General features: G+C 39.8%; 15 protein-coding genes across 18 annotated transcripts; 4 read left to right on the forward strand and 11 right to left on the reverse strand.

Moving 5' to 3' along the window:
• Positions 1-11,453: 11,453 nt before the first annotated feature.
• On the forward strand, positions 11,454-18,325 carry LOC122664058 (mitochondrial import inner membrane translocase subunit Tim13-like). The gene is made up of 2 exons (XM_043859746.1): positions 11,454-11,598; positions 18,029-18,325. The coding sequence occupies exons 1-2, from the start codon at positions 11,485-11,487 to the stop codon at positions 18,176-18,178; spliced, it is 264 nt and encodes an 87-aa protein (XP_043715681.1). The 5' UTR covers positions 11,454-11,484; the 3' UTR covers positions 18,179-18,325.
• Positions 18,326-21,455: 3,130 nt separating this feature from the next.
• On the reverse strand, positions 21,456-25,114 carry LOC122664056 (nascent polypeptide-associated complex subunit alpha-like protein 4). Its single transcript, XM_043859743.1, has 4 exons — positions 25,027-25,114; positions 24,836-24,932; positions 22,228-22,361; positions 21,456-22,085 (listed from the first exon to the last, which is right to left on the reverse strand). The coding sequence occupies exons 1-4, from the start codon at positions 25,090-25,092 to the stop codon at positions 21,735-21,737; spliced, it is 648 nt and encodes a 215-aa protein (XP_043715678.1). The 5' UTR covers positions 25,093-25,114; the 3' UTR covers positions 21,456-21,734.
• A 770-nt stretch (positions 25,115-25,884) lies between these two features.
• On the reverse strand, positions 25,885-26,310 carry LOC122666092 (leucine-rich repeat receptor-like serine/threonine-protein kinase BAM1). The gene has a single exon (XM_043862201.1). The coding sequence runs from the start codon at positions 26,308-26,310 to the stop codon at positions 25,885-25,887; it is 426 nt and encodes a 141-aa protein (XP_043718136.1).
• A 3,038-nt stretch (positions 26,311-29,348) lies between these two features.
• LOC122664473 (protein LATE ELONGATED HYPOCOTYL-like) lies at positions 29,349-39,873 on the reverse strand. 2 transcript variants are annotated; one of them, XM_043860302.1, is made up of 8 exons: positions 39,831-39,873; positions 39,673-39,698; positions 39,226-39,405; positions 38,960-39,071; positions 38,567-38,628; positions 31,522-31,746; positions 29,963-31,435; positions 29,349-29,877 (listed from the first exon to the last, which is right to left on the reverse strand). In XM_043860302.1, the coding sequence occupies exons 3-8, from the start codon at positions 39,262-39,264 to the stop codon at positions 29,467-29,469; spliced, it is 2,322 nt and encodes a 773-aa protein (XP_043716237.1). In that variant the 5' UTR covers positions 39,265-39,405; positions 39,673-39,698; positions 39,831-39,873; the 3' UTR covers positions 29,349-29,466. The 2 variants fall into 2 exon arrangements, with proteins under 2 accessions (XP_043716237.1, XP_043716236.1); XM_043860301.1 differs by having other exon boundaries at positions 39,544-39,698.
• Positions 39,874-40,214: 341 nt separating this feature from the next.
• On the forward strand, positions 40,215-44,643 carry LOC122666093. Its single transcript, XM_043862203.1, has 5 exons — positions 40,215-40,539; positions 42,560-43,156; positions 43,304-44,061; positions 44,173-44,358; positions 44,449-44,643. The coding sequence occupies exons 1-5, from the start codon at positions 40,215-40,217 to the stop codon at positions 44,641-44,643; spliced, it is 2,061 nt and encodes a 686-aa protein (XP_043718138.1).
• An 8,051-nt stretch (positions 44,644-52,694) lies between these two features.
• On the forward strand, positions 52,695-55,042 carry LOC122664474 (caffeic acid 3-O-methyltransferase 1-like). Its single transcript, XM_043860303.1, has 2 exons — positions 52,695-53,159; positions 54,364-55,042. Exons 1-2 carry the CDS (start codon positions 52,738-52,740, stop codon positions 55,040-55,042), a joined length of 1,101 nt encoding a protein of 366 aa, XP_043716238.1. The 5' UTR covers positions 52,695-52,737.
• Positions 55,043-56,672: 1,630 nt separating this feature from the next.
• Positions 56,673-58,135, reverse strand: LOC122664476 (protein CURVATURE THYLAKOID 1B, chloroplastic-like). The gene is made up of 6 exons (XM_043860305.1): positions 57,857-58,135; positions 57,647-57,750; positions 57,391-57,477; positions 57,083-57,145; positions 56,903-56,940; positions 56,673-56,787 (listed from the first exon to the last, which is right to left on the reverse strand). The coding sequence occupies exons 1-6, from the start codon at positions 58,035-58,037 to the stop codon at positions 56,730-56,732; spliced, it is 531 nt and encodes a 176-aa protein (XP_043716240.1). The 5' UTR covers positions 58,038-58,135; the 3' UTR covers positions 56,673-56,729.
• Positions 58,136-62,365: 4,230 nt separating this feature from the next.
• LOC122666094 (transcription factor bHLH57-like) lies at positions 62,366-64,398 on the reverse strand. The gene is made up of 6 exons (XM_043862204.1): positions 63,981-64,398; positions 63,717-63,944; positions 63,347-63,455; positions 62,928-63,190; positions 62,622-62,706; positions 62,366-62,556 (listed from the first exon to the last, which is right to left on the reverse strand). The coding sequence occupies exons 1-6, from the start codon at positions 64,287-64,289 to the stop codon at positions 62,366-62,368; spliced, it is 1,185 nt and encodes a 394-aa protein (XP_043718139.1). The 5' UTR covers positions 64,290-64,398.
• Positions 64,399-73,085: 8,687 nt separating this feature from the next.
• On the reverse strand, positions 73,086-89,627 carry LOC122664475 (protein DOWNY MILDEW RESISTANCE 6). The gene is made up of 4 exons (XM_043860304.1): positions 89,363-89,627; positions 88,712-88,959; positions 73,505-73,829; positions 73,086-73,336 (listed from the first exon to the last, which is right to left on the reverse strand). The coding sequence occupies exons 1-4, from the start codon at positions 89,558-89,560 to the stop codon at positions 73,088-73,090; spliced, it is 1,020 nt and encodes a 339-aa protein (XP_043716239.1). The 5' UTR covers positions 89,561-89,627; the 3' UTR covers positions 73,086-73,087.
• Positions 89,628-91,996: 2,369 nt separating this feature from the next.
• Positions 91,997-99,260, reverse strand: LOC122665177 (50S ribosomal protein L11). The gene is made up of 4 exons (XM_043861256.1): positions 99,007-99,260; positions 98,463-98,635; positions 97,926-97,989; positions 91,997-92,301 (listed from the first exon to the last, which is right to left on the reverse strand). Exons 1-4 carry the CDS (start codon positions 99,239-99,241, stop codon positions 92,093-92,095), a joined length of 681 nt encoding a protein of 226 aa, XP_043717191.1. The 5' UTR covers positions 99,242-99,260; the 3' UTR covers positions 91,997-92,092.
• Positions 99,261-101,405: 2,145 nt separating this feature from the next.
• Positions 101,406-115,455, forward strand: LOC122664764 (protein TRANSPARENT TESTA GLABRA 1). Of its 2 annotated transcripts, none has more exons than XM_043860736.1 (2): positions 101,406-102,519; positions 115,187-115,455. In XM_043860736.1, exon 1 carries the CDS (start codon positions 101,490-101,492, stop codon positions 102,516-102,518), a length of 1,029 nt encoding a protein of 342 aa, XP_043716671.1. In that variant the 5' UTR covers positions 101,406-101,489; the 3' UTR covers position 102,519; positions 115,187-115,455. The 2 variants fall into 2 exon arrangements, with proteins under 2 accessions (XP_043716671.1, XP_043716672.1); XM_043860737.1 differs by lacking the exon at positions 115,187-115,455 and adding an exon at positions 114,989-115,007.
• Positions 115,456-116,233: 778 nt separating this feature from the next.
• On the reverse strand, positions 116,234-118,540 carry LOC122665316 (pentatricopeptide repeat-containing protein At1g02060, chloroplastic). Its single transcript, XM_043861431.1, has one exon. It carries the CDS (start codon positions 118,506-118,508, stop codon positions 116,241-116,243), a length of 2,268 nt encoding a protein of 755 aa, XP_043717366.1. The 5' UTR covers positions 118,509-118,540; the 3' UTR covers positions 116,234-116,240.
• A 2,737-nt stretch (positions 118,541-121,277) lies between these two features.
• Positions 121,278-121,985, reverse strand: LOC122664826 (NDR1/HIN1-like protein 26). The gene has a single exon (XM_043860825.1). It carries the CDS (start codon positions 121,929-121,931, stop codon positions 121,278-121,280), a length of 654 nt encoding a protein of 217 aa, XP_043716760.1. The 5' UTR covers positions 121,932-121,985.
• Positions 121,986-130,269: 8,284 nt separating this feature from the next.
• On the reverse strand, positions 130,270-130,944 carry LOC122665137 (NDR1/HIN1-like protein 12). Its single transcript, XM_043861205.1, has one exon. It carries the CDS (start codon positions 130,939-130,941, stop codon positions 130,270-130,272), a length of 672 nt encoding a protein of 223 aa, XP_043717140.1. The 5' UTR covers positions 130,942-130,944.
• Positions 130,945-133,615: 2,671 nt separating this feature from the next.
• LOC122664742 (two-component response regulator-like PRR95) lies at positions 133,616-139,334 on the reverse strand. Of its 2 annotated transcripts, XM_043860707.1 has the most exons (9): positions 138,851-139,334; positions 137,769-137,930; positions 137,526-137,656; positions 137,297-137,434; positions 136,778-136,892; positions 136,216-136,654; positions 134,938-134,978; positions 134,213-134,883; positions 133,616-133,769 (listed from the first exon to the last, which is right to left on the reverse strand). In XM_043860707.1, the coding sequence occupies exons 1-9, from the start codon at positions 139,032-139,034 to the stop codon at positions 133,641-133,643; spliced, it is 2,010 nt and encodes a 669-aa protein (XP_043716642.1). In that variant the 5' UTR covers positions 139,035-139,334; the 3' UTR covers positions 133,616-133,640. The 2 variants fall into 2 exon arrangements, with proteins under 2 accessions (XP_043716642.1, XP_043716641.1); XM_043860706.1 differs by having other exon boundaries at positions 134,213-134,978.
• Positions 139,335-140,961: the final 1,627 nt, after the last annotated feature.

The following is a 140,961-nucleotide window of genomic DNA, read 5'->3' on the forward strand; positions in this document are numbered from 1 at the left end:
GGTACGCTGCTCATGGATTAGACCCACCAAGAAATTTTGTATGGAATTAAGCAAGTTTTGACTGTTAAGTAACTTTATTTTTATTTGAATGTCATGTATTTTTCAGTGTTCCTGTACTTTAACTTTATGTGAACTAAGTATTTGTAATATTATATTTAGTATATCCTTCAGCGTACACTAATAAACTTGAATCAATAATCACAATTATCATTTTGTGTGTTTTTTTTTTTTTTTTTTGTGATAATAGTTTATGCATTGTATTTAGATTGTCAAAAATAGGTTGTACACAAACAATCAAAACTAAAAAATCATTTCTAGACCTCAAATTATAGTCTCGAATGGCTGGGAAAAAGTTTCAGGTTTCAACCATATCTCAGTTCAGTCAGGTCGAAACCCAAGATTTAGAACCTTGCAAGGATTAGTGGATGAGTCAGATCAACTGGAAACAAGATCGACCGATGTTGATTCTTGAAACCGTACGTGCAACACCCCTTCCCTTTAGTGTTAGTAATTAGAGAGTATTCTTGCTCTCTCATCTAAGGTCTCTGTCTTTTTTTTTTTTTTTTTTTGTTGAAACTCTCTCTTTCTCTCTCTTCTCTCTCTCTCTCTCTCTCTCTCTCTAAATTAGGGTCTATGTTCATTTTTCTGGTCGAGCGAACTACAACATATTCCTATGGCTTCTTTGTGAATCTTTAATCCTTCCCTATGTGTTGTTGTTTTCTAGAACTTTAAGGACATATTTAACAACTTTTTTATTTGACTAATTTTAGAGAAACCTGCAAATTTTGTGATTTCCATGAAATATTTTCACACTTCAAATGTTTAAGAATAAAATTTACATATTATTAATTTTTTTTTTTTTGTGGAAAATATGAAAAAATGGTTTAGCTATCACACTTCGATCATATGTCATGTGTGGTTGTATTATAAAACCATTTATAATGTTTAATACTACTTTCATAGATTTAGTACACGATATTGGATCGGGTATTGACTATTTCGAAAATCGTTACGATATTGATATGGATTAGGGAAAATCGAACAATTTTGCCCTTGGGTATCCCAAAAAATTGGATTTTTTTTTTTTTTTAATGATTTCACCCTTGGTTTGAACCATTCCACCGATACGAGATCAATCAGGTATCGGGATCGGTGGCTAGTAATAACGATACGGACGATTCGATACCGACACCAATACCTCAACTATCAAAAAAAAAAGTACCAATACCTCAAATCATGATTATTTTGGCACATCTATTGGAGTAGCTTTGTCAAAGCTGCGGATCGGGAGAATCAAGAACAATAGAATTCATCACGGAGTTGATCAATCGAACAAGAAAACCCTAAATCTCTAGCCTCATCTAATCCTATGATTGAGATTGAACACAATAAAATGAACTTAACTAATACAAGGTACACTAGCTGCAGTTTGATCAGAACCCGTCCAACACCACTAGAGGGGAGCTGAGTAAAGAGAGGAAGGCCCTGAATGATGTTTTACTGCAGGAAGAAATCTTTTGGCTACAAAAATCCAAGGTGTGTTGGCTTCATGAGGGAGAAAGAAACACTAAATTCTTCCACACCATGGTTAATGTGCGAAGAAGAAAGCAGCGTCTCTCTAAAATTAAAAATGGCAATGGAGAGTGGGTGACAAATGAAGCGGGTATTGCTAATGAAGCTGTTAGATTTTTCTCTGAGATTTTCAAGTCTCAAGGCAACCAGCATGATGAAAGTCTGCTGCAGGATATTTCTGAAGACGATAACAGATTTCTATTGGTGTCTCCTTCCTTGGAAGAGGTTAAGAAGGCGGTTTTTGGGCTCTCTGCGGATAGTGCCCCAGGCCTTGATGGATTCACAGGCTACTTTTAGACGGCCTACTGGGAGATCATTGGCAACGATGTTTGGGAGGCGATGAAAGACTTCTTTGCAAGTGGCTACCTGCCGTGATGCTACACTTCTGCTAACTTGGTCCTTATACCCAAAAAGGACAATCCAGAGGTAATGTCTGATTTTCACCCCATTAGCTTGTGCAATTTCTCTTACAAAATAATTTCTAAAATTATTTCTATAACACTGGCATGCTTACTCCCTTCTATTATATCGGAGGAACAAAGTGCTTTCATACAGGGCAGGAATATTCATGACAACATGGCTTTGGTGCAAGAGGTCGTTCAGGACATTAACAGGGATACCCGTGGTGGCAATGTGATTATGAAATTGGATATGGCCAAGGCATATGACTATTTAGAATGGGATTTTCTGACCCAAGTCCTGAGGAAGTTTGGTTTTGCAGAGGACTGGATTAAGTTGATCATGAAGACGGTGGAAAACTGCTGGTTCTCGGTGATTCTCGATAATGGTCCTTCAGGGTTCTTCAAATCCACGAGGGGGGTGCAACAAGGCAATCCCTTGTCCCCCTCGCTTTTTATCATTGCGGAGGAGGTCTTAAGCAGGGGATTAAGAACTCTTTTTGTTGAAGGTAGAGCAAAATTTTTTCAACTCCCATGGGGATGCCCAGGAATCTCTCATAGTGTAAGTACCGTGGTCCTCGGGACGAGGGTTCCTCAGCCTCTTGGCGACAAGGATTGGCTTCGATGAATAACGGTGTATCGTTTCGATATATCATCATGGGGATTGGGATCATGCTTTATAAAGAAATGGAGTCACCACCTAGGGTTAGGGCCTAGGACCCAATGGGTGTAGCCCCATCCGGGGTTAGCGAAAAGGGTTACGTGATTCCATATGGTCTAGTCAGAGATTCAGGGTAAGTAGTCAGGTTACGAGGGTGGGAAGGTGTTAGGCACCCATCTCGCTCGGATAAACCGATTTTTCTACTAGATGCTGGTTTTCGAATATTCTCCCTTAATAATATATCCTATACTAACATGTAAGGGTAAGTTATAATGCACTAATCATGACAAAGAAAGAAATATCATTTACTATGTACACTAAAATGAGTTACTTTAATTGTCTATAATATGCCAAAAATAATGAGAGGGAAGGAGAAATGAAAGCGCACAGAGGGCAAAATATGTGATGTCCCATGGCTCAGGTGGAGACGGACGATCGGCTTGTCTCTCTCTTGTCAGACAGAGTAAGGACTATATGAGATGGGTTTCGCTACTCAAACTTCGGGCAGAGTAATGGCTATATAAGGGATTCTTGTTATCTGTATACAGACAGAATAACGGCTATGAAGGGGGTTTTTCGTTATCCGTACACTGACGGGATAACAATACCCAAGAGCAGAATCGCTCTATGTTTGGATGGATAATCGAAGGATCTACCCATGTCGAAGAACTCCACTCACTCACATACTCATGAGAGAAAAACGGAGGAAAAGAGGGTGAAAAGGGGGCAAAACAAGCCTTGGAGGGTCTCCTTACCCAAGAAAAGCTTGAGAAATGAGGGAGGGGGACCCTTCTATTTATAGGGAGGGGAGACCCTCACCCTTGGCCGGATAAGCCCTCCACGGTGCCGTGGGGGACTTTTTCACGGTGCCGTGGGTGACGTCAACAGGCTAATGTCACACCCCTTCATGGCGCCGTAGAAATCAAGTACATATCCCCACGGTGCTGTGGGAAGGAGCCCACGGCACCGTGGGGGCGCAATACCACTTTTCCTTTAGCGTTTAGTAAAAGGGTCGGATAAGTCATTTAGTAAAAAAGTTTAGTAAAAGGGTCTGATAAGTCATTTTAGAGATGTTAGGGTGATTTGGTTCAGATGTAGGGACAAGAGTCATTCTTGAGAGAGATACCGATGTCTGTCCGTGTCCTGTTGTCATCATCGTCGGGGGGTAACAAAATTCAGCGTCTACACATAGCTTATTCGCTGATGACACTATTATATTCTCGAAGGGCCTGAAGTCATCTTTAAAACAAATAATGGGGTTCATTGTGAGATACGAGGGCTTCTCGGGGCAGCTGGTGAACAAAGATAAGAGTTGCTTTGTTATGAGTGAGAAAGTGGAGGATCACCGACAGCGTATGGTGGAAGTGGTTATAGGCTTCTCAAGGAAGAAACTCCCCATTCTATACCTTGGTGCTCCTTTATTCACAGGGCGGCTGCGTGTTAGTTTCTTTGATGCTTTCCTAGCAAAAATGCGACAAAGGGTTGCTGGTTGGAAAGGGAAGTTGTTGTCTGCAGGTGGGAGATTGATCTTACTCAAGCATGTGCTCTCCTCGATGCCAATCCACCTCATGCCAACTTTGGACTTACCCAAGACGGTAATAAAACACTTTAATAGCATTTGTGCTAATTTCTTGTGGGGTAACTCGGAGTGGGGGAAACGACACCATTGGGTAGGTTGGGAGAAGGCCTGTAAACCGATCGATGAGGGCGACTTGGGAATCCGCAGGTTGGAAGAGATGGGCCTGGTGTTGCGCCTAAAAGGCCTATGGAGGATTTGGTCTTGTAACTCATTATGGAGTGCTTTCTTTAAAGCTAAATTACTCAAGAACAAGCATTTCACTCTTGTAGGGGGGAGGAGGACAGGGACGATCTCGTGGAGGAGAACTTTAATGCACAAAGAAACTTTTATTGCCAAATCTAGGTGGCTTATTGAAAGAGGTAATATTAGTTTTTGGCTGGATAACTGGTTAGGATGGGATGCCCTAGTGGATTATGTAGATGGAGCGATCCACCTTGACTTAAATCTTACCATCAAGGAGGTGCTTAACACGGCGGGGGAATGGAACTAAGAGATTTTGGCAAAGATTGATTCCAACCCGGTCAGGGACAGCTTGACAGCAGGCAAGTTTGCTCTCTCTGATAAGGAGGATTGGTTGGTGTGGACTCCGGCGAGCGATGGTTTGTTGACTGCCAAATCAGTTTGGAACAAAGTTAAAACCCCTTCCCCAAAGGTTTCTTTCACCAAATGGTGCTGGAACCGTTCGATTCCCACCAAGATAGGCTTCTTTACTTGGTAGGTGTTATGTGGGGGGGTCCCTACTGATGATGCTATAATGAAGATGGGAATCCCCCTTGCATCGAAATGCATGTACTGTGGACAGACAAGAAGGGAATCAGCTTATCACTGTTTGATTGCAGGTGGAATGGCCTGGAAGGTTTGGAGTTTTTTCTCTTCCTTGTGTGACATGGAGATGGTGCTTGGGCAAGGGGTGAGAAGTAGAATTTTTTTCTGGCACAGGCACGCCAAATTCGCTAACCTTGGTGGCAGGATCATTGGTTTACTCCCCTCATTTATCATTTGGGAATTATGGAAAGAACGCAATAATCGCAGCCATGGAAAGCGATCTCGTCCTGCCAGCAGTATCATTGAGGTAATTAGACGTTGAATCAAGGAGATTCCATATGCACCCAATTCTAAAAAACCTCCCACTTTCAAAGAATCTCTGTTACTTCAATTCTTTTACAATCCCCACCCCCTATTATCAACAAGCTTCCAATCCCAGCTTACTGGTGCCGCCCCCTTCTCCTTAGTTATGCTCAATCTGGACGGTGTGTGTAAAGGTAATCCTGGCATAGGGGGGGAGGAGGGATTATTAGGAACACTCAGGGGGATATAATTGCCGCATTTGCTAATTTTTACGGGACATGCACCAACTCTTTGGCTGAAATTCGGGCGTTAAGAAATGGCTTAAATTTGTGTGCTAAGTTGGGCTTCATAGATTTTTATGTCAAATCGGATTCGGCAGTAACCATGTTAAGCACCACAAGAAGGAAGTGTGGGCTTTGGGAAGGTTGGTACTGGTTCCAAGACATCGTAATGCTAATGGATTCCCTTAGACCGATGATATCCTTTACGTACCGTGAGGGGAACAGAGCGACAGATTTTTTAGCGACTTTAGCTTGTACTTCAAAGTCGGACTTGGAATTTCATGGTGACTTGCATATACCTCAGGAGTTGCGTCGAATCATAAGGGAGGATGCGCTTGGCTTCCCAGTTTTGAGAAATAGGTAGTCCTCTTTGTTGGGGTTTTTGTATAGGGGTGAGCTGCTTTACTGAGTTTTTGAGGGATATTTGTAAATTCACGGATTGGGGTAAGGCGGGAATGTCCCCCCCCCCCTTTATTCTTTATTCATTGGGTTTGATCGTAATAAAATCCTAGGGGCCAGCCCGGGTCCCAAATAAGTTCGGGTTAACAAAAGAAGGTACACTAGCTAACCCAAGGTAACCCCTTTAACATACTGGGTTCCTTGGCACAAAATAATACCAAATATAAATAACGATCTAAAGAAGAAATTGGACTGTTGAAGAATCTGTGAGATTAATGGCCTTCAACCTAAATCGTCCTCTCATGGTCTTCTCTCACCTCCAAATCATCTCAATGAGGGCTGCCTTCATAAATTTCATCCCGAATCGGTGAGATGGTAATATTCCAAAAATAAGACAACATTGGGAATGTGTAGTCTATATGTTAAGCAAGTGTGTGAGTGTTCCTCCTTTATAGATTATTCAATTCCCTATGCACTCCCAAAACCGTAAACTAAGGTTCCTGCCCTGCTTGGCTACTTGGATGTGGTACCTCCAAGTCAAACACTTGCTGATAATAGAGTATTGAAGATATTCTTCAATACTAGCTTTGATCATCCTTTATGCCTTCAAAAAATTAAACCTTCTAATGATAGGATTGGAATATGAATATGAATATAGATCTCCAATGATGAATATGGAATGCCAATCTTCTTTTAAATAGAGATTACTCAATCGACAAGTTTGATTTTTTTTTTTGGTAAAGAAATGTATTAACGCTAGAAAACAATCCCAGATGAACCAGCAAACAAGGAAAGAAAAATACAAGGAGGAGGAGGACCCTGCCAGTACAAGTTCTGTTGAGAGGAAGCTCCCAACGAAGCTAAGGTATCCGCCGTAGCGTTAGCCTCCCTAAGAGAGTGCACAAAGGAAATATCCAAAAAATAAGAACTAAGAGCTCTGCAATCTTCCACAATATGCTTGACTCGCCAAGGAATAAAAGAGGAGACACCAGATAGAATGTGGGTGTGCAGGAGATTATCACTTTCTATGATAAGATATAAATGCCCCATTTCAACAGCAAGTTGCATCGCTCGGCGAATAGCTAAGGCTTCAGCTACCAAAGCAGAGGAGAAACCAATACCTTGAGAAAACCCGCAAATTATGGCACTAGTCTCGGATCTACAAACACCCCCAATGCCTGCAGGACCTGGGTTACCCTGACTAGATCCATCGACGTTGAACTTGACAAATGGATATTGGGGAGGAATCCAACTAACCCATCGAGTGTCTCGTCTACCTTTAGGCCTGGAAAGTTGCATGTGTTCCCTTGAATGAGCAATGGCTCACAGAATGATGTGCCGAGGATTGAAAGTCATCTATCTAAAAATAAGGTCCCAGTAGCTGTTCCAAATAAACCAGATGATACTGCAGAAAAGAGATGCCTTCAACTTGTCCTCCCTGCTAGCATCCTTGGGGAGATTTGCTGCCGCTCTAATTCCTGTTCCAATATCTTGAGATGAGAATAAGGAGATAAGCCATGTTTGTTGCCAAATTCCTTTGATGAGAGGACAGTCGAAGAACAGATGGTTTGCAGATTGGGCGTGTTCTTGACATAAAGCACACAAAGGATTCATGTTAAATCCATGCTGGTTCAAGAGATCTGGCAGAGGGAGTTTCAGATGAAGGGTTTTCCAGAGCAGATGTTGAATTTTAGGAGCTGTGGGGAGATGCCAAAGTTTAAGCCATATGGGATTTGGGGGGTTCAGGCTTTCCTGAATTGCTAAAAGGTATGCAGAAGCAACTGTGAAGGTGCCAGTGGAAATACCAAGCCAAACCAGCTTATCTTCCAAAGGAAAAATAGATAAAGGACTAGAGAGAATGAATAATGCTATGTCGGGTGGCCACCACTGGAAAATTAAATCTCTATTCCAGGATCTATCAAACTGGTTTATGAAGAAGTCTATAGAGAACGGAGCAGTAGGGAGAAGGGGAAGGGGGCAATAGAGGGGGGGTGATGAGGAATCCAATAGTCCAACCAGGGATTAATAGAGCAACCGTTACCAACTTGGAAAAATGTACCTTTAACGAGAAGATCTCTGCTAGGGTAAACAGACTTCCACCCCCATGAAGACGAATTGGGGCATTTGGCATGGAAGAAACTGGTTGAAGGGAAGTACTTTTTTCTTCATGAGTTGCACCCATTGTGATGAGGCTGATGTAAGCAGTTCCCAACCCTTCTTGGTGAGAAGGGCAGTGTTCATAGGAGAAGAAAGTTTAATATTGAGTCCACCCACTCACCTAGGCATGCAAATAGTGTTCCAAGATATAGTAGGAACTTGATTATTAACTCCATTAGACCAATAGAAACTTCTGCTTATACTTTCCAATGTCTTCTGAACAGAGACCGAAGCTTGAAGCAAGACAAGTTTCATGCACTGTTGGAATTTCCAGATTTAAACCTTCATAGTATAGATCATCATCCAATAGGAAATAATTCTGTAGAAGATTCTATGCTTCCATAATAAGAACTACTTAAAATAAGAAACTATATGAACCAAGGTTTCCATAATTAAAATCTTGTTCCAATTAGGAAAGTGTATCTCCGTAACCGAACCCGTACTTTTCATAATAGAAACATTCCAATTGATGTAGGGTATTGCTGAGATGGCCAATAGGAACTTCCAATAATAGAAGATGTGAAGCTTGCCTACAACATCTATGGTATGCTTGAAAAGACTAATTTCATATATCTTAAGCATTCCTATGAATTAGGGGTAAAACAGGGTCGGGTTGGGCTGGGTTTTTTAAAACCCTAGCCCAACCCTGAGTCCTCTTAGCTCAACCCAAGCCCAACCCAGCCCTAGGTCGGGCTGAGAATTAAATGACTGGACCTACCTTAGTCTTTTTGTTTGAAAACTTCCATCGTATGGAAGCCTCGAGCAAAGGCTTTGGCTTTATTTGAAGAGGAGGAACTTGCACCAGCTATCGGTGCGGGGAGTTGGTTGTCTGCTGGATCGCCCTTTGCCGAGGGAATGGTCCCGTCTCTGATCATTATCCATATACTCCTTGGTGGAAGGTCGATCATCGCGGCAATCGGATCCCTTGGTTCTCCTTTGATTAATCGGTGCTCTTTGGTTCCCGCGATCATTATCATTTTGAGGATCACGTCGGGTGTCGACGTAACGGTTGAGGTAGCCTCTTGGATAAGGCTTTCAATTTCGCTCTTGATATTTCTACATCGGTATCATGAACATTACCATTGTGGAATCTGCAGAATTTATTAGAATTATGTCGACCTAGATGATTACCCATCTTGGGAGACCATTTGACAAATTTCTCATTTTGGATTTGCATAAGGATCTGGGAGCAATTGTGGGTGAGAGGAGTATATCGGTCAAATACTTTCAGTAGGCTAGAGGTGCGACGCTTGTCAGGACATTGTTTCTTCTTGTCATCCTTTCAATGTTCATGATATTCACAATCCGGCCGTTTCCTGTTAGATTTTTCTTGTGCATTCTCCTTTTTGGCATCCATGGTTTCTATGGCATTCATGTACTTTTCACAATGTATCAGAAGCTGATGATTTAAGTCTTCTAGAAGTTTTTTGCACAGGGAAAAACTAAGATCTATATCAACGATCTTGGCTATAAGCGCAGCTTTAGCAACCTAGGGATCTAGATCGTCAATCTCTAACTTCATGTAATTGAAGCGAGAGATGAAATCATGGAGAGATTCATCAGGCTTTTGTGTCAGAGGGGTAAGACTGATTGAAGTTCTCTTGTGGCTATGGCTACTTGTAAAAGTAGTGGCAAAAGCTATGCTGAGTTCCCTAAAAACATGGATTGACTTGGGCGGGAGTCTCGTGAACCATGTCATTGCTACTCCGCGAAGGGTTGTTGGAAATGCCCGACACATGATGGGATTAGAAGCTCCGCAATATGCCATGAGAGAGTTGAATCCCTCCAAATGCTGAACGGGGTCCGTAGTTCCGTCATAGTATTCAAGAACTGGCATCTTGAATCCATTGAGGAATGGAAAAGCTGAGATATCATCAGATAACGCCGTTTTACCGGAGAAGATAGGCTTCTCGACTTCAGCTTGTACTTGAACCATTTTTCGCCTTTGGTCCTATAATTCCTTAACATGTTTGTTAAAGTTATCTGTTGTAATTTGGTTAATGTTTGATTTCTCCGAGGGTTTCTTGGAATTTAATAATGTCGCGCCAGATGAAGCTTTTTCTTGAGCTCGTCCTCATGGATTGTGTCCAGAATCCATAGAAGAGGATTTGCTATGAATGCTGGTGGTTTGTTTTGGGCTAACGAGGCGTGGCTGAGTTTGAACTTGAGCTTGTGCTTATGCGACCACTTGAGTATTCTGATGAACAACCATGGTCAAGGTTAGAACTTGTTGTTGAAGGAGCTCGAACTGTGACTGAGTTACAGTGCCTTGAGGGTCTTGAGGAACGCTCGAGAATTGCAAAATTGATTTGTTTATCTCGATTATCTTCTAATTAAGATGTGTGTCCTCAGCTTTTTTCCCCACGACTGGTATTGTGTGGAAGTGCCGCAGGAGTTGAAGCCTGGATGATTGGAGAAATTCGAGTGGCACTATTGGTGATAAGATGTTGATCTTATTCCTGGGAGGTTTCATGTTGATCATGTGGATCTTTTGATGTTGTCTGATGAGAAGCTCGAGTGATTACCATCTTTGGTCTTCGTGGGTTATGTCACAAATACTCTTGCCGTTTTCACAGACGGTGTCAATCTGTTGTCGCTTGTTTTTGGATTTGCTAAGGTGGATGCCTCGTAAAAGATATAGGGAATTATTGGATGAACCTGAGGTTAATTCGTGGTAACTCCGATATTAAGTCTAAACCGAGCAATAGGCAAATAAGAGTGAAATACGGTTAGAGTAATAAATGTGAATACCTACCTTTGTTAGGTACTGTTCCTTTTATACTTCGGATCGGTTTATGCTACGAACTAGGTGAGTGGATGGTGGTGCTGAGTTAGGTCAGTCGTCCTGACTCACGTTGGAAGAGATTAGATATCATTAATATCTCAGGCGTATTAATGATATGAGACCCACTAGGCCATCTTTGAGATGTAGGAATTTGTCTATTATCCCGCCACATGTACATGTACATTTTTATGTATATCAAAAACCATATCTGAAGAATTATTACCTTCCCTTCAATAGTGTTCACTGACAGCCTTCGATGTACCCAGTTTTTCTCCCCCCCCCCCCCCTTTTAGTTTTTTTATGATGCTGAGGTACAAAGGCAGTAGCCAGCCAGCTGGTTCACTCGTTGCCTTAGTGGGCTTTAATCGGGTATGCAAGAAAGGTGGTTTCTAATTAGTCCAAGACCCCAACTCGCACCACCCAAGGGCCGAAAGGCCCAACAGCCCACGATCCAAAGATTATTATATCCTCCAAAGGAATTAGGGTACAGAATTGGCATTTTGATTTTCATTTGGCGGCCACGGCAGGATTCAGGACTCAGGACTCAAGAGAGAGAGAGAGAGAGAGAGAGAGAGAGGGCAAAGATGGATGCATTTTCATCCCCTTCGAGCGGGTCGTCATCTCAACCATCAACAGAGGCTTTCATGGGCCAGTTGAAGGTTCAGCTTGCTCAGGCTCATGCGGAGGAGTTCCTTGAGGTAACCATGAGATGCATGAATTTCCCTCTCTTTACTATGAATCTTTTAAACGGCACTGAGGCTTACATACAGTCTCCACATAATCATACGGGACTGTGTTTGCGATTTCACGCCTATCCCCACTTCTACTCCGTGTTCTATCGACTATAAGACTTAGATTTTGATGTTTGAAACTTTATTGATATATTAAAACAGTTTTTCCTTTTCTTCTTCTTCTTCTTCTTCTCCCCCCCCCCCCCTTCTTTCCCCTTAAATTCGTTATTGTGTATTGGATAATTCAATACTGTCCAGTCTACAACGCATCAGGGATGAATGCAGCATACAAAGTTATGGAGTTCGTTTCCTTTTTACTGTTCTTACCCATTATTCAATTGTTACCTTCACACATGGCCCCTTTTAATGAGACTTACAATCAATATTTGTTTGCCCTAATTGTTGTTACCATTGGAATTTAACCCGTATCATAGCAAGTTTTTTTTTTTTTTTTTGGGGGCATTTTAGTGGGGTTTTGGTTCATGTTTGGAGGTTTGTGTTATTATTACATTCGCAACCTAACCATCCCTACCGTGTATAATTTTCTCAAAGAATCAAACTACTTTGGTTGGTTTATAGTTGGTGCTGTTTTTGCAGCAACCAAATCGCTACCCAGTTGTGTGTAGTTCTGTGTCAATCTAGTATCATAGCCTATTTCAGTTTTTTTTTTTCATGATTGCACAAACAAGTCCAATCGCAACAGTGATGTTCAAAGTTGAAGTCTCAAGCTTGCGGGAGCAAGATAATTGCCATGACTAGAGCCTCTTAGATTTTGGAGAAGTTTAGTGTTTTGACAGTAACTGTGGTGAGACAGCTTCAATCGCGAAATCAAATTAACCAAGATTAAGAGTCAAACTTTATGGAGCTAAAAAGACCAGTCTCAAACAGTTGGAGCTATGACAATTCAACCCCATCCGACTAGATACGAAGGCTGGGACTAGGGATGGGTTATCACGCATAATATGTAAAAAATGCTGAATCCTCAATAGTTAGATTGTGTCTACATCTAGTGGACAGAGAAAAACATGGTATGAATGGATAGATGAGTTAACATGGAGCAATTCAACAAGGCCCTTGGCACTTGATTTGGCTTACCAGTGAGTGCAGGGCCTGCAGTCCTTGGAGTCTGCTTGTCAAAGCCTTTACAAATTATAAGTGCATTGCCTTACCAAATGCAGTTTGAAAGATGGGCAATAGACCTGTTGGTTGCGATGAGTTCTCCTGTGTTTTGTTAGCTTTGTTAACTCCGTCACCCAACAAAGACAAGAGCCAAGCAAATAAGGGTATTTCTCAATGATTTGAATTACAAAAAAACCTGGAAGCTGAAAAAAAGAATTTCCAAGCCTACAACTCTACAGTAGGATCAATGTCAAGTTGCAGCAGAACATCAAAATAGCAACAAATCAGAATTAGTAACTAAGAGAATAAGAACCAAACCAGCCGGCAGAATGTCACCAAACTTGGGGTGGTGGTGATGTTGAACAGGTTCTATGCTCCAAAATTCATCCAGTTCTGATGACCAAGGCTGGGATATGTAGAGGACTCGGAAATAGAAGGTTAGTGCAGAGAGCAATCTGGCCAGTAGTTGGGGAAGCCAAGCACAATCGAGTGGACCTCTTGAGGGCCTGGGGGTCTGAAACAATCCCTGAAATCTCACCCTGGTTGGAAGAAAGGGTGCTGAGGTTAGGGCCTTCGATTTCAGCAGCAGAAACAAGGAAGTTTGTGCAGCCACAGGTATGAGAAAGTGGATTCCTTGCCTCTGAACAGCTACAGCAACTTCATCCGTTGATATAATTATCTTCTGGGTCCTCACAGTTGTAGCAGCAGCACACAATCGCAGTCACAAAGTAGCAGCAGAGGTGTAGCTCGATTGGGGGTGAAGGACACAATGAAGAAGAAAGAAAAAAGAAGATAGAAGGAGGGGGGGGGGGATAGGGTTTCGGCTCTCTCAGCCCTTCATCCTCTGACCAGGACACATTTTTTACATAAAAGCAACATTCATTCAACTTCATCAATCATGGGGATGCCTCTATGGGCAGTACAAATAAATAGACTCGAAGGATGAGTCAAAAAATAGAAAGAGATAAAATAGCAGGTCTCTTATAAGGCTGAGACTTGCATTACAAGTAATAAAACTGAAATTGAAAGTGGCTGAAATAGAAATTCTAACTTGGCTAAGTTACTTAAAACCAAAATAAAACTAATATTGAATCTTCAAGTATTCTAGAAGTCTTCAAGATGCTGCAGCCGATTCTAATATCTTGTGATCCCCACCTTTAAAATCAATTCCATGGGCCCAGCTGAGAACTTAAAAGAACTTAAGAAGAATTGACAAAACTGCCCCCACGCATAGGAAAAATTGAATCTTCTAATCAAGTCTTCATGTAATCTGGTCTTGGGCCCCACAGAATCTCCTAGTAATATTCCCACCAAGGCAAATATGGGGCTTTGACACTGTTCACGTGAATAGTGTTTTGGTCTTTTCTTCTTCATGTTTTGACCTACATCAGCCCATAGTTGTCAAGGCGTCACCTAGGCGTCCAGGCGCCTTGGTCACCTTGTTGGTGTCGCTTGATTTTGAATTCCCAATTACAACTGGGTTACATCAAGGATCAGCTTTAAACCATGATTTGTTTGCGCTTATCATGAATGATTTAACCAGAGACATTCAAGATGAGGTTCCTTGATGTATGCTTTTTGCTAATGATATTGTTTTGGTGGATGAAACAAACAAAAAACAAAAAGGGATTAACGCTAAGTTGGAGTTATGGAGATCTGCCTTGGAACTAAAATTTTTTAAGATAAGTAGAATGAAGACGAAGTGTATAGTGTGTAACATTAGTTACACTAGAATGGATAATGAGGTGGTGAAAATTGATGAGTCAGAGATTTGCAAAGTGGTTATTTTTGGTATTTGGGCTCAAGCATAAATAAAGAAGGTGATATAGAGAATGATGTTTCACGGAGAATCAAAATAGGATGGATGAAGTGGCGAGGTGCATCCAAAGTATTGTATGATTGATGCATTCCTTTAAAACTTTTAAAGGAAAATTTAATTGGACAGTCATACGACCGACTATGATGTCTGGTACGGAATGTTGGGCAATTAAGAAGCATCATGTAGATAAACTCAGTGTAGTGGAGATGAGGATGTGTAGCAAAACTAGGAAGGATAAAATAATGAATGATCATATTAGAGCTGATTTGGGAGTAGCTCTGATACATGATAGGATAGGAGAAAATCATTTAAGGTGGCATAACCATTGTTTAAAGTATCAATTAATACGATACAGATCGATACGTGTTGGTATTGGTCGATATCAATATGATACATACAGATACATATCAGCATCAGTCAATACAGATACGATACATACCGATACATATCTTTTTTTTAGCGAAATAGTATGTCTCGATTGGTATCGTTAGTATCGGCCAATACGGATAGATACGTATGATACTTACGATACGTATGTTAAATGTTCTATGAGAGTATCAATACGTATCAGTATGTATCGACCGATACGGCTCGATACAGAGCAATACAACTTGATACATACCGATATGGTCGACACCAACCGATGCACGTCGATACGACCATGAAAGGCCCATGTGAGTATTGAAATATGATTTTGTTTTTGAGATCAGAGGTTGTTGGAGATTTCATAGAAAAAAGAGATTTCACAGAAAAATGTAGGTTTTAGAAAAACTTGATCTTTGTGTTTAAATCATGGTTTTTAATCTCTTTTTTTTTTTTTTTGGCTATAAATCGATAAATTTAGATAAAACTAAGTTTGTTGATACATCATACTTGATCATTACAAGGATTTGTACTCAAATCAATGAAAGTCTCGTCTCGTTTTACGTTGTTCTCCATTTTAGTGTTTATGCATTATACATGTTATATATTGCTTTTGCCTCCAAAACTGCATTTCCATGTATATCTTGACCATTTCCATGCGTATCTATAGCATACGATATGTATCCCCGATACAGTACGATACGATACGATATGTCTCTTAAAATCACCCTTCCAATACGATACCCGACACCAATACTTTAAACCTTGGGCATAACCATGTTCAAAAAAGGCCTTTGGATGCTCCAGTACGGAGGAGTGATTTGATTTTGATTGAAGGAACTAAAAGAGCCAAGGGCATACCTAAACTGACCCTAGGAGAAGTGGTGTGGAAAGACATGCATATCTTAGGCCTTGTATCAAGTATGACCTCGAATAGAGCTGATTGGAGGGCAAGGACCCATGTAGCTGACCCCATTTAGTTGGGATAAGGCTGAGATGTTGTTGTTGTTGTATGATGTGGTTTAAGGCTTATGGGAGGAGAGAAATAAAAAGCTTTCTGAAAACGATTCTACAGTTCTAAGAATTTGTGCTTACATTGATACATGTAATTTTATTGGGTTTTGTTATCTAAAGAATTTGTGCTGACATTGATATATGTAATATTTGACTTCAGCCTTCATTTCCCCTTTCATGCGTGATATCCCCTTTTCCCGGCACAAAATTTATCTGCTTGGGCCACCTGAAGAGGCTTATCTGGTCGGCCCATAAATATCTGCCACATGGCATGTCAGATGAGCCCAAAGTTTGTGTACAGCTTGATCCCCTTGTCCCATGCTTTCATGCCAAGTTACAGCCGAGATGGAATTGGTCTAGTGGCAAAATAAAGCTATAGGAATCCAGGATATGAAGAGGTTAAACAGGTAGAAATGGACTACAGATACTTTAATTTCCTAGTTTTTATGGACTCTAGTTTGTACAAATTTCAGCATCTAGAAGTTTATTAGAAAGGATATTCTTATTAACACCCCTCAAGCATCTAGAAGTTTATTATGAGAAATAGTTATCCGATTACTCATTCCTGTAAGGGGCACTATTTGTGTATTTGGTTTCTATGTTGTCACCAAATACAACTGAATAACATTATATGTTTTACTTAAACCATAAAAAAAAAACATTATATGTTTTACTTTTGTCTCTGCACTCGATTGTCCCTGCTGACCTAAAACCCAAATTCTACTTACTGCCTTGTTTCTACAGGAATATGACTCCATGAGATTGATCTCAGAAGATGCTGTCCTTGGATCGGATAAGCATACTGATGATTCCATCTCCTGTTCCAATCTTTATATAATAAGGGTTTAGTGTCACCTGAGACGAATGCCATATATTGGTAACCATGCACCCAGCAATTTTTTCTATTCTTAATATTTCCGTTACTCTGTTCGACTATGATTTTCATTTAAGCAAGAGGGTTGGGCATGCAGCTAGCTTTCCTGGAGCTTGCAGCTGTGCCCAGTGGAGAGGGTGGGAAGGGGAGGACAGGGGGTTCATTTCCATAGGGGGTGGGAGAGAAACAGACTCAGGTTGGGCACAGCGCCAGCATGCCCAGCCTATACCCTTTCTTTAATCCTACATCATTCTTGCTTCCCTTCTTTGACCCATTTCATCTATATGTTTATATTTCTGGCCACCCTATAGGAAGCTAAAGGTTCAAAAGGACAAAGTTATTTATTTATTTATTATTTATTCTATAGGACAGTCGTACAGCCAGCTATGATGTATGGGGTGGAAGGTTGGGCAGTTAAGCAGTGTCATATAGATAAACTAAGTGTAGCAGAGACAAGGATGTTGAGATGGATGTATGGCAAAACTAGAAAGGATAAATTAAGGAATGACCAGATTAGAGTTGACTTAGGAGTTGCCCCGATTCAGGATAATCTCCACGAAAGTCACCTTAAATGACCATGTTCAATAGAGGCCTTGGGATGCACCAGTATGGAAGATTGATTTGGTTCTGATTGAAGGAGCTAAAAGAGCTAGGGGCTGGCCTAAAATGACCCTAGGAGAAGTAGTAAGGAAAGATATGTATAGTTTAGGGCTTGTCCCAAGTATGACTTTGAATAGAGCTGTTTGGAGGGCTCAGATCCATGTAGCCGACCCCATTTAGGTGGGTTATTGATGAGTTGTTGTTGATGCTATTGTGCTCTTTTCTTTTTCTTTTTTCTATTATTCTTATTGTTTTGTCTTTGCAAGGATCCATGTGGCTGACCCCATTTTGTTGGGATAAGGCTCAATTGTTTTATATCTTTTCGTTTAATACATTATTAATACACACAAGGCATACAAATTGGTGTTAGCAACCTGTCTCCATGGAAAAATTACCAGCATATATATTTGGAGCCATACTTTTTTGTTTTTTTTTTTTTTTGGTAACAATATTTGGAGCAAAACTACGACTGTTTGATGACTGTTTTTGAATTCTTTTTATTCTACTTAATTTTTCTTTTCTTTTCTTTTCTCTCCTAATCACTAGGATTAACAATATTAAAGTGGTAATTTTGCTGATTCTGTTTTCCTTTTGTGATTGCATACAAGACAATCAGAGGGAAGTGCTTTGATAAGTGCATTACAAAGCCAGGGACAAGCCTGAGCGGGAGTGAAAGTAGTTGTATTTCAAGATGTGTGGATCGCTACATTGAAGCCACGGGTATTATCAGCCGAGCTCTTTTTAGCTCACCGTTCTAGAGGTTTGAGGATCTTCGCCGCTGCCATATCTCCAAGAAATTGCATGAGAGAGTGCACTGGACTGAGGCTTGTCGTGGACAATGGTTCACACAAGTTCTTAAAATCTTCAAAGCAACATTGCACTTGTTAACTTTAGATTTTTTCTCCCCGGTTTTGTTCTTAAAACCTTCAAAGCATATTCGGTAGTTTGTTCTTTTGAGGAGCTTCAAGAGAGACATGGATTATGGATAGCCTCTTATTGCAGTGTAACTCTCATAGGGAAATTGTTATCCTTCTACGTAATGGGTTTAATCTTGGGGGGAAATTTTTTGCCTTTTTAGGTTTCCTAAAGAGTTAGGTTTCCTTTTTTCAAGGGAATCTGGGCGATTTGGATCCAGATCCTCTATTGTCGAGCTGCCCGGCAGGACCGTGTTATCAAGACACGGCGAGGTGTGTAATGACCACCTTACCCCTACCCGAGCACCTTGCCCAAGCGGGGTTAAGGTGGTCATTGCACGCCTCACCGTGTCTTGGCAGCACGGTCCTGCCAAGCAGCTCGGCAGTAGAGGATCCAAATGGAGTTCAAGGGACTTTGCCGTTGAGGTACACAGGTGGGGCGAGTGCTTTCTACTCTTACCATGGAGGTGACGGAAGGCATTGGTGCATGATAGAGATGTAGAGAGATGAGGTGGGGGGAGGGATACACAGACGGACAGGTGGGACAGGAAGGGATACACAAAGGTAGAGAGGGGGGGGGGAACCGAGGTAGGGCAAAGAAGGAGACGTAGAAATACGAGGGAAAGGAAACCCTAGAGCGCCAAAATTCTCTGAAGAAACTCTTGAGACCTTCAACACAAGATTCAAAACCCAATCTGTTGCAGGTGCCAATGATCAATAGTTGGGTTTCGAATCCTCTACCGCTGAGCTGCCCAGCAGGACTGTGTTGCCAAGACACGGTTCCCTTCTAAGTGATAGGTACATCCAAGTTGTCAGTAGTCAGTACTATTGGGTAATCTCTTCAGGTACGTGGATCAGTATGCATCCTTTCCTTTACTTCAACATAAGACCAATTTTTCTCTGAGGACATTTCAAGACTTAATCTATTACCTCTATAATTCCCCTTTGTTAAGTTTCATATTGTGTGTAATTGGATTTCTATTAAGAATGAAAGGAATAAATATACAAAGGAAGGAGTCAATCACTCCATAAGAAAGGAAATAAAAAAAATAAAATCCTAACTATCCTAATCTTGTTGGGAAAAATGTGAAAATCCTTTTCCATCGGTGTGCAAAGAAAATTGGAAGAATACGGCAATATGTGAATAGTAATTGTGAATAGTATCATGTGAATAGTGATCACGTGTGGGACCTACGTTAACATAAAATGAGAGCGTACAAAGAATGTATAAAAATGATAAAAGCAAACAAACTCACAGACATAAGTGTTTACGTGGTTCAGCAATGCCTACATCCACGGGTGTAATTGGGACTTCTTCAATATGAGAGAACTGAGACAATAATCGTACAAGTAATAACACTTGGATTTAAACCAAACGCAACCCTGTATCCAAAGCCGGATACCCCTTGTACACCCTCTCTCAACTCACACTCTCAAACCACTGAAGAGATTGTACTAAACCCAATAACTCCAAAAAACACTCTCACCTTCATAGCTCTTGAACTTGTGTGTTCAATCTGTTCAAGTGTCGAGAAACCCTTGCCCTTATCCCCTATTTATAGGAAATGGCAAGGATGAATTTTTCACGTTCAACATGATGTTTGAATAGTTGACGAGTAGGCAAATAGGTGGGAGGCACCCCCCCCCCTTCCCATTTTCTCTTCTTTCATTTAGTGGCTAAGACCCTTTTGTTTTATCTTTTTTAAATCTCTTCTCTTTCTTCTCCTCATTTATTTGTTTTTTTGTTTTTTTGTTTTTTTTGTCTTGACTTTTTTTTACACAACACACCACCGCCCAACCCATTTGTCAAGGGCGGTGGTGGGCCCTCATAAATGAGGAGGACCCAACAAATCTATATCCTAAATTGATTGACAGATATATACAAGAAGAAACACAATATAAACATGTTGAATTGAATGGAATGAGTCAATGCCAACTCATCCAGAATATATCGCTAACACTCCTCCTCAAGGTGGAACATGAAGATCCTGAATGCCCAACTTGAACCCTGAGATGCTAAAATTGTATCCTAAATTGATACAATTTAGGATATATATAAGAAGAAAGGAAATAAAAGAATCAAATCCTACCTATCCTAATCTATATCCTAAATTGATTGACAGATATATACACGAAGAAACACACTATAAACACTTTTTTTTTTGGTGAAAACAATATAAACTATTTGAATTGAATGGAATGAGTCAATGCCAACTCATCCAGAATATATAACTAACACTCTCCCTCAAGGTAGAGCATAAAAATCCTGAATGCCCAACTTGGACTTGAGATGCTGAAATTGTACTCATCCAAGGGATTTGGTGAATAAATCTGCAAGTTGAATTTTAGATGCAATCTTGGTAGTACAGATCAGACCCTGTTGCAATTTTTCACAAACAACATTACAATCAATCTAGATGTGTTTGGTGCGCTCAGGGTAAACTGGGTTAGCTGCAATGTGTAGGGCCACTTGGTTGTCACAATAGAGAGGGATGCCCTGTGGGAGGGTCATGCCAAGGTCACGTAGGAGATAAGAGAGCCAAGTAATTTCACAAGTAACTACTACCATAACGCGATATTGGCCTCCGCAGATGAACGTGATACAATAGATTGCGTCTTAGTCTACCAAGAAATACGACTAGAACCAAGTAAGTTGCAATAGCCAATCATGAAACGTCTAGTCATTGGACAACTTGCCCAATCTGAGTCACAATATGCTCTCAAACGGAGATATGGGGAAGCATGAAGGAAGATGCCGTTGCCAAGGCTGCTCTTCAAATACCTAAATAGACGATGAGCAGCCTCAAGGTGAGGTTGGCAAGGCTGGTGCATAAATTGACTAAGAATGTTGACCGAATGCACTATATCAGGTCGCGTAACAATGAGGTAGATGTGGCGACCAACCAACCGGCACACCCCACAATTCAACAAACAAAAACCACCTTTCAGTTTATCTGATGATGATTCACAAGCATAGAAGGGAATTAAGGAAGCTTAGATATCCTTGTCAATTAAGTTGTTGTCCTAAACCAAATGCAATGCTTAGCCCCACCAAAAAGAAGGTGACCACCATACGGAAAGTTTGCTGTACACTACAGGAACACAGCCCGATGGCCAATTCTACCATGCAATGTCCCTCACATTACATCCATCACACGTATTTCTTTGACCAAAGATAAAAGAGATCAATTTTCTTTGACCAAAATGAAAGCAAAACATACATGGAGGGGAAAATGTGTTGAAATCTCTGAGCTTATAACTTGTTCAAAATCTTATAGAAAGCTAATGATTTACCAATATCATCAAATTGTAATAAATCTGACACCGATGATAACTGGTACTTTTGGGTTCAAAAAACTCATCAATAGAGCAAGATATCAAGACATGATCTGCAACCTACCTATGTGGTGAGCTCCATAATGGCGCCCACTATATCCCCAGTGTGTGTCTTGAGAGCCTTGACAGCCTTGGCCCTTGACACTCCCGCCTGTGTCATCACCAAATCAATATCACGGGGCTCCACCCCTGTCTCGTCGACCTCCTCCTCTTCCTCATCAGCCTGTGAGGCAGCCGCGGCAGCAGAAACATCAGGTTTTGCCATTACTGATCCCATATCTGGCATCCTGAACTGTTGGGCAGCCTGTGTCTGCAGCTGAGAGCTTAAATCCTCAATCTTTGCCTCCCCAAATATGACGTATGTTTCAGAATTTGGGCTCTTGAATACATCAGGTTTGGAGATGACAAACAATATCTGAAGGGTCCAGACCCCCCACCCCCAAAAAAAAAACAAAAACAAAAGATAAATTATTAATTTTTTTTTTCTAAGCTGTAGAAAGCTATCAATCTTTATTGTCAGGAAGATTGCACAGACAGGATAATTAACCAAGACTTACATTTTTGGTCCTCTTAATTGTGACCCTACTAACACCCATAACAAGTTTCATCCCCAGCTTTAGCATCGCCTTACGGCTCTTTTTCTCACTTCTGCTCTGCTTTGAGCTCTCATTCGTCCCTGCACCTTGTTCACCTATTGACAGAATTTCATGGGCAAGTAAGACTTTCTTTCAAATAAACAAGGCGAGAAATGAAATATTTACAAAGTTGAAACCTAGATAGATCACAGAATGGTTAAGACTTGGAAGCACAATAACTCTCACAGAAAGATGGTTTTTTTCCCAGGTGGATAAAATATGTCTTGTCATTAGATCATCGTGCTGAAACATGAGATGTGTGCAGAAGACCTTGGAATCTACCTATCCATAGATTTTCACCAGAACCATCACAGAAAGATGTTAATAAGCTGTGGATTTAGAGATCTATACAGAATCAATTATGTTGCAAAAATTGAAAAGTTTTAAGCTTCAAAACAGACAAAAAATTGGATTTTTTATTACATATAATAATAAATTATATTGGAACAAGAAAATAAGCTATGACTACGGCAACAGCTGCGAGACGGCCCGCCTATAGTCACAACCAAGAGTGCCAGGGGGGGGGGGGACAGCAGGAAAGAGAGAAGTTACAATCTCACAAAGGCAACCTGTCTCCAAAAGGCCAAAACATAGCTTTGAACAGACGGCACCTAGTTTAGCCAAGTCATCAGTCTCCGTTGGCTTCCATTCAAAAGAAATGTTTGCTTGAGTGGCCACTTCAGTAAACCTCACAGGTGCGGCTAGGGAAAAATGATTATGGGGTGAAATGGTCATTGGTATGGTATGGAGGCAAGAAACAACTGGAGGCCTAGATGTGGAAAAAATATATGATTCAAGCTTATAACAAACTACAAGAAACTTATAATTCTAGTGTTCTAACTTCTCAGCAACAACTCTACCTGCAAGCGTCAAGCACTCTGTACTACACTACTACAAATGTACATTTAAACCCTAGTCCTACATCATTTGCATCTCATGCTTCAGAAGATCAAACACCGTAAGATAGAGACATGATTTGAAGAACAACTAAGAGTAACCAAGCACCATGTTATGCCTAAAACTTAGGTGTTTTTTAAGGTTTTCCATGCACCGATAAGGCCAAGTACTGACAAATCAGCAAAACTTTAAGGCTCTTTGGTTTCCACAGAAAAGCATAAACAAAACAGGTAGTGTAGCCTCCATGGGGCAGTCTGCAGAAGGAAGCCCATCAGCCCATCTTGATAAACTTGAATCTTCAACAACACAAGTAGGAATCCTCATACCCTGCTTTTACTTTTTCTGTCCATCATCCACCTTGGAATTCCCCAATAAATGTCTCCATTCCAAATACATAATCCGAGTTAGAAGATGCAGGGATTATCTTGAGGAAAATATTTACAACCATGCCTGGCTATGCCAAACCCAAAGTGAATAGGAATTGAAAATCACAAATTGCACTTATGATTAGGAAAGGGGAAAATGTTTTAGTTTTACTGAAATAAAATAAAATAAGTGGTGTATCTTGACCACAGATACATTTGGCACCCATGGAGGACTCCACCCCCATCATATGATTGGATTCTTCTCCTCATTCAACCATGCCCAAGTGTACTTCCTTGTCATAACCAAACTAAAAGTTGAGAGATGGCAAAAAAACATTAAAAAAAAAAAAAAAAAACTTCGTTTTTCCAGGAAACTATTTTAAGGTGAAACAAACAATGCTCCAGCAGATTGAGAGGCAAAGCGCAATCCAAAAGACTGGATGAAAAACATCCAAGAAGCTCGAAAAATGTTCACCAATAAAACGAAATTAGCATTATATAACACAATAAAGATGTAAATCACAATTCAGATGGGAAAACAAAGAAATAGAATAGGATGATTGCAATATCAGTTGAAAATCTTGGTCAGTCAGTCATCATAAAGATAACACAACCAAGAGAATCCAACTTTAAGGAAATTCTCACTAAAGGTTTGACATAAATATGGAGAGAATCAAAGCAAGAATACTGCTCTTAGAACACTTTTAGGCTAACATACAGAAATTACAGGTGTAAGTAGGGTCCACGAACATATGAGGTCTCATTGGGATCAAAAAACTCAAATATGTAAGCAGCTCCCTGCATTCTAAATATGTTACTTAATCATCAGACTGCGCTCAAAACATTCAACATTATTTAGCACAAAAACATTTGTACCTGCTCCGTAAAGCGAACAATGGAATTACACAAGGGGAAGGGGTGGGGATGGGGAAGAGATTAAGCACTCCCCTAAATCACTGCAAGATTTTTTAAAACAAAATTTATCAGCTTTGAGAATCAAGGATAGATCTCACAGGCAACAAAGAGTACTTAGATACTCATAACCTACAGACTAAAGCAAAACAAAATCTAGGGCATATAGTACGGTTTCGTCAAACAAAAGTGAGAACAGCAAGGACAAATGAATCGAGAAACTCTAAGACCAATCTACTGCATCAATCAAGTATTATTGTAGTGGTGGAATATGTAGAGACGATGATGGACGTAGGACGATAAGAGAAATTAAAAAAGCGCTGATAGAAGTGCTGAGGAATGAGAAAGCAAAGAACCTTCGGTTCCGTCGTCCTTCTCGTCATCGTCATCGTCATCATCATCATCGTCGTCCTCGTCGTCATCCTTAACATCCTCAACTACGGGCTCATCGTTCTGTCAAATAGGAAAGAGAATGATGAAAAATCAATTAACAAATGGCAAAGCATGTGAAAGTAGGGCGCAAGTTTTATACAAGAATCCTCTAAACCTGAAGTTTACGCCGCTCCTTGACGGAGGTGAGCTGTTCCTCCTCTTCGACGACGGGGCCCGGCATTGTGCAGAACCACCACAATTCTGTGCTCTGCAACTTCCAATAAGGTAAATGAGAAGATAGTGTGAGAGTGTGAGGGCTTCTCCTCACCTTCCCTCGGCCTCACGATGACATTATCACTTATTATGGGGCTTGCGTGATACTCCTCCGGAGCACGAAGTCTGTTGATCCGTCGATCTCATGAGCGTTCAGTTGGTGGGCCACCTAAATGTTGCCTAGGACACTTTTTGGGATCGATTGATTAAAAATTATAACAGTGCTAATCTAGATCATATCCTCTCTATTCCATTCCATTGATGGGAATATATTTCTTCTTAACCAAAAATAGAATAGACATATCATCGGTCTCTCTTTAATTTTAATTTTGTTGAATGAAATAAATAGGTTAAATAATTTTGGTGTGCTTATCCGCAGTATATAACGAGCTTAAGTCCCTACAAAAATTAAAAATTAAAAAATTCCCTTAAAAGGAACGGTAACAAATATTAGGCAAAAGTTTCTCGGGAAATTTACATATACTATTTTGACGAAAGGATATTTTCACCCCAGATTTAGAAAATTCTGTGTACCCCTGAGATTTACAAAGAGTAACAAATAAGCTCGTTCCATCAGTTCATGACTAACACTGTTACAAATTAAACTTGAACTGATGGAATTGCCCTTCTACTAAAAAACCGAAAAAAAAAGAAACCAAAAAACAAAACTTGCCCCAACTCATCTTCTCCAAAATCGATTGGGGAAGGTGAGTTGCAACCATCCCAGTGCCCCCATTGATTCGTTAAAACCGTTTGCCACTCAATCGCTCCTCTTCAACCTCTTTGCCTGAACCGAATCGTCACCATCTTCACCATCACTCTCTGCTCCACCCTCAAACCCTAACCCTAAACTTGATTCAGGAATGTTACCGAACAGAAAGTTCCCCAATAAGATCAGCGTCTCAAGCCGATTTCCAGAACAGAGATCCGGAGGAAGAATCCCCGTCAGCTTGTTCGACGACAAATCGAGGAGCTGAAGCTTGCCATTCCTTCCAAGTCCCTGAGGAATACTTCCAGTAAAATTATTCTCCCAAAGCTGCAACACTTCCAACTCGGGCAAATAACCAATGAAATCTGGAATCGCCCCGTGCAACTTGTTCCTGAACAAATTCAACAGCGTTAGATTCTTCAGCTCCGCAAAAGATTCGGGAATCTCACCGGAGAACATATTGTTGGAGAGATCCATTGATTTCAAGCTCTTCAGATTGCTTTGGGGGTGTGAAAGACAGAGTGACTCAAAAGAATAAGAAGAAGAAGAAGAAGAAAAGGAAGGAAGTGAGAAGAAGTGTGTGGTGATGAGGAAGGTGAAGGAGATGTCCTGTGCGGCACTTTTCAAAATATTTGGCAAGTTATTTTCGTGCACCACAACCGTGGATGTGGCGGATCATCGGGAGCTTTGACAGAGTCACTCGGATTCATTCCCTGCTGCTCTGTTCTTAGTTGCCTTTTGTTTTGTTTTGTTTATCTTTCTTCTAATTTGATTTTTGATTATATCTTCAATCAGGGTTGGGTTTTGGGTGTCTCTAGTCTCCTTCTGTGTGTTCTTCGTTGAAAATTTAGCAGAACAGGTAGATGCCCATTATGGGCTGTAACTTGTAATTACTTAATAGTTTCAGTCTTTGCTTAATGGGAGAACTGATGGGATTGCAGGGAAGAATGTTTAAATTAGATGTTGTGGCTCAGTGGGTCTTATTGTTATTGTTGTTGTTTTTAAGTAATGTTTGTGAATCCTGGGTAAGGAAGCAAAATAAAGTGATCCAGAAGAACTAAAGCTTGGCCTGCAGGTTTTGTCCTTTTGATCATGCCCAGGCCCCAAATTCCTGTAGTCTGAACATGGTTAGACTTCATAATCATGGAGGCTGCTGTTATGTTCATCAATTGGTGCGTGCTTGTGTGGAGACATTCCAGTTCTGGAGTGAAGCTCCTGGGTCGTCTGTAATGGCGGATTCAGGGAGAGCAGAACTCGGTATTCCGGGAAATGAGATTGTTTCCCGGTAACAAATGGGTTGTTGAGTAGGTTGAGCAGAAGTAGAATTAGAAATCGCACTTTTTCTTCTTGATTTCTAAAAATCAGAGTTTGGAGAAGATGAGTTGCAGGTTTTTTATTTTTTTTTGATTTCTTCTCAGAAGGACAATTCCATCAGTTCTAAGTCTAATTTTTAACAGTATTAGTCATGAACTGACGGAATGGACTTATTTGTTACCGTTTGCAAACTTCAGGATACGCAGAATTTTCCAAAACTGGGGTGAAATATCCTTTAGCCAAACCTCAGGGGTGGTATGTGTAAATTTCCCAAGTTTCTCTCACCAATGAGGAAAATAAAGAATTTCTTCCACAGTTGATGTCATCATGTAGCCATCGAAATCTTATCTTGGGTCATCACATACTCCAGTGGGATTGACTCTTCCCTAATGCAATCCAGTGGCCGCTGTATTGATGGGAGACTGGGAGTGAAGAAGATATTCCCAGTGAAGAGAAACTCGGTCCTTATCGATTAGAATCTTAAAAAAGGATAAAAACTCAAAAGAGAGAGAACCGTACGTATAGCTGTCTTTCAGCAGTTTTTGCAAACAAAAATTCATCATCTAACGGAAACGTTTTTCTTTTCTGAATTGTTTGTCAAGAAACGGTTCAATTGGCCCCTCCCTCCCAAATTAACTAAGCATCAAACACCGTGCCTATAAACAAAGCCTTGGTAGAATTAGCATCTAGGAAGATTAAAAAAAAAGGAAACAATCTTTGAAGAAGCGCCTGATCTCAGTGATACAATGAGTAGGAAGCTCTTTTGGGTCATCTGCTCATATTACAATGATTTTATCACCTTCTCACCCTGTCTCACAGTCCTCAAATGAAAGACAAGGTTTTTGATTTGCCACATAATATCAATTCAATCATACTTGATCGATCATGGGCCTGATTTACCAGGAAGAACTGGTTCCTGTACTAAATATGATTTAGGAAGAATCGTTACTGATCCTCTTCATTGGTTGATCACTACCACAAACCATAATGATATTTTGGGTTTGAGAACCATCTCCCATCTCCCATCTCCCATCTCAGCCCACTAGCCCCAAACCTTCCTTAACAAAGCATTGTCATGAGCGAATAACTGGAACTTTAACAGTCAAAACATGATATGACTGAGCCTGAAGAAGGCTTGAAACTACAAGAAGAAGGGTCAGACGTATATAATAACTGAACAGAGTCCCACCCCCAACAGGGGAAAAAAATGCATGAGTTAATAATGTTCCATAACTGGTATTGACTTCAGCAGGCTTCTTCTGTTTCTCAGTGTGCAGAAGGAGAGTTCATTGTTGTATATGATCGTGCAGAATTTAACAAATCAACTACGCAGTATGAATGGAATTGTTTACTTATTGTCACATGGCAAGAAGTGGTTTGCACAGAACGGAATGCCGTACTCATCAATTTCAGGTGGTGAGGAGATACCAGATGTTATGGAAATAATATTTCAATCAGCAAGGCTCTTGCCGCTGGAAGATGTGATGCCATGAGTGTGCCATTCTACATGATGCGTCTTTTATTGTGGATGAAGCAATGGCACTGCCATTGAATACACCATTTTAGCTGAGAATCCGGAGATACATTATCAGCCTGAAAACCCATCAGACTAACTCCCAAACGCCACAACTTTCTCTCAACCAAATGAGAAGGCGCATCTAACTGGTCTAATATTATCTAGCAGCAGTTGGGCTAGGAGAGTTAAATACCATCCGTTACTCAATGCTGCAATGTTGGTCCTCCTAAATGGGGCACACTCCGGAGTTTAGAAATGTCAAATAAGCTTTGGCAACCTCTTTAACTTTTTTTCCCTTGCTTTTTTGGTTACTTGGGAAAAGGATTTGTGGCAACTCACCACATAAAGGGATGATGTTGCCATTCCAACCATTGTAGTACATCATCCCAACCATTGTAGATAATATATATAGTACGACTGATACTGTTAGCACTGTACCACTCCCCCAACCCAAAAAGGGGGTGGGAGGGGGGGGGGGGGAGGGAGAGACACTTTTAGCATACCTCAGCTATACTATTCCTTCCATGCTTATTCATTTCGAAAAAACAAACTGAGCAGAAACTTAGCCGAAGACAGAGGAAGGTGTGGCAACATGCATGTGGACCACAAGTAGCTCTTACTCTCATATTTTGAATGGAGTCCCTCTCCCTGCGTTTGCACAATAAAATGCATAAAGTACAAACAATGACACAACGAGTTTCGTTTATTTCACAACTTTAATTTAAACGAGGAAAAGAACGGAGAAAACCAAGAATGACATGCAATGAGCAAAGGTTTCCTTTGCTGTGTGATAGCATGCATTATCAAGTTGAAGCTTCCCCTCCCAAACATATCCTCTTAGGACCTTTCTGTTCTCCTTGGCCACTACCACTTGCCAGCTTGTCTTCCTTGGCTTCAAGTGAACACCTTTTGTATGGTTTAAATCCAGCTCGACGACCTTTCAGCCTTGCATGCCCAAGCTCCGTCATCAGCAATCCCACCTCAGGATTGTTACTGCTTCTCAGTGATTCATATTTCTCCACTCCTGGATGATCTAGACAAGTACTCCATGTCTTACTACTCAGATCTACCTGCAATGTGTCCTCTTTGCCTTTCTCATTTCCTTCTTTGGAACTTGACCTTGGATGCTCATTGCTCCTCGGATCATAATGGTGAGGTGAAAAGCTCTGTGGCAGTACTTCTCTAGAGAAAAGTGCTTGAAAGGCAAGCCGACCCTGACAAAATTTAAAATCATTTTGAGTGTAATATTCAAGACGATACAAATCAGAAATCTGTGTCCAGAAAGAACTGTCCAATTACCTCTTCTGAGACCTCCTTCCAGGACTCATTCATGTTACTGGTACTTCTATTGCGACGATTATTTGGCTCAACAGATGCAGGGCTTAAATCAATTTCTTTCAACTCTTCCTCACCTTTCTCATTCTTCTCTATTGCATCTGTCTCTACTTCACTGCTGGAAGCTGTGTTGGAGCCACATGAGGAGCGGTCAACCTGTTTTTTTGCATCAGCCTTGTTGGACTCATGGAACCCAGGATCCTGCACAGGCTTCTGCATATGATCTTTCAGTTCACTGCTGTTTGACCTAGTACCTCCACTCTCAGAATTTGATGATGAGGCAGGTGGAGACTTGGATGCTGAGTCTTTTTTCACAGCCTCAGAGAATTCAGGATCCAGTTGTTGATCTTCCCAAGGTGGATCCTGAGAAGTGTTGTCCTTTTTATCTTTATTGACTACTGTGGGTTGACCAGTATCTGTTGATCGAATTTCAGTGGGTAGTGAAGAAACACAATTAAAACCAGTGTGAAGAGGAGGGCACAACGGCAACAGTCCATGGGCTGCCCACCATGCAGATGCAGCTGCAACAGTAGCAGCAGCAACTGCTTCCATACTAGGAGGTGGACTAATCTGTCTTAATGGAATCCCTCCGAGAGTACCAGATGAAGAATCTACCCAAGCTTCCATATTCGTGCAGGGCCAGAATGAAGCAGCCAGGCTTGCTGCAGCATGGGCGGCTGGGTTTTGCAGCAGAGTAGATACAAGAAGACTTGAAAAAGTAGCAGAAAAGTTGAGAAAGGATCCGTAAGTTTCTTGATTGTTGCACAATGGGGTGAAGGGGGGAAGAAAAGTTGGCAAGGGTTGGTGAACAGAAGGCCTTGACATGTTACTGTGGTGTTCACTACTTGCAGAAGTGGTTGGCTTTGTGAACAGGTTTGGGTTTCCATGAGCTCCCCCAACTTGGTGCATGATGGGTGTAGGGTATGTCATATCAGGGCCCAGAGTTTGCATGCATGTTCCTGAGATACCATCCACAAATTGCAAAGGAACATGTCTTGGGAAATTCTGATTTGTTTGCATTTCCTCTGTGGAGAACAGGCCAAGCATTTCTGGCTTGTTTGGTTCATCTGTTATTGCTTCTTGGACCTGTTCATCATGGGAACTTGGACTGGATTTCTCCAAGTTCAGGGTTTCAATGACACCATTATTCATTTCTGTATAGTCGGCATCGGTTCTGTCCAATTTCTTACTCACTTTGGTTTTGACGGTGAGATGGGATTCATCAGTTGTACCCTGGTCATTTATATCTTTTATTGAGGGTACGAACTCCTTGAAGTGAGATGAACTTTCAAGTGCAAAAGATTCTGGTATGCAGTTTTTGCTTACAGAAGAGTAGGAAGTGCAGGGAACTTCATGGAAAAGAGTGAGGACTTCCGAGCAGTTGTCCTGATTCAGAGTTTCTTTTGCCCTAGCAGATTTCTCATAATGAGCAGGTTTCTGATGGTGCAACAGAAAAAGAATTAGAAATAAAAGAAGGAAACTTGGAGCATAAACAGAATAGACTTAAAGGATAAGATACATACCTCATGTGGTGGGCCATTCTCCAAGTCCAGTGGTTGTTTACCAGCATGCAGATGCGAAGCTGGTGTCAACAGTTTTCCATCATTGACAAGAGAAGACTGAGGAGCCCCTGTGCTGGTCTTTCGAGGATATGGATTGCTTGGTTTCCTTTTAGGACGTGCAGGAGGTATCTCTATGTCAAGAGCTTGTCCAAGTGGTATGCCTTTGATAAGAGACACTTTTTCCAACTGAAATAAAATTATCATTTGTTAGAACAGGAAGCTTGGATTCAATTATGCAAGGGTGTTTAGTTCAAAAAGCAGCAAATCAGAAATCTGTCAAGATTCGCATGGGACACTCTTTCGTTGGCTGATGGAATGCAGATATCTGACTCATACTAAACGGAAGTGCAAGTTCCCAGAGAGAAGAAAAACTGAAAAGTCTACACCATTAGGCATTGCCTAGTTATACTGACATGTTATAAACAAATCCAATGAATTCACAAAATCATCCCTGCAGCTGCCTCCATTCACGTTTCAGTAAATTGATATTTGAGAACTTTAGACATTCAAGTAGAATAACTCTTTCCGTGATCTACATGTAATAATTGGAAGATTAATTAGGTTACTCATGCAATAAATTGATTAGGTCATCAGTTTTTTTCTTTTTCTTTTTTACTTTTTTGTTTTTAAATTTATTATTTGTACATAGGTAAATGGCCAAATCATGTATACAACAATGCACAATTTCCAAGTAGGCTAGAAAGCCATATTTAATGCTCTGGCACATTCAATATAGATATCCAAAAAAGAAAACATTAAGTAACAAAGGAATGTAACTAGAACTTGCAGCATGAAATTAATAAACGCAAATTCAATAAAATAAGGAAAACCTAAACAAGATTGGAACATATGATGTCACTCTATATATTCAAGATTTGACTTTCAATTTTAGTAATTTATGACAATCCTAGTTTGTAGCTAATGTTGGATATGTATCCATATAATAAAGTACCCAACACATTACTTTAAAAAATAATAATAATAATTTAAAAAATCTTTAATGTAGTACTGATTTAAGGGTTAAACCAATACTGAAACAGAATTGAAACAGAGAGACAAACGACCATATTTGGGAGAAAACACATGCAACAGAATCAGATGGTCAGATCAGGATACAAGTCTGAACAAGTTCCTCTTTAAAGGGGACTGATGTTGCTGACAAGTTCAGCTTGATCCAATGGATGGATGGGATTTTATTGAGGAATCCTAGTACTACTAGACATGGGCAAAGCTGTCAAAATAGGACTCAAATCGATGATCAGCTACCGAATATTATAGACGAATAGAATATCAATAGATGCTATTAAATTCAGGTTCAACAGATCAGAGAACAGACCTAATCGATTTCCAGATTCTGGTCTTTAATGGTAATCCTACTTGAGGTTGGGCTGTGCCAAATACTCAACAGATACAGAAATTAAAAACAGAATCCGGAAGAGTACAGTATCGATAAAAGGTTTATGAAATCAGAATTGAAATCGGCACTTCAGAAAACCTTCAAATTAACAATCCTAGTGAGTAGGATTGATGAATAGCACGAACAAATCTGGACAGAATATCCAAAAATAGAATCACTGGAAAATAAACAGCAGAACAATACCTTAACAAGGATAAACAAAGAACAATGGCACCCGGGCTTCCCACCGCAAGGTGCTGATTGAGTTCACACCAATCACACCTTGATTCGCACAAGGAAGAGCAAACCATGATAGACAGCAAAGACAAAGCTTCTCGTTAATCAAAATTCGTGTACAATGCTGGACCCCCTTACAAATTTATATAGAAGACTCAAAAACAGACTCACACACAAAAAGGAAAGGCCTAACCCACTCTTTAACTAATTAGGTAACATAAATGACTAATAAAGCTAGTTTTAAGACACGGCAAAGGACTAAGGATGTAGAGGATCTACAAAAGGTATAAGTTTTTCAGAAATGAAGTTAAGAAGATTGTGGGGAAAGCAAGGGCGAAGAAATATGAAGATCTTTATAACAACTTGAGCACAAAGGAAGGGGAAAAAACTATCTATAAGATAGCGAAAGTGAGGGAAAGGAAGAGTAGAGATCTCACTTATGCTAGATGTATTAAAAGTGAAGATGGTAAAGTACTAGTAAGGGATGAGGACATTAAGAAGAGATAAGAAGGTTATTTTTGCAGCCTACTAAATGAACACACAAGTAATAGTGTTCCGAAGGACTGCATTATCCATAAAGACACCACATGTCGTAGATATATACAAAAAGTTAGGGTGTCTGAAGTAAAAGAGTCTTTAAGGAGGATGAAAGTAGGCAAGACACAAGGCCCAAATGAGATCCCAATAGAAGTGTGGAAGAGCTTACGAATCTGTGGTTTATCTTGGCTAACCAAGTTGTTTAATAAGATTATGAGCACAAAGAAAATGCCATACGAATGGAGGAGAAGCATTGTGATTCCGATTTACAAAAATAAAGGTGATATTCAGAGTTGCAATAACTATAGAGGCATAAAACTAATGAGTCATACTATGAAATTATGGGAGAGGGTTCTTGAAACCCACTTGAGAAAAGAAACTACTATTACGGAGAACCAATTTGGTTTTATGCCAGGAAGATCCATGACAGAAGTTATTTACCTAATTAGGAGACTTATGGAAAGATTTAGAGTTTGCAAGAAGAATCACAATATGGTCTTTAATTAACCTAGAAAAATCTTATGACAGAGTCCCTAGAGTGTTAATCTGGCAAGTACTAGAGAAGAGAACTGTTTCCAGTAAATATGTGGATAAAATTAAAAATATGTATGATGGTACGGTGACAAGTGTAAGACTTGTGGGGGGCCAAGGTAGTGAATTCCCAATTACAATTGGGTTACATCAAGGATTAGTTTTAAGCCTTTATTTGTATGCGCTTATTATCAGAGACATTCAAGATGAGGTTCATTGTTGTATCCTTTTTTCTGATGATATTGTTTTGATGGATGAGATAAAAGCAGGGATTAACGCCAAGTTAAAGTTATGGAGATCAACCTTGGAATCAAAAGGTTTTAAGATAAGTAGAACGAAGACGTAATATATGGTGTGTAACTTCGGTTAAATTAGGATGAATAATGAGGTGGTGAAAATTGAAGAGAGGGAGATTCCACAAAGTGATTATTTTAGGTATGTTGGCTCAATCATAAATAAAGAATAGAGGATGATGTTTCACAGGATGGATAAAGTGAAGAGGTGCATCCAGAGTGTTGTATGATCGGTGTATTCCTTTAAACTTAGAAGGAAAATATTATAGGACAGTCATACTATCAGCTATGATGAATGGTGCGGAGTGTTAGGCAATTAAGAAGCATCATATAGATAAACTCAATGTAGCGGAGATGAAGATATCGAGATGGATGAGTGGCAAAACTAGGGAGGATAAAGTAAGGAATGATCATATTAGAGCTGGTTTGGGAGTAGCTCCGATACATGATTAGCTACAAGAAAGTCGTTGAGGTGGCATGGGCATGTTCAACGGAAGCCTTTGGATGCTCCAGTACGAATGAGTGCTTTGATTCAGATTGAAGGTACTAAACAAAGCAGGGGCAGACCTACACTGACCTTAGAATAAGTGGTGAGGAAAGAGATGCATACCTTAGGCCTTGTATCAAGTATGACCTCAAATAGAGCTGATTAGAGGGTAACGAAACCAACCCCATTTAGTTGGGATAAGGCTGAGTTGTTGTTAACTAATCCCGTATGCCTAATCTCTACCCATTAAAGTGGCCCATTACAATGAAAACACATTGGATCAAAGGCCCAAAGCTTATTTCCAATAAAATAAGCCCATTTAGGTGATTTAACTTATTGGATCACAGGCAGCAGCAAACTGGCAAGGTAGATTTTGTCATTGTTGGCAACATCTGTTGTCATAATAGGGTTGAAGAGTGAGTACAGTGTCCAGGGGTACTATTGGTCATTGTTCAGCATTAGAGGCAGTGTGTGCAAAGATCAGGGGGATTTTGGTCATATTGCAGCTTGATCAGGGGCAGTATGGTCATTTCTTCAGTCATGACATACTTATGGCAGTGTCAAAGATGTTTTTATAGTCAGATATGGTGTGGCAATGAAATGACAATGTAGTGGAAGCAAGTGTATTTTGGTCTTTCTTAGGCCTGGCTGATGTGCAGGACATGTGGCAAATACTGGTTGAAGTGGCAAGGTCATAGTGGTAGGTGTCGTGCACACATGGCATGCATGGCCGTGCACAACAGAGAGCCCCCCCCGGCAGCATGCAGCCGCACTGGGCAGGGTCCCCACGCGTTGGGGTTGGATGGCTTGCTAGCAAAGGCCCCTGCGCAGGGTGACCAGCTGGCAAGGTGTTCCGGTTTTTTAGCTAAGGCATGATATGCATGCCAAGTGTTCGACTATTTAACCATGAGGAGGATGAAGACATGAAGCTCTCGGGAATTATATTTGAGCCTCTGGGTTTTTCACCAAAGACCGTGCTTCGATCAAGGCAAAAAAATGGTTTTGAAAATCGTATGCACGGAAGCCCAACGCTAAATATTCCATCGCGGGTCTAATGAGAGGTGGCGTAATCTAAAGGCAAATGGTGTCAACTACATCGGATCATGCTACTTGTCCATAACCCATGTGCACTAAAAGTCATTTAAAGATTCCTTCATTTTTTATCCCAGCCGTCTATTGCATCCTAAGATCGGACGTTTGTCATATGTTGATACCTTATAAGCCTATCATAGACCGAAATGTCAGAAGGGGTTTGTTTGTTTCAATGTTAAGCGCTTAATTAATATGCTCTTGAAGATCCTAAGAACCCTTCATTTATTGGGTGTTATTTTTCAGAGGTTACGTCAACTTTTCTAATATATATCTTCTTATTTCAAATTACCTCTAGCTCGATCCGGAAGAGCAGAATCCCCATCCGGATTCTCTCTCTCTCTCTCCTTGGTTTAGAGCACCTGAAGAAGACGGTTTTTTTTTTATGTATTCAATGATGGTCCTCATTTTTTGCTCAACTAAGGGATTGAGGTCTTGAAAAGATCATCTCCTGTACAGTATTGGATTTACTTCTTTTTTTCTTTTTTGTTTTACTCACCAGTTCTTTCTTCGGTATGGATTTTGTTAGGTTTACTTAGATGCAGAAAGAGTTGCAGGCTCAGATGGAATAACTACCTAAGGCCTGGGATCAAACGTGGAAACCTCATTGATCATGAGAAGATGATAATCCACCTTCAAGCTCTTTTGGGCTAGGTATCTCCCTATTTGTTTAGTTTTAGGCACTACCTTACCATCTCTGTGCCTTGCTTGCTTGCATATGCACCTTATTTTACCTATTGAGAGTGTCTTGTAATGCATTAGTTGTGCCCTCTCCTTACTACCATTATGTTTATACTTTTCTAAAATACAGTGGTGCGTCAGGTCGGCAGCCGACACTTTAATATATCCTGTCAATCACCTCTTTGCATGGATCCTTTTGTTTTATGATCCCTTCTCTCTTGATCTCATGTCTTTCTGTCCTCATTTTACTAGGGCGTCCCCCGTCCCCTTAAACGACATGTCATTCCGACGCCAGAATGCGGTGATAAGTAGACAAGGGCAAGTGAGAGGATGTATTTCAGCCCAGAAGAGGTAGGATTAGATTAGCTTCCTGGAACATTGGATCCTTAACGGGTAAGACCTCGGTGCAATGGTAAGGTTGCTCCATTGTGACCTAGTGGTCGTGGGTTCAAGTCGGGAAACAGTCTCTCTGTGAAATGGGAGAAAGGCTGCATACATTATGACCCTCCCCAGACCCCGTAGTTGCGGGAGCCTCGTGCATTGGGTATGTCCTTTTTTTTTTAATTGTTATAAGCCCTTGAACTGAAAATGAAGAACCATTAACAGAGAGAGAAAATCATTCTAACAAATGAGAAACATGGGGTAAAAAGCAAACAAATATGTTGTGCAGAAAAAAAGAAATCATTATAGGAAAAGAATTCTGAGATCAACTAAAAACAAATCAATGAGAAAATGCAGTCAAACTTTGCTGGCTTTTTCTTGGTTGCCAATTATTGTACATAACTAAATTAGATGCTAAAGTCATAAGCTTTAACTTGAATTTCCTAAAGATTAAAAACAATTTTGTCAACGGCCTTGCAAAGCCCCCAAGAGTGTCTTAAAGTTCTATCAGAATAGGATAACTATTAAATAAGAAAGGGACAAAAAGTTCTATCAGGAGATATTAAAATCATAAGAACACCACAAGAGAGGACTTAAATAATGAGAAATCCTGAAATGTGGCATTCTGTACTGATTCTGAAGATGAGTGGGTTTGGTCGCATCAAACAGTAATATGAATAGGGAAGGGGGATAAGGATAAAGAGAAAAGTCAAGATCTAGGTAACATGGGGAAGAATATAGGAATACGCTATAATGAATGGAGAGAACACAGGAAAGAAAGCTATTATTTGTTATTTATATATCTTTGATTTATCTCAGACACAAACTGGAACATGGAAATTCTAAATAAATTATGATGTGGAGCAAGGTAAAAAAGGTTGAAATAAAGCTTGAAACCAAGACTTGACACATTGATCCCAGGAGCTAAACTGGAACACAAACAATGAAAGGGTATGCACGCAGATTCTGTGAGTTCACAATCTTATGACATGTATTTAAATGTGATATTTATCCCGCACTCCTTTTATTTGTCCAGGATCCTCTTTGTTGTATTCAGAATTCAGATAGGTCAGTGAGCTACTGTGAGGTTGATTGCTGGAGATTTGCAAACACAAAGCTAAATACCAGTGGTTCATGTTCAATTTAATTCAGACCTTGTCTAACAGAGTTGATTGAAGCAACAACTTTGTTCCATGAATTCATCAACTGGGTACAATCTAGCAAAAACTCCTCAGAAATTCAGAACCTTTCAAGGGATGCAGGTCAAAGCAACAATTTCGGTCCACTAACTTGGTAATTAGTAAAATCTAGCTAATATGAAACAGAGAGAAAATACTCCTATATAAACATAATCATGATAGGTTATCAACAGACCTTTGAGAAGAACTTTTGTGCATGACTTCTAATCTGCACGGCAGTCTTTGTTCCAATGAACTCTGCACAACACATGAATCAAAAGAGAAGAGAAGGAACATATCTCGAAGTAAGAGAAAAATGAAGACAAACAGCATTCACTGCGTCATTCCTAGCCAAACAGAAAGCAAACAAGGATCCAAATCCGAAGCTTAAAACAACCAAAAGATAAATAAATAAATAAAACAAATGAATGAAGGAATGAGTAAGAATGATCATAGTAACCATCATTATAACACATAAACGAGCCTTCTGAAATTATACGCAGGGCCGCAGGGGTAATCTGAACTTAACTTTCAACAACACACCAAAATTAGAAGTAGAAGAGGAACATAAAGTTCAATAAAATATAACCTTCTATACGCTGCCAAGCTCGGCCATACAGCTTCAGAGCTTCTAAAAATCTGTTATGTTCCTCCTCTGTCCATCTTTCCCGTTGCTTAGTAATAGTATATGGTTTTCTGGTCTGCTCTTTGGGTGGTGGGGGGGGGGGGGGGGTGTGGGGGGGTACACAGAGACGTTAGAAAAACAGAGATTTACAGAAAAAATTAAGAACTAGTTTTCATGGTGGATGGTAAAATAAAGTGAAGTAAGTTGAAAAGGCAAGAAACGGCAATCACCCTTATAATCAGTTCTTCGCCCGAAGAATATGCATCCATTACTGGACGTTCGCAGCCTATCGCTGCTTCAAATCCTCACTAAGAAGCAGATGGTAGTCATGGAACAGTCTCCTCTGTCCATCTCTCCCGAAGTAAGTCGGGTGAATCTCGATGCCGTGAAGAAAACCTCATTACTTAATCCTACAGGTAAAAAAAAATAGAGAGCGAGAGAGAGAGAGAGGAAGAAAAGACAACGATAGGGGACCGTGTCTGCGCCTAAGAACAGCACGGACAACAAGAAAAACGACACCAATACCAATCCTTGGAGAGAAGCAAAACAAAGAAAAGAAATCCCCTTTTTTTTTTCCAATTGTTTTTTCAGAATCCACCGCTGTAGAGAAGCTTCTCTGAATTCGAAACAACTGAAACAAATCCACTAAAAGAAAATTCCTTTGTCAGAATCCTCACCAAAACGAACCGGAGAACGCCGAAACCTTAGAACGTAAAAGAAACTGAATCAGTAATAAACAAGTAGAAGAAGCCAGCATCAATCTATGAATCGATCTCCGTCTAAAAATATCAAGAAGAATCCTATATATATAGCACATAAGAATCAGAAAACTCACCTTGCAAAGCCACCATCGCAATCCGAAACGAGCGTTACTCAGAATTTGAAACCTATTCGTCGGGGAACTGAAGTGAGGTGAGCAGTAGCACAGTGAGAGAAACAGAGCAGAGAAGAAGACGAGTTTGGCGTTTCGGAGAGACCTAAAACCAGCTACACTTCCAGAGAGGGAGAGAGCAGAGGAGCGACATGCAATCTGAGCCACTATTTTTTTTTTTCCTTGTGGATTTAATTTTTGTAAGAGAAAACGAGGTTGGGGCCTAAATTTGAGGCTGGCAACGAAGGAAAGGTAACTGCGTTGGACAGAGACGGGGATGCCGCATCACTGAGTGGTGCCAAATGGCAGCTCTGTAGTGGCTGATTGATGGTTAGGTAGTTAGCACAAATGGATCGTGCGCTTTTTCGCCTCGGACGAGTGTCGGCCTCTCGCTCTTTGCTCTTTTGCTCTTTGGACTTCGGAGGTGGACTCAGCGCCTCAGCGAAGGCCGGAGAGATAAAGTGCGTGTGTGTTTGTGCTCTCGTGCGCTTGAAAGCCTTTCTCAATTCTCCACCACAAACTCAGAGGAAGGGCCGTTACAGGTCACGTCTAAATTCCAACTTCTGGTGCTGGGCTGCTCAGGCCCAGGGAAATCGAGAATCTCGAGATGTCTCCCCAGTCCAGCGCCTCTGCAGCACACCCCTGAGCTGGAAGTCATCGAGCAAGGCTGCAGGCATCAACACATGGCCTGGGTGCCATTCGAACGAATTCAGCTCTCTTCCCCGTGACGCAAGTTGGAGGTATAACTCATCAGAAATCGATTCACCTGTGAAATGATTCAAACACCCTTATTTTTGTTGGATTAGATCTTGCAGCTCTCACCACGCCTAGAGGATAGCCAAGTCCCATTGGAATGGTGAAAAACAACAACACTTTTTTCCATTTCGAGGCAACTTAAACTGGGCGAAAGTCCATTGTTAAAATTGCCAGTATCTCAAGATATTAGATACAAAGCTAAGATTTATTGAGCTTTCAAATAACAATTTAATCAAGTCTTTTTTCGTCAATTTAAATCTTTCTTTAAAAGTGTCAATTGAATTGACTCCTTAAATCTTAACGATTCCTAACCAACACTCCAATTTGAAAGCTCTTTTTTCATTTAATCACTTGACAAAGTAAAATTTTTATTTCATTTTAATTTATTTCTCCTCATTTTATGAAACACCTACTAATAATATCCTTTAACGTCGTCTTCTTCTTCTATTTCCTGCAACCACACCTCCTGCTGCAACCAACCCACCCACCCACCCATTCCCTAACCCTTTGAAATTCATGCCACCCCCACCGTCGAACTCCTCTCCACCCTAGCCCCTGCCATCCCTGTTCTACTTCTTCCTCTCTCCAAAGAAGAAGGACTTAAGTTTGAGAGTTGAGATTTCACATATTTTTCGGAAGGGTTTTAAATAATAGGATCATAATCAGAGCCATCTCGGCAACTATGACCGTAAAACAGAGCTGAATCAACTCGGTGAAGTGTTTTGCAACTTCAAAAATAGGGGAGAAACAGATGGTTTTAGCTCCGCTGCAGGAAACCCAGGTTTTTTTTTTTTTTTTTTTTTTTCTGTTTTTGGGAGATCTACTTATGATTTAGACATATCTGTAAGTTTCTGTTCCCAAACCTCTTCGGACAATCTTCTTCAATGTTCTTCTTCGTTTCACATTTTCTTCTTACCCTTTTCTTCCTCCCACACTACCCCTTTACAAGCGGCGGTGGCGCTTGCGCTCCCCCACTGCCAAACTCCAGAGAGCGGCGGTGGCGCTTGCTCTCCCCCACTGCCAAACTCCAGAGAGCGGCGGCCGGTGCAAGGGTCAGAGCAACAGCAACACAACTTCTTCCAGTTCCAGGATCCTTCGACGACCGGCGTGCAACTTCCAGTTCTGGTACTCCTTCGAGCTGTAGCCACCTTCTGGAAATAGGTTAGATTCTTAAAGCCCTCTCTCCCTCTGCGTGTGAGCTACGTAGCTATAGATACATGCGGGTCTGTAGTCTGTACGTCCAGACCGTCTTCTAAAGACTACGACGTTCATCATAGCCCATCATTTTAGCTTGGTCCAACAAGCTTTGGTGTTGTGCTTTCTGGAGGCTAGGCTCCTGGAGGACACAACGTCATCTCTAGAATTTTTGGTGTGAATCTTTTTTCTTTTCATGCTCGATTGAAAGCCCTTCAGGCACCTTGTCTGGCTTCGATTCATCAGCTTCTTCAACGACGTTCAAATGTCCATCACCGCCTTAAAATCCCCGAGGACATTGCAAGATCTCAAGTTTCTCAATTGCCCAATCCCACCTGTACACTTCCCAGATGAATTCATTTCCAATCTCCGCTCCTGCACCTGCATCCACAATCTCTATAAGTTAATTTGGCTGAATCTCACCGATCTATAATTGTGAGTGTAAGCGATGGTAGGGACGGTGGCCTGAGTTTGTTCCCTGTTCTATTTCTGAGGGTGGGGCGTGGTGGTGGGTTGGGTTGCAGTAGGGGGGTAGAGGGCGGTGGGGTTGCAGGAAGAAGAAGAAGGAGAGGGCTAAAAGTGTAATTTCATTGTCCTTAAAGGGTAATTTGGGTATTTAGGATTTTTCTAACCCATGATGTCGTTCCCTAAACGATGGTGACTGACTAACGGACATGGGTTACTTGTAAGAAAATGTAAAATGCAAGGGTGATCTTTTTGCGACAAGCCTGAGTTAACTTCAGTTTGCTTTGCCGATGATCTTTTTGTTTTTGGCAAGGCTTCGTCGCAAAATGATGCTGCTTTGAAGGTGTTGCTTCAGGATTTCTCTTGCTTATCTGGGCTCAACATAAATCATGGCAAGTCTTCCCTATTCTTTGCTAATTGCTCGGGTGGGACTCAGGCCTTGTTTGAAGACACTTTGGGCATTGCTGCGGGTAGCCTCCCTATTACGTACCTTGGTGTACCAATTGCTTCTCGTGGATTGAAGGCCAGTGACTTTCAAGTGCTTATTTCTAAGGTGGAGCAGAAAATTTCTACATGGAAAGCAAGGGTTCTCTCTTTTGCCAGCCGAGTTGTGCTCATCAAATCTGTTGTTATGGGGTGCATTTCTCACTGGGTTAATGTCTTTCGCCTCCCCCAACACACTGTCGATGTCCTTGAACGGATGATGGCGAAGTTTTTGTGGAAAGGGAACTCGGATTCAGGAATGCACAAGGTTGCTTGGCCAGCTGTTCATCGACCCAAGGAGGAGGGTGGTCTTGGCCTTCATCGGCTTCGTGACTGGAATACTGCTGCTCTTATGCGCCATGTATGGTCTATCTCCTCTTCAGATAGAAGTGGTTGGTCTGATTTTGTTAAGCACAGGTGGCTGAAAAGGCATTCCATATGGTCCCTGTCGTTACCTACGTAGTGTTCTACCACTTTTAGAGAGATACTACGGACGCGACATATTGCAATTGGATGTACACGTCATCTTATCAACACAGGGAGGGAGACTCTTTTGTGGAGTGATCCTTGGCTGCCACACGGCCCCATTGCTAAGCCTGGCATGTTGATTGCAAATGCTCTTGGCCGATCATGTTTTGACATTGTTCACTCGATCCAGTGTGATGATGGTGTCTGGGATAATTCGGTGGGTGATGTGGCGCTACTTGATAGGTGGGATGAGATTGTCAGTACCAAAGTTCATAGGAGGTTTGAGGGTGATTTGACTGCCTCTTCAACTGGGAAGTTTACGCTCAAGTCAGCCTGGGAGTCTGTTAGAATGCATGGTGGGGAGGTTGGATGGCATCGCCTGGTTTGGTTCTCCAATGCTCAACCAAGATTCTCCTTTGTCACTTGGTTAGCTGTGCTAGGGCGACTAGCCACGCGTTGTTTGCTTGCTTGTTGGGGACTGGTAAGTAATATTTCCTGCTACCTTTGCCAAGTTGCTACTGAGACCCTGGATCATTTACTTTTTCAATGTGCTTTCTCGTCGGGTATTTGGAAGTCTATTCTGCGCCTTAACGGATTTAGCAGAGAACCCTTGGGCTCGTGGGGGGAGGAAATTGATTGGTTAGTAGGCCACTTTGGAGGGGATTCCTTCTTATGCCGTGTTCGCAAGTTTAGCTTCAATGCGGTTGTGTACCGCGTTTGGCAAGAAAGGAATGCAAGGGCTTTCCATATGCGAACATGCTCTGCTGAAGGTGTGTTCCGTCGTGTTATTTTGGATACCCAGGCAAAGTTTTTCGATCTTCCTTCTCGGGTAATGGACGATAGTCAAAATAGAGCCTTTTTTTATGGATGGGGTATCAGGGTTACCCTTTTTCGGCCGGTGGCTACTATTTTTACGTGGGCCCCTCCTCCCCCTGGCTAGACTGCTTTGAACTGTGATGGTTCCATGAAGAACGGGTTGGGTGGTTATGGAGCAATTGGTAGAGGCTGCCTGGGTGTACCTGTATTTGCGGTGGCTGGTAGGTTGCTGGAGAGCAACGTGGTCATTGTGGAGCTTCATGCGATCATGCGTGGCCTTGCGAAGGCTAAGGAGATGGGCCTTTCTCAGGTTTAGGTTTGCTCAAACTTGCAGGCTGCTGTTCAAATGATTGTGGGCCAGTACCAGGCCCCTTGGTGTGCTTTGTGGTTGATTGAGGAGATACGAGGGTTACGGGACGCGATCCGTAATTGTTCCTTTTGTCATCATGTTAGAGAAATTAACAGCTGTGCGGACTACCTGGCTGGATTTACGTACTCTCCCCAAGAACTCCATTTTTGCCCTCAAAGCCTTCCTGTGGCACTCTCTGAGCTTGTTCAGAAAGATGCCACTGGGAAGAGGTACTTCAGACTGTAATTTTCATATTATCTTATAATTAATATAAGCTCCCCTTTTAACCTAAAAATAAATAAATGCAGGGGTGTTCAAGTAATAGTTTCAAAAATTAGGATTATAAAGCAATTGGCCCATAGTACAAGAGGTGTACAAGTTATTTTCCCAAAAATAAAATATGTAAACAAGCATCTAGGAAGGAATCTCATTTTGGATGGTTTATTTATGCCACTGGGACTATAGAAAATCTGCTTGTTAAATAGATAAAGCACCAACCATTGGGCTACTATGGGCCTACATGATAACACTTTTGTTTCTGGGCCATGATTCTATTATAGAAATGACTTTTTGTATTTCTATTACTAGGCCAAATTTCTGGGCAAAAAAACACGTTTGGTAACACATAATAATTTCTAGTTCTCGGCCAAAAAAAAAAACAAAAACGCATTTGATATGCACAATCATTTATGTTTCTAGAACTTCTATAAAATTTAAAAAATACCATTAAATACCCCAAAAATTAGTGGAGATGGGGGTGGTGGTGGCGGTGGCGGTGGCAGAGGTGGATGTGGTTGGGTGTGGTGTGGTAGTGGTAGCAATGGTGGTGGCGGTGAAAGAAAATAGTTCCCTAAAATTCTAATAATCAGGAAGTGATTTTCTGTTCAAGATTGTGGCCTATGCTAGCACTTCCATATGTCTATCTCTCTCCTCAAAAGGAGGAGGCAAAGATGTATTTTCATATGGAAAGAAGGTGCTGGCATAGATCACATTAACGGACAACGTTCTTTTTCCCTAATCTTATACTAACTTTTTTTTTAATAAAATATTATAATAATTAATATAGTATATACAAGAGGACATCTTAAAATAATTAGTGAGATATAACATTGAGTTGACAAGTGAAGAGGTGCACATGTTCCATTTCCTTTCTATGTGGACAATTACAGCCCAATAGTTCAATGCCACGTGGTTAAAAGAAGCCACTTTTGCAAGCCTTGGTCACATTAAGAAATGGGCCTCCTGCTCTCTCATTTTGCATTATTTGGCCCACAAAAGTTTTATTTTCTACCTGGTCCATTTGGGATTGTACTCTTTGCCTCGTTGCCTCTTTGGACTGCCTGGAATTTGCACTCTTTGCCCCAACTAGGTTTTGTACTACTCGGCCCAGTTGAGTGTTATATTCTTTCAATCTCTCGTGATAACAATGGGAGAAAGAATGTTAATTGGTGGCATAGCACGGCATGTACCTGTGCCCAGGCATAGTCACGTATGAAATGACTGATACACCTTTTTGGCAAGACAGAAAGGACCAGAAGTGCACTGATCATTTTATGTGTGGCTGTGCCTAAACACAGGTACACGCAGCTATGCAGCACCGGTTAAAGTTCCTTTTCCCACAATGGAATTTTCCAGTTTCGTTTGACGAAAAGAAAGATTTCTGTGTAGAGAATATCAAATAGGGGGACTTTGGGGTTGCAACTGAAGCCTGCTGGCCTGTATGGTTCTGAGTTAGCCAAAGCATGACATCTGGTTGATCCAAATGGCCAAATGGACCTATGATCTAATATAGTAACCAGAGTTGCCCAAAATGGATCAGTTCCTTCGTGGGGGCTGTGTAATTAAACAGCATTTTACCCAGAGATTGAAGGGTTATCTATGATTTGTCCCCAAATCAAGTTTTTTGTGGAATTATTAGTTTAGTAGAGCCTTTTGGGATTTTGAAATTCAGGAACTATAAAAGTGAAATCATTTTGTTGGTGTTAATTGCCAATAGAAAGCATATGCAGGGTATAGATCTTCTTTACAAGGCTGAATCTTTTCCAGATAAAACGACTTCTAAGCTGGTTCACCTTCACTATCAATCTGTATTTCTTAGAACCAACAGAGAAGCTGTCAATACCATTTGAAGTACATTTTCGATTATTGGGAGGAGATCGTTGGAAAAACAAGTAATTTCTCATTTGTATGTATATGAATGAAGATACACAGAGACAATCAAATATGCATACAATAAGAACACATTGAAACAAATCAAGTCAATCTTTCAAAAAAAAAAAAAAAACAATTTTAACATGAAAAACCTTTTTCGAGATAAAAGAAAAAAATCACAGGACTTTGTCTAGATAAAAGCTTTCGCTATGAAAACTAATGAGATTATAAATCTCATCTCTAGCCAATACAAGAGACCACTAAACATTCTCTTGGATAACAAGCCAACTCTCCAAACAGGATAGATTTACATGAATATAGTATTCTCACAAAAAAAAAAAACTTATCGTGACAAATAAAAGAAAAATCTTAGTACCTTCTCTTCTTTCCTTAATAGAGACAATGCTGTCACGCTGCAACCTAATATGAAGAACACAAGAGACCACCTTCTCTTCTTCAGTTTTCTTCTCTCTACTCACTCTCACAGAAATATAGAGGAAAAGTTCCTTTGCATCTTTCAAGTAGTACTTACTTTCATTTAAGACCTATTGTTTCTCAGCATGTAAAGGTTAGGTGCCAACACCTGAGTCAAGTGTACGTGATCGGCTCAAAACCGTTCAGATGGAATCCACTCTGTGGGATCACATGAGGTGGATTCCATCTGAACGGCTGTGAATCATTCTCGTACATTCACGTATATGAACATGAGCCCAACTCGCCAATACTTGTCCCATTTTGCTTCCATAAATATCTCTTTAATATCAGACTTGGGACAACTCGTTTCCCCCCGCTTTTGTTTCTTCTTGGTTATTTTCAGACTTTTGAAACTTATCTTTCCTTTGGCTCTATTTATTTTGGTATACTTGAAAATTTTCACTTCAAAAAAATTGACATGTAAAATTCTACACGTTGAAAAGTGTTCCAATGTTTTTGTTTTTTTGTTTTCTTTTATAGAAAAGAGCATTGAAAATTTTTTCAACATACAAAATTTTATATTTATGAAGTAAAACTTACCAAAGAAAGTTTTCCAAACGTCGAAACAAACGGAGCCTTTGGGGATTTAGTTAAGTATTCGGTTACCTAAAAAATAAATCCTTTAAATGGCAGCAAATGAGAGAGATGCCATGTTGGTACCTAACCCATACATGCAAGTGAGTGTAAGCGCAGAAGATCAACAGGTCTGATTTGATCCATTTTAGGTTTCCAGCCGGTTCTAGTATAAATCATTGGTTTAGTCTACTTTACCTTATCTAAGCAGGTTTTGTATTAAGAAATAGGAGAAGTGTTTTCTATGGAAGAACGTGGCCTCTACACATATGTGGGGGTCAATGGGAATGCACATAGAACCATCAATATAGATGATATTTCTATTTTTCATGTGGGTGGGACAGTCATTTTGTCCTCTCTGTATCTAAGTATAGACACCACGCTCTTTGATGGAATTCTTTTTTCCTAAAAATATATTCTAAGACTAGAAATGATCTTGTTGTTTGCGTGGATCATGCGTTAGGAGATAACTTTACGACTATTTCAAAAGGGTATGCTATTTTCATTTTTCATTGAGATTCTTTATTCATAAATATATTGAAAGGCAAAGGAATGATGTTGTTGTAGACGTGGATCATGGCCGAGGAGGGCTCAAGATGATTACAGCTCTTTCAAAGGGGGTTGCCATTTTCATGGAAGTACAAATAAAATATTTAACTCCGTTCCGTTTGCAAGTTGAGAGAGAGGATGATGATCATGATGATGAGGCTGGCTCAAGTTCTTTTACGAAAACAAATCTTGTGCCGCTCAAGCAAATCTTGTACGGGCCTGAGCCTCACAGATGGAATCCAAGAGTGGGACTCACCTATCTTGGATTCCATCTGTGCGGTTCAGACAGTACCAAAACGTGAGCTGCACCCAACAGAAATGTTGGGTTACTATCATTTTGCAGAACACATTCTAAGTTCTAGATTGTATAATGGAATGATTAAAACACTACTTGGTAGAACGGCCAGGGAGTGGACTGGATGGGGGTTCCTCTGTGGCGCAGCAGGGCTTGCAGCGTACATTAATGGATGGCCAGAGCGGTGTTATTGGATATGAGTTAATGTCTGAAGAAGATCACTTGCAAATTAAGGTCTTGGTGCTTTGGGGATTCACTGCAAGTCTTTGGTTTATTTGAGGACAATATTTACTTGGAAAATAACTCTAGCTTGGAGATGATAAATTCTTACTTTGATGATTAATCTCTGTCTCTGATTCGCCGCCGTGAACATCTTAATTGAGAATCTCTTGAAGCTGCCATCAAACTTGGAGAGTTTTTAATCTTCTGATCGGAACATGTACACTGAAAACGAGTTTAAACTCTTCGAATTTGATTTAGAAGACCGTTAATGAGCATGAGAAGGATGAGAAAACGGAGAAGATTCTTCATTATCACAATAATTCAATTTACGAGTAGAAGAAGGACAACGACTTCTCGATGCACAAAAAGGGTTTTCTGGGACATGTCTGACGGTAGTGATGGAGAAAGGTACAGACTAAGCAGTGTAGAAGCGTGAGAAACGAAATATAAACGGACAATTACATGATTAATTAGTTTTGGGTTTTCATTTATAAAACTGTGCACCCTATGTTTGAGTTAACAAAAATAGACAATAACAAGTTAAGGTTTACAAAACTGAACAAAATAGTCTCTCCCTCCCACACTTATTTTTTTAGATATTTTTACCCCTGACCCCTGTCATTGCTCTCTAGTCCAGACATCCTCTGTTCCTTGCAACTCTACCCTTGTCTCAGTTACCACCAGTCTCTGCTACCCAAGTAATAGAGGGGAAAAAAAAAAAAAAAGAGATTTTTTCAGAGGGAAACTGTCGAGGAAGGAAGGAGAGTCACTTTTTTGTCTAGTTTTGTAAAACTAAACTTGTTTTTGTCTATTTTTGTTAATTCAAACATAGTGTGAATAGTTTTGTAAATGAAAACCCAAAAGTAACTAATCATGTAATTTTCCCAAATATAAATTTGAGAGGAAATGGGATAAAATGATAATGGGCTTCCCAAATTAAAGGTCCATAGGTGGGATTTTTCTCTTCTCCATTTCCCAATCTTTCTAGTTATTTTCACACCCTGAGAGTGGTACAATCAAATCTAACGGTCTACATTTGAATCTCTCAATTTACTTAAGAGTTAACTCTAGTTGGTGTAACCTAGAGACTAATCAAGGTTGGTGTAACCAAACCCACCATTAAACCGTGGTTAACATAAATTCAAACTCACTCGCCCCCATCTCTTTCTCTCTCTCCTATTTGCCTTGTTCACACGATCCCTCAATATTGAAATCAATGGATAAATACAATTTATAGCGAAATCATTATTACAAATCAAATCATTATTTATCATTATAAGGGGAAGATAATTAATATTGAAATCAATGGATAACTAATCAAAGAGAAGATAAATAATATTGAAATCACAAAATGAATCTTACTATCAAATCATTCATTTAACTATCCAACTAATTTAATATACTGAACAAGGAGATCAATGAAAGCATTATTACAAATCAATTTCCTTATTCATAACCTCAGGCTCAATTGATTTGTAATAATTCTTCTTACAATTATAAATCTTCTCACTAACATTGAAATCAATAGATAATCAATTCACCTATTCATAATCTCATACTCAATGATATGTTTTTTTTTTTATTGGTTTCATTTGGTTCAATTTTTGATTTGGATATTGATCAATTCGATGTAGTCCTATTTTCAACTGGTCTCATCATACCCTAGTCTAAAACCAATCCAATAAAGATCGATTCGATTTGGTCAAGGTTTTTGCCGATCGATTTTATTGGTTTAGACAAGGTTTTGACACCCCTAAATGAATGTGATGTTTTCCAAAAAGCACAAGACAAGTCTTAGCCATTGTTTTACTTTTTTTTTTTTGTAATTTTAATCATATGTTCATATTTAGAATTTGGAGAGTGCACAATAATGTCTAAAATACTAGTATACATGCATAGACGTACACAAAATGTGTGCCAGTAAAAGAGATATGTGATTAAATTAGAAAAATTTGGCACATAGCAAATATATGTGAATAATAATTCACATTTTTTTTTCAACAAGATTTTCTCATAATTATAAAACAAATATTTAAAATAAAAGAAGGGATCTTTGGTCAGGCGGAGTTGGCGGATGGGTTGGTGAAGAAGACAGGGTTTCCCTGGGTCCCCAGGCTTAAATCTCAGGACCACAACAGAAATTGAAAATACTCATCTTTTCCTTTCATTTCCAACTTTAATTGAGATATCTTTCTTGATGGAAACATTGAGTCTGTGCGTTTGCAGGCTTTGTCCACTGTTTTCACTTTCAGAACGAAAGAAGGGAGAAGGGACAAAATCATTAATGGTACACTTGTGAGGTCTGAATTCTTCTTCGTTTCAGTTTCTTTTGCTCTCCTCCTATCTTAATACCTTCCACACTACTTTTCCTTCATTCCTTCGTGTTACAACCAACAAGAACCTCAAATATAAATAATAATAAAAAAAATAAAATCACAATATTCGGTGAGCTTAAAAAGGACAGCACCAAGAAAAAAGAAAAAAAAAATAATTAGTGAGACTTAATAAAAAAGGGGTACTATTTTCTGGGTGGGATGCAGCCATGTAGAGGTCATGCCGCATGCCAGTCAATGAGAACACTTGTGATGGCATAAAAGGAGGCAGAATTTTTACCATACATGGGGGCATGGCGATCATTCTGACCCTTATCGTGCGTAGGCGTGAATGACCCCTGCATCCCACGTAGAAAACATTCTCCTAATAAAAAATAACCAATTGGTTTATTGGTTGTGTGGATTTTTTTTATTTAAAACTTCTAAAACCAACAAATAAGTAAGCGAAGTGATTTTGTTCTAGAGTGTGTGGCGTACATCAACGCTCCTATGTGTCTATCCGTCTTCTCTAGCAAGAAAGGGTGATGATGTTTTTTTTCCTCCGCACATACGTGCAAGTGCATGTACATGGGAGACAATCATTTGTCCTATTATTGTCATTTATAAGGTGGAGAGGAGTATTTATGGATACAAAAGGAATCGGTGGCTCCCTCTCACATGTATGTTTATGTGTAGATGATCCAATCTTGTTTTTTCATATAATAGAAAAGGAGACAGACAGACACATTGGAGCGTTTAGATAGGAGGACCATGGTTCGTGATCTCGGTATCGGTTGGATCAGATCGGATTAGGATCATCCAAACTCGAGCAAATATGACACTTTTATCCTTATTTTCTTATAAAAAATTAATATTTTTTTTAATATTTTCACCATTGTCCGTATAGTTGGATCAGATCGGTATTGGGATCGGTCTCGGCCATTACCGATCCAATCCAGCCAAAATCGGCCGATCCGATCCGATCCGATAACTCAAACCATGAGAAGGACACCCTTTTTTGTTAAAAAAAAATAAATAAATAAGAGAGTGGGGCATGATCATTGAGATGTGCAGTACGAGGCATTATAACTTGTTCCTGATGTTTAAATATTAATTGGTGTTTTGGAAGAACTTCACCTAATCCTCCCTACCCACCGTATAATGGAGACAGCAAGATTTTTAAATACTATATAATCTAGTCAATGATGGATCCAAGCCATCCGATGGGTCATGGGTCAGTGACTCGATTATTCTAGCATCAAAAAAAAATAAAAAGGTTTCCCTTCCTTCACTCTCAGACTCTCTCACCTTTCTTGGTTTCTTTATGATGGACACCACAACATACATATTAAAAGTATTCAAGGTGGGGTTGGTAGTACGTAGTGGTTGGTGGGCTCCTGTATTTTAGTCGGAAAATGTATACTATACTAGCATGGTTGATGGTTGTTGTGCAAATGGGATGGCATTTTATATTAATATTAACAGCTCTTTCTTTCATTGGGAAAAAGTAGGGAAAGTGTAAGAGTTTGTATTTTTATGGTAAAATATAATTAATAGAATTGGAGTTTGGTATGTATAATTGTATATAAACCGTGGAAACATGATTTCCTAGCCAGGCAGGCTGGCAGGCAGCACAGCAGGCCGGAAGAAGAAGAAGAAGAAGAAGAGTGATTGTGTGAAGGTGTCTATATCTCTCTGTCTGTGTTCTTGATATTTTAATCAAACTCCAAAAGAACAAAAGACCAAAAGCCCAAAAATCAAGTAATGGGTTCAGTGGAGGAGATGAGGTCGCTGAGCAAGGAAGAGCAGGAGGAGGAGGAAGCATGTATGTTCGCCATGCAATTGGCCAGCTTTTCAGTGCTGCCCATGGTTCTAAAATCGGCGGTAGAGCTCGACCTTTTTGAGATCATAGCCAAAGCAGGCGCAGGAGCACAATTGTCAACAACGGAGATCGCCGCTCAACTGCCCACAGCAAACCCAGAAGCTCCGGTGATGCTGGATCGTATGCTGCGCCTTCTGGCCAGCTACTCCATCCTCAGCTGCTCTCAGACCACCCTCGAGGACGGCAGCCCCCAGAGGTTCTACGGTCTCGCTCCAGTCTGTAAGTTCTTGGTCAAGAACCAAGATGGAGTCTGCCTCACTCCCTTGATTCTGATGAATCAAGACAAGGTCCTCATGGAGAGCTGGTATGTACACGCTCCATCATCCATATATTTATATATCCATCAATTTGATCTTCTGCCTTTCTTAATTTCCCTTTTCTTCATTCATTCATTCATTCATTTGGATTCTGACTTATTATTGCTCCTTTTGTTTCTACACCACCGAGTTTCAAAGATTAAAAAAACAAAACAAAAAAAGGACCCCTTTCTCCAACACCCTTTCATCCTACCGAGTACCATTGCTTCCCAGCCGGACACGACATGCAGGGAACTCAGTCCCAAAAATTTAACAGGTGAAGGGATTGGTTGCTCTGTTTTCCCGAGGATTGAAAATTTTGATACCTATTTATTTTTGGGGGGGAATCGTGTCCACATTGCACTCAGCGTTAGGAAATGGTTTGTGTGAATAACTATTCTATGAATCATTAGTAATACATCTAGCTTAATTACTACTTATCACGAATAGCATAAATAATAAAAATTGTTATCACATCCACATGAAACAAATACTAGAAAGGGTAAAAGAACTCTGTAAGGGGAAGGGGAAGGGGAAGGGGGAGGGGGGGAGGAGTATGAGAGATCCGCCCAGACACGGGGCGAAATGATCATCTCACCCCTATGAAGAATGGAAATGTCCATGTTAATGATTTAGGATGTTCCCTTAGCCCCTGCATGTGCAGGGGCAATGCTCCTCCACAGGGATCTCTCCCTCTTGTAGAAATGGCTAAAACAGGAATTAAAGGAAGTGCGGTTTGGTCTCTCACTCTTTTCCCCAATATTCTACAAAGGATGTGGCCATTCATTAAGAAATGGTTAGTTTATGTAGGATAATTATTGTGGGTTAGAAAACAGCGAATCATGTGGGTAGCAGATCTGAACTTGAAAACAGCTATGTATGTAACAGGAAGAGATGAACCGTGAATGAGCTGGGAGGGACCATAGTTTCGAGAAAGAAAAAATTTTTAAAATCTGATACCGTGTCAAGAAACGTGAATATAAGTGAGTAAAAAAATTCCAGTTTCTCGTTCTAAGGAAGCTGTTACAGGAAAGAAAGAAATTGAATTCAAACTACATAGTAGAAACCAGCTTGAACTTTTCCACTTATTCACGTTTTTCTTGACATGTTTATGGAAGTTATGTATGTATATATGTATATATATATATATATATATATATATATATATATATATATATATATTAACGTTTTACTTGCTATACATTACGTTAGGTACTACTTGAAAGATGCAGTGTTGGAAGGTGGAATCCCTTTCAACAGGGCCCATGGGATGACATCGTTCGACTACCACGGCACAGATCTGAGGTTTAACAAGGTTTTCAACAATGGAATGTCAAATCACTCCACCATCACGATGAAGAAGATCCTCGCAACCTACAAGGGCTTCGAGGGCCTCACTTCCTTGGTGGACGTGGGTGGAGGAGTGGGTGCAACACTCAGCATGATTGTCTCTAAGTACCCATCCATCAAGGGCATCAACTTCGACTTGCCCCATGTCCTTGCCGATGCTCCCTCCTACACGGGCGTCGAACACGTCGGCGGTGACATGTTTGTCAGCGTTCCCAAAGCCGATGCTGTGTTCATGAAATGGATCTGCCATGACTGGAGCGACCAACACTGTCTTAAATACCTCAAGAACTGCTACGATGCTTTGCCAGAAGACGGCAAGGTCGTCGTGGTCGATGGTCTCCTCCCGGCCACCCCAGAGACATCACTTGCTGCCCAGAGCGAAATCCAGATGGACATCATCATGTTGGGACACAATCCGGGTGGCAAAGAGAGGACCCAGAGGGAGTTCGAGATCCTGGCCAAGGGTTCAGGCTTTCCTGGCTTCCGAGTTGCCTGCTATGCTTTCAACACTTACGTCATGGAATTCTTGAAGAAGGTCTGAACCGAACCCGCCAGGCCTTTTGATTAGGCCTGAGCCACCATCGTTCCATGCATACTCCACAACCAAACTGTACTACTTCTACCCAATCTTTCATTTTTCTGTTTTAGAATATAGCTCTATCTCCAATTAAGCTGGTGCGCCTGGTCCTCGGGATTTTTTTTGGGGGATTTTGGGAATTAGGCTAGCCAAATAATCTCTCTCACGCTCTCTCTCTCTCTCTCTCTCTCTCTCATTTAATTTCATCTTTACTGTATCCTATTTCCTTTTATAAAATTATAAAGCTCATTTGGGAAATCGAAATGATATTTAAATAGTGGTCTTAAGGAAAAGACACATTATATATATAATCCGTTGGTTAATTAAGCTAGCTAGCTCTCTCCAAACATGATGGTATATAATCGAATCTCTTCAAGAAAACCTATCCTCCATATGCAAATTTAGACTACTCTTCAAATGCGGAACTGACCATGGACCATTCACGATTCTCTTCAAATATATTATCCATGACAAACTTTAGTTCTTGCTTTAAGAAGAGGTGCCAATATGGAAGTGTTTTAGTAAATATGTGCAGAAAATAGAAAGCATCCCTTTTAATTAATAAGTTACAAGCAATGAAATGCCCTCAACCTCTTAAGAAAAATGACTACTGATAATATATTTATAAATTATTTCAAAAGGGATGCCACTTTTATGGAAGATTATAATTCATAAATTAATAACTTGAAAGACCGACAAGGAATGATAAAAGAGCATGCATGCATATGAATTATGACTAGTCCACCGATGGAGCAATGGGCAAATGTTTCGGTCCTTCCTATGACCTCAAAACCACCAAGCTTGTTAAGGCTTGAGATGATATATATTAATGATTGAGATAATTAGTAAACAAATGTAAATTTCATCACGTACCACAGACACAGCTTAATTTTCCAAATTCCTAATTATCTGAAAGTTATAATCCTCGATAGTACAGGATCCATCTATCTTAATTAATTCTCCCATGCTGTGTAGCATAGAACAAGGTGCATTTTAAGTCGAACACACATAAATATTGATTGAAAGAATAGATTTGTTACCATAAAATCAGTAAAACCCTACCCTTCTAAGAAAAAACAATTAATGCCAAATTGGGACACTGCTATGATATAGGTAGATCAAAGATATCTTGAACTGCAAATCCTTAAATCACAAGGGGAGGGGAAATTGCTCCATCAGAACAAACAGACAAAAATAAAAAATAAAAAATTGTTCCCATGGATTAGATTTTTCATATGTTATGCAAGATTTCCCAAGGGTATGAAACCATAAAGAATACCAATTTATGCAGGCCAAATGCAGGGGATATGTTAATAAGACCAATGCCCTCATAAGATACCCGAATATCTATTTTAATTTTACTGTAAAAAATATCTTTATAGGAGAGAGAGAGAGAGAGAGAGAGAGAGACAAGTAGATAAGTAGTAGAGGCAATTAATTATGTTTATCTTGCATGAAGTACTAGTATCTGGTTGATTCATTTACTTTGGGTAGAAGAAGCTTATGCGAACCAAAAATAAGCATCATATACATAACAATTGCATTCCAGATGATGCATGCATGCTGCAATACATATATAGTTAATTGGTCGATCCAGAGCCAAAAGAAAGCTCAGCTAGTCTCCAAGGGCAATGACATCTGTGTTTCATCATCAACTACTCCCAATGATGTCTTTGTAAGTGTCCTTTATTTTCTTGATCAAAGCTTCCCTGGAATTCCATATAACCCATTAATTGTTAAAGGGTATTAATTGTTAAAGGGTGGGTGTCCATGCATGTTTATCATATAGGATGCATGGTGAAGTGAAGGGTCATCAATGCTTACCGGTCGGGTTTGAAGATCAGGTTCCGATATGCAAACCACTGCAAGGAATGGCAAGAAACAGCATTTTCTTCAGTAGCCTAGCCTGGAAAACAAATGGATTCCTCCTTGTTCTTCTACTACTACTACTACATGGTGCCTTCGTACTTTGGTTATACAAATCCATAAAAACTGCCAACTTACCCCGGTGTAACCGATTCCAACGAGCTCCAGGACACCTGGAACTATCGGAAGCCTATCGATGGCCTGTTCATAATTTAAGGGGAAAGATTAGAGTACCAAAAAAAAACATAACAGAGAGAGAGACAACACGATTGAATCTTCAAGAAATAAGTAATGTTTTAGTTTGGAATTCCAAAATCCTTCCTTTTTAATACGTAATTGTGCAAGCAGAACAACAAAAGAAAAAACAGAGTAGGCACATACCCATTAGGAACTTTATGTGATAAGGAGAGAGGAGGTAGGAAGGAAGTAAGGAAATAAAACCTCACCGAGATCATGCCAGTGGAGCCCCAGACCGCAATAGCACCAGCAAATGTAAGAGAAGTCACAGCATATTTGTCTTCCAGTTTGTCCCACTGCACATTATCAAAATTGCCAACTGTGGATAAACTGAATACCTTTCCAAACTCCCACCTCTCCCTTTCAGAAAACCCAAAAAAGACTAGGAAGGGAAAAGTACTAATGTTAAGTACAATTAATGGAAAAGAAAAGACCAAGGTGAGGTGAGGTGAAATGGGTCCTTACTGCTTCTCGAATGGAGTTCAAGATCTCCGGCAGCTCAGCTGCGGCGACTTCGGCGGATGTTTCTGCAGTGGCCATTGCGATAACATTCCGGGCAATCTTACGGCCTGATTAAATGAGAAAAAGGAAACATTCAATCCTTTCTGTACCTTCAAAAATCTATCATCAAAGCAATTTTTTGTTTACTTTTTTAAATAAATTCCAAAAACTTACAATGGGCAGCAGTCTTCCAGGTATCACGAGTCGACTGGGGATGGTTCACAGGCAGGGGAGGCGTAGGGAGTGTTGGGAGGCTCACACATTGCGGCGATGCGGCTGCCGATCGCCGAGGAGCTTTGCCATCGATGAGGGTTGACGATGAGGAGATGGAAACGGTGGTTGAGGTCGATGCCATTGCTTCCTCACTCTTCCTCTGTGCTTACAGGAACCCAGAGGCCTCACTTGATGATAGAAGAAGAAGAAGAAAAAAGAAAAGGGGGATCAGACCTCAAGGACTAACTAGTGCTTTTTTTTATTTTTCTAATAATTCCTCTTATAATACTTCATGTTGTTTTGGCCTAATGCCTTTCTTTTGAGTTGAGAGAGGAAGAGACTGAAGTAGGATCGATCGATCGATCGATCTCCAATCTTCAATCTTCTTCCCAAAGCGATGGACGACCACTCGTTCCTTTCCGTCATCAGGATAGTGCTGACGTGGTAATCGGATAGGCATCTTATGGCGTTTAACTGGTTCCTTCTTTCTTTTTTTTTTTTTTTGGTAGGAGTTTAACTGGTTCCTTCCCCGTGCATAGATTTGAAGATTATTATTAAGAGTTCACAAGAATTGGGATCCGCTAATATGACTGACTGCATGGTGCCTGTCCCGGAAAACCACAAATATCTTATCTCTTACACTCTCACTCTCACTCTCACTCCCACTCCTTAAAATGGCTCAACAGAGAGAGAGAGAGAGAGAGAGAACATGAGCGGCCAAAAGATACTGTGGAAAACAATAGTATATATATTTTTTTTTGTTAAAAAAAAATAGTATATGGGGAATACATATGATTAAATTTGATATTGAAATTTGACAACGTGGTTAATCCAAACCATACCTCAAATATCCAATAGCCAAATCACATCATCTTGGTATATAGTGCAGATGAAATATATTGCTATATACATCCGAAGTTGATAATCTTTTTGTGGAAATTGTTATTAGGTGTCGTACCTATTAAGTCTAAACTTTCTTGACAGGTGTAGGATGATGGATTGTGTGTTTTGTGTAGAAAATGGTCGTGAAACGGATTGTCATCTTTTTCTTTCTTGTAATCTTGCTAAACATATCTATGCTGTAGGACCATTAGGCCTTCAGACCGAACACCTACATTCTTCTTCTTTAATGCATTTGGTTCAATCATTCATGACGAATGCTTCTTTCCCTCAAGTTGAGTTCATAAGAGTTTTATCTATCTTTGCTATTACTTTTTATTTTATGTGGTTATTGCACAATAAAGTCCTGTTTTTTGGTGTTAAATCTGATCCATATGGATACTGGAGTGATGATCAACCTTGATTCTTAGATGGGTTCATAATTTTAATATCATTATGTCTTCTCAATGTACTACAATTCCTTCTTCTCCTCATGTAGTGCATCAAATGACCTTGTTAGATTATCAAGGACTTCAAGGAAGTGGCAAACCAGTGATTATCTATGATGGGAGTTGGGATCCACATTCTGGAGATGCGGGTAGGGTTTCGGTGTTACTTCATAATGCTACTTTTATCGTGACTTCTATGAATTATGGTGTTATAGATTATGCAGAAGAGTCTGAAGCTAGGGGATTCCTCCAAGGTTTACTGGGCACTAGAAAACAAGGCTAGATGGAAGTTGAAGTTTGGACCAACTATGAATCTTAAGTTTTGTGGTTTTAAGAAGGCAATCAAGTAGAATGGCCATGGACCTTATTTGCTTTCTTATATAATATTTATCATCTTGGTTAGGGATGTTTTTAATCTGTAGTCTTTATAAAGAAATATGTAATTGTAATTTCGGTGGCTTAGCTAAGAAAATGAGGGTGGCTGATGTGCACTTTTTTTTTTTTAATTTATCAAGATTTTGTTCATAAAAAGAAAGTGTTGCTAGAAAAAATCTTGAGCACAGTTCAGGTCCACATACGTGGTCTGACCTTGCGACCTGATCTGTGCCCATATGGAATATTCCATGGGGCCAAAGATGGGGCAATGGATTCCATGTGGGTACGATTAGGTCCCAGGACCATGTACATGGACCTAATCCAAGCTCCAAATCTTTGGGTAACCCGTACGGAGAAGCTGTTTTTTCAAGTATATTTACAAAAAAAACATAGAAAGGACTTGCATCTTTCCTGGTAGAAAAGGACAGTTTGGTCATCTTTAGAACAAAAAGAGTATTGGAATTTCCCATATCATTTCAATAGTGATATGGGAGAGAGTGCCTCATACGATTTGTATATATGAGGATCAACATAATGAAGAGAAACAGAGAATGACAAAAAAGATAGTGTGTATCAGAACAAACAATGTATAATCCATCTTTCTCCTTTCATTCTTATCAATATGGTATCTTAATCATTGTCTTAAAGATCAATTTATTTTTGTTAGTTGTATGGGCAATAAAAACTGTTACTAAAAAAAGGGGAAATATCATCTCGTCCCCTCTAAGTATCTATAATATCAAATCCCACCCCCAAGTTTTGAATAATGATAATGTCCTTTCCTACTTTTGAAAGATTCTATCAACCGTACCCTAAGTGGCTAACGGTGTTAAAACATCAGTTCAAAAGATGATATTACCCTTTAATTGGCTAACCTCGCGTCACCCTCTGATTTTCAAAAATCAAGGGGTGATCTGAGTTTCGTTTGAAAACCAAGGGGTGACGTGTAAGTTACCCTTACATGTAATGTTGCTTTCCTCTTAAGCCAAAGGCAGAAATTTAATTTTAAAATTTTTTAAATTGAACAATTAATTAATAAAAAAAAATCAGATTTTGAATTGGATCTCCACCAATAAGAAAGGAAGATTAGATAAGTTTGAAGAGGTGGGCCATAAAATTAAAACATTAAATTTTAATGGACTGCACCGTTTAAAGCCCGTTTATATTTAAGCAAGTTCATAGCCCGGTTCTACACCATTTAAGGGCCAGTTAAGTTACCTGATTATAGTCCTAAATCCGACCAAACTCGGCCAGAATACTTAAACGAACAGTCACAGTGCAGGCTTTAAGCACCGTGAAGCCCGACTAGGCTCGACCGAACCCAACTGAATGATACCCCTACTTCTATTACTTGTAACACCAAATGGGGGAAGTTATGCTTCACCATACCGTGCAGGTTCAACAACCATACTTGCTAACTTAGGTTACTTGCTAACTTAGGTTATCGAGTAAGTGGTAGCAGTACTACCCTTTAAAATCTTAAACTCAACCATAAACACACCATCTATATCGAGACCGTTGATATAAACACCCATAATAATTTTTTAAGTATTATCGGCTGTTACATGTCTCTTCTCTCTGTCATTTTTTACGTTGGTTAAGTTGGTGAAGCCCACCCCCCCCCCGCGTCAACCAAACTGTAATCGTCTCCTCCAAGGATGACCGCCGAAGAAGTCCAAAAAAAACCGGAATTTACTTGAGACTAAGTCCACCGAGGCCTCCGTGATTATCCAATCACCAATCCGGTCATCACAGCAACCCAAATAGGAACTGCGCAAACCAGCCCCACTATAAGACAGCGAAAATAAAGGTGTGGTGGTCATTTCACAGATGGGTCCCACATGTGAAATCAAAATACAATTACTTGGTTGTTCACTTGCTCTGCACAAAAGATTTCAAATATCCTCTGGTGGAAGAGCAATTCGATCAGTTAGGTCCTTTTTGGGTGTACCGTGGACGTCTCTGTTTCAGTCTCCATGGTTCAACAAGGTCCAGCAAATTATCCGGTCAAACACACAGCCTGCAAATTCAGAGTTCCGTCTGCAGGGGTGAAGACTGAAGAGAAAGAAAAAGTAGACCAAAAACGGAAAAAGTGGAAAATGTGGAAGAGAAAACATAAAAAGCTAGCTAAACCCATCCAGAAATGAGATGAGAGTCAGAGCGACGAAAAAAGAAAAGTAGTTCTGAAATCTGAAATCTGAAGACTGAAGACTGAAGACTGAAGACTGAAGACTTTGTCTCGAAGACATATCATCAATGCCAGAATTCATTGCCATTGTCAACGATTCGAAGACGTCTTTCGAGTTTCGGTGTCTTCCTCTGCCCCTTCCGTTGTTTTTATTTTTCTTTCCCATTTCCCTCCATCCTCTCCCCCCCACCCCCCCCCCCCTTCTCTCTTTCTCTCTCGTTCTCTCTCAATAAATAATGGGAAATATATCTGTAATGCGTCCCAGAACATGTGTCTTCTGAGTTCTGAATCTGCCTTCGATGATCCCAATTCCACCTCCCTTTCCAAAGTAAGTCTTAGAACGGATAATTAATTGTTACGTGAAGGTAAAAAGAATCAAAGGACAAAAACGAATCAACGAAACAAACCAAAACTTCAAATCATCTCATCAACAGAAAAAAGCAAAACATCATCATTTGTAAAATCGGTGACAAAGGCAGAAATTTGAAAGACATAAAAGCCACCACCACGACACCACCCATAGTGGTGGAGAGGAGAGGAGAGGAGAGGAGAACAACAAAGATTCGTAAAACAACAACATCAAAATGATCGTCGCCGTTTTGGTGGATTGTAGTCCTCCATTTGAGACTGAGAATGTATCTGACGCTTTCTGCGCTGCACAGTTTCCATCTTTCTCTCTGGCCAGCCAGTGGCCATCCCCACTTCCCTCACATTCAGGCCGACGGTAAACGGGAGAATCACGTACACAGAAAGAAATGGTGACCATTTACCTTTGAAAGAGGGGAAACATAAAATTTTTTAACAATATGAATTTCCTTTTAATAGCAAATATTACGAACCGTTGATGAGGCTCCGCTGAAGGTTTGATGCACCGCTGTTGAGATCTCGTCAGCTGATCCCAGATTGCACTCATCTTCCATCTGCAGTGTCTCTCCAACATAACAATTCAATTCAAAATTAGAAAAAAAAAAAAACTCCAAAACCAAGATAATAACCAAATTATTCTACCAACAAAAAAAACCAAAATTATAAAAATATATTCTGCAACGGGGAAGAGAATATGGGAAAAGAATTTTTTTTTTTTGTTTTTGTTTTTGGGGGGGGAGGGGGTGAATAGGAAAAGAAGTTGGGGGAAGAATACTTTGAGATTGAAGGAGTAAAGAACGGAACGTTGAGAGGATGTGATGTTGAGGTGTAAGATGGTCATCCTGAGATCTTCCAAAGCAGAAATGGCTCTGACCAACTGCCCTCCCATCCTCCTTGGTAACAGCATCTTGAGATTCACATGCCTTTTCTCTACCACTAACACTTGGATATCCGCCACCGACTTGTGTTCTGCCTTCATTTCTCCTCCTTCTCCGATATCATCGTCTCTCCTACCCTCCTCCTCCTCCATGGATTCGTTAACCTGCAGGTTTGCACCATCGCCCATATTGTACTCGACAACACCGCTCGAATGGGCGATGGCTGATGACAAAGATGATGAATATGTCGTGTACTGCAGCGACGTGAAGAACCAATTGAATGGTTCTATAATGGAGGAATCTTCTAAGTGGTGGCCGTCGTTTCCCGACTTTTTCATTCTCTTCCAAGCCTCGAGTAACTGCAACAACCGCTCCAATTCTTTAATAAAGTCAACGGCACCACCAATGATCGATGCTTGCTCACCCTTCATCCATGCCATAAAATAACCAACCTCACATTATAATCGTTTCCCATTCTCACTGACATCTAAAAAGCCTAGCAAAATAATTTGATAAATGATTTTTCTTTTTGCTCTTCGATCGAAAAAGGGAAGGGAAACATTATTTGGCAAAATTATGGGGGTTTTTCAATTTCCATTCCAACTCTTCTGGGTGGAGTGGGGCTCCCCTACACAGTAGAGAGAGAGAGAGAGAGAGAGAGAGATAGATCGGGGTTTAGTGTTTACCCTTCGAACGAAGGAGGTGGGCATCAGGGAACGGAGCGTGTTTAGATGATCGTTCATTTGACGCCTACGGTTGCGTTCGACGGCGATGTGGGTCATGCGTTGAGACTCCACCTCCTCTTTGGTGTTGCTCGGCGGCCTCGTTCGCTTACGCTTCCTCCTCTCGCAAGTGCTACCCGCTGGGCCTGCTTTGTTCGATTCCTGTGGTTTGCCTTTCGCCCTGCTGCTACGATTCCGCTGAACCCGTCTCCCGGACGATGACCCTGAGTTCCCTCCTCTGCACTTTTCCGGTGACTTTGTTTCTCCATTGCATTCGGAACTCACCACTTCCAGTTCCCGACAAGACGACGATTGGGGTTGATGCGGGTCTTTGCATTTGGATTTAATCGGAGAATGCGGTTCTGATACGTCATTGGTAATGCAGCTCTCCAGTTCCAGTGCTTGAATCCCACATTCTATTTCTGGGTGCTTCTGATTTTGCTGCATTCTCAACAGAAACTCAAAGGAGGAGTTAGAGTCTATAAACGAAGAAGACGAGGATGATTCTAGGCCTCGTAGCATCTCAAGGAACGACATTTTCCCCTCTAAGTAGTAGATGATGTCGAGAATGGTTGTCCTTCTTCCTCAAATCTCAACTTGTCCTGCTTCATAAACTCCTCACGGGTGAAAACCAACGTACCTCCTCCTGCTCCTGCTCCACATTGAAATGTTCCCCCAGTGTACTGCAAGAAAAGAAACGTGTTGGGGATGGGGGAGGAAGCCATAAGCCCACACCCATTAAGTCATTAACTCAGAGAGAGAGGAAATAAGGGAAGAAGAATAGAAGACTGTACCTTGCAGGGATTGAGGTAGGTCGTTCAGTCTCCACAAAGAAAAGAGAATGTACAAGAATATAATGAAGGGATGTTACTGTTAAGAAAGAGCTGCACTGGCTTCTCTTTCCAAAACAATGAAGGGTCAAATATTCAAATTGCATTGAATGCAAAAGGCGCAGGGTTTGGAATTCAGGGGGGGACTAGTAAATGAAGTGGTGAAGGATTCCTAAAATGGGGGTTTCAAAGGAGTTGAAAGAAAAAAAAAACAGAGGAATTGAGTTGAGCTCAAACATACAGTACTGAGATTGACGGGTCCTTCGTACCAAAAAAAAAAAAAAGATTGACGGGTCCGCGGAGCCTCTCCATTACAGAATACAGACAGCAGTTGTAGTTGTAGAAGTGCGTACTGCCGCAGCGGCAGGACTACTTACTACACTACACAGTACAGTTTTCAATTCGTTCTCTCCTCCTCCATCCACAGATCACAGCGCTTTCCAGTTTCAAGTGTTTCCCAACCCTTCTAACCTTCTTCCTCTTCAATCACTATAACATTCCAAGACGGATGGATGGATAACACACTACACCAGATCAACACTAGCTACTAGCAATAAATAAATACCAGCACAGAATGTCGACTACTGTAATTGAGTAAAGACCCATTAAAAAAAAAAAAGGGATTTATTTCCTTCACGTTTCTTATTCTATTTTAACTCCAATATTAGTATTTAGAAATACATTCATTTAATGCTTTAAAGTTTAAAGTTTAAACATCAAAGCCTCTCTTTCTCTCACACAGGCGGGAAGGGGATGCGGGGCAGCGGTAGAAGGTCGAAATTTATTTTTTTTTTTGAGGGAAAGGAAGGGTCGAGATTTGAAATTATACCAAAATGGAGTTTGTGGGATTTGGGAGGGATAAGGGAGGGGGGAGGGGAAGATATTGTAGAAATGGATCGTGGAGGTGAGGAACGAAAGGTGGGAAATTGCAAATAATATAAAAGGAGTAGATATAACAGATGTAATGTGGATTAAAATCCACTCCAATACCTGGATCTTCTCGTGCGATGTAGTTTGGGATTGAGAGGTTGACATTTGGCAGAAGCAACATCTAACAGGTCCATTGAGTCAATTTTTTTTTTTTTCTTTCTTTTTGATCTTGCACCATTGGATGTTGCGTTTGTCAGGTTTGAGCTCTCAACCCTGAATTGCATCGCACTACATTTTCAAGGAATTGAAGAGTTTTTTTTTCAATTTTAATGGAGGTTTTGAGTGTGAAATTTGGAAGCTTCAGGGAATTGGAGAGAATTTTTTTCGGTTTTAATGGAGGTTTCGAGTGTGAAATTTGGAAAGGAATAGATTAATTTAACATGTTGGAGAGAGAGGGAGAGAAAGAGGGGAGAAGGGCTGAGGAGAAAGCATACAGCAAGCTGGTGATTGGTGATTATCAAGTTAAAAGTGATTATCATGGTCTTAGATATCCAACATCGACAATTTGGATCCTCCACTGTCGAGCTGCCCGGTAGGACCGTGCTGCCTAGACACGGTATTGCGTGCAATGTCTGCTTTATCCTTGCCCAAATGCCTTGCCCGAGTGGGGGTGAGGTGGTCATTACGCGCATCATCGTGTCTGGGCAACACGGTCCTGCGGGGTAGCTCAGCAGTAGAGGATTTGAATCCCAGCACCGGAAGCCCTTCTTGGTGTGATGGTGGTTGCCAGTGCAGTAGAGCCCTGCCCTTAAGTCCAAATTAAGAGAGGTGTATTAATTGGTAATTACTAAAACTAACATCCTAATAAATAATAGGGTTAAATACGCGTACCCCCTAAAATGCACCCAATATTCCTCGTGCCCCCCTAAGGTTCTGATAATTCTATGTACCACCCCTAAAAATTCCACATACCACCCCTATTTTACCCCCTAAAGCCATTTAAGTCCACATCAGGCATTAAATGCTAAAAAATGACCAAACTACATTTTTCTACTATCTTTTCTAAAATTTGAAAAGACCTAATTGTCCTGATCTATTTGCTAAAATTTAAAAAAACCAAAATGCCCTCATCTTCCCCAAATCATCATCTTCTTTTACAATGTGGATACCCAATACCACCACCACCACCATCACCATCATCACCACCATTAACACCATCACCACCGTACCAAAGTACAAGAGATACAGGGAGATTGTTTCCAAACTTCTCACAACAGAACGTGGGAAGAAAAGTCTTCCTTTTGTTTGCTTTTTCTTTCGCTTTAGCAGAACAAGATGTGTTCGTTTCTAGCAATGGCGGCCTTACGAATGCCGAAGCTATGTATATCAGGCAGAGGCAGCTTTTGTACTACAAGGACGAGTTCGGTGACAGAGGAGAGAATGTCACCGTCGATGCTTCTCTAGTCTTTGAGAATCCCAGACTCAAGAACGCTTCCTATGCCTTGCAAGCTTGGAAGCAAGCTATACAGTGATGTATGGTTATTATATGCTGCGTTCACTTGGGAGACGACTGAGATGGAAGAGATTGGTAACAGATTTTCAGATCTTTCAATTCGTGTTCAGTTTTGGGTTTTCAATGGTGATGCTTTGGTTCCATTTTAATGGGTTTGGGTGTTCTGGGTTTGGGGTTGGTGTTTTAATGCTGTGTTTAATGCTTCTTTGTTAGCTCTGTTTATTGGTTTTCATTCTAGGAATTATACCGGAAGAAGAAGAAAGGTTGAGAAGATGGACAAAACGTCCTGATTCTTTGAGATTTTTCTTTTGGGGGGTTTTTTATTGAGTATCTACATTGTAAAAGAAGATGATGATTTGGGGAAGATGAGGGCATTTTAGTTTTTTCAAATTTTAATCAATAAATTAGGATAATTAGGTCTTTTCAAATTTTAGAACAGATAGAAGAAAAAGTAGTTTGGTCATTTTTTAGCATTTAATATCTGATGTAGACTTAAATGACTTTAGAGAGGTAAAGTAGGGATGGTACGTAGAATTTTCAGGGTGGTATATAGACTTATCAAAACCTAACGGGGTACGAGGAATATTGGATGCATTTTAGGGGATACGCGTATTTAACCCTAAATAATATCCTTTCGACGGGAGCTCCTCTTCTGAGTCTGTTCCACCCCCAAGGCCATGCAAAAAAATATGCGACTCTTTTAGTAGGCATTAGTTTAGAGTGTATCCTTGTTTTTCATTATCTCTTCAATTCTAAATTTTATTTAATAAAATGAGTTTATTTGTTCATAGTAAAATTTATTAAAAAAAATAGGGAAAATTACATTGTAACCCCCTGAGGTTTGTCCTAAATATAGAATGATCCCCTGTGTTTTGAAAATATACAACTGCACCCCCTAAGTGGATGGTGTTAAATAATATAATGTAAAAAATCAACTTTGCCCTCTTCTAATATCATTAACCAAAAAATGTAAAATAATACAATGTAAAATGCCAACTTTGCCCTCTTCAAATCCTCTTTCTTCTCTAACCCTTTCTTCTTTCTTCTTCTTCTTGATTTTCTTCTTTTCTGGCTTTTCTCCTCCTTCATTGCCGTCGTTGCTTTCATCGCCGCCAGTCCAGCCAAACTAGCAGCTCCATGCTTCTTCCAGGTACAGAGAACCCATAATCAATAACCCATCTCCATTTCTTCAACCTTCCCATCTCCTAAAACCCTAACCTATCACAACCGAAACCTGTCTTTTTATTTTCACCTCATCCTCTCCATTAAACGCACTTAACCCACTCACCTGAAACTCCCTTCTTCTCCCCTTTCGCCTAAAACTGATTCCCATTTTCCATTTTGTTTTTTTATTTCACCATCAACCAACCCAATTTCTTCTTTGGGTTATTTGATACTGCAGCTTAGCACCCGCAAACCTGAGTACTTGCATAAGAAACCATCTACTGGACCAGCCGACCAGGGGTAGTGACCCTTCAGTGAACGACCACTAAGAAACCATCGCCGGTGGGTTGCAGTGATCCTAGGAACTAAAGGGTTTAAGGTTAAATAAAATATATTTTATTTTATAAAAAAAAGCCTCTCTGTATCAGCAGTCCCAATGCTCAATGATGAGTGAATGCGTGTGTTCTCTCGCTCTGAAATTATATTGGGAAAGCTAAGAACCAGGCTATGCAGTGATAGGTCGGAGAAGCTCTGTTCTGTTCTGTTCTGAACTTCTCCTTGCCATTGTTTCACTCTTTTTTTATTTTTTTATTAATAGATTTTGAAAAACCTCCACTCCTTCAATCATATTAGACTTCCCAAATAGACCTTTTCATTTGATTGTCTTATATTTGAAGTATTGCAGGGGGGTTTGAGATTTGAGAACAAGCAGAAGAGGAGAGTAGATACAGAGAAAGTTGCTTTGAGTGTAACGGAAATGGCGGTGGAGGATGAGATTGAAAAGAAAACTGAACCTCTGGATCTTTATGAAAGTCAGAATAGCTTGGAAGATCAACTAAATCTGTCCCAGTTCTCTCAAGTACCCAACCCTTCCATTCTCTTTTTTCATCTTCTGTAGCTGTTAGTGTTTCTCTTTCTTGTAGTTTACCTATGGCTCTGCTTCACAATTTCATGTGTTTTGTTCTTCCCTGTTTTATTTAGCATTTTTATACACGAAAGAAACTAAGTGGAAGAAAGCATCCTCTACTGCCAAGCTGCCCGATAGGACCGTGGCTGCTTCTAGACACGGGCTGCAAGATAATTATCGCCTTACCCTTACTCGGGCAAGGCTTTTGGGCAGGGTAAGGCGGACATTACGCGCAGCCCTGTCGTGGCAGCACGGAACCGCGCGGCAGCTCGGCGGTAGAGGATCCATATTCAAAGCTGTTTCGGGTCAAGAAAAGATATTCTACTCCTCCAACTCCACTTTCTTCTCTTGATCAATTGCAGGTCAGTCCAGAAACCCTTTCTCTATCGCAGGTAACTTCGAGTAGCAGGGGAAGGGAAGGAGGTGTGAAGTTCAGGCTTCTCTAAGGGCAAAATAGTAAGTTCACACCCCATTAGAGATATATTTGTCATTTTAAGGCATCAAAGGCCAACATATCAGCAACTAACGGGAATGCTCTAACGGATGAGGGCTGAGTGTAACAAGTATCCTAAACTCAAGGGTGTTGGCTGTATATTTTCAAAACACAAGGAGTCGTTCTATATTTAAGACAAACCTCAAGGAGTCGCATTGTAATTTTCCCAAAAAAATAATATACCATAACTCGTCATTTAGCATTTGCTTGAGTTGTCGACAATAATACTAACCTACATAGGTCAATAGAATGCTTTGGAATTTGTTTTCAAAATGTCAAATTAAATCGAAGAACAAGGATATATATATTTTCAACACAAATAGAAAAGCCTCTTATATATGGTGGACAATATGATTTAGATGGGTATCAAATCTGATGACACTAGTTGGGAATTCTTCATGTATCCAACTCTTAAGTATGGCTGGTTGTAAGCATAGGATTGGCTGTTCTAATAATGAGATTGTGAGTTTAGGTTATGCCCACAAGACCTAATGTGAAAAAAAAAAACAAAAAAAAACATCTAAGTAAAATAAAGCATGAAAAATTTTTACCCTCATTTTACTTATGATACTAAATAGTTAGAATTGTCTCTTTACATGATCAAGTGTAGAGAGTGTGGAGAGGATTCTCTCCGCAAGGATACCAAATTCTTCCACTTGGTAAGTATTTTATGGTAATTTTGAATTGTTGGATAGAGTGGCGATGGTCTGGATAGATCACATGTCACATTTCAAACTCAAATTTAACAATATAAACTCTTCTATTGATGTGTATCCATATGTATATGTACATCTGTGTGTGGTTTTATTCACTATCCAATTCTTGAATTCTTCAAAAGACATATTTTGCCATTTATGTAACTTTGTGGGGGCTGAGATTGAAATTTGAGTACGAAAATAAAGGGTATACATGTCTTGTCCGATTGATCATACCACGTAATAAAACAAGTGATTGTGAAGAGGACATTCTCCCCACTGTCGTAAGAGAACCTTTAACTCATTTTAGGTTTGCTATTTTTTTCCCTACCAATTTTAAATTCAAAAATAAAACATAAGTCGAAAAAGACTGAAACTAACTTAAAATATTGAAACATATAAACCAACAAGCTTCTATGGGTTTGCTAGTTTTTTGGAAGAAATAATTCAAAATTTTGGAAAAAATCATTAGAAGAGAAAATTTTTCATAAGGGGGCAAAACTATTCTTATTAAATAAAGTTCTCTGTGGGGAGTGTAACCTCTATGTGTGGAACGTGCCATCAACAAGGCAGTCAGTCATTACTGCCTTTAATCGGGGTGGGCGATCTGACCCCCCCCCCCCCCGCCCCCCATCTATGTCTGGGCGCATGCAGGACACTCACAAGTTTCCTCCTCCTTCCCCACTCTCAATGTAGTCACAAAATCAACATTGTTAGAGGCATTTTGCAGGTTCTAATTTTTATTTTTCAGTAAGCTTTTAATTACATAAAAGAGATTCATTATTGAAGGTTTAGCTGATTGGTCTATTTATTAAGAGAGAAAGGGGCGAAATTTTTTTTTATAAAAAAATCACATGATTGAATTAAATTATTGGGCAAATGTCCGAAAGAGTCCAACATGTACGAATGTATTGTTGTGCATACACATCATACAACGGCCATTTGCTGCATAACAAATTTATAAAAAAAAAAAAAAAAAAAAGAAAGTTCAGAACTTTAATTCTAAATATCATGTTGATATACAAGAAGATAATCTATGATTCTTAGAGTGAAAATACAAGAATCTAGTAGGTTTCATTCTATTAATCCCAAATATCATGCTGATATGCTTAAGCTTATCTCCATTGAAATGACTAATGTGTGTGTTTAGTGTTTGATGAATTATAAATCTGGAAACAAGAACATCACCCATCAACCAGGGGATCGGAAAAGGAAAAAAAATATCCTTACCCAATTGAAAACAAAAAGCAGGAAACCACCAACAGCTGCCTAATGGAGTTGATGAGCCATGGTGCGCTTCATGCCCATGCTCACCAGGAGGTCTCGAGTTCGAGTCTGCTTGCTGGTACCTTCCCCCTCCCTATTCCCTCCTCCTAAAAAGTAAATTATATGTAAATGCTCTCAATTAAAAAAAAAAAAAAAAAAAAAAAAAGCAGCAAACTATATGAGCTAAAACCCTACTGATCTCCTTAATTTATAAAAATAAATATTTAAATAAATAAACTGAAAAAGATAATAAAGAAACAGAATTTATACCATCCAGAAATAAGTTCTTCAGGCTCCAATCCACCAGATACCTTTTAAATTTAAAGATATCCTAACCACACTAAAGAGTATTAGAACAGAATCTTTCAGCCAATAAGCCACACACACCGCCTCCCCTTTCTTTTTGAGTTGAGAGAAAGCCAATGTCTTTGCATTAGATTGTACAACTTTGCCTTCTTGAATGGCCATAGGAAGCCCATCAAGGAAAGATTTGAGGGAAAGGTTGCACCTTACACCTTCAAGAGGGACTAAATGCCTATTTTAATATGGCAGAATGTTTTTTGCGCACTTGTACCAACAACCTAGTCTTTCACACCTATCAAATTTAGCAGTTTATCTCAACTGTATGGGTCATTATTTTTCCCATAATTTTTAAACTTTAAATTCAATCATGCTCTTGGCACCCCCCTTAAGGAATAATAAAAATTGTAACTTTACATTTTTTTGTTTTTTTAGTGTGACAAACTTCTTTGATGGGGTAAAATACTGTCATTTCAAAAAAAGTTACATGCAAGGTTGATTCTGATACCTAACTAACAAAGGGTAAGATGGCAAAAAATGTATGATATTGGCACTTTTAAAGTACGATATTGGCATTTTAAAAGGTGACATTTACGATAAATAATGATGGAGACAACATATCCACCAAAGGTTTCCCCCAATCAAACTGCCATGATAGTGTTATTGAAGACGTGTAATAATGGCTTATTGGTAAATCCTTACTTTAAATTTAAGTGTACGATGGATTACAAGTGTACCAGGGCCTTTTAAATACTCTACTCGAGCTGGCCGAGCTAAATCAGGCCCATAAGGTGTTAGGCCCATAAGGTGTCATTCGGATTTCATCATTACAGCTAGGGGTGCAAGTTTAGTCCTGTCGGCCCGAACCTGCCCTAGCCCACCCTGAGCCCAAACAGGGTCTGGGCTGGAAATTGCTAGCCTTGAGTCAAGATCGGGTTGGACCAGGGTTAAGGCTTTGGGCTAAGCCTGGCCCAACCCGACCCGACCTTGTTTTCAGTTATACTATAAATAAAATAAAATAAAATAAAATATATATATATTAAACTTTAAACGTCAGTCACATTTTGTAATATAATATATTATATATGAAGATAATAAATAATATAATACATTTTATTATAGTGTTATTTCACGTAAAATTGATGTGAGAGGGGTAAAGAAAAAGAAAAAGAAAAAGCCACATGTGATTGAACTCTAACAAGGTATTTAAAATACTAAGAAGAGAAATTTTAGGACATGGCATGAGTACTTTATCAGAATTCAAACCTTGTTTTGTGTTTTTTATTTTTGTTTTCTTTCATTTCTTGAAAAGCTCGAGGCAATGTTCTTGGTCCAAATTCCTGCTCCAAAACTTCTTGTAGTACTCCGCATAGGTAAAGCTCCTGTATATGGGGGGCACTTGGGATCCGTCGTCGTTCACTTCCTTTGCCGGCTCGATGACCACACAATTTTCAGGGCAGAGGAACGAAGCCACTGAAATCCTTGCGTTGTCGGAGTTCACAATCGCCCGATGCCACACACTCTTGTATCGTCCATTACTCAGTGCCTGCAATTAATTAATTAAATTGAATTAAATGCGCAAAGCGAATCCTTCCTTCCTTCCATTTCAATCTCCTCTCCTCAGGCAACTAAAGTAATAATTAATTTTATCAAGCTTTGGAGTAACTTTCAAAATAGCTTCAGATTTAATTAAAAAAGGGATAAATTAATTTACCTGTAACTGATCGCCGATGTTAATGACGAAGGCATTTGGGTAAGGATTGACGGCAACCCATTTGCCGTCTTTTAACACCTGTAAGCCGGCCACGTGTTTGTCTTGAAGAAGGAGGGTAATGGCGTTGGGATCTGTATGGCCCGGCAACCCGTAAGTCAGCTCCGGTTCTGGACATGGTGGGTAATAATTTATGGCCATGTGCTGTGCTTGTTCACCCAACACCTTCCCCATATATTCCCTTTCCAACCCTAAACTCTCCGATATTTCTTGCAGCAATCTGAACCCAAGTTTTCGAACTTCTCTACTGTATGTGCTCACCACTTCCCTGTCAAAAGCATTACGTACCAGACAGCTATTATTACCCTCCTTCACTTCACCCTTTGGAAGGGGAAACGGTAACGTTTATTTATTTACCCTTAATTTCTAAAACTTAAAAAAAATATTTCGAGCATAAATTAAACTTACCTGCCTACATATGTTTACAATTTACAATTTACAATTTACATGTTTAGGTATAGAGCAATTATGTGATTTTACAAATTGTAATTTAAAAAAAAAAAAAAAAAAAAGGATAGAGTTAAAGCTGCCGGAGTAAGATGAATCTCCCATGTCACTCCAAAGGCAGCGTACAAACCAGATGGTATTGTCAGTAAAAAAGACCCACAATGGTTAGGGCTAGGCGGACAAAGTATAAATTGCATAAAAAGAACTCATTTCAATTGATCTAGTCTTGATAAGCTTATCAAGAGATTCATTCTATCGTGCCACATGGAATAATGATGTGATAATTTGATCATTGAATTAATTAATAATATAATGATCAAATTTCAGAGTCTAACATATTGGTATGTATTTCTTTACATTTTTTAAACACATTTGTAGTTTATATAATTTTGATTTTGAAATCTCTATCTTACCATTTGGTAAACTCTATTTGGATTGAAATTTTAGATATGACTTGAAGAAATTGGTAGGGATTTATTTATCTACCGTCGGATTTACCATGTGAGAAATATTTTGCCACCTTGATCATAAGCTTATCGAAGTAGGTCATTTTAACAAGTTTTGCACCAATGACCAGTCAATATGAATCCCACATACCCACGGAACATTTTTCCACCCCAAAATACTATTTGATTATGGGTAATGAAAATTTTTTGTCCATAGAAATCTGTGTGCACACATTGTATTTAATTTAATGCTTAGGGTCAAATGCGGGGCCACCACAGCAGCAACCAACTGCCAATTGATGATTGACTTTATTAGCCAAGGAAAAACATATATATCTTCTAGAAGGATAGAAGAGGACGACAACAGATCTTTAAGAACCATCTATCCATCCATTCCACCACTGAATGATGATGATGCATGAATGAAATGGGACACCGGGTCCCACAACCATACAACAGGGTAGAAGACTTGAGTTATGATAGGTGTTGTGTCAAGCCTTAATTTCTCCATAAAATTCCAATCTCATGCTGTAACACTCCACAACGCCTGCCGAAAACCACTATACCAATTTAGATTAGCCATTGACTCAGAGACGACGGTGTGGACTTTTCTTCCTAAATAATAGTGTCATACACTCATACCTAAATTTATTTATGCAATTAAAATGAAGTGGGTATAATGTTTGTTCTATTAACGACCAAACTGAAAAATAAAAAAGCGTATATACTATGTATTTTTATTTTTTTTGGGAACAAATATATTACTATGTATTTGGATACTTAAGAACTTGTATACCCACCCATAATACAATATGGAATGGGCTGGTATCGGCCCATATCTGGCGAAGTACCATGATGGTACCAAACTGGACCCCAGAGACCTGACCCAGGCAGCTGCCCTAAACTTTAATAATATTGAAAGGGCTGAGCCACTGAGGGTTGGAGGGAGTGGGAGGGACGTGGCAGATAATGGAGGTGGACAGTTGATGTGTGTCTTTGGGAATCTAGGGTCTCGTGGTGGAAATGGGGTAACAGTAACACATTACATTACACATGGGGTTTACTATTGGATTGCGGCACACATTTTGATATTTTATCAAAAAAAAAGCAACACACGATGATATGATGGATTCGGAAAGTCTCTGTATACAAGTTTAAAACTTATCGCATCACCCAATTAAAGAACCCACCGGCCCACTCCCTTTCTGCCCTTTTCTATTATTTTCTACGCTTTTCTTTTCTGGGAAAAGAACCCAATCGGTCCACTCCCTTTCTGCCTTTTTCTATTATTTTCTACGCTTTTTTTTTCTGGGAAAAGAACCCAATCGGTCCACTCCCTTTCTGCCCTTTTCCACTACTTTCTACGCCTTTTTTTTTTTTCTCTTTCTGGGACCAGAGTTTTTCCGGTTTTCCCCACGAATAGTGCAACCGTCCCATTAAACCACATTTTTTTGGTCCCCTCTTTTCTTTTCCTATAGATTATTTAAAAGCTTTCTTAAGAAAAATTCACCTCTAAGACATCCTTTTTTCCCAAGTTTTGAAATCCTGTATTAGCTTTTGAGTAAAAAAAATAAAAAAGAAAAAACACGTACTAACTACTATGTGAAAATAGGGAAAATTATCACCTCCAGTTTGCTGACCGGCCCAGTTCCCCAGTTCCTCTAATAAGGGGATGGTGGACCCCACCCGGGTAGGGTGTTTGGGCATGGGTAGAGAGGTCATTTCAACCCCCCTTTGTTAGAGGAACTGGGGAACTGGGCCGATCAGCAAACTGGAGGTGATAAAGATCCGTGAAAATAGCACCCTTTTTTGTTCCCCTCGTTTCTTCGTTTTAATTTTTTGCCCTCGATTTGTCAGCGTTTGGTCCCCATTACTTATAATCAAAGAGTGACGGTACTAAATAAAAAGGACCGACGGCACTTTTATAACGAAAAAAAACAAAAAGTTTCAAATATTGACTTATTGGTTTCAAAATTCGGATTGGAATGAACTGAATCAAACAACGAGCGCGCCCCCCCCCCCCCCCACCAAAAAAAACAAAAGCATAGGATTTAAATCAAAATTGATTAGACTAAAGACTCAACTATTCTTACGGTGTACAAATGGATCAGACATTTGCATCCAACCAAATCGGTTTGATTCACCTGATTCATGCAACATAAATTCGATCTCTGTTCAAAGATTAGAGTTTGGATTAATCTTCCACTCTTCCTTAGCTGCATGATTTAGACTTCCGTTGATACACCCCCTCAAACTTAGTGGGCGGCTACGAATAGTGAGGTTGACACGAAGAGCAGTAAAGCGCATACCAAATAAGCCCTTGGTCATGATAACAACGATGTGATCATGCCTAGGTGTTGTTGGTGAAGCCTGATTTCAATCCAGAAAGTGGTTCAGAGGATCTTCGGAGGGCCGTCTTGGCCTCGAAACGATCTCGGATGACCTAAAAAGCGGATACATCACCACCAATGGCCAATGGCGGTGAGTTGTGTAGAGCTCGTTGAGACCTTTGAAACGATATGTATTTCGACAAATGTTTAGTTTTGGTCCGACCCTGACTAGTTGATCATTTTTGGGCTCTAGGGGTATTTCTGTACTTTTTGGCTTAGGGATTCTCTATATATTGTTCTTTTCTCTGGGAGGGCTGAAGTAGAGGGTTTGTAACAATTTTAGAGATAGTGAAATTCGTTTTGTTGCACGACCGTGGATGTAGCTTCCCATCTTGGGTGTGAACCACGTAAAACCTTTGTGATGTGCGTTGTGTGTGCTGATTCTTCTCTATTTTATTTCGTTTTCTTTTGCAAATCGCCACTTCTGGGTGTTGTTTTCTTAACACTAGGAACATGCTGAACCTTGGGTTGGTGCACGACGACTTATTCAAGATAGTTTGCACCAATGTTGTCACAATAGAAAGTATGAACTTAATTAGGGAGACCAAGTTCAATGAGTAACTATCGTATCTAGGGGTGTAAGTTTGGCCCTGTCAACCCAAGCCCACCCTGAGCCCGAACAAGGCTTGGGCTGGATTTTTCAACCCTGAGGACAGGTTAGGGTTGAAATTTCCAGGCCCTGGGTCAGAGTCAGGTTGGGTTAGGGTTGAGGCTTCGGGCTAAGCCCAGCCCAACTCGGCCTTGTGTTAGGTTATGCTTTACAATTTATTATTTACATTTTTTTGGTCCCCTCTTTTCTTTTCCTATTCGTAGCCATAGTAACTCAGCAGTAGCAGCATTCGCGAAGCCTTTAAACTCCGCCTCGGTGGAAGAACGAGCACCTATAAGTTACTTTTTAGAACTTCAGGAGATGAGATTGGGACTGAGGAAGACACAATAACCACTGGTGGAATGACGATCATCCAACAACCAACCCAATCGGCATCAACGTATGCCCTCAAGGTAGAATCAATGGAGCAGTGAAGATAGAGACCATGTAGAATCGCATGCTTCAGATAATAGAAAATGCAATTCATTACAGCCCAATGGTAGGCAGTGGAAGAGTGCATAAACTGGCAGACTTTATTGATCGAGAAGGCAATGTCAAGCCGTGTCAAAGTCAGATATTGTAGAGCACCGACGGTATTGCAATATAGAGTAACATTAGAAAATGGTGTCCCATTGTGCTTGGAGAGAGAACTAGTGCTACTGGGAGTAGTCACAGTTTTGGCATCCTCCATGTTAACACAACACAATAAATCCAGTGTATACTTGGCCTAATTTAGATACAAGCCATCAGAGGAACATACATCTTCAATGCCATGGAAGTAATGTAGAGTTCAAAGATCTTTAATGGTAAACTCATGAGCAAGGGAGTCAACAAGATGTTGAACAACGATGGAGTTACTACCAGTAACAATGACATTGTCGACATAAACCAAAATGTATATCCAAACGTTGGACTTGCGACGAACGAAGAGTGATGTGTCAGCATGAGAAGCACGAAAACCTAAATTGTGGAGGAAGGTAGCAAGATGGTGGTACCAAGCGTGAGGCACTTGTTTGAGACCACATAACCCCTTCTTAAGAGACCAGGTATAATCAGGAAATTGGAGATCAACAAACCACATGAACACCTGTTCAGCTAGAGTGCCAAGAAGAAACGTGTTCTGTACGTCTAATTGGCGAATGACCCAAGTAGAGGAGACGACAATAGACAATACCATTCAAATAGTTGTAGGCTTAACAACAATGTTTGAAGGTGTCAAACAATCAAGGTCTTCTTGTTGATGAAAGCCTTTTGCGACGAGACGTGCTTTGTATCGATCAATGGTGCCATTGGAGCAACGCTTGATTCGATATACCGATTTGAGACATGCTTTGTATTCATTGGATGTTGATGTACAAAGGGGGAGAGGAGGGGGAGGGAGATGAGTGGGAGGCCGAGCTGCTAAGAGCAACATCAGGTAAGACCGAGGTGGGAGGGGGATGGGGAAGGAAGAATGGAAGCACCAGCAGGGGAAGGAGTCCCCTGGTTACAAGGATGAAGCGGTCCATCCCAAGCAATGATCGTCAGGGAGGTCGTAGGAGGCGGTGACGCAGTCGAGCGTCCAATCATTGTGGCATAAGGAAAGAGTTTCTAATAAAAAATCACACGGCGAGAAACATATAAACGACCGCTTGCAGGATCCAAGCAACGATAGCCTTTGTGAGCACTACTATAGCTAATAAAGACACATTGAATAGACCGTGGTTGGAGCTTGTGTCGATTGTAGGGAAGCAGGAATGGGTATCATGCACAACCAAGGACCTGTAAACAGGAGATTTGTCCCGCAACAATGGGGTAGCAAAACGATTTACAAAATAAGCAACTATTGCAAAGGCAGAATCCCAAAAAGAATTTGGCATATTTGCAAGGCAGAGAAGGGTGAGTCCCGTTTCAACCAAATGATAATGTTTTCGTTCGGTTCTCTTGGGATGTATAAGGGCATGAGTAACGATGTGTGATGCCATGCTGCAAAAAAATGTGAATCCAACATTTGAAATTCTTTTGCACCATCTGACTGAAATGAAATAATTTTGCAACAAAAAAATGTCTCAACTTGCCATTGAAATACAATAAACTTTGAAAGAGCCTTTGAACGATGAACTAAGGGATACAACCAAGTAAAAAGATTATAGTCCTCAACAAAAATAATATACTAACGAAACCCATTAATCGATGCTATAGGGACTGGTCCCCAAATATCAGAGTGGATGAGTTCCAGGGGACGAGAGGCAGTAGACTGATTCAAGGAGAATGGCAACTGGTGACTCTTCCTCATTTGACATGAAACTCAAACAAGATGTCGGGAATGACACGATAGGCTGGGCGCTCAAGCCAAGTGACGAGAGAAATCCGTTCTCCAAGATGAGCTGAAGGGCATATAGACACCCTTATTTGAAGGTGGAGAACCGACAAGTTGATAGAGGCCATCCCTAAGTCAACCATGGAGGACAATGTGTCCCGTAAGAGGATCCTTTCTTGTCAGATGAAATTCAAATATAACATTATTGTCAGCGTTCAAGCTACTGACAAATAGAAGATTCTTTGAAATTAAGGGGACATGTAATACATTTCAAAGTTGAAAGCGCTTATCAGAACAAGAGAAAGTAGAGGTACCAATGCTATTAATGTCCAAACCTGCACCGTTGCCCATCTTAACCTGATCGGAGCCGTGATAAGGCGCTAAGCTAAAGGTTGTTCATGTCAGCATTGGGATGGTGAGTAGCCCCAGAATCGGGATACCAGACTGAGTCAAATGTGAGTGAGGTGGTAGCAACCTGAGCGGATGGCTGAGATGGAGCCATCGAAGGAGGAGTGACCCGATAATAACAGGTAGTCACTATGTGATTAGTTTTGTTCCAGATCTAGCAGGGGGAAGACTAAGAAAGCGTATTGGGGTGGGGCGAGGATGGCAAGATACCATGGCCACGTCCTCGACCGCGGCAACCAGAGTAGGATGAGCGACCTTGAGTAAACCATTGGAACCGTGAGAACAATTGTTAGAGGAGTTATTTGAACTATGAGAGGTATGGTGAACCTCTAGATTGGTGAGCTTAACAAAGGTGGTGTGGGTCTTCATAATTTCTTGATTTAGTAGCAATCCAAAAAAGTCTTCAAGAGAGATGGGATCAAGACGTGCAGTGATGGATGTGGAAAAAGATTCATAATAAGAACCAAGGCCACGAAGGGTATTGAGAAGAACATCTTGATAAGAGACCGGATTGGCGGTGGCAACAAGATTGTCAACAATATTTTTTGTATCATTTGCAGATACTTTAATTGCATGATGCGTGCCTGAGATTGAGAAGCATAGATGCGCTCCAGGGTAATCTAGACAACATGAGAAGGGGAGAGGCCGAGCACTTGGGAAAGGGCATGTTTGCTCAAGGAGGAGATGAGGTAGGTAACGATAAGCTGGTCTTGTTTGAACCAATTCAAGTAATCAGGATTGGGAGAGGAAGGGGTGACCAAACCACCAGGAGACAACCCACCGATATAAGGGAGAAAAGGTGAGGGAGCGGGAAACGTGCCAGTGACAACCCATAAAGGTTGTGAGCACGAAGAAGATGGAGAAATTGGGAGCTCCATAGAACATAGTTGGAGCAGTCCAGCTTAATGGAAATAAGTTGAAGAATGTTGTTGGGAGAGATAATGGGAGAAACGGTGGTGGAAGCACTGGAGTTGAGGATCAACTAAGGTTGGAGGAGATTGAGCTGACTCCAACCCTACCTTAGCCGCGTGATTTGAACTTTCGTTGATACTCTGAATCCTCATCCATTTCCCATCAATGAGATACTTTCTCACCTATAACCACTGTTCGAGGAATCAGAAACGAATTTTCAATTCTGATTGAATCAGAACGGAATCAATTGAATCCAATTTTCTATCCTGTCTATTTTCCACTCCCCAAAACAATCAATTTCTCAAGTTCTGGTTGATTGTACAGATGCCAGTTTCATTGTAGATTCAATTTGCTTGTAATAGGGGAGAGAGAGAGAGAGAGAGAGAGAGCTCCCAGCCTCTTAGCAACAATATGGTCTTTCTTTTCGTTATAACCTTAGTGGAAAAGGTAATTAAGTAGGTAATACTTCAGAAGAGAAGCCAAAGAGGGAAAGAAAGCTCAGTTGGACTTCACTTACCGTCTTACCAACATCGCAATTATGCACTTGCTAGTGAAATCCCAACCGGTATCTTCAGCAACCTCATCCACCTCTGCACCCTTAGCCTTCGTCTCAACTCCCATTTGATCCCGCCTCCTATACTTCTTTTTGTTCCCTTCTTGAGCTTAGCACCATTGGATGTCGTATCTTCCACATGTCGAACTCGCAAGGTTACACTGCAGAGGATTTTTTTCCATGGTTGAGATAGACCTTAAATTTTAATATGTGGCCAATAAATAAGGTGATCTATTAATCCAACGGTTCGGATTGTCCATGTCGTTAGATTATAACAATTTGTGGGGCTTGTCAATGAAAAAAAAAACAAAAGCAAGAGTATGGAGTTCCCCATGGCCACCGGAGATCCCTTATCGGTGGCACGTGAGGCTGGTTCGGCTCCCCCATCACTTGCTGACGGGGAGACTGACAATCGGAGTACTCCTACACGCTCATGGGCTAGCCTTTTTCCTGGAGGTCAGGTACGTAAAGGTGCTGACTCAATTCCCTTCATTGAACCAAAAGTGGTAAATGGCAAGAAGATCGCTCGGTGCAGCACAACGGACCTACTGGAGGAGAAAGATAGATCGGAGTCGGCTCTTGTCAAGTATGTCTTTGGTCCCAAACCATCGTTTGCCACCATGAAATGATTCGTTCACGAGAAGTAGGCACATATGGGGGAGGTCAAGGTTTTTGGACTAGAGAGTGGTATCTTCATATTTGATTTTCAAGCAGTGGACTCAAGTTGCCAAATCCCATGGTCACCAGATATCTCCTTAACCAAAAGGGAGGAGACTCAATTACCTTTGTGGGTTTGGTTATATGGTATAAACCTTCACTTCTGGGGTAACCGTACTCTGGGAAGATAGCTAACGTATTGGGTAAACCTATTTGTGTAGATCGTAGTACTTCTCAACGAGAACGTCTCACGTTTGCCAAATTTTGTATGCTTATCAAAGCTGAAGATGGTCTCCCTTCTACCATTTCAATTGCACTTGATTATGGTTCTATTCTGGAACAGAGGGTGGAGTATGATTGGGCTCCCCCATTCTGCAACACCTGCAAAGTTTTTGGGCACAACAAAAGGACCTGCCTTGTGGACCCTATCGAGCAGCACCCAAATGACAAGGGGAAGATAAAGGTATACAACAATGGAAGAAAGTAACTGGCAAATTTTGACTAGGCAAAGGAACAGAGGGAAGAGGCCATTATCGACGAATTTTGACCCTATTCCGTCGGCCGACAACGATTCTACCTCAAGCCCAGGCCGTACTGCAACCACCAATGTTGGTGGACATCCCATGACCTCGATGCATTCTGACGTGGTCCTCGTGCATCCCAAGAAGTCGTCGACCCAGTCAGTCGTGATCATGGAACGTGGTGTTGAGCCATCCACTTTGGATGGAATTGTGGATAACCGTCCCATGCAAGATGTGGTTGCTTTGGTTAACCTTCAGAGGTTGGGGTAGAAGCGGGAAAGACATGAACTTGACCGAAAGAGGTGCGAGAACCGGTTTGAGGTTGAAAGTCCTCATCGGTTTCAAGATGGTCTTGGGGATCCACCTTACGTTTAGAAGATTCACCATCAGTAGGGGTACTGTGGGGAATAGGAGGTGAGTCAGCATTGGACTCAGAGGAGTCAGACTCAGACGATTCATTTTGAATCTCGTCTTCATCATCGGAGAAAAGCACAAAATTATGTGCGACAAAACTCTGTTGGTTGTCAACATAGAATTGTTGCATCATGTGGAGAAGTCGATTTTGGTCATTTGGATCCATTGAGGCTTTATACCGAGTTTTCCAATGTTCCATAATTTCTTGATGATAAAGAAAATCATCAGGAGGAGATTCCTCCGTTAAAGTGCTAATTGCAAGGAAAGTATCCCAGGAAGGGAACGCAGGAGGGGTTGCTGGTTGTTGGTCAACCAGATCTGACAGGAGAGTGAGAGTATTATCTAATTTTTTGTTGATTTTTTCATTATGAGCTAATGTTAGATCTATTAAATAATTAAGAGCGCCACTATTACTTGTACGATCGTGAAGGGCATGAGTACAATGATCATATGGTATGAGTGGATCATCACAAAAACAAGGGGGTAGGGAAGCCATAAGTAAACTGAAGCAATTAAAAAGATAATTTCCGGGGGGCTAAACCCGTTCTCCGGTATCGGTAGGACAGTGGTCCAAAACACTATCTAGTTATTCTTCAACCCAGTGTTCCGCTGGACATCACTACCACAAGAGAATATATGGCCGTGGAAATCACAAGATAAAAGCAAAGAAATACAAACAGCAAACAAAACCAACCTGTGTGTGTGCTAATTCGGAACTCAGATCTATGAAAAGATCCTTCGCAGTACTCAAAGGGGGAAACCCTTAGCGATCTATCACTTCGCAGATAGTCTTCGGCGTGCGTAAAGTCTCAGATCTCATATTAGATCTATTAATTTAAAAAGAAAACTTTAATTATATATGCATAGAAACTTACAATAAGTCTGCCTCTTTCACTCTGCTGCAGATTGGAAGATAGGAAAGACGATCTTGGGTAGATCCTTGAGCCTATCTAGCGGTCATTAGCAAATTCTATACCTGTTTGGTCAGGTGCAGTTACAAAAGAAAAGAGCTTACTAAAGTTCTGATAGCAATTTACATCTAGGGGGTTCGAACCTTAGAAAAGGTATCGAAAGGGAGATAGAAGAAGAAGGAGAAGATCAGAGAGGAGGGAGGGAAGCTAAGTCTTAGAGCTTGCTTGCGGAGCCTGTTTTCTTTGAAGAAATGAGCTCGCTATATATAGAGGGGGGTCGAGGTCGGATTCCAAAATTTTATTTCAAATCCGAATAGTGACTGCTGACGTAAGTGCTGACGTAGGGCGGCTGGTACTATTCAACACTATTCATGGGTCCATGGTGACGTAGGTACACGTAGGGCGGCGCGTACTGTAGATGACACCAAATACCTCAACTACCTTGGTCCAAGGTAGTGGCTCCTCAAGGTTGAACTAGTATGGACCGAATGGGCCCCAAGGAGTGATGGTCAGCTTGTTATCAAACCATCTGGTCATGCCACGTCGCGCTCCATCGATATAAGTAAAGGTTCCAACCGATTTACGTTGCTACAAGAGTCAGATGCAGCTGAGAGTGGTACGACAGAGGGAGTAGCCATCATCTCCATGGCTAGGCGTGAGAGAGATAGGAGTCCATCTCAGAGCTCACGATTGCAATGCTCCATATCTCCCATCTCTCATTGTTGAAGATAGGAGTGTGGAACACCCGGGGTCTCAACGAACCTGGGAAATGTAAGGTTGTAATGGAGTGGGCCTCTTCGAATCAGCTTTCTATTTTTGGGCTCGTGGAGACTTTGGTGAAGCCGTGCAATTTCGACAACACATTTAGTGTGTTTGGTTGATGATGGAGGTGTTATAATAATTATGGATAATCAAATGCTATGCATATATGGAGCTGTGTTTGTACACACCCCATAAGAGAGATAAATTTGTGTGTTAATTTTCTGGCTGGTTTTCTCAATACTTGCCAGGAGTTCCACTTCTGTACAAATAGTCTCCCAGATGCACTTTTTTGTTTAATGCGGAATGATGCTAATGGGAAGAAATTCTATAGGATGTAATCCTCTATCTATTTTCCTTTATTAATATAAGCTCATTTTCTCCCAAAAACAAAAAAAAAATTATTAAACTTATCCCATATATGGTTCGTAATCTTGGATCGAATCGGCCGAGTCAGATCAGAATTGGCCAAGGCTGATCCCGAGATTAGACCGATCAATCCAGGTTTTACAGGATCGTTCCTTGGATCGACATATCCGATCCGAAGCTTGCCCTTTTTTGGGTTTTTTAACTGATATTTTGGGGATTTTGGCCTTGTTTTAAAATTTTTTATTTTTGACCGATGCATACCAATTTTATATATTTTATTAATATTTTTTATCGATCCAAACCCAATCCATTAAAACCTGGATTTTGATAATTTTTAACTAATCCAAGCCAAGTTTGACCCATCCAGATCAATATCGGATCAATATCGGCCATGATCGATCCTGAGTCCGATACCTGGATTTTGAACCTTGATCCCAAATACTTCAACACAATTTTATCAACATTTTAAAGGGCAAGGGTTCCATGCTACCGGCATGGGAGACACCAATCAGCGAAAGGTAATTGGTTTTGTCAGTAGAGAGCCCACAAGATTAAAGAGGAGAGATAAAATGTCAGGAGGAAAGTAGTGTTTATTATGTGCTAATTTTAATTTAATTTAGTAATATTAAATTAATACAACATTTTATTCGTTGTTTTGGTTTAACTTTAAAAATTACCCACTAATTAGTATGTGGACACATGTAAGCAAAACTAAACATGTAAAACAGAAAGTAAACTGCTAATAATATTGTGCATATGACTTATTCTTTTCTACCAAAAATATAAAAAAAGATTTATTCTCAATCATAAGGGTTGGGAGGGGAGAGTCCACACTGTCGGTGTGAGAATCCTTTTTTTTTTTATCCCTCGAAACGAAGGACAGATGTCTTTTTAACATTAAAAAAAACAAAGAGAGAGAGAAACATGGGAACGCTTGTGTAGGTCACATTCCAGAATAGAATTATTTTTTCCAAAAAAATAATAGAATATAGGATGGGATTTCATAGAGCAAGGAGAGTAGACCAATGAGAGCTGGGTTCCCATTCTCGTACGAGAATATATAAGAATGGGTTTAAGTCACCCAAATAGCATCTACCATGTGGAACCCACTCATAGTAGATGCCATCTGGGTGGCTCATAGTTATTCTCGTACGAGAATGGGATCCTACCTCGCCTAATGAAGTGTGTTTTATCATAGAAGACTGCAAAATCATCTCATGCGATGAAAAGAGAGATAAAAACACAAGTACCAAGGACTTAGAAAGAGAAAGAAAAAAAGAAAGAAAGAAAGAAAGAATCTCTCACCATAAACACATCACCGGTGGTCCTTCTTTAAAGTCTATAGAGGTGGAAGGAAAACTTAGTACAGAGTCATCGTACAGGAAAATTTGTTTGTTGGATGGTTTTTAATTTTCTAATGACGGTCCAAACAAAATCGAAGGCATGAATCTCGCTATTCAAATCTTCATTTTTCAATCTTTTACGTTTTAAAAGGGATTGTTTACCTAAATTTAAAAAAATGTTTTAAGAGGGATTTTATTTTTTTTTGAGCGAGCTATTGAGACTTTTGAGACTTTTGAGAGAGAGAGAGAGAGAGAGAGAGAGAGAGAGAGACAGAAAGGGCCGGGGCGGGGAATATAATGTTGACGTCTATTTGCTGACATCACATGTATTCATATATTACGTACGCGCACACGCAACACGCACTTACATTATAATAATTGCTATTGACATCACTTTGTTCCCATTATTTCCAGGAAACAAACAGTAATAAAATAGGTTTTAAATAGTTTAGTGGGGGTTTCCGTGCTTATTATGTTTATATATACTACTACTAATACTAGCAGAGAATATTAATCTATTATTGGTCTTCGGTATATATATATTGGTCTATTGGTCTAGGAAGGATGATGAACCAACCACATTTTGATTATTCTATTCTACCATTATAAATAGAGAATTTTCTTATGAGTTTTTTAAGGGTTAGGTCGATTCCAACTGACTGAATCGGATCAAAATTGGAATCGCAATCGAAATCATTTTGTAGATTCCACCATGATTCTAATGCACGGTATTGGTATTGGTATTGGTATTGGATCGGATATTACTTATTTTTAAAATTGATGTACTGATACGGATCGATCGATATGGATCGGCCAATATCTGAAAAGTTTGCCCTTAGTTTATCTAATAGGGTTTTTGACTGTATTACCACTTATCCATACCATACCGATTCATCGATACAATAATGGCACGGTATTAGGATCCATCCCTAACAATACCGATACGGCTCACAGACCGATACCTCAATCCATGGACTCCACTTCCTTGACTTGACCGCAAATCTTGGAAAAAGCCAAAGACTAAAGAGGCACCTCTATCATCACTCTTGTACTCGGTGACCCTTCACCAACATGTGACCTATGACCCTTCCCCCACTCGTCATTTGTTGACTAGCAATCATTAATACCAATAAAGATTCCTTAATATAAGAGTACAAGAACTACATCATCAACATCCTAGTAATTAATTAATTACTGCTTCCTAGTTCCCCCATGAACCGGAGACAGTGGATGGTATACGGTAGACTATAGACCGTTGCGTTAAGATGTCCGTCTCCAACAATTTTTTTTCAACAAGGGAGAATGTTCTCTGTGCCTGCACCCAGGCACATGGGGGTGGGCACAATGACCACCCTACCCTCTTGCACAAACTATCTATATGCCTGAGTGCAGGCTGTGTTGCGGCATAGAGAACAACGCCCCTTTCAACAATTATAACAAAGGAAAGAAGAGAACACTAATAAGTCATGTAGCCCCTTGCACCAGGGCAATACCCAATGAAAGTGCGCAGAGAAGCATTGGTTTGGGCATCAGGCTCCTCTCTAGGGACCCTAGTGCCCAAGGGATACCCAGTGAGGCATCCAACAACGTTGGGTTGCCAGGAGCATGGGGATATGTGCTCGGCGCATATCCTGACGCACCCAGCAACCCAATGCCATTGGATGCCTCCTTAGACATTCCATGGGCGTTGTTGGATTTTTTGAAGAGGATCTAGATCTTTCGTTTGGATGAGATTTTCGATTTTACTAGGATTGAACGGTCTTTTCACATACAAGGGAGCAGAAGAACCACACTAATTATGCACACCACACTTAAGACTTCAATTATAAAAAACATGGACAGTTAGTGGCATCTTTATATCCTTTCAAGTGCAGTGGGGTAGTGCATCACACTTAAGAATCCATCTGAAACAACATGAGCAATGATGTCTTGTATCCTTTTAAGTGTTGGATGGACAGTTGGATTCTTAAGTGTGGTGCAGTGGAAGGTGCATCGCAAGTGGGAGGATAAATTCCCTGGTGCATCCATGTATCGAATCAAAAGTGAGAAATAAAACCGAAGAAAAATTTAAGAAAAAAAAATAAAGTACAGGAAATTTAATAACGGTGGAAGAGGGAAATAAGAAAGCTGACTTGAAAGAAGAAGGGTGATCAGGCCATTCGTGCACGTAATCTTCCAAAGGATAGCAATGGAGTCGAAGGTAGTCCCTCCAGTTGTGAACCGTCTCTCTCTTCACATTGAAGCTAGTGGACAGTCTCAGCGTCTTTGATGGATCATCGGAATAGTACTTCAACTTCTCATCCAACGGTAGGTTGAAAAAGTCTTGCGCCATCTGTTGCATTTTCTCCGTTAACTCCAAATCCACTCCGTGGTTGATCACCTAATTAGTAGCACGTAATTTCGTATTCCCCAAAACAAAATATATATATATCAGTATAATATATACATACCCCATGTATATAATAATATATTATATACACACATACATACATACATCATCATATTTAATTCATCATCACCCAAACCCAAGTCAAAAATTACAAACCAAGATGATAGACTAAGTCATAGGTGGGGTTCTCTTGGGTAATAGGGTGGGGTTGGGGTGGAGGTGTTTGGGAGGGGGGGGGTAAGAAAGGAAAAAAAGATCTAAAAAGTGCCTTAGAACCTTACATACTGTACTGATACAGAACATAAACAGTGATGCAGAAAGAACGGAAAACATTAGAAGAAGGAAGAAGCAGCCGTGGCTAATTAGGAAAAGAAAAAAGTATAGGAAAAGAAACCTGGAAGAAGCCATAAGCACGACATGCAGCACCGATTTGTCGGATTATTTGGGCCTTGTCCGCACTACACAAGTCGATCACCGGAACGTTTTCGCAGTTGCTCACCTCCGAGAGCCTAGGTCTCTCAGAATCCGGTCTGACGTAACTCTGCGGCAAGCTTGAAAGCCGGACGCCGGTAGAGAGTACCTTCGATTCCATGACTAACTTACTTAGTGCGCACAGAGGGAGGGGGAGAAAAGGGAGAGGGAGAGGGAGGAGAGCTGCAGTTTCAAAGGGAGAGGGAGGGGGGGGGCTTGGTCGGTCGGTTAGTAGCTTCGTCGAAGGTGGGTTCAAGGAATGAGAGTATAAATAATAAATAGATCGAGCTGGGGACGAGAGAGAGAGAGAGAGAGAGAGAGAGGGCATAGACGACGACACAATTTAGATAGAGTTACGCGTAAGCCTGCTCTTTCCAAGCAAGTATACGCCTCTCGTAGTGGTCTCTAGTGACGTATGGCTATTGGTCTATCATTGCATCAGCCATTCTGCAAACGAAGCAATGAGCATTCATTCCTCCACAACCTCACCTTCTACATTTGGAAAAAAAAATATTAAATTTGTAAACCTATCGTAATTCTGTCACATTCAAAAAATTGATATACTTTGAATCTATCACATGAATAGAGTGATGTAATAAATTTGATGTCGGTTATTTTACAAAATTTCTTTGCTCTGTCACGTCATATTTCAATTCCAAATTCAATTATAAAAAAAAAGTTCTTTTGCTGCCGGGTCAGATACGTTATATAAACTTTATGTCTATTTTTTTTTAAAATAACTTTACTGCCCTCTTATGTAGGATGTAAAAAATCACTTAGCTCCGCTTGCGTCTTAATCATTTTATCGGTCGCTCCTCCTTCTTGTTGCACTACCCCCATGCTACTTGCTCTAAAAATCTTCTATCACAATTATTAAATTTATCCATCCATCTACTATCAAACCATCTTATGTGATATATCCATGGAAGCTCTCTCACCTCTTTGTAGTCTTGAATTCTATAAATTATGAAACTTGCCATGTGAACAGATGATCTTAGAAGATCTCTATCTCTAAAAAATTTCAGTTTCTAACTATCCATGTAAAAACCTTATAATTAAACCCACCCACATAACACGAAAAAGTCCAAAACCCATGAGAACCATAGAAACATCGTGCAAGTGGCCCTGAGGGAGTCTTTCCAACCCTTTTGGGGTCAACACCAAATTGCATTAAATTCAATTGAAAAGACTCCAAGGCAGGAGAAAACAGGAAACTGAAAATTAATTGGAGATGCAGTCGCAGAAAAGTTAATAAAATCATCCTACAAGTTTAGCTAGAATGCTACTTAAGCTTTTATTATTATTATTATTATTTTTTTAGCCAGTACCTCGCCATAGTGGGGAACAAACATCACAAGAAAGAAGGAGGAGAAGGGGGATTTGGGTCTTGTATGTAGGTAGTAGTGTCACAAAGTGAAGACAAAAAGACAAAAAACAAATGGCATGGCCTCATGACTGCATGAGACATGATAATAATCTTCCTTCTTTATATTAGCCCAGCTTAGCTTCTTCAAGCTAACCAATCTGAAATGTCCACCTTCGTGGATATGGTGCATTGAGGATGGGATGGACTCGATCATATGGTCTGTTGTTGATGGTTGAAGAGGATTGATCACATACCACCGCACAGGGTGGGGAATTGAAGCAATTTGGTCTGATATTATTGCACTCAATATTGACAATGCTGCTATTGCGATTAGCGATATATAACTTGTGGAAAAGAGAGGTGATGCCAAGTGATCAATCTATGTACATAACGTGGAACAGTTGAACATGCTTCTTCACTCTAAATTTCCTCATGCAATGAGGGAGCGTTTTGCATCCCCTGCTTCTTCTACAAGGAGGGAGTGATTTTTGATCCTTTTTCTTTGTATTTATTGCTTACTCTCAATAAGTTAATGAATCAAAACAGTCATTCACCAACCTCTCAAGAAGGCAGATAGATCCCTCTCAGAGTAGCCATTCTCTTTGTTAGTTGCAAATTGTTTGTAAGATAACCCCAAGGGGTCAGCTTAGTTGGCAAAAGACCAACTCCTCAAATAAGAGGTCATAAGTTCAAACCACCTTGGGGCCTCTAACCCCATCTCCAATTCTAAAAAATTATTTGTAAGAAATGTGACACACATGGTTGTGGCAGACTGAATTCCTACAGAACCTGCCTCACAGCACTCCTCTGGACTTGGGCAGGTTGCAGCTCCTGGAGCACTAAACAAAAACACTCCTTTGCACTTGCACCGCGTACCCAAAATAATTTTTCATTATGTTCCATTGGTTTCCCTGTAAAGACTACACAATAGAAAGGAAAAAAAATTTCCTGGTATCCCCCCCCCCCCCCACCTTTTGGGTGGGAAAAGTCTATCTGAAAATCTTCCTTTATCATGGTTCTTACTAGGGGAGAGAAGGGGCGAGGGGGGAGCCTAAAGAAGAAATAAGGTGTTCTTTTGGTTAAAAGGATGGTTGCAGGTGATGGGTGGGGAAATAAAATTGTTTACTAAACTGGTGATATCATCCACATGAAAACACATACAAGCGAGAACTGAAAATTTAAATTAAAAATTGGAAGGGAAAGAAAACGGCTTGAGTACCTTCTTTCTTTTTTTCATTTGGACATATTCTGGATGACTAAACACTCTTGGAAACAGAACTGACACCATCACACAACTACCTTCTTTTTGGGTTCAAGGACAGGAGGATCGATATCGATTCCCATATTAGCAGCAGTGCCCGCTATAATTCTCATGGCTGATTCAATGCTTGAACAGTTCAAGTCTGGTAGCTTCTCTGTTGCAATTGTTCGTAATTGGTCAATGGTGATTTTCCCAACTTTCTCTAACTTTGGATCTTTAGAACCTTTTTCCACTCCTGCACACCCAATGTCAATTGAACGAAGCTATTTTAGTAATCATGCAATCAAGTAAAAACTTCAACCATATACATACATACATATATATATATATATATATATATATATATATATATATATATATATATATATATATATATAGAGAGAGAGAGAGAGAGAGAGAGAGAGAGAGAGAGAGAGAGATAAGAATATGGATGACCAGACAGATCCATATTCTGTCTGTCTTACCGAAACAAGCCACAATACAATATTTTCTCTCACATGTACCCAATTTCATTGAAAAAAAAAGCAAAACCATATAACAAAGCCATGTAAAATCTTCTATCAAATTGGCCTTACATACATCATTTAGTCTAGAGCAACATGGAGTGGTGTAAACTGCTGAATGTAGAAGTAGAAACATGAAGTTTCCACACATGTCATCTCTATTACATAAGCCCTAGAGGTAGTAGCAACTCAGGAGGGTTTGGTCACAGGTTGAAGGCCCGCAAATGCCCAATCCTGAGTCAATTCCTCATGCAAATAAAAAAGGGAAAATTTCTCTCCCCTAAACTTGCACTCCATTTACTCAAACTCCCCTGCCAGAAGTTTCACCTCTGATTCCCCCAAAAAAGTGAATCCTTACCTCTTCTTCTCCCCTGATTTTTTGAAATGACCAAATTACTCTTCTTAGTAACCTATCAACCGGTTCTCCTTCTATCCAATATTATTTTTTCATTTTTTTAAATTTCTTCTTCTTCTTTTTCCTCCTACTCAGAATGCAGCCATACCCTTTCTCTTCTGACCGCGCCCCAACCCCACCTGTGCTGCAACCCCAAGACCACCCCCGCCCACCTTGCAATTCCCGCAACCCCACCCCCACCCTCACCCTCCCCCTCCCCTACCCCCTGTGCATCCAGCCCCCCCCCCCCACCCCTGCAATCTCGTCTCTCTCCCCCAAGCCCCCTCCTCTTCTGACTGCGCCCCCGCCCCACCCCTGCTGCAACCCTGCGACCAACCCAGCATGCTTTTTAGACATACGATTGATCCCCTTGCCTCCTTATCCTTGCTCTGAATCTGACCATTGCTTACGGATAGGGCATTAGAATCTGACCAGTGCTTATGGATTTCTGGTGGTATCTTAATCGAAGAGAAAGAAAAGAAAATTAAATCCATATGATTCTAAACAAATCAGCCATCTGGTGTTCACTGGGATATGCTTCTAGCAGGGATGTGCATATATTGTCGAGAGTTATGTGTCGTGATATATGACCCAGATTGCATTTCTGTTTGTGCATGCGAACTTAGCCGACTGGTCAAGTTGTGATCCCACAAATTGCAGCCCTAGAAAAGTCTCATTAACTAATTAAAAAGAGATGGTTCGGTGAGAAAACAAAGAGCAGTTTTTTGAGACCAAACCAGGATGAATGTTGTACTATGAATGGTTTCAGTCACTACGTTCTTCCAATCTAACATGCAAAAAAATCATAAAGTCCACTGGGACCCAACCTAATGAATTTTCTTCTGTAAATCGTTTCAATCATGCATTCGAACCTAACCAGCGTGGAGTAGCCTCGATGAAAACTACCAAGAAGTCAGGAACATCATCCTAATTGGTCATGGATACCACTTGAACACAATTTTCCTCAGTATTAAATTGTTCTACTTAGGGCAGGGGTGGGGGTTTGCAGAATGGATGGGGTTTGCAGAATGGATGGGATTTGCAGGGTGGGAGGGGGTGGGTCACAAGGTTGCAGCAAGGGTGGGGTGGGAGCACAATCAGAAGAGGAGGGCGATGACTGCATTCCACGGAGGAAGAAGAAGAAGAAATTTAAAAAATGAAAAAATAATAATAAATGATGGACGGAAAACCAGTTAATAGAAGGGGTAATTTGGTCATTTAAAAAAAGCAGGGGAGAAGAAGAGGCAAGAGTTCACTTTTTTGGGGGAATCAGAGGTGAAACTTCTGACAAGGGAGTTGGAGTAAATAGAGTGTAAGTTTAGGGGAGTGAAAGAAATTTTCCCAATAAAAAAACCCAACACAAGGTTCTGGGAACATTACAGAAAAATGTCAAGGCTTTCACCAAAACCCCCTTTATATATGCTCTAATCACTATCCCACATACTCCACTTTCTTCACACCACACAAATACAGAAAACATTTGTTGGACTGGGTTGCCAGATATGCATCCAAGCACCACACAATCTTGAATAGGGTTGACATTTTCCCACCTAAGCCTAAAACAAGCCCCAAATCAACATCTCTGTCTGTTTCGGTAAATTGGGTTTGGCCTCTTGACCAAGGCCACCCTATGTTACTGTAATGATCATGTTCAGGCCAGTTCTCCATCTTGATGCAGGCAAGGGTGACTTGACATAATAGAGTTGGCCAAGATCCATCATTGCTATATGACAAAGGAGCATTCTTTGGTCACTGTTTGTGATCATATGCCGTTCATACTCCAGAGCAGGGTAGGATATCACGAGAGGCATACACCCCACAAGATCATCCCATTTCACTTCAATCAATTTCAAAATATCCTTCTGATTCCGAGTACTCAAAGATGAAGCAATGGCCCAAAGACTGCCCAGCGTGGAAAACCTAAAATCCATGTGAGCTGTAAATACCGTGTTGCACTTGTGCAAATATGTGTAATTATCCATAGACATAGAGGGTTAAGGCTGCGTACACTATGACCCTCCCCAGACCTAAAATCCATGTGAGCTGTAATGACCGGTTAAGGTTGCTCCATTGTGACCAAGAGGTCACGGGTTCACGTCCGGAAACAGCCTCTCTGCGAAAGCAGGAGTAACACTGCGTACACTGTGACCCTCCCCAGACCCCGCAGTGGTGGGAATGTTGTGCATTGGGTATGCCCTTTTTATCCATAGACAGAGAGGGAAAATCAGTGCATGCATAAATATTATAAGAAAGCAACTATGCTACAGCCCAAATGCTACAAAACTTTTAAAAAAAATCCAAATTTCTCAAGTGTGAGTCCCAACAGAATTTCCTAGTCCCTGCAGAATTATATACTTAACTTTGTATCATTTTCTTCTGGTAAAAGATTTGAGCTTGTAATGAAAACCAGTAAACATATGACAAGACTTTCAAACCAGAAAAAAATAAAATACCAGGGAGACACACCTGTGCATATCAGATGTACTTTATGTTTATCCTATGACAGTTTTCACAAGGTAATTATGTACAATGTGAACACTGGTACTACACAGTACTGTCAAAACCAAGCCCAGCTAATCAAAAGAGAAAAGGGAGTCAAGTTTATAGGAATGAAATTGATTTCATAAACAGTAAACAAAGACCTACAAAGGCGCATGTTATCGATTTGGTCTCCCACAAGAAAGCAGAAGCTTTGGTGTGAAGCCATTAATCTACTATCATCTCAGTTTCAAGATGACTAGCCAAAACAGAGCCACTCATTGTGACATCAAATCAACTATGATTTTATTGTTCTGAAATTTTCTGCAAATCTGTGGACCGATCGAAGTATTTACTGTTGCTGGACGGCTGGATGGACCTGAAGTTTGTGATCCTCTTGTGGACTGGTTATCACTTGTGACTGGTCTACATTATAATCTCTAAGAAACCTCCCTTCATGAATGCCTATCAGTTTCCCTGCTAGTCAACCTGGTACTATCCCTCCTTATCTTCTATCACATTCAAACCATAAGAACAGAGAGTGATGAATTTTTCTTTTAATCAAAATAATTTGCTAAGCCAATTTATAACCTTAACCTTTCTCCTAGAGCCCTCACAAATAACTTCAAACTTGGCCTGTTTAGATGCTACACCCACAAAGGCTTTCTACATGTGCTTTCTTTGTGTGGACATATACAACTTAGAGAAGCTTATTTGCCCGAAAAGTCTTAAAAGGTAAACTATGATTTAATATGATTTAGCCGTGGGCCTATCATCTACCATCCTAATCCAAGGTAGTTTACAGAAGTTCCCAGACCAAATTCCATCTATGGCTACTTAAATGCCCTAAGATGATCCCATGTCCCTACTTAATCTTGTGATATATCATATCATCACCCACACCAAATCTCTCCATCCCAAGCCAAAGCCCAATATCTTTTTCCCCTCAATTCCTCTAATAAGTGGATAATTTTGAACATAACATGGATGTAACCAAAATGAGGATATCAAGATGGATGGTTGGAAAGATCATAAACGTTCAAATGAGAAATTAATTTACTCATGGAAAATTAGGAGAGCATTAATAAATGACAAGATGAAAGAAATTTTACTGGTAATGTGCATCGAATACCAATGACAGCACTGATAAAAAGAAGTAACAAAATGCAAGGTATAGGCTCCCCAACAACAAAGGAAATGCAGAATTGGATGTCTTTCGGTTACGGAAGCAAAAGGGGAGGGGGGGTGGAGATTCTGAGATTTGGCTATTTGACAGAAGATAAGCCTCAAATGTATTGGAATGCTGGAAGAGAATTCATGCATCCCAACCCAAATCATTATTTAAGGCTTAGTTGCACTGAGGTGTATAATGTGATAGCTTTGCTCATCAAACAAAATATTCAAGAGAAGAAATTAACAAACACCTCATGATAACCTTAAGCAATCACAATGAACAGACATTGATACCAATTTCATAGCTATTAATCATCTGAGATCAAAATTCTAAATGACACCAGCTACCCTACATATGATACAGGGTGGGAGAAAAGAAAAATCTAGTAAATAAACTAAAACAACCACAATGAACAGACACTGGTTCACCTACTCATGCAACGTCTAAAAGAGATCACAAGGGACACAAGGATTGACTTAAGCTCCCAAAAATCCTCGAAGAATCCACAAAAATTTCAACATATGACCCACAAAAAACTCAATCATTATGCTGCATCCTTGACCAACCTTGAGGTTGCATCTCCAAATACAGTTTAGGAACCTAAGACAGATAACGAATTTAAGGATGCATAGGAGCTCATAGACCAAAATATAAAGAGAGACAGGAAGTAAGCTTATCTCAAGAAAGCCTTCTACCCCAAGTCTTAACAGATCTACTTTTCTTCCCCTTCTACTCAGCCTGGTCGTCCTCTGTCCCAAAGTACAAAAACAACTTAAAAGCCTAGTTACTGAAATTATCAATAGCCTCGCAAGTACTAAAGAACTAGGAGTAGTGATTCTATATAACTCCACTCCAGCATTTTATGTAAATTAATAAGAAAAATAACGAAAGAAAGAAAGAAACCCCACTATTCTAAATTATATAAAAGACATGACCCATGAACCACCAACCATAATGAGGGCCTGTGGACTTTAAACAGGGATAAACAAGAAGAAAGCCAGTTTTTTCACTTTCCCACATCTTGAGGTTGTTAAGCCTGCACCATGTTGTGCAAGAAGCAGTAAAACTGCTTAGTTGGTTAGCCAACACAAAGGTCACTTCACCCATTAACACAAAAAACGCTTTGTTATTTTGGATGAATACACAAAGAACACTTGAATAACACTAAGTAGTGTAAAAAAACCAACAGCTCTTGAATGATTGTGCACTGATTGAAATGTCATTAAGAATCATACAAGAACATGAATATATGATTTCACCAATGGTGTGACTATCATTGTTAATGTTAATTAAAAATAATAGAAACATACCAGCAGCCTTAAGGAGAAGAACAGAGGCAGGTGGAGTCTTCAAAATAAATGTAAAGCTTTTGTCCTGCAAGTGCAAAATTAGATGTTACATGAAATATGAGCATGGATATCAGCAAGGATTAATTTGAATCCCCCATTGAAACAAGGAAAAATCAGCTGGACTAACATTCAAATTGAGAGAAAAAGAAAAACTCAAATGGGACCCGTTTCTTCAAAATTTAAGAATTCCAACACTACATAAGAACTGTGGAAACTTAACATCTCTATACGCACAATTTTATCCTGATACAAAACAAAAATCCTATTCTACAAACATTCTAAAACTCTCTATGGAATGTCCTCGTAGATGTATGCAAAGCAAGAGACAGAGCCAGTAGACTGGATCAATCCCATTATTCAAAAAGGTTTCATAAAACTAAAGTAAGAACCAAAGGTTCAAACCCAAGTATTGACCATTGTATTACCCAAAAATACAAGAAGCCAGAAGTAAAGGGAAAAAAAAATCGAAAAACTTGTGTTAGAAAGGCATCAACTCACATCATAGACTGTAATTTCTACAGGAATCACATAACCCGCCTTGTCGGCAGTCCTTGCATTGTAATCCTTACAGAAAGCCATGATATTGACACCCTTAGAACCAAGGGCCGGCCCAACGGGTGGTGCAGGTGTGGCCTTCCCTGCCTCTAGAGCAAGCTTAATAACTCCAGTCACTGCACCAAGAAAGTGAATAAACAGGAAATAAATTGAACAAATTAAAGCAATCTATGGTAACACAACAAATAATAGCTGCATAGAGAAAGATTCAGCACTCCAATAAGTGCAGAAAGGAAAATAAAAGTTTGAAGAAATAAACTTACTCTGGCACACAGTAGGCTTAAAATCCACAATTAGCATAATAAAAAAAAGACCCTCCACAATCAATGAAGCATTACTACTTAAGAACGAATGAAGGAAAAGAAATAACCAATTTAAGCAAACGAGCTAACAGAGAAATAGAGTGCGCAACTTCACCATCCCCAATTAAAGAGGAAATAAAATAAAGGAGTTTTTTTGAAGAAACAAAAAATACATATAGTGATACCTTTCTTGGGTTTTCCTCCTTTCGGAGGCGCCATTGATTTCACGGTGAGGGACCTTGGAGTCGAGGGCAGAGATTGTTTTCTGAGAGGCAACTGAGTAGAAAAATGCATGTTTGAAGCCAAGCTAACTGATGCGGGGAAGAAAGAGGTGGGGAGCTTGCCATAATCGTAATTCGAAGGAGGACATGAAACTGAGAGATGCGTTAAGGGAAGATGATGGGTGGACAGAGACGCCATAAGCGGAGTGACAGACAGAAGAGATAAAAGACATGAGGAGGGCCTGAGGCTCTTAAAAGGTTTAAATGGGACAAGGAACTTCAGCAGTGGGAAGTCGCAAGACTCGCAACTCGCAAACCAGAAAATAGCCCAGCGCAACCCAGCGTTGCGACTTTAGTGGACCCTTTTTTTGTCTTTTTTTTTTTGACTTGGAGAGCTTTTAATAGGGGAGAAAATTATTTGGACATCCACTGTATATGGCCTAATTATTTATTCTTCTCAATTTTTCAAACAATTATTTGAACACCCCTTGTATTTTATCATTTCTTTTAAATAGATATATTTTTTTTTGGATGAAAGTGTAATCACACAAACCACTTTCAAGTAGATACTGTCCGATAGTTAAGTGATGATGTCATCGGTTAAATTTTTTGTAATGTCTAAACTACCCTTAAAGAATGGTGAAGTGACCCTTTTACCCTCTTTCTCATTCTTCTTATTCTCTTCTTCCTGCAACCCATCATCGATTTCAGATTCAAACCTTAATCGATTTCAGAAAAAATTCTCTTTTTCTTAAACAAATTTCAAATCAAAATAATCCAAATCCTTCTTCTTCTTGCAACCCACCAATTTCATATTCAAACCCTAATCAATTTCAGAAAAAAAATTCTCTTTTCTTAAACAAATTTCAAATCAAAATAAACCCTTAATCGATTTTAGATTTGGGATGAAATGGTATTATATTTTTACCCCCATTAGGGATGAAGCATCGTCTTCTCAAAACTGAAGAAAAAGAAAACAGTGAAGAAATCAATTTGTTAAGCCCCATTGTAAAAATCTATTGAATATACGAAAGATAAAAAGGGGATCGGTTTTAGTTATCAGTTGGTGGGAGAAAGGATTTCCAGTCAAACCTTGGCCGGTGATGGTACACCAGGAGCAGGGAATGGCATTTCGGTGATGGTCTTCGCCCTCCCCATTCACGGCTTGCCGCAGATTAAAGAACCAAAAAAAAAAAAGGGGAATAAAGTTGCCGTTGAGTTGTAGGAGGGCCATGCTTCTACTCTCTAAAGTCAGTCAAGCGTAAAAAAATAAGCAGGAGATTCTTCATCTAAAGTTTTCAAATTTTAAAATCAAAAGGAAAATGCAAGAATTCCATCAATGACAGTGGATGAAATTTGAGTGAAAGAAGCAGAACATTGGTCATTATGAAGTTAATTCAGATTTCAAACTGGCAGAAAAACTTCTAGAAAAAAACTAGAAGATCAAACGAAAGGAAAGTCTCAAGGAAAAAAAAAGAGCCGTAAAACGAAGGCGAAATCAAACGAAGAAAACTACAATGAAAACGCCAAAATTCCATCAAATTCGTAGTACAGAGAACATGTTACTTCAGAAAATTTTAGCCTAGAAATCCGTGCTACCAAGTGACCTTTTTTTGGGGAAGGAGGGTGAAGCTTATCAGAAGAACCAATTCTAAACCCTATCGCCGGTAACTCGCCGTTATTCGCCATCAGTTTGGGAGCCGGTGATTGGCTGGTCTGGCACCGCAAGAAGAAATAGTTAAAGAAGAAAGAAGGAGAAGGGGGTAAATTGGTCATTTAATTTCATAAGTTTAAATTAAATAACTTATAAGGATAAAATAGATATTTCCAATTTAATACTAACAGTAGACTAACACCATCAGGTTTTAAAGGGTGTCAAGTAATTGTTTAAAATGTTGGTGATAATAAACAAAATGGGCATAATCAAGGGGGTGTCCAAACAATTTTCTCTGTTTAAAGGAGTTGGTCTTTTGCCAACTGAGTTCCAAACAATTTCCTCTGTTTGAAGGAGTTGGTCTTTTGCCAACTGAGTTGAGCCCTTGGGGTTGCTTTAGTGGATCTTTTCCAGTCCTCAGTCCTCACTCTCTAATCTAATCCAATCCTACAGAAGATTCGAATCTAACCGTTTATATATATTCCTGGGATGGGATCAACGGACTGTGGCTTACAGAAATACAAATTCTCTGGTCTCCTCTTGCGACATTGTATGGACTACTGCGCATAGCATACTTTTTATAATATTTTCCAGTTTCAGTTTTCATACCTTCATTGCAAGCAGGACTGACTACAGTCTCTACAGGAGAAGCATTTTTCGGATTTCTCTTCAATTTTCGAGAGACGGTGAAGAGAGAAGGAAGGAAGGAAGAAGTTATTTTCTTGTTTTTGAGAGGAGGATCAAGAGGGAAAGAAAAAACAAATCAAGTAAGAAAAAAAAAAAAAAAAAGGAAATGGAGAATTCGACCACCCAAGAATCCCTTCTCGGATCAGAAAACTTCTTCACTTACGACTCGCCGTACCCAATCTATGCCATGGCCTTCTCTCCATCTCCCTCCTCCGACAAAACTCACCGCATCGCCGTCGGTAGCTTCTTGGAAGAGTACAACAACAAAGTAGACATCATCTCCTTCGACGATGAAACCCTAACTTTCAGAACCGATCCCAATCTCTCCTTCGACCACCCTTATCCCCCTACCAAGCTCATGTTCAACCCAACCGGTGCCAAATCCCTCCGAAAATCTTCCGAGCTCCTCGCCTCCTCTGGGGATTATCTTCGCCTCTGGGAAGTTCGTGAGAATTCAATTGAGCCCAGATCGGTTTTTAACAACAGCAAGACCAGCGAGTTCTGCGCCCCTCTGACTTCGTTCGATTGGAACGAATCGGAGCCCCGGAGGATTGGCACTTCGAGCATAGATACCACATGCACGATTTGGGATGTTGAAAGAGGCGTCGTTGAAACGCAGCTTATCGCGCATGATAAGGAGGTCTATGACATCGCCTGGGGTGAAGCTGGAGTGTTTGCTTCAGTCTCCGCTGATGGGTCAGTTCGGATTTTTGATTTGAGAGATAAGGAGCACTCTACGATTATCTACGAAAGTCCTCAGCCCGATACCCCGTTGCTTAGATTGGCGTGGAACAAGCAGGACTTGAGGTACATGGCCACCATCTTAATGGATAGCAACAAGGTGGTGATTTTGGATATTCGTTCGCCCACCATGCCGGTAGCTGAGTTGGAGAGGCACCTGGGGAGCGTGAATGCGATTGCGTGGGCACCTCAGAGTTGCCGCCACATCTGCTCTGCGGGGGATGATACGCAGGCTCTCATTTGGGAGCTGCCCACAGTTGCCGGTCCAAGTGGTATTGATCCCATTCTGTCATATTCGGCAGGTTCAGAAATTAACCAACTGCAGTGGTCGGCTGCACAGCCTGACTGGATCGCAATTTCGTTCGCCTCTAAAATGCAGCTGCTGAAGGTTTGAGGTGCGGGTGAGTTCCTCTCCTTTTTGTCCATTTAAGATTTGTACTGACTAGAGTTTTGACAATGTTAGAATCCTAAAGTTGAATGTATTCTTGAAAGAGTTCAATGCTTGCTTCGAAGTTTTGATTACTTCATATAGTTCTAGAGCAAGTTTTTCATCAGCTAAATCCCTATGGTTAGGTTAATACCAGTAGTACACTGGTGCTTCTAACACCACTTATGCTAGACATTCAGCCTTAGTACAGGCGTTCAATCTTAATAGTTGAGGTGGGCTCTAACTTGGGTTTCATTTATCTTTTGATAAATTATTTATATTTTGTGTTTGTACTTTAGAACAACATAGCTTTATTCAACTAACTGGGGTCGGTCACATGGATCCTTGCTCTCCAATCAACTCTATTTGAAGTCATAAATGAAACAAGTCCTAAGCTAAGCATGTCTTTCCTCCCCACTTCTCTTATGGTTAATTTAGTCCTGATCTGGCTCTTTTAGTTCCCTTAATCTGAATCAAATCACTCCTCCATACTGGGGCATCCCAAGGCCTTCGTTGGACATGGCCATGCCACCTCAAATGACTCTCTCTAAGCTTATCATGAATCCGAGTTACTCCCAACTTAGTTCTAATATGGTCATTCCTTACTTTATCCTTCATAGTTGTCTCACGCATCCATCTCTACATCCTCATCTCCAGTACACATAGTTTTTTTATATGACTTTTTTTTTGTAAGTTTATATGACACTTCTTTACTGTCCAACATTCCGCACCATACATCATAGCAAGTCGAATGACCGTTCTATAAAATTTTCCTTTAAGCTTTAAAGGAAGACGTTGATCACCTTACATTAATCCTTTGGGCAACATCATCCTCTATGTCACTTTCTTTATTTACGATTGAGCCTAGATATCTAAAATAATCACTTTGTGGAATCTCTCTCTCATCAATATTCACCACTTCATTATCTGTCTTAGTGTGGTTAAAGTTACACATCATATATTTGGTCTTAGTTCTACTTATCTTCAGACCTTTTGGTTCCAAAGTTAATCTCCAAAATAATATCATCCGCAAAAAGCATACACGAAGGAACCTCATCTTGTATACCTCTGGTTAAGTCTTCCATGATAACCACAAACAAATAAGGGCTTAAGGCTGATCCTTGATGTAACCCAATTGTTATTGGGAATTTGCTGCCTTGACCCCCCTACAGTCTTGACGCTAGTCACCACACCATCATACATATCTTTAATTATGTCCACATATTTACATGTGACCCTTCTCTTCGCTAGTATATTCCAGATTAACTGATGTGGACATGACTTGGGATGGAGCTCCAATCAGTTATGGTTTTTTAGCCCATATTCTGGGTTTAATTAAATCCATCGAACCAGCCTAGTTTGGTTCAACTTCTGACCTAGTCAATTAGTCCTTTTTTTTTGAGAAATTCTAACAATCAGCCAGCTTGCTACATGGAGGATCTTTTCCAGAATTGGTGGACATCGAACAGCTGTATCCCCCCCCATCAATCCAGCAAATATTATGGGAGATTTTTCATATTTATTAGTTATTAATTTGTTGACTTATAGGGGAATTAACAGATTTCATGGGAGCCTAGGAGGACAGCTATCAATCAGCATTGGAGGAGATAATGATCAAGATTGTGTGGGCCCCATGGCCAATACGAAGAGAATAATCTATGGAAAAATTCCCCAAATCTTGTGGGATCCATGTCAGTTTGCATTAAAGATGGATGCTGCCAAGCAGCCATAGTTAGTGAGAGATTTTCTGGTGGGGCCCAGCTGCTTTGCGATGTGTTAGTTTCCTATAATATAGGATTCTATCTAGTCCTTGTGAGGGGGGTTTTGTTAAATTGGTTTCTTTTTTTTTTTATTAGATTTATTTATGTAATGGGTAGTTTCTATTTTTAGGACTCTTTAATTTCTTACTTAGATTAAGATTGGGCTGCTTTATTATAAATACATATAAGTGGCTGAGCAGAAGAGGATAGAGAGATTGAAGAGAAAAAGAGTTATGGTTGAAGCTGTGAGATGCGGCAATGGTGAGACAGTGAATGAGAGGCCCTGGGTGAGAGGATGATGGGCTGGTGAGAGCCTGGCTGAGAGAGCTGATCCTATGCTCCTTCTATATCCCTTTATTCTTTATCCTTTTATGTTCTCCGTTCATATGTAATAGAAAAACTGCAATAAAAAAAGAGTTTTAGTTATTTATTTATTCCTTATTGTGTTAATCCTGGTTGCAATCGATCTCTCATTGGAGGTCGATTTTGCATTATTAACTCTCTAAGGACTCTGTCATAGGCCTTTTTTAGGTCAATAAAGACCATATGGAGATCCCTCTTGCCTTCTCTATATTTTGCACGAGTCTCCTAAGTAAGAAGATAGCTTCCATTGTGGATTTTCCAGGCATAAAACCAAATTGGTTCTCCATTATAGTAGCTTCCTTTCTCAGATGGGTTTCAATAATCCTCTTGCATAACTTCATCGTATGACTCATTAATTTTATGCCTGTATAATTGTTACTGCTCTAAATACCCCCCTTTATTTTTATAAATCGGGACCACAATGCTTCTCTTCTATTCATCTGGCATTTTCTTTGTATCCATAATCATTTTAAACAACTTGGTTAGCCAAGATAAACCATAGATTCCTAAGCTCTTCCAATACATCTATTGGAACTTTGTCTGGGCCAGTTGTCTTGCCTACTTTCATCTTTTTTAAAGCTTCTTTTACTTTAAATACCCTAATTTTGCATATATATATATACAACATGTGGTGTCTAGATGAGTATTGCAGCCTTCTAGGTCACTATTACTTGAAGGGTCTTCATTTAGTAGTCTCTCGAAATACTCTTTCCATCTCTCGTAAATGTCCTCATCCCTTATTAGTACTCTATCATCTTCATTTTTAATACATCTAACATGGTTGAAATCTTTGCTCTTCCTTTCTCTTACTTTAGCTATCTTATAAATAGCCTTTTCCCCTTTCTTTGTATTCAGGTTGTTATAGAGATGATCATATTTCCCACCACCAATTGTTTTTTTTTGTAATTTATATGATTACAACTATCGGAAGTAATGTCAAATTAAATGGTGGATGGATGTGTTTACTTTCCAGGTTTTTTGGTTTTACTGTGCAGATCTATCAAACAAGAACACTCTCGTTCTGGTTCTTTTTTTTCTTTTTTTTGGTTTAATATTTTCTTTTAAAATTGTTTTGTTCAGACATTGTGTTGTATTTGCAAGGTAGACTCATGTTGTCATAAGGAAGAAGGATGTATGAACGTGATAAATCTTAATAAAATAGTCAGCACATACTTACCGAAAAAAATTCAAAATATAGACATGGTAAACTCTAACAAACTACGATAACAAATTGATCAATGACAGCCCGTTGATGAGCAATACGAGATACGAAATACTTGTGTAGATAAGGGGTAGGATAATGTTTGATATCATTGTACTTGAGATTGATTTTGTCCTCTTTAGACATGATGTCTTGGTGAATAGGATTAGATGCCTGATTCAGATCAAATCGATGATAGATGATCTGCTGGTGGTGGCGTAGATCCATGGAAGAACAGGAGTGGGTGAGAGAGAGGGGAGAGAAGAAAGAAAACCCCTATCGCAGAGAGAAAAAGAGAGTAAGGGGGCAACAGCCTCAATTTCAAAACCAAATTAAGTCTTTTCCATTCATTCAATTGTGTGGAAGGCTATGCTTCTTATAATTTATTTTTAACTGAGTGACAGATTTTATAGAGGAAATTAAAAACAAAACATAAACTAATAAGGGCATTCCATGCGTTGGCTTTTGGAGGAGCCATAATGCAATCCCAGGTTCCGAAACCCTTAAATTTGGATTGCTATAGGCCCACAAGTGACAAATAACTCAATTTGAGTGAGTAGTGGCAGTTTCCTATTTTCTACCTATCGTTAGAACAAAACCAGCGGTAAATCCAACTGGTTATAGGTGAGAGATCTCTCCCAAATTAAGCTCAATCAACATGAAATTTTAGGAAGGAATTCTTAACCCGTCAAGCCCATAGTTCAAGATCTCGGTTTAATCTCAGTTTCGTAGCATCTTGAGACGAGATTGCATGTGATACAATAATTTTACCATATCTCGACCGAGATCTAGGTATCTCGTCGAGATCTCGATCTTATATCTAGTTTCAGACCTTATTAAAGCTCATAAAACACCATAACTCGATGAGATCTCAACTCTCTCCCGCCTGTCTCGCCTCTGTGAAGGGGAAACTCCATCTTTGGGTGATTTTTTTCATTTCTTTTGGCAAATCACACCTCCAACACCTCATCAAAGCTTGATTCGACAACAACAACAACTACGTGGTCATTATGATGATCCAGCCCGATACTCGTTTCAGTACTAGCTTGTATTTAGTTAATCTATGTGACTATGTCTCTTTCCAAGTTTCTAACAATTATGAACAAACAGTCGAACAATCAGTCCATCACTATGTAGTATGTAATGGTTAAATGGTTTATGGTTTGATGTATTTTAGTTCCTGATGCTTATTTAAGTTGTTTTGCACTTCTAGTCTTTTACTTTAGTTATATGAGTTCTAAATATTGTGTGGAATAGCCTAAGGTAGACCTTACGCACGCCGTAGACTACCAACTTAGGGTCCGTAGTCAAAGAACCATTTTGGGTTTGAATTTGTAAAAACTAATGGTTCCACTGTGTTTAGAAGGCCTAAATTAGGGGGAATGTCAAGTTTCAGCCCCTATCTTGGCCATATATCCACTGAAACCTACCATCGAGTTCAGAAAAAAAATACATGATCTCGCCGAGATCTCGGTTTCGTGGCCTGGAGAAACCGAGACCTTAAACCTTGCGCAAGCCTCTTGAAATCAATCGATAACAGTCCCATGCAAAGTATGAGAAATAAGTTAAAGCTTTGCTGAAACCAGAATGCGTAGAACTGTCAGAATCAGTCACAAAGAAGATTCAGTTTTCCTTATGGGTCCAATTTGTAAATGTTGAATTGCCCTAGGTGGTAATTTATATCCCAGATTTTGATACAAAGAAGAAGTACCGACAGAGATCGAACTCTCTCTTGCAGGTTCAAACTGGTGCTACAACAGAGTATGGCTCCCCAGTGAAAAGGAAAGCAATAATAGAAATAAAAGGAAGAAGAACAAGGAATAAGTAGGAAGAGCAAAGGGAGGGAGTTTAGAAGAGATCTGACTTGAGAATCTGGGTCGAACAAAGGAAAGAAGAAGAACACAGCCACATGTGTGCAGCGCAAGAACTCAAATGAATTCATTGAAAACCCATCTGAGAATTGATAGCTTTCATCCCATATATGGACTTAAACAAATGTAATCCTATTTATATCCTGAAACCAAAATCTTGAAACTAACAAGGACTATTACAAAAATACCCCAAATAGCTAAATAGGTCCGTATTGAGGTCGCTACAACATTGCAACTGATTGCGACTTCAACAATGGACTATTTTCCTCTGATTCCGTACTGTTGGATCTGAACTTGATTGTTGGTTTCATTGGGTCAAGGAGAATGATTCCTTATCATGCGTCGAAGATCCTCCCGTACTACAAAACTCGAGTGTGAGTTCTTTTCAAATAAGGAGAGAATAATATGCAGGGTCTAGGTCAGATGTGTTAGATCTTTTGATCAACACCTTGGATTTGCATTTATTAATTGGGGGCATTATAATACCATGGCCCATGGGCCCAAATGATATGATACATTCTAAATTAGAAGAAGGTTTGGATTGCTATAGGCTCACAAGAATAATAAATATTTCAACTTAAGAGTACTGTGGCAATTTGGAAATATGCTGAAAAGTTCAGGACCTATGAATGAAAGGGAAACAGTAACAATGACTAATTGATAATTAAAGTTGAAAGGGAGGGGTTTTCTGGAGTTTCAGAAGAAAGAATAAGAGGAGAATGAAATTCAAGTTACGAAAGGAGGGCTTACTTGTAATAATAAAAGTAGGTATTTCAAGTGTTATTTCAAAGAAGAAGACTCCTTCAACCTTTCAATCTCTACACCCATAGCGGAGGAGAACCTGCTAACGAATGAGAGATTTCTCTCATATGAACTCTAATCGAACTGAGTTTTCAGAGGTTATTTCCTACTTAAAAATCCTCTCATTAGCAACCAAGAGTAGGCCAAATCATTCACTAAATAAAGAGTATTTAGTTTTTGAATTCAGACCTGGCAATAGAAGGAGAAGCAGGACCCTGATTCTATTTGATTCTCACAACTGGGAAGGCCTTAAGGGATGAGACTCTAGGTCTTTGATTGCCAAGGGGAGGCCTTCCTTCAATCCAAATCTCAGGGTGAAAGAGATTGTATTGATGGAGCTGAAGCCAATCTATGGGGGCTGCAAGTACCACCCAGAAGAGGGGTGTGCCCGAGAGTATGGGAAAAGAACTCTGAAGTAGACTCAAACAAGGAAACTGGATTTCCAACATATCTAACTCCTAATATAAAGTAATATAATAAAAAATGCAAATTACAAGATAACCCTACCAACCCTGTTCTGGTTCGTGTTGGTCTGATTTCTACATTGGGTAATGCCGGTCTAGCCGCACACATGCAACTGCGTCGGTTTCAGAACAGAATTCAATAAGGCTCTGATTTAACAATAATAAACCTTAAATATATCAGAAATCAGATTTGAAAATTCAGAACCAGAAAATGGAAAATGATTAAAGTATAGATTTGTGGCAAGACTCTTCAAATTGAGTATGATTTTGAAGTGTTGAAAACAGAATCTTTGATCAGACCAGTGGACTGAACTAAGAGCAGTAAACAGGAATCAGAACCCAATGATCAAATCAGAAAATTGAGCTTTTGAAGAGTTGTACTAGAAATAGGAAACCAGAAATTGGCAGTTTGGGTTCTCAAAACTGGATTTGAAATTAGAATGAGATTAAGAAATCAGAACAGAAACTGAAATATAATAACAAGTAGCCTATCTAGTAGAATTGATATTTCAGCAAGGCAAGCGGACTCAAAGAAATAAGTGGAATAGCATGTGCAAGTTAGGAAATAGTGTAGATCTGATCTGATAGTTTGATGGAGACTTAGAAGAGGAAAGGCGAAAAATATGATCAAGAATCCACCTGACCTGTGGGGCTGGAATCCACCAGTCCGCTGCTGAATCCACAGCACTCACACCTGAATCAACAGATGCATATCCTGAATCCACAGAAGAAAGTCTGAAATCCCCAAAAAGTTGAGCCAAAGCTTCATCTTCTCTCATTCAAATCGTGGGGGTAGGGTTTCAGCCTTTACATATTTAATTAAAGACTCAAAATAGGAAAGAAACATACAAAAACAAATTTATCAGGACTCTCCAGCCGCAAGCCATATTGGAGACTCCCTAACTGACTCAAACTCTTAGGAAAATAATAAACCCAAACTGTGAAACCTTCTCCCTTGTGCAGACTATGTTTGGGTGTCCTAAAGAGACAAAAAAGAGTGTCCCAGTGCACGAGGCTCCTGCTACCGCAGGGTCTGGAAGGGGCAAATGTACGCAGCCTTACCCCCGCTTTGTGGAGAGGCTGGACTTATAGAATCCCTAATACATCCATCTATTAACACTTAAATAACAAATAATATAAAGAAAAATACTCCAAAGTGGTCCCCATAACTTGGAGATTTCTAGGTGCACCAAATCTGGACCACAGGTCAGGTTTGGACCAGAAAACTGAACCAAACTGACCAAAACTGCAGGTTATTTTCTTGCTCTTCTTTATACCAGCAGCTAGATTTGTTCCTGCTTCTTAGAATCTTTCAACGCAGTTGATTATGCGCTATAGATAAAGGTGGAAATCTTCTGTAGATCTTTGTTCTAAAGGCTGACCAATTGGTAATAACTAGGATTTGGTGTTGAAGGGATAAAAGGTTTAGGTTTTTGGAATGGATAAATGGTGTTAGCCAAGTATTTGAAAGATTTATGGCTTGTTCTCATACCATATTAATATATGACAATGCTTTTATACTCTCGATGAGATCTTAACCTGTATCTACCGCTCACATTGTTGTGCTGGATTAAGTGGTTTCATTGTGTAATATATTAGATGCATCTTTCTATAGATTACATTCTCTATATTCTGGTGCGGATTTTGGGTCACAAAACCCTATTTGGGTTCACCATGGACACATCCCGAATTAAAGGACTAGACAATTGAAAGGAATGGCAATCAATTGGAAGCTTTAACCACAAGAGAAGGAAACAAACAAGGGGAAAGTAGGGTATAAGGTGGGGAGGAGCAAACTTGGAATGGAAAACAAATTGATTTCAAAACGTAATAAAGAAGAGGGAATGGCAATATGGAAAGTGGGGTGTTATGAATTAATAAATTGAAGGAGGTGGGTGGGGGTTCGTCTTCAACCACTAGCAGAAGCAAGAGGTGGAAGACCAGAACCTTTGAAGGAGAAGAACTCCTTCAAAAGACCTCCGCTGGGCCTGGAACTTATGGACAAAGTCGGTATTGAGGAGGGCTTTTAAATGCAAGTAGTAATGAGACGATATTGGCTCAATCAGCAGAACGAGTAAACTCTGAAAATATTTCTGGTGGTAGACTCATATTCAGCCTTGTTGCAGTTACGTAACTCACAACTGAAAGAGTCTTTGAAAACAAAACTCTGGGATTTAGTTCGCTTATGGGTAGGCAACACGCCCAAAATCTTGGGTGGGAAGGGGTTGTATCGATGGAGATCAATGTGATTGTAAGGGGCTGCAACTACTGCCCTAATGCAGATTCTTAACCAAAATGGGCTTGTGTTATTAGGAATAAGTCTAGGGTTGGATACTATAAATGTTGGGACTTCGGTCCATGGGGATTTCAATGTAATAGGCCACTTTTATGGACCTAAAGAATGGGTAAGAAGGTTACACACGGGATTAGCTAGTTTGTTTCTTTATTTAGTTCTTTTTTAAGTTGTTTTGGGTTAGTGGGCGAGCCAATGATTAAAGTTGAACTATTGTAACCTATTGGTTGCGGGTTCAAAAACTTGGAAACAGCCTCTCCTCCGGAGCAGGGTTAAGGCTGCATACATTTGCCCCTCCCAAACCCTGTAGTAGCGGGAGCCTTGTACATTGGGATGCTTTTTTTTGGGGGTTAGTTCAATTGAACCGGTTGTATGTGGTTCATTTTAAGTTGCTGATTTAGTTCTTGTGTTGGCTATTAAAATAGTGGAGTCCATATCAAACTTAAGTCATAGGCATGTTAGGAATGTTTGTCTATTTTATTGAGTTAGTTTCTTTTATTATTTCAGTTTCCTAGTCAGTTTAGGTTATCTTATTAGTTAAGGATTGAGTTAGACCTTTCCTTGTCCGTGTTTGAGTCGATTTTTTAGTCTTTTATATAAGTTTGTAAGGGTGGCAAGCATTGTACAGCAATTTTTAATGAAAAAATCTGTTGTTGCTGCCCTTCTTCTCCATTAAAGAATCTCTTTTGTTTGATCAAGAAACCCCTTGTGTTTGATTAAGGAGATTAGTGTTTTTGTTCCAATTGAACCACCTTGCAGTGTGAAGCCCAGGTGTTATTTTCTTCTTGATTTCTTCGTTATTTATTCTACATCCACAGTTTGTGTTCTATTGCTGCTACTATTTATTGGTTTATTTTTCTTATTTTTTAATCACAGCCATTAACAGGTAACTCTAATCTGAAATTCTGCAACTAGAACCCTACTTTCTAGAAGTAGGGTTAGCAGGTAACTCTAATACACAGTAAATTTTTTTATTTTTTGAGATTAAGCAAGCCAGCCATTAGATCTGGCTGAAATTTTGATCAAATCTCAAGAACCCTAATTGGGAAACTCAATCCAAAATTCAAACAATTCTGACCAGCTGATTGGCTGCTATTGTGAAACCTCTATTTTGCCCTTTTCTCCATTAGAACCCTATTTCATACCTGAATTAATTTCTGATTTGCGAACTGATTTAGCTGGCTGATTATATGTTTATTTTCATGTTTGGATCCATCGACCTTCTTCAACCTCTGAACCTAATTTCACTAGTTAATGTATGGTTTTACCCCTATTCCTATTCTACTAGGACTTAGCCATATTTGCTGATCTGACCCATTTGATTAGGCTCAGATTTTCAGCAAATCTTTGCCCTACTATTTTTTAAACTCGATCTCAGTTTTAACCCTAACCTACAATCTGATTTCGTGATATTTAATATCTCCCTAATCTGAACTTTCCTTTGATTAAAGATATTGTCTATTGGCTATTTGAGTCTTTCAAATTACAGTATTACATTATGCCTAGAATAGAGGATGGGGAAACTGCCCTAGGCTACACAGGCTGCACTAATACAAAGTCATTGTCCCACGATGGGGATTACAAGCATATATAAAGAGAAATAATAGACTCTTAAAAATAAAAACTTACTCTTAACTAGGAAACTGACTCAAATAAGGAAACTGGAAAATAAATTTAATCTCCTACCATCCTACGTAATCTACCCAATTAAAAGATAACATGATTATCCCAATAAAAATTAATAAATTCCTTAAATCCTACTAGACTCCAAAACCAATTGTACCCGGTTCATCTCCATCTAGGCTCCCCAAAGGGTTTGGGCCGGCCAAGGAAGTGCTCCTGCATCATATTCATTATGTTACAGTGTCAATTTTTTTGTACATTTCCCCCATTAATGTATTTATTCATTTGCCTTCATGTTATGAATAGGAGTATGGTTGGAGGTGTGATTTGTGCTCAGAAAAAGAAGGAATTGAATGGCAAAGTAAGCCTATAATGTTCACCTGCTCTGTTGGGGGTAGGGGTTTACACACACATTTATGCCCTTTTGGAAGTTTATTTAACAATAACTTGGTGATGCAGTTAAATTGCTTAAATGGTCTTATTTTATTAGAAATGAGCCTTGGGTTGGGTTATATATTTGTTGGAACTTTAGGCCAATAGGTTTTCATTGTAATGGGCCACTTTGGTTATTAATTGTTATTAAGTGGTTTAGTTAGGCCGGATTATGATTCTATAAGTCCAGTCCTGTTTTGAGTCAGTTCTCTAATTCTCTTTATTATTTCAGTTTCCTAGTCATTTTATATCACCTTATTAATTAAGGATTCGTTTAGGCCTTTCCTTTTTAGTCTTTGTCTGTTTTTGAGTTTTCTGTATAAGTTTGTATGGGGGTCCAGCATTGTACACAAATTTTGATTGATGGAAAGCTTTGTCTTTGCTACCTATCATGGTATGCTCTTCCCTTGTGTTTGATTGAGGTTGGTTGGTGTTTGACCCATCCAAATACCTTGCGGCGGGAAGCCGAGGTGCCCTCCTCTTCCCTTTCTTCCATCCTCCTTTTCAATTGATGAACAAGTAAAACCTTGTTTTCCGTAATTCATGATTTGATCTGGAATTCATATGCAAAAGTTTTTTGACATGAATTATAGTTGAGGAAATCTTGCCATCAGATCACCCTCAACTTTTGAGGAATTTTTCTTCATTCTCAAGGATGCCTTCGACCAGAAGTTCTTACTGATCAGACCTGCTGATCTCGAGATCTTTAAGAATTCCTATTCTGGATTCTTAACTTCAAATCCACCTGTCAGATTGACCTGAAATTTTCAGCAAGGGTTCTTTACCCTTAGAACAGAACTCAATTGGTGTTTTGGTCCAATCTGACCACCTGATTTTATCATATCATTATTCTCCCTATACTGGATTCTATTCTCTGAGAAAAGATTCTGTTTTGAGTCTTCAATTACAGTATTACATTACGTGGAACACTTCCCCTTTGATTGAAATTGATACGCAAGGGGAGGGCCCCTTTGTGCCTATTGCAAAAGCAGATTCTTGAGTCTTGATTGATAGTTTAAGGGCTATAGAAGTTGTTGACAGATTAAGGTCTATACATTGTGCTGAATAATAAAAAAGGATTATAATGGGATTCTCATGGATTTGATCACTTAAATGGGAATTGTTTATTATGCTCTCACAAATTTGACAAAAATTACCAACAGGCCTAAGTCCCTGGTTCTTATGTACCATACCAAATATTTGACCAATTGGTGGTTCTACAATTTCTCTTGAGTTGTGTAAGCATAAAAAATGTACTTGTTGCTTATGCCATCAGTTCAAATGCTTTTACCAAAAATAAAAGTCCTTTGTTGACCAATCCATTTACATCATTGGAGCAGCCATGAAAATATTTGACCAATTGGTGGGTCTACAATTTCTCTTGAGTTGTGTAAGCATAAAAAATGTACTTGTTGCTTATGCTATCAGTTCAAATGCTTTTACCAAAATTAAAAAAGTCCTTGGTTGACCAATCCAATTACATCATTGGAGCAGCCATGAAAATAACTATGGCTATGTTGGTAGTTGATTTTGTATTCCCTGAGATTCATGGAAGATGGAATAAATGGTAATGTAATCATTTGGATTAGTGACAATTTTCATGGGCTCAAACTTGTGCTTTATCCGCAGCACAAGTTTACAGTTTTGCATATCATGATACACAAATATTTCAGCAGTTTAGTACTTCACCCATGCTCCTAGAATGTGATAGGGTCATTGTTATAGAAGTTCTTCACACTGTTATATCTGGAATATGAAGTTACAAGTTGATCATAAATTTCAATATCTTGTATACAAATGGTTAATTTTGGATGCCTTTCAATACAGATTCGTTGATGGTCTGATATGGTGAGGATTATTCTACAACCCTCTTGGGTGTGTTCAGGGTCGAGTATGCTTTGGACAAGCACTATGAACAGTGATCGTTAGTTCGAAGAAGCATTCATCAGTGACTACGGGTTTAATGTACCCTTGATTCGTCAGTAACTGCATGCTTCTCTCCTTATTCAATTGGATTTCAGGATTCGCGCAGTCTTGCTGCAAGTGTTTCAGGTGTGCACCTGATATTGTGCTGGCAGATTGTATCAGAGGGGTTAAGACTTTTTTTTTTAATTTTTTTATAGGAGGGGTTAAGACTTTAAAATACACATCTGAGTATAGTATCCTTGTAGTGCAAAAATCCTGCTCCCTTGTTTTAATAACTTTTGTTGTTGCTGACGTGCTCCAGCCCTGGGTTCCCATTTACTCAATGGGATCCCTCTCTATACTATTGCTAGTAGCTGCTATGACACTTTTTCCCTGTCTTTGTCATTTTGGTTCTCTTATGCTGTGTGGCACATCCGATCAGTACTTCAGAGACTAGTTTGAATCAATGACAAATTGTTGTCACGTTCTACTTTCTAAAGTAATTCCAGTGTTCAAGAATTTAATCCTAAGGTAACACCTGATGTATTTAGGGTGGTGATGACGCAGATTCTCTGCTAAGTCAGCAGCCAAAATAACATCCCAAAACTTTTTCTTATGATAAAAATAAAAAATAAAAAATAAAAAAATAACATCCCAAAACTGTGGGTTGTTTGGTTAAAACTGATCTGAACCGGATGGAACCTGAACCAGGACTAATATTTTCTTCCAGGAAAAAGGAGGAAAAAAAAAAAAAAAAAAGTCCAATATCCATGGACTGTATCTGGCTTTCTACTACAAAGGGTCTTGCAGCTTGAAGAGACCGAGTGTTAACTAAGGTGGGTACATTCTGAAAATGGAGAATCCTTATGTTAACAGCTCAATGAATCAAGATAACGAAGCATGAGAGAAAGATGGACGCGTCTAATAATCAGCAATAACACCAACATCCGAGCTTCATGGTCTAGATCTCCAAAAGCTACCCTTTTTCTTCACAGTGCATCCTCTTATGTACAAACTCAGCTTCTTTTACTTTTCCTTCAGTCTCAAGGCAAATTTTTAAATCTCCAAGGCAGCTTAAGCATGCTTTGCCTTGTTTCTCAGTCAGTGCATGGTAAAGACCAAATGCTTCCGATGCCTTGTAAATTCTACAAAGACCAGTTATCACTGCACTGTAGATCTCAATATCCACGCCTTGACGCCTCTCCAAGCTAAACAGCAGCAGTTCTCGAGCATCTAAGAATTTACTACTTCCACAAAGAAAACCCACCAATTCCTCCATCTTTACCGAGTAACCTTTGTCGTATAGAGATCCAACAACCTCGAAAGCAGCATCACGGAGCCTGTTCTTGAAGAGAAAAATAGTGGTATCTGTAAAAAGATGGATGGTTGGTCGAATGTTTCTCTCTAACATCATCAGGACAAAGGAAGCAACTTCTCCAACACAACTCTCTTTCACTAGTGCTGCAAGTACAGAATGGAAGGTGGAAGTTCTAGGGAGATGGGAGCTCTTTAACATCTTCTCCAAAGTCTTTTGAGCAAAACCTGCTTCCCCCTTATGCAAGAACCCCTCAATCAGAGAATCGTAGGTCTGGAAATCCGGGACAAAGTCTCTCCTCAACATCAAGACCAAGAGATCATACCCTGCTTGTAATGTTCCTTCCTTGCAGTGCCCCATTATCAACGTCTTAAAAGATGAAGGATCTTGTGTACCTCTTTTCAGTAGCTGCCTGAACACCTTCTCGGCCTTGGCAGTCTTTCCGCTCCCACACAAATTCACAAACATGGGATTGTAAGCAGCAACCAGAGGCACACACCCAACGTCCCGTACCAGGATCTCCTTCTCCAACAGGTCATCGAAGAGCTCTTCTGCCCTATCAAAATATGTTCTCTGACACAAACTTCGAATCAAAACGCTGTAGGTCGTTGAATCCGGTGGAATTTTTAGTTCCGACATTTTCTCGAACATTTTCATTGCCTCGTCCAACTTCCCTGCATTACAGTGCGCAGTCATCAGCGTATTAAAAGTACATGTATCTGGGAGAAATTCACCACCCCCAATCATCCCTTCCAAAATTTCCTTGATCTTCTCGAGCTTTTGTGCGTCGCATAACCCTTGAATGAGAGTATTATAGGTGATACTGTTGGGCTTCATTCCGCGACCGAGCATCTCTTCGTAGACAGCCAAAGCCTCGGTAAAGGCATGTTTTTCACAGTATCCTCTGATCAAGGTCGTGTAGGTAACAATGTTAGGATACAAATCGGGGCTTTTGGCAAGCAACCCTTTGAGAAGATTGTGGGCGATTCTAACCTTCCCAGCCCTACACAATCCGTCGATAAGCGTATTATACGTTACAATATCAGGGTCACACCGGAAACGCGACATCTCTTTGAAGAAACGGAAGCCCTCGTCTAACATGGAATTCAGGCAGAATCCCCTTATGAGAATGTTAAAGGTACACACATCGGGTGAAACGCCAGGGACCGATAGCATTTCGTGATACAGCTGCTGGGCCATGTTGGTCCTCCCTCGGCGGAGCAGAACGGATAGCAGGCTATTGAAGGTGACGACGGAGGGGGAGACACCAAGAGATTTCATGGTAGAGAAAACCTTGATAGATTCTTGGATAAGTCCGGCCTGACCGTAGCTCCTGATCAAGCTATTGAAGAATCGGTCTTGAAGCTTGACGGACCCACCCGATCTCTTCTCGATGGAGAAGAGGAAGTTGCGGGCGGCATTGAGATTTCGGCTGTGGCCGAGAATCTCGAGCATCTTGAAGTAGGTTTGGTCATTGTGGGCGAAACCATGGTCTTGAGCCCACTTGAAGAAACGGACGGCTTTGTGAGGGGTCCTGATGAGATGGAGAGTTTGGAGAACGGAAGTCTTGGAGAGACTGGGGCAGAGAAGCGACAGAGAGGATTCGAGGTCGAGTGACCAGTGTTCGTTATTGATGCGTCGAGCGATAATTCGAGCGGTTTTGGTCTTCGAGGATCTGTGTTCCGCCGGAGAGGGTATTTGGGCGGCTTCTTGTTGTATGTTCAGTTCGTTACCTTTCTCTGGTTCCTCATCCTCCACGTCCCCTTCCACTGCTGCTAATGCTATTTCGCAAAGGTGGTCTTCGTTCGCTTGTTTCTTCTCTAGGGCGGGTGGTGCTAAAGTGCGAAAGGAAATGAACCTGATGAATTGGATAGAGGAGAAGAGGGTTCTACAGTTGGGTTTGAGCCCAAGATTCAGAGGAAGAAGCATGTCAATTGTCTCTCACCCAAGAAAAAATGGCGACTCAGAGAACTTCTGTTCTGGCTAGCCTCTGCCCTCTCGGCCCTCGGAAGGAAGGAAGCAGGGTTTTAAAACGCGTGGCGGAAGCGGGCAGTGCCGATTAGGTTCGGATCGGAATTTGTTTGAATCGGTCTGAAATAATCCTAGAATTGACAAATTCGAAGAATATTTCAATGATTCTTGTGTATTGATTGACTCATACAAATCGGGATCACAGTCCCAGGTTCCAATCTGATTCGCTGATTCTTGAAACCCCTGCTGGGAAGTCGAAGCAGAGACCATTGTGTTGGTTTTCTGAACCGGCCTGGGAAATTCCTTTCGACTGGAACTGGACTGGTTATTGTCTCCCGGCTCTTTAAGTTCATGTTTATGCCAATTCGCTTGAAGGAAATTATATTTGGGATACCAAACATTTAAGGGAAATTATGTTAATGTCTGTGAATGTAGGGTAGTTGCTCCTCGTTATTCCTAAATGCAGAGTTTCTTACCTTCATCATCGTCTTTGAAAGTCTTACTTCCCCTGGATATCTCAAAGCTTCAAATTCAAATTTTTGCCTGATGAAACCCAAATATGGCACAGATGAGAGGAGAGGGATTATATACCCTAAACATGGTATTTACCAGAATCTGCAGGATTTCTATTTGCCTCCTGATCTAGTGATTTTCAGTTTGCATATGAATAATGGAGTTGTAAATGTCAAGCCCAGAAGCCCTTGAAAAAAAGGAATTCTAACACCAAAAATAAAAAAAGAATTCACATATAAAGCCAAACATGAACATCAATTTACTTTTCGTTAGTAATGTTCAACGTGAATATGACCTTGATCCTAAATTCCTAACCTGAACATGAACATCAATTTTTTTATGTCTAAACTTGAAGGTTTTTGAAAGCTGCGCAACACAAACATAGCCTTAAGGATGCATTTGGTATGTATTTCAAGAACGCATTTTATTCTAGATTAATAATATATACTGAGATGTGAAAAACAGTGGTTGCACCAGTTGCCTCCCTGGTATCTACTTTTGTTCCTCAACAAATATTCCGAGAATGCATACTAAAACCAGCCTTAAAAGTTCATAAGGCAAAAGACTTTCTGAGTTTTTTCAATTTTCAGTCCATGCATACTGTGAAAGGATGAAATATGTACTCTGAGATTATAGCTTTCTTGGTACAACTTAGCAAGAATTTGAAGGGTGTTCAGCCAAATTCTTGAGAGAGAAAATTGGGATCACAAGGAACCGATGCCTTATTTAAGTAGAGAACATTCAAAAATTGGTGTCCATCCAAATACCACATAACAAATATATGGGAATTGAGAATCATCATCCATAGATCCTTTTCAAGGCGGACCACATGGAAACCTTTTCCCTAGTTAGAAAATAATAGCTATAGTAGTAAACCCTTTTTTTTTTTTTTTCACCATGGCTAAAGGAAAAATCATCCCTTTTTTTATTTTATTTTTTTATTTTTATTGAAAGGAGACTAATTGTGCGACCTTCAAGTAATGGGCTTTAAGCTTTTAATTTTCTCTGAAAACCACATAATTGATTATATAATATCTGCAACCTTGCATGCCAATGCCCAATGCCCAATGCCCAATGCCCAATGCCAATGCCTGACACGGACATCACAGTCCAATCGCATATATATTATATATAAAAGGTTTACATAATATGGGCCTGACTGAGCTAACTGTAGGTATGGTCTTGACTATTGAGTGAGTGTAGCAAAACCCTTATTCCTTTTTATTAATATTGCTGATATCTCTAAACGCAGAACAATATTTTCTCTTGCTTCGACGTTTTGTTTCTCTAGATTTTGAGCACGTACGGAAGATCAAAATGAGTCTAAGAACATGATCGATCAGTCTAAAAGAATTTAATGGAGGGCCTGATCGAGGGGGGTGGGGGTTATATAGATAGTAGGAAAGTAAATAGAAAGAGAAGATCCCCAAGCAAGCCAAAAAATAATCGTATATATATATCATTGACATGTAAATTAAAAGTCGATCATGACATGGAGATGGAGATTTCAAGATTCCAGTATTCCACAGCCCACAAAAGCTTCAATATGGAGATGGAGATTTCAAGATTCCAGTATTCCACAGCCCACAAAAGCTTCAATGCGGATTGTGATTTGCCACCTTTCATTTGTTCCCCTCCCCCCCCCCCCCCCCCCTTTTCTGTGGTCTGCCCCGGAATCTCATCATCATATTTCTATCATTCAATTCGATCTGGTCCCTCTCCTACTTACACGAAACAAAAGAAAATCCAAAGTGGAACGAACAAAGTTGAAACAACCCCCCACCACACCCACACTCTAAAACCTGCTAATAACAATTCAAACATATCTTTTCTTCCCATTCCAATCACCCATAAAATAAGAAAAATGATAAGAAAAGCGATAAAGGAGAAGAAGATAATATGGTTGCCCGCTCCAATCAACAACATAGCAGCTGCTTTCTTTTAACTGAGTTTAATTATTACAGGGAGTGATGGATCAGTGATAGAGAAGCAACGAACTTTACCTAGATACAGTATTGGGCAAGGGCAATAATATTGAATCAGAATCACCCTCAATCAAGCTAGCTAGGAATTAATATAAAAGAGAAGCTAAATTAAACAGAGGAACATACAACAATCAATTAAAAAAGGATATATGGATTTAAAAACTTACTTGAAGCTAAAAAAAGCTTCTTCTTACAGAAGGCGAAAACAGGGTTATCTGGAACAGTAAGTTCAAACAGTAGTAGAACAGGTAGACCCTTGTTTGGAACTCAAAGGGGCTGCTGCTGCTGATGATGATACAACGTCGTCTGCCCCAAAAACCATAATCGTAACACAGTTGACATTAAACCTATAGGGGCCGGAAACCCAGGTCCAAACCTTCCATCGGAGCCGTCCGTTCACTTTCAGACTTAAAATCAGTCTACCCGTCGTCTGATCCCGACCCACTTCATAACCAAAAGAAGGGGCCACAGGGAGCCCTGTTCCTACCAAGGAAGCTGTTAAGAGATTGCTATCTTCATGGCCTTGATAGAATGGAGGGAGAGATGTGTAGACGGTTATCTGTTGGCCCTTGTAGGAGGCGTAGATTTGGAGCTGGTCGTAGTAGACCCCAACTTTCTTATTTGGGTTCTTCGACACCAGAGTGAGTTGTATGGAAGAGTTCAGAAGGTGAGGGGATGAGAGGTTGAGTTGGTAGATATCGGCCCCTTTCAGGTAGAATTCTGGCTTGGAAGGGCGTAGGATTAACCAGACGAAAATGACGAGTGAGAAAAGAGAGAATAGAAAGGTGGAGAAGCCGTAAAGTAGCTTCTTTGGTAATTTGTTTACGTTGAGTCCGTGCTTGGCGCAGTGCTTAGGAGAGTTCGTCAGGAATATCTGAGACATTTGCAAGTGAGAAAGACCAGTTGAGTTAGTTAGAATGGTGCGACGTTCACACAAGTGCTAACCCACCAAGGAAGAGGAGAGGGGACGATGAGCTTAATCCGTCTTAAATATAAGAGAAGAAAAAGGAAGATATCCTGCCTGGCTCGGCAGGCAAGGCAAGGCAAGGGCGCTTTCAAAAATCTGCAAGCAAGCTTGAATGCGCCAAGTAAAGCAGCAATTATTTCTCTCTACCGCTTTTGACCGGCAGCTCCTGGTGGGAAAGAAAGAACGTGTTTCCAGATTTTTATTGGCTCGATTTTATTTTATTTTTTGTTTTTTAATAGCACTTTATCAGATAATTATGTGAAAGCTAATGGCGGGAGATTACATAAATCCAATAGCTATGGATTTTATTTGTTTTTTTGGGTCAATAATCCAATAGCTATGGATTGAAAACAAGCCACACCATTGTACACGTCATCGATAGGCCTTTCTTTGCCAAGGAATCAGCTAAACTGTTAATCTCTCATGAAGTAAAATTTAAAAAACAAGTTTCAAAACAAGATAAAAGATGGACAATATCTTCCAAGATGGTTCACAAATTGAGCATTGAAGTCAATAATCCACCTTGTAGATATGAGATCACATTTTTTTTATCTGAATCCAACAACACATGATCAAAACCCTTTGAATTGCCTCCAACATTGATAAGTGAATGGCTAAAGCTTCTCCAATCATAGAATCAATGAAAGTCGCAAGGACGGACACAACATGTAGAGGTCGTTAATGACAATCACGACAAATAATACCTAGTCCATGAGATGATGTATTTGAAGGTAAACTCGCATCACAATTGATCATCACCACACCTGGAGGTGTGGCAGCCCAAACTAGTAATGTGTTTGAAGGTATGGGTATACAAGTCGGTTGCACAATAGCATCAGATAGGGCTTTGAGAAATTCATTGAAAGCCAAAACAAAAACTTGTATCACTTTTTCTGGTGCCCAGTTTCTACGGCCAAATATAGCATCGTTTCTAGCTTTCCATAACGTCCAATAAATAAATGTGCAGAGAGCAACTAAAGCCGGACAAGTTACCTATCATGTGGGGCGAATGAGTCCCCAAGCTGGATCCACTAACACAACGAAGGATCCTCTCTTGGTGGTATTACAATTCCCAAAGCACTACCAAACCATACCGCCCGTGCAAAAGAATAACCTAACAAGATATGTGAGATAGTTTTAGTGCAGTCACAATGAGAACACCAACCATACAGTGGTATATTTCGATGTTGTAATACATTTGATGTTGCAACACCTGATACAAATGATCTCCATAAAAAACATTGAATTTCCCCTTCACTATTTTAATTTTGTACTTTTACTTCAAGTCTACTCTACGCTACGACTCTGTCTCTCTCGATTCTCAACTCCCACAGGGACCCACGGTCCCACAATTAGCAGCAATCACAGTGCATCTAATATCAATAAGCCCAAGTTGAGAGAGGAAATAGTGTCCCTTATTCCCAGTTCCATCAGCTTCAAAGACACTATTGACACGTAAGGCAGATTATTGTTTCAAGGGCATAAGATACTAATTCAAGATGGGCATTTGTATGACTTTCAACAGCAATGTTGTTGGGAATTTAAAAACCAAATATTAGAACAGTTAATTTAGACCGTGTTGTATAACCGAATTGAAATCGGATTTAGACCCGAAGTGGAACTGTATTGGAGAACCAAACCGAGCAGGTTTGGATTCAGTATCCAAATCCAGAACCGACTCATTTCTCGGTTCTATTTCGGGTCATACAATCAATTCATGGAACCGAATCGATTGACACCCTTACTTCCAGTAATTGTTGTACTCACTTACCGAGTCATGTTCCGTCGGAACATACTTAGGTTGTGTTCAATCAATTAGAGAGAGAGAGAGAGAGAGAGCAAATGAATGTGAGAGGTAATAAACTCACAGAATAAGGATCCAAAAGATGTCTCTCTAAGAGAGAAGAAAGAGAAACTACCCGTTGTTGGCGTGCAACAAAAGACCATCGACCCGATAAAATCTCATTCAACATCGAAAACAGTATATTGCATGTCGATAAGGTTACTGATAAACCTCAATCGGAGCAAAAATGGAACTAGAATCCACATGATTTGTAAGCCTAGAATCTCACCAAAAACCTTGACCCTGCTTTCAAATAACCCTAACCTTACAATTTTCTCATTATATAATATGAAACACTTTTTTCTCTACTCCAAAATCAACGAGGGACCAAACACTTTTCACTAATTATATACTTTACTAAAAAAAACAATAGGGGAGGTCAATGGTTTTTTTTTTTTTTTTTGGTAAAATCAATGGTTTAAATATTATGAGAGACAAAAATAAGGAAAATCAAAAAATTATTTTAAATTTTTTTTTTTTTTTTCAATTCATTTAATACAAATGACATGACCATAAATATACAATTCAACTCTTTGTTTTTTTTTTCTGGTAATCAACTCAATTCAACTCAACTGAACCGGGCCTTGTCCCAACTGAATCAAAACTTAGATTCAAAACCATATGTATTAGTACTCTTATCTTTGTCATTCCTAATGATAATTGTTGGCACAGGGCAGCACTGAAGCTATAAAATGATGGTTTCGTATCTTCGGAGAGGCGTTGTTTGCGCAATTGGCTATGCGTCTATTGATTGTCTGGACTTTTGTACAATGAATGGATCCGATGCTCCCTCTCTTGTCGTAGTAGGGTGCCCTTCCCTCTGTCTTCTTCCTCAAGACTCAACTTTCATGCGCTTGCTTTACCCAAAAAGAGGAAGAAAAAAAAAAAAAAATTCATGCTCTTGAAAGGTAAGTAGTTCGATCGTTTGAACTTCCAATCTTACCTTTTAAAAAATAAAAATTAAAAAGGAGAAAGAACGTTATCTGGGTACGTTGATTCTATGCCAAGACATAGGACAAGCAAAATTACCGTCGCACCTCCATGAAAATGTGGAATTTCCTAAGAATATGGCAGTCATTTCGCTCATCCTTATATCTTGATAGAAAGATAACATACCACACATGCCCAGATAGCATTCTCTTTACCCCCAAAGGAAATATTATATTAGTAGGAGTGTAGGACATGTAAACTTACTTTGAATCATGAGAATGCATACATAAAAGTATTGAAGGAAAGGGATTGCGGGGGATGTCTATCAGTATCAGGGGTCGAATCAAATGGGCCTGACTAGGATTCACTTTTACAATAATTGTAAAGAAAAGGATAGCACTACTACTACTCCTCCTCCTACTCTTGATTAGAATGACTCGTCTTGGCTCATAGATTAGACCAAAGCAAGTGGCCTTTTTTTTTTCTTTCCTTCTTTATTTCTTTTCTTTCGGAATTGGGACATGGAGATATGTATATATATATATATATCTTTATTCATCCACACACCACACAGGCAGAGCAAAACAGGAGTTGAAGCGAAGTTTCCCCCATTTTGAATAAACAAAGAATTAATAATAATAATTAAGGAAGACTATACGTACACCTCCACGCACCACGCACTGCTCCAAAAAAATTTTCCCTTTTCTTTTGAGGATGGGTTGTAGCTTTCTGGATCACTATTCATTATTATTGATTTGTTTTTGTTTATCTACGCAGGAAAAGATTTCAAACATGGAGAATCTCCATCTCCAAACTCTTCACTTTTTGGAAGCTTATTGGAATCAACTTTGCTTGCCTTTTTCTCATAGCCGAAATATGGTAGGACAGGGGTTTTTATTTAGTTAAGTAACATCAGGAGCTCCCACAAACCCCAAAAAAATCAGTTCCTGCGTGAGTTCTCTGTTTCTGTACTTCAATTCCTTTTCTTTCCCTTCCCTTCCGTTTGAAGAGGATATCTAATTGTAACTTGCAAATGCCATCCGACACATCTTATCATTTTGATGGGGGTCTCTACTGTGACATGCCACCATGCCGGCCTAGATTAGCACTGGAAAGATGATCATTGATAACCACCCACCCACTTTCCACTTTCCACTTTCCACTTTCCAGATTTTTCCTATTGGCCTTTTGGTTTTAAAATATAATTAATAGCGTAGAGAAGTAGATCAGATGGTTAATTGATGCAGTAAATGAAGTTTTATAGTCAGGAACAAAGGATTTTAATCTCACATAAGAAGGACTACACTATAAAAGATCAAGCTAGCTTTTGGATTCTGGAGTCAGGGGTTCCCTGCAGCCCTGCTAGTGTGTTGACCGATCAGATCATAATAAGAAAGTCTAGTTGGTATAGAAAGTTAGGTGGTGTTCTGGTCGAGGGAGGGAAACAAAGGCCACGCGAGGGGAGAGGGAGAGAGGGAGACTACCATTTCTTCAGGAGCCTCAAAAGAAGTTGTATCTTAATTACTTGGTACTTACAGTAACATTGTAGGTCTGAAACCAAAGACTTGAAGAGGGGAAAAGGCTAACTTTATTAGATTTAACTTTCTTGGTTTTCCTTCATTTTATATATATTTGAGACTTTAGAGTTTATAGAACAGAGAGAGCCGCTGGATCGAAGTTGAATTCTCAGGGAGATTTGAAAAGGGCCACCGTCCCTAGTTTCCCAAATTCTCATCTCCTCCTCCCCGGCCTTCCGTTGATTTGAGTCATTCCTACTTTCTCCATCTTTTAAAGTTGGGGTTTTTTATAAATACCCCTTAAAAATGTCCATTTTTCTAAGTGCCCCCCTATAACTTTTCTAATTGCAAACACCTCTTGATTTTCAAAACAATGTAGCATTTTGATCTAACCTGTTAATCTGGGACGTTAGAGGTTAGTTTCAAGGAATCTAATGACCAAAATGCCTTTATGATAAAAACCAACCAAAATTAAAAAATAAAGTGACCAAATTGCTCTCATCTTCCCCAAATCGTTTAGGGTTTGAAATAGAAAATCGAAAAAACCCTAAACTCTATCCAAAAAATCAATAAAAAAAAACTCACCTGCAAAAGAAGTTGAATCCATCTTGCTCAGATGTGCTTGAATCGAACCCTCCAATTTAATGTTTGCCACACTCACCAATCTCAAAACCTTAGATCTATCAAAAAAAAACCAATAATATAAGTTTTACTTTCATGTAACTCACTATTGTAATCGTCAAAGCTGAAAAGATGCATCAAACCAACTCACGGTTGATCTCACTACTATAGTCACCAAACAAATTATTAATTCTTCATGGATAAGCTTAGTGGGAACTCAAGAGCATGGGCTTAATGGGAACAATCGATGTCGACACCCTTGCGGGTTTGGGGTTCTTAAGATGGATAAGCTTCACCAACAATAACTTCGATTGTTCCATACCTAGCATATGGAAGCTTGGTGCATTGAAATCGGTTCATCTGTCGAAAAATCATTTTCTTTGGTGAGATTCCAGATAATGCATATACAAAGATGGGATCTTTGAAGTTTCTGAATTTGGCAGAGAATGAATTTACGGGTAAGATTCCGTCGTCGCTAGCTTGCTCAGTTACCTCGGCTTTTGGAGTTAAGGCTCGATGGGAATCAGTTTGAAGGAAATATTTTAGATTTCCAACAAAAGGATTTGAGATTGGTAAGTGTGGCAAACAATAAATTGGAGGGTCCGATTCCAACACAACTGATCAAAATGGATTCAGCTTCTTGTGCAGGTGAGTTTTCCTTATTGGTTTTTTGGATAGAGTTTAGGGTTTTTTTGATTTTCAGTTTCAAACCTAAACAAATGATTAGAGGAAGATGAGGGCAATTTGATCATTTTATTTTTAAATTTTGATTGGATTTTATTATAAGGGCATTTTGATCATTAGATTTCCTACAACTAACCTCTAACGTCCCATATTAACATATTAGACCAAAGTGCTATACTGTTTAAAAAATAGAACGAGTTTACAATTAAAAAAGTTATAAGGGGCATTTAGACAAATGGACATTTTAGGTGGGCATTTGTAAAAATCCTTTAAAGTTTAAACCCCGCCATCCTTTGGTGGTCATTGTCATTCACGTACGTTGCGGAAAAGATTTAAGACTTTATTTCAAGATCAGTTTCTCATATAGAGAGAGAGAGAGAGAGGGTGTTGTGGGTTTGTCGCAGATTCTGGATGGTGGAGAGTGGGGCCGTGTGCATATTAGAGAGACTAAAAACCCAACTCGTATGGCGCGCCAGGGCCACATGATAGAAAGTCATCCGATCCCTGGGTGGACTGGTGACCAAGTTGTCCAGTGGAGGAGTAGGGTCTCTCAGGGCATGGTCGGAAGTCGGGTTCCCTAATCCCTATACTCATATATATATCACTCACTATATGGGTCACCAGATCAAAGCATTTACATGGTGGAACCCACAGTCCCCTAGGTCACCACCGATGTGAATTATGAATTGTGATAAGACCCAGGTACCGGTGGCTCCACAGTGCTTTGAGCCTTGAAGTTTGAAACAAATTGAACCCCACAGCCACAGGAACTTGCATGCATCACTGAGTTTTCCTTAATGGCTAAGACACTATGATTTTGAGAAAAGGAGGCGACAAGTGCATAGCCGTACTTGCAATCAATCATTCTTACCCTGTGCTTTGCTTTCTTAACAATGAACTCTCTTGAATCCATCTTCTAAAAATATATGGCCCACCGTCTTATGGGTCAATTCGGCTCTCCTCCAGCTGTGGCAGTAATTGGAGGATCAGCTTAGCCAAAAGAGTGGTGTTTGGATCATTTCACATGTGGGGTTTCCTGTTTTGACTGGGTTGGATCTTCCAGCTCCCTTCACCTCTTGAGGAAAATCAGATCCATTATGGGCTATGGACTTTTCCCCCTTGAGTTAGGGTAAAAGTCGTTCGGAGGTAGGTTAAAAGTTAAAACCTAAGTTACATTTCCCAGTGGCATCGATTTCCATTAGAACTATTGGTTTTTTAGTAGAAATTTCCTTTAAAACTGATTCATTATATAGAATATAGGGAGAAAGTTCTCTCTCCGGGAGTGTGGCCATAGAATACTACTTCCCATATTATCCGTGGGGTTCAACAACTCTTTGCTCAAAGCAGTTAATCCAAGGCTTGGTAGATCCAACCTAAGGAAATGGGGTTCAAATCCCCTCCAAATTCATCTATACTATCTTCTCCATAAGTGTCCTCCGGCCCCCTTATCATGACATTAAAGTGTGTTAACTACAGCAGTGTGTGTTTTTTTCCTTAACCAAACCTCCTTCCTTCTTCTAGAAAAACATTTTATTCATTGTCAACATGTAAAACCCATGGTTTATAGAAAGGAATTGGGCCAGATTGTAGTAGATGTCATTGACAAAACCCCTACTCCATAATGCTATTAAATTCCCTTGGAACAAACTGAAAAACACAAGAAACAAAAGAAAACAAAAGATAAAAGATAAGAACATGATATCCTCCAAAATGAATCTAATCTAGCTATAAAACTAACATTGCAACCATTGTAACCTGATTTTTTCACTTTTGGCTGGGTAGACCCCACAACAGAAACCGACGAAACTATTTAAGGATAACCATTTCCTCCGTGAGAGATATAAGACAGATCCTCCCTCAGTCCGTCGTGTATTAATGTGCATTAGAAATTTATATCAGAAGAAGAAGATTCATCACTAATGTTTTAGCTAGCAGTAGGTATCCATGGGAAGAAAAAAGAAAGATCAGAAGAGGGATTAGAATTAAGGGAGATAGCAGAAGAAACTAAGGAAGCCCAAATGGGGATTTGGAGATCCGAAAAGAAAGAGAAAGCAATTTGTAAATTACATGTTTGAAGAGGCCGATATGTATCAATGTAAGGAATATAAGCATGTGTGGAGGAAGGTGAATCAACCAGCAGATTACATTGTTTCTTTACCTACAGGTGATGTGGAGATTATTCTCCAACCAGTTAAATTTTCGGAGGATATGTATCAATGTAAGGAGTATAAGTATGTGTGGAAGAAGGTGAATCAACCAGCAGATTACATTGTCTCCTTACCTATCGGTGATGTGAAGATTATTCTCCAATCAGTTAAATTTTCGGAGGAACTTTATTAATTGATTAAGGGGATGCTGATTTCTGTATCTACTATTGATTGTAACTTCTTTATTTTTGACACTTTGATTGATATAGAACTGGTCCCATTTTAGTTCGGACCTCCCATTTTCCTTTTTAAACATATTTTAAAGAGGTTCTAGTTTGTATATTTATTTTTTTCTTTTTAATTTTTAATATAATTTACCAATCGAAAAACAAAAAAAAAATTACTTATCCCAAAAAAAACACCAGAAGATCCAGCTAAAAGAAAAGGAAGAGAAGATCAGAGCTTACATTAGATTGCATTACAAAAAAAATTAAGAAAATGATCAAAAGATGTCAAATATCAACTCTGCAATCAGAAGATCGAAACAGGGGCACCTGACCAACAAACCCCTTCTTCAAACCAACAAGCATACCGCACTTGACATAAACTCTGTGGTGTCCACTCCAAAAGGGTCCAGCCTTCCACCTCAACCTTCCCAACACCACCAATCTCAAGCCCACCACCCCATACCCCTCATCCATCACCAGCCCATTCACTACCTCCATCGACACCGGCACCGCCCTTCCCCCCAAAATCGGTGACAGAGCCACCGTGCTGTGCCGCTCTTGGAACAGCGGCGTCAACACGGTAGGCGGCGTGATCTCCTGGTTCCGGTAGGAGACGAAGGCCGAGAGACGGTCGTAGGAAATGGAAACCCGGCGGTTCAGGTTGCGAGTGACGATGGTGAACTGCATGGTGGTGGAGATGATGGGAGGAGACGTGATGTTGAGGTCGTAGATGACCGCATTAACCACCGTAAATTGAGGCTTGTGGGGACGATACACTATCCACAGTATCAGAGCTGTCACTCCTACTAACATCACAAACATCGCAAGGAACGTCCACACCGCGTGTCGCAAGTGGGTAGCCGCGTAACGACCCTTGTTGGCCTTTTCTTTCGTCATTTTCCCGCCCTGCTTTTGGACCTCTGCTGAGCCTGAGTTTGGTTCTACTTCTTCGGACATCAAATCTGGATTCCAATCTAGGTTTGTTTATTTATTTAATTTATATATATATAGATAGACGAGGAGAATCTACGGGTCTTCTCTGTTGATATGAAAAGAAACATCCCAAAAAAGGATTAAGATTAAAGAAAAGCGCGCGCTTTCGTTGTTGAGAGGCACCGACTGAGACTTCTTCCTTCTTTCTGCTACAGTCTATACCGCTCTCTACTTTTCTTTCTCCTTCCAACGCTCTTTTTGTTAATTCGTCTTTTTCTTCTGCTCCATGGCCTCTGTTACAGAAACTACAGGATCCAACATCTATTTAACAGGAAAAGAAAAGAAAAAGGGTTAGCAGGCTACTTCTTTTCTCTTGGATTAATTCATAACGGAAACTTATTAAGGAAATAGAATTGCAGATTGTTATTTTTAGTTTCTCTCTCTCTTATATAGATTAGACTTTAACAGAAACTTATTAAGGATTAATTCATAACAGAAACTTATTAGGTGGTGGACGCCACCTCTCCCATTACATTTATTTGCAGCAGCAATACTGACTACAGAAAGCAGCGCTGGTGCAATTTGGCAAGGCCGCTTGTCCCACGCCAAGCCAAACCCATGCCACGCACCACCACAACACCCTACGTTGTACACGTGATAAACCCGGGTTCAGATCTCAGGTATTCAGATGCAGATCGTCTATGGCGCAGCTGGCCGTCCTGCCTGTGTTGCATAGATATAGGGTCGGGCGTAAAGACCGTTTTACTCTCATTCGGGCAAGACGTTTGGGTAAGGGTATGGCGGTCTTTGCACGTGACCCTGTGTCTATGCAGCACAGGCAGGATGGACAGCTAAGCCGTAGACGATCCAAATTCCAGATACTCATGGTTTATTTACAGGAAAAGGCTGGGCACGCCGCTAGGGTACCCAACAGGTGCCTCTCTTCTCCCTTTTTGAAAAGGATTCTCTTGCCCTTTTGTGTCCAGTTTTATGATTAGTGTATGTGAGTTTTATGATTAGTGTATGTGATTAGATTACTCAAAGCTGATGGTATGCAGCATACACAATCCTTTCCATCTTTATTTATGGGCAAATGTTCTTTGCAATGGAGGTGCAGGATGCTCCTAGACACATGAGGTGCAAGATACACTTAAACATATGGGGGTGGATGAAATGATCGGCTCACCCCCCTCGTGCCCTATCCTAACCCATGTGTTTGGACACAGACTGCACTCCATACGCTCCCAGGTAAAGAATATCACACTGTTTATTAATATAAATATGAGAAAAAGGTTCCTTTACTACGGGCACAGGGTACACTAGCATCTCTCTCTCTCTCTCTCTCTCTCTCTCTCTCTCCTAAACATGAAATGATATTTATGCTTATACAATATCATTTTGATGCACTTCCTTGGTGTGCTCTATGTTCTTGCTCAGAGTACCATCTCCTTAGACACATAACTTCATATATTGCATTTCTTAGTCGGTGAGATCACGAATCTGAAGCCAAAACGAGAATGGCACGTGCATGGATGCCACTGCCATGTGTTCCAAGCTCAGACTTCAGAGAGACAACGAAGATATTAATATAACCCTTCATTCCCTTTGTTTTCTTAATTCTCATTACCGTCGAACTCTCTAAGTCTGTGAGTAACAGCAGCTTCATTAAACATCTAATAACATTTGAAATAGTCTACTTATTACTTCAAACCAGTGTGAGTGACTTAGTAATATAGGCAAGAGTTACTGGTGGAGTACAAATGTTAGTTTAAAAAAGAGACATTAAAAAAGAAAAAGACATCAAAAACCTCAATAATCTAATTAAGAAAAAAGATGAACACCATAATTAGTATCCTTATTGTATAAGTGGCCTTGTAGTTTTCATTCCCGAATTCCGGGCCTCCTCTGGGATTCTAGATTTCTAGATTTGTGGAGTCTGGACTATGAAACCAATTCTGATCAGTTGTTAGTTCAGAGCTCAAAGTCTCAAATTCGAGTTCAACCGATCATCAACTATGCGGTCCCTGAGTCTGACAGTCTCCACTACAAAACGATTTACTCTTACGAGGCGGAAGTCCGAGGCGGGCCATTTGCAGTTTTACTTTTCAGAGGATAAAAAGGGTTTTTACCAATTTCATCCCTCCCCGTATCCCCTTATCAAAAAATTTCGTCTCGCCTACTTATGAGATTTCAATTTTCAAATACATTCCTCGAGGTATTAAGTTTGGCACACTAGAGTAAGATGTTCAAATTGATAAAATCAAGTACCTTACTCATTTTTCCCAAGATTTCTAAAATTCTCTGATCTAATTACAAATGAAAATAGATTAACTAACTAATTTAGGCGCAGATACATAATAAGATTGAGAAAAAGTTGATTCAATTGGTACAGAGGCTTTTGAATACTCCAGTAAGTAGAGGTAATCTGATTTAGATTAGAAAAAATTTTATAAAAAAAAAAAAAGACATAAACCTCAAATGACTCTAGGAGAAGTTATGAGGAAAAACATACACAGCTTAGAACTAATACTAAATATGATTTTAAAAAAAATTGAATGCAGAAAAAATATCCATGTAACCAACCTCATTTAATTGGAATAAAGCTGAGTCCAATTGTATTTACAGCGAAAACAGATACACGTATTTATCTCATCATGACTCTGCAAACCCAACATCGATATAGGGGAAAAGGCTTTTGCCAATCAAGGAAGGTTTTCCACCAGCTATGCAATAAATAAGTCATTGGTAATGATACTTTCAGCTGAGGGAAGATCCTGCGAGGCTTGACGAACAAACTGTCCTTTCACTCGGGGACGCTGCTCAGCAAGTCGTTTTCTGCTTTGGTAACGGACCTGTGCAGGAAAAACCAAAATCAAGACAAGAGTCAGAAAGCTAGAATACAGATTATGTGCATACATAGACACACAAAACCTCTACTAACAATTTGGTCATTCAGCCATTATGAAGCAACTACATTTCCCAGCCCTCACAACTAAACACCATCAATTGGCAAAAACCTAAAGTTTGCAGAATCTTAAGACCACGTTTAACATTGTCTAAGAAGCACTAATAGGAAGCTGATTAGTAAATGAACTGGAGGTGGGTTTACCCTGACATGCTGCTGAATATCAACACACAACCCCCCCCCCCTTTTTAAAAAAAATAAACATTTCAAGTCTGCAACCAGGTTTTTATGAAATAATGCAAATGACTTTCCCCTGGGTCATCCCATAATAAACCTTGATACACCCATCAAATGAAATTGGTGGCAGACTTTTGTCAACGAGAATTGTACCTTCTTCTCATAGCATCTGTCTTTCCGTTTCAACCTGAACTTGGTCAGAGCTGCTTCTCTATGGGTGGAGCAATGAGGATCCATCCCTCCAACTCTATCATGGACAAAGAGACTTTCACCACTCCTGCATTCTACAGTGGCCCTGGCAGCAATAACTGCAGTGACATTCCCATTATTTCCATTGCAAACACTCCCACAACCACTGCTGTTAAGGTAGCTTCTAGCACCGTTATATATACAGCTATTTGCACTCTGACCAGTGGGTGGAGAAACATCGCTTGGATCCTCCAAATCTTCAATGTTATGCACCTGCTCGCGCAATGTTTGGTTAGTGGAACTGTCAGCATTTTGATCCTGAAAGTGGCAACCCTGTTCATACTGAGTTTCAGGATTGGGTTGGTGAGACAAATTCAGGCAAACAGTTGAGGGTTCTAGACGGCTGCCTGTACTTTGACCCCGTAACGGCAGTTGAGCTGATTCATAAAACATGGGTGGCAATACAGTAGCATAGCTGGCATATAAACCATCAAAACTCATCCCTCCGATGGGAACAGGGGCAGGGATGACCTGCTGATGACATGGTATCACTGTTTCAGCCAGATCAGATTGACCAACTGAAGAAGTTAGACTATTCTGTTGAGGAGCATCGGCAGTATGACAAGGACCCTGATTTTCCATATGTTTTTGAGATTTTCTTGAGCAATCTTCGGGCTCAGAGTAAACATTGTATGCTGGAAGAGGAGACTGAGCTTTCCTGTTATTGTACCTACAGATAGTAACTTCGAATTCAGAACATATCCAATGAAAAAAAATCATTTGTTCCATTATTTGATGTAATACAAATAAGCAGAGAATACAGGCCTTGGTACAGGTAAAAGATGGAACAATTTATACTTTCTTTTCTGTATTTTATTAATATCCACTTTTTCCTCTAATTAAGAGAGACAGTGCAAAAATTATCTGTAAATACAAGAAGCCTCTAATTAAGAGAAACACAGTGCAAAAATTATCGGTAAATACAAGAAGGATAGACCCATCACTAGCTTTCCTAAAACCAACTAAAATCATCATAAAATGTCGCCAAAGGTCTCACCACAATGAAAATGCCAATGGAACCCTCAGGGTACAAGTGCTTGCAGTTAAAATGTTAATGTTGTGCTTTCCAAGTATTGCATTAGTCTTCAAAAAAAATGCAAATGTAACATTTATTTCAAAGGAAGATGCCAAAACTGCTACACTTGCAATAGTATGATAACTAAACTGGTTCTTTAAGAAGCTATGCCAAGGTTTCCAAGGTAGTAGATGCCCAAAATGACTTCAAGCAAAATCATTCACGTAGCATCTTATATTCTAAAACAATTGTAACCAATAAGTACGGAAAAGTTATCACTGGGCCTTAAAGGTCCTGATTCTAAATTTATCATTCCATTCCTTAAAAAGAGGTAACCTACGAAGTTGATGTCGTCGGTGCACACTAGGCTTGACAGCTATAATTGCAGCCAAGGAAGATAATGAGCAAACATTAGAGGTTGCAATATGATGCGTGTAATACTGTTATTATTGGAGGCATGAAACCTTCTATTCCCAATGTATTTGTCCCTTGTATAATGCTCCAAGTGAGTGGATTTAAAAATTCAGTTTTGCACAAAAAACCTTTCCCACAGTATTTTCATTTGTTTTGATTGCTTCTGGATGCTTTAAACATTCTTCAAATGCCATCAGTATGGTAAAAAATCAATTTATTACTCGGTTATGAACCATAAATCTTCACTACTGCAGTTTCATTTGTTTTCATGCTAGTGGATGCCTTAATAACTCTTCCATTGCTATCAGTATAGCAGGAAAAATTCCCCTGAGAGTCTGAAACAAAAAAATTTATGAAATACATTTTCATAATATAAGGATGCAAAAGAAAATCTCTACAAAATATTTATCAGTTTATGTTGATGTTAACAGTAATGTTTCACCCCAAATAGAATGAAGCACAGGAAACAGTATCTCACCATGAAAAAGCTGATGCATTTGAATGGTTCAATGTATGCCTTTCATCTGTCCGTTGGCCTTCCGAGCCACTCAGATGGGATCTTTTCAGGGAAAGTTCCAATAATGGAGTGCAACCGGACTTGTCATTGGACCCAGAAAGGGTTTTTATACCATCAAATAACACTTCTTTGGTAACAGTGTTATATGAATGACCAAAATTCCACCTCAGGCGATTATCAAATGCTCCAATCAAGTCAATGGCTTCACTAAGAGATTCTGTCCCTTCATTACTGTTTCCGCGAGTCGCACCAGTTATATTAGCATCCTCTCTGTGATTCTCTGGTGCGACATCCTTAGGCTGAGCCTCTCTTTTTCCATAAGAATCTCCTAGAACAAATCTAGCCGAAGCACTAGCTTCATTTGACTGTGTCACCTCCGATCCCAATATTGTTGATTTCTCTGTCATAATTATCTTGTCAGATGCCCATTGACCAAAAAATCTAAGGGGACACAGAACAGAAGACTAACAATGACTTACTGTAGATGGGAAAACAAAATTGAAAACAAGAGAATAGACCAAACCTTCTTTTTTGTTCTCATGTTCAAGTGAAGAACTCCGACATATTGGCTGTGAACAATCCTGCAGATTTTGCATGCATGCGCTTTCAGCTTCCATATCTGGCTTTGTACAAGAGCTCTGCCAAAATGAGGAACCAAACAAGAAAATGAGCAATCTAATGTAAAAACTCATGCAGATCATAAACTGAAAAATGGGATCTCCTCTAGCGTTGCACAGTGGTCTTGAACTACAAATATGATTATATATCCTGAAATTTTCATTATTATTTACAACTTATTGTATTTGGTATTAATTGATCAAACCGTATTAAGAAATTCAGTTAAATGTGGTTGCAGAAGAAACACCTCATCAACTAACATTTGTCATGTTAATATAAGTGTCATGGTAGTGGCATCCCGAAAGTGCTTGTAAAGTATTACCACAAAGCCTCAGAAGCACAACAAGAAATAGGCATAGTTCATTCCAAAAATATATGATGTAAGCAGAAAATTAGTACTACTGGGTGGCTAGAGAACACTTACTTGAGCATCACTTCCTTTTCCACTGCTTGTCTTGTTCTTCTGTGTGCAAGCAACATAATCACTTGAGTGATTACTTGCCGCATTGTTTTCAGATATTGCTTCAACTTTTCGTTGTGCAAGGTTTCTGTCACCAGCTGACTAATAAGAAAATACAAATAAATCAAGATCAATTTGAATTTAAAGTCTTAAAAGACATAAGTTAAAGGAAAAATGTAGATATAGGGCATACAGATTGTCTTCTCCAAACATGCTGCCACAAATTCCGAAGTTCATTCTTCCTAAGAGGTTTAATGAGAAAGTCAGCAGCACCCCTCATCATGCATTTGAAAACCATGCTAATTGAATCATTTGAGGACATCACTGCATTATCACAACAGAAATTCAGACTTATTCAGAATGAAAATCCACATTGCTAAATATTAAAGATGTTACGGAAATATCATCCAAATGATGTCTTTTCATCAGATCATACTTATAACAGGAATTTTCTTGCAGATTTCATGCTCCATTATCAAGGTAAGAAGAGTGAATCCAGATACCGATGGCAATTCCACTTCTGTCAAGATGAGATCTACATTATGAGGTCTCCCCTTTAGAGCCTCCCATGCCTTTAGGCCATCAGGAACTGCAGCAACTGCTCAAATGAAAACAAATAAATGGTTTTGAGTTCCAATAGTGTGATGCATTGAAAACTATAAGGTCAATCTTAATATCAAAGAGAATGTTCTTAGTATAATCATAGACAGGAAAATTGAAGGCAAATCTTAGAACTACCAGAGGGAAAAGAAGAAAAACCTTTGACTTGAAATTTTCACATTTTCATTCAAGGAAAAGAATCAAAGTTGTTAATCCACTCCTTAATTAACCACACCTGCCCCACTCAAAAAAATAAAGAAGAAACAAATTCTTTGGACAAGGAGCGAAGTCTGGGTTTCAAAACCAAAACGAGTCCATACCAGTTTAAAGCCAAATTATCGCTACATTTACAGTAAGTTTATCATATGAAGTAAGCAGCTTCTGGTTACAGCTCTAATTGGAACCTACCGAAACCGAGCTGATTCAACTTGGACACACCTGGGTCAGCGTATAATATAAATCGAGCATATACTAAGAAAAACTTTCAACAGAACAGAGCATCTAATATCACTAATCAACCCATTTTCCTCAACCCAACTTAATGGACTTCAGAGAGGAATAAAAGAAATAGGAGATTCACACACGCCAACTAGGTTGGCTTTCCCTCAGTTTTCTGACAGAACCATGTGTCTATGCTGAACAAAACCGGAGACCATCATGAATCCAACAGATTCAGCCCAAAAATAATATTCATTCACTCAAGCCCCAGATTTCACATGAGCTACACTAAACTACGCTGCTCCAATCAGAACCTAAAATTTACCAGGGCCCTGCGGATGTAGTAAACACAAGTACATGTCCAATTCCCCCGACCCCGCACCCCTCCATACCCACCTTCGATGCTGACAACCAGGTTCTGATCCCGCGCTCAAGACAACCAAGTCAGAGGAAAACAACAGCGAAATTAACTAAACTGACCTCTGTAGCTGCACTTGCGCAGAAGTGCCGTGATGATCTGCCGTGTCGAATCGTCAGATTCAACCAACAAAACCCTCAGAGACATCCGAGGAAAAAATTGCTCCCGTTTCATCATAAACGTAGAACTCTCCTTTTCTTTCTCTGTGTCCCTCCACTCTTCCTCCACCTGCGGTACCATCTCCATGCCCTTCTTCGTTGCAAAGAACAGCTTCCCTTATTTCTTCTTTAAACCTCGAACTCAGACGAGCTCAAAAAGAAACCCTAATTCCTTACCATCCGCCAGTAATAGTCCCAAAACTGGTGTTTGAGCCAGGGAATTCACTCCCATCCTCAGTGACCTTTCTCCTCTGAAAGTATCTGAAGCGCCACTGAAGATTGAAGTTTAGGAAGAAGAAAGAAGATAGAGTTGCAGAAAGAAGAAGGCTTTAGGCTTGTACCGATTACAGCGTAACCGCCTCAAAGACCGATTACTTCTTGTTCACAACCGCGGAGCGCACAAATTATCTCCGGACTCTCGTCTCCCTTCTCTAATATAGTATCTGCCATGTCAACTTTCAAAAATAATATCAGATCAGAAGGTGGGCCGTCATTGGTCCAGGCTAATACTGTCTGACGTGGCGTACTGTAGGTCACCGGTTTAGATATTTTCATTCTCAGCGCTATTTATTTATTATTTGATGTGGCTGCGGTTTAGATTCGTTTGGGCCCCGCAAGAAAGACACGTGCTGCTGAAGAGTGGCTACTTGGGAGGATATTTTCTGACTGCCGCCACGTAGGCTGAGTTGCTTAAACAAATATTAAATATCTGAGATCTCATGGCTAGGAATACGACACGTGGTGACAAAAATAAAGAATCTTCGTGTTTGTGGGATTTGAGTCGTATTTTTTTATTTTTCGAAAAGTTGGAGTTCGATGATGTTCTGTGGTCAGTGATTCTTCTCCGACAAATTCAAAGCTGCTTTCTGCGGACTGTGATAAGTTTTCGTATTTACCATTGGATCCGCATTTCGCTCGTTTTCTCCGAGCATAGTATTCATCTCGAAATTAGAATCCGGATGGCATATCAATGAGATCTCGACAGGGAACGCGAGACTCTGAGGCGGCACGCAATGCTTGCCTATTATATCATTTCCCTCCACAGTCCGACTCAGGCAACGGATGGATCAGAATCTTAGGACAGGCTTTTGAATTAAACAAAAATAAATTTTGGATACAATTCGAAACTCGGGCATGCTTCAAGGAACGACTCTTTCTCTCTGTCTCTCAATTTAGAGCAAGGTTCTAAAACTCAGTTATCAAGTAGGGTTTGATCGTTCAGAAAATGAGTTTATTTAAATCCGATCATATCTCGATTGAAACTTGGAATTTTCTCTAAGTGAACTTGACCCTTGGTTTCAAGGCTCAGAAGTTGTTTTTTTGCTCTGATTCTTGTTGTTCTGCTTATTTTTTATATTTTAAATCCAATCCATGCATTAGTTTCACATAGAGAACACTAAAAATACTACATGTGATTTTGATCCTAGTTTGATACTATATATTGTTCTTAGACATGATATCAAATAAGGTTTGATCGAACATAACTCTTTCAATATAAATGAGATATAAGAAATTTTGGATTTGTTAGAAAACTTTGTTTTGATAGCTTTTCAATAAGTCTAAGATTGTTTATATCTGATTTATATTGAAGGAATTACATATCGATCAAACTTAATTTGGTGTGCACGAATACTGTCAAAATCGTTCTGAATGAAAATATTTTTTTGGACATCAAAACAAATGAATATTTTACTGTACTTTTGGTTTTTAGCAATGTTTTATCATATTAAGATTTATGGAAGTTTTAGATTTGAGAAAAACCCCAGCATTAGAAGTTGAAAATTACACCTACAGTCGAAAATCCAGTTTTTGTTCTTAAACTGGATGATTGACTTTTTTTTCTTTTGGAATTTGATTTTTTTAACTATTTTTATTAGATTCAAATAGGGGATATTTGCTAATTTATGGATAATATCTTAAATAAATGAAATACATTTACTTAAATGATATTAGACATAACTAAGTATCTGTCCTGGGTTCTGGCAGTTTCTGGCATAAATACCTATCTGTCCTAC

The sequence above is a fragment of the Telopea speciosissima genome, chromosome 6, assembly GCF_018873765.1.
Source record: "Telopea speciosissima isolate NSW1024214 ecotype Mountain lineage chromosome 6, Tspe_v1, whole genome shotgun sequence".
In the NCBI taxonomy this organism is placed as follows: domain Eukaryota; kingdom Viridiplantae; phylum Streptophyta; class Magnoliopsida; order Proteales; family Proteaceae; genus Telopea; species Telopea speciosissima.

Excerpts from the sequence above, each read along its gene's own strand:
- LOC122664475 (XM_043860304.1), bottom strand. The coding sequence starts at position 89,560 with ATGGAATCGAAGGTACTCTCTACCGGCGTCCGGCTTTCAAGCTTGCCG. Across the intron at positions 73,830-88,711 it reads GATCACCCTTCTTCTTTCAA|GGAAGTGGTGAGCACATACA; the intron begins GTCAGCTTTCTT and ends TGCTTTTGACAG. Across the intron at positions 73,337-73,504 it reads ACATCGGCGATCAGTTACAG|GCACTGAGTAATGGACGATA; the intron begins GTAAATTAATTT and ends AATTAATTGCAG.
- LOC122664474 (XM_043860303.1), top strand. The coding sequence starts at position 52,738 with ATGGGTTCAGTGGAGGAGATGAGGTCGCTGAGCAAGGAAGAGCAGGAG. Across the intron at positions 53,160-54,363 it reads AAGGTCCTCATGGAGAGCTG|GTACTACTTGAAAGATGCAG; the intron begins GTATGTACACGC and ends ACATTACGTTAG.
- LOC122664742 (XM_043860706.1), bottom strand. The coding sequence starts at position 139,034 with ATGGAGATGGTACCGCAGGTGGAGGAAGAGTGGAGGGACACAGAGAAA. Across the intron at positions 136,893-137,296 it reads GAAAAGGAAGTGATGCTCAA|AGCTCTTGTACAAAGCCAGA; the intron begins GTAAGTGTTCTC and ends TCATTTTGGCAG. Across the intron at positions 134,979-136,215 it reads AATGCATCAGCTTTTTCATG|GTACAATAACAGGAAAGCTC; the intron begins GTGAGATACTGT and ends TACTATCTGTAG.
- LOC122664473 (XM_043860302.1), bottom strand. The coding sequence starts at position 39,264 with ATGGATGCATATTCTTCGGGCGAAGAACTGATTATAAGG. Across the intron at positions 38,629-38,959 it reads AGCTTGGCAGCGTATAGAAG|AGTTCATTGGAACAAAGACT; the intron begins GTTATATTTTAT and ends TGTGTTGTGCAG. Across the intron at positions 31,436-31,521 it reads AGAATGGCCCACCACATGAG|AAACCTGCTCATTATGAGAA; the intron begins GTATGTATCTTA and ends TTGCACCATCAG.
- LOC122664764 (XM_043860736.1), top strand. The coding sequence starts at position 101,490 with ATGGAGAATTCGACCACCCAAGAATCCCTTCTCGGATCAGAAAACTTC.
- LOC122664056 (XM_043859743.1), bottom strand. The coding sequence starts at position 25,092 with ATGCCGGGCCCCGTCGTCGAAGAGGAGGAACAGCTCACCTCCGTCAAG. Across the intron at positions 22,362-24,835 it reads GAAGGACGACGGAACCGAAG|GTGAACAAGGTGCAGGGACG; the intron begins GTTCTTTGCTTT and ends TTCTGTCAATAG. Across the intron at positions 22,086-22,227 it reads CAATTAAGAGGACCAAAAAT|ATATTGTTTGTCATCTCCAA; the intron begins GTAAGTCTTGGT and ends TGGACCCTTCAG.
- LOC122664058 (XM_043859746.1), top strand. The coding sequence starts at position 11,485 with ATGGATGCATTTTCATCCCCTTCGAGCGGGTCGTCATCTCAACCATCA. Across the intron at positions 11,599-18,028 it reads ATGCGGAGGAGTTCCTTGAG|ACAATCAGAGGGAAGTGCTT; the intron begins GTAACCATGAGA and ends ATTGCATACAAG.
- LOC122666094 (XM_043862204.1), bottom strand. The coding sequence starts at position 64,289 with ATGTCGTTCCTTGAGATGCTACGAGGCCTAGAATCATCCTCGTCTTCT. Across the intron at positions 63,456-63,716 it reads CCACCTCCTTCGTTCGAAGG|GGTGAGCAAGCATCGATCAT; the intron begins GTAAACACTAAA and ends GCATGGATGAAG. Across the intron at positions 62,557-62,621 it reads CGGAGCCTCATCAACGGTTC|GTAAATGGTCACCATTTCTT; the intron begins GTAATATTTGCT and ends CCTCTTTCAAAG.
- LOC122665137 (XM_043861205.1), bottom strand. The coding sequence starts at position 130,941 with ATGTCCGAAGAAGTAGAACCAAACTCAGGCTCAGCAGAGGTCCAAAAG.
- LOC122664476 (XM_043860305.1), bottom strand. The coding sequence starts at position 58,037 with ATGGCATCGACCTCAACCACCGTTTCCATCTCCTCATCGTCAACCCTC. Across the intron at positions 57,478-57,646 it reads TGAACTCCATTCGAGAAGCA|TGGGACAAACTGGAAGACAA; the intron begins GTAAGGACCCAT and ends GATAATGTGCAG. Across the intron at positions 57,146-57,390 it reads GCTCCACTGGCATGATCTCG|GCCATCGATAGGCTTCCGAT; the intron begins GTGAGGTTTTAT and ends AATTATGAACAG.
- LOC122665177 (XM_043861256.1), bottom strand. The coding sequence starts at position 99,241 with ATGGCGTCTCTGTCCACCCATCATCTTCCCTTAACGCATCTCTCAGTT. Across the intron at positions 98,636-99,006 it reads AGGAGGAAAACCCAAGAAAG|TGACTGGAGTTATTAAGCTT; the intron begins GTATCACTATAT and ends TTCTTGGTGCAG. Across the intron at positions 92,302-97,925 it reads TCTTCTCCTTAAGGCTGCTG|GAGTGGAAAAAGGTTCTAAA; the intron begins GTATGTTTCTAT and ends TTGGGTGTGCAG.
- LOC122664826 (XM_043860825.1), bottom strand. The coding sequence starts at position 121,931 with ATGTCTCAGATATTCCTGACGAACTCTCCTAAGCACTGCGCCAAGCAC.
- LOC122666092 (XM_043862201.1), bottom strand. The coding sequence starts at position 26,310 with ATGGATCTCTCCAACAATATGTTCTCCGGTGAGATTCCCGAATCTTTT.
- LOC122665316 (XM_043861431.1), bottom strand. The coding sequence starts at position 118,508 with ATGCTTCTTCCTCTGAATCTTGGGCTCAAACCCAACTGTAGAACCCTC.
- LOC122666093 (XM_043862203.1), top strand. The coding sequence starts at position 40,215 with ATGGATCGTGCGCTTTTTCGCCTCGGACGAGTGTCGGCCTCTCGCTCT. Across the intron at positions 43,157-43,303 it reads CTCCTCTTCAGATAGAAGTG|GGAGGGAGACTCTTTTGTGG; the intron begins GTTGGTCTGATT and ends TTATCAACACAG. Across the intron at positions 44,359-44,448 it reads AGGAGATGGGCCTTTCTCAG|ATACGAGGGTTACGGGACGC; the intron begins GTTTAGGTTTGC and ends TTGATTGAGGAG.